This window comes from Delphinapterus leucas, unplaced genomic scaffold, assembly GCF_059928025.1.
Source record: "Delphinapterus leucas isolate spDelLeu-1000000601 "Yukka" unplaced genomic scaffold, BTC_Dleu_Yukka2 spDelLeu_asBTCV2_sq25, whole genome shotgun sequence".
Taxonomy (NCBI): domain Eukaryota; kingdom Metazoa; phylum Chordata; class Mammalia; order Artiodactyla; family Monodontidae; genus Delphinapterus; species Delphinapterus leucas.
In genome coordinates this window covers 4,490,963-4,610,457 of record NW_028322234.1, presented here as the reverse complement: position 1 = coordinate 4,610,457, position 119,495 = coordinate 4,490,963, and the positions used below count along the sequence as shown (strand labels likewise).

The following is a 119,495-nucleotide window of genomic DNA, read 5'->3' as shown; positions in this document are numbered from 1 at the left end:
TTCTTTTCTCTCTCCTCACTGATTTTCACGGTTTTGCCCCTGGACAGGCTTTGACTCTTCTAGGAGGGAAACAACCCTGGCCATTCAAGTTACTTAGATTCTAGGAGGCAGTGGGTAAGTTTCTCCACTCATGATAGGATGGTACAATACCTGACTCACATGGATCAAACAAAATTTTTTACATAAGTACCCCAGCACAGAGCCAGAGATACTTAACAAGTACTTATGCATAATAGTCCCCTTTTCCTCCTCAATTAGCTGCACATGAACTTTTAAACTTTTTAGTGTTTGGCACCTCCTATTACAGTGTATCTCAGTTTGCTTTTCTGCTATTGAACACCTGGATGGCAACACATATTTTTGCTCTAGATACAAAGAATTCTGAATTACTCCTTGTTCCTCAAACACTCCAAGTACTTACACTGAATCTTTTAAACTTAGCATGATCTATTTCAGGAATTTCTTGACCCTAACTACTGGCTCTCCCAATTTTGCCAGTCTCCCTTCAGCCCCATTCCCTCAAGCTCAGTTTACTTCACGTGCAGATAGGGATGGCAGTGAGGATCCTGTAATGGGTAGAAATGTGTCCCACAGCATGATATATCTAAGTCCTAATCGCTTATTACTGTGAAATTAACCTTATTTGGAAATAGGGTCTTTGCAGTTGTGAACAAGTGAAAACAAGGTCATACTGAATTAGAGTGAGCCCCAAATCTGATGATGGGTGTCCTTATAAGTAGGCCATGTGAAGATAGACACACAGGATGAAGGCCATGTGACAACAAAGCCAGAGATGGGAGTGGTAGGTCTACAAGGCAGGGAACACCATGGATTGCTTATAATCACCAGCAGCTAGGAGAAGACAAGGAAGGATTCTTCCACAGAGCATGGTCTTACTGACGCCTAGTTTTCACATTCTAGCCTCTAGAACTATGAGAGAATAAATTCCTGTTGTTTCAGGTTAACCCGTTTGTGCAATTTGTTATGGCAGCCCTAAGAAACTAACACAGGTCTGGATACACCCACCCACACACACCCACATTAGGAAACTTGTTGCAGTCTTACTTCTCTGCTTATTTTATTATTATTTCCAGTTTCTTGTTCCTAGTCTCTTACAGATAAATTTGAGACCATTCAATGAAACATGAAAGTTGTCACCTTCAGCTTTTCCCTGCCTGTTATCTCCCAGATCTAACTGGTTAAAATAGACAAAGTCCCCCATCCATCTTCTCTTTGGCATTCTGGTTGTCTTTGTTGAAGTCATCTCCCTGGAATATTGAGATAATTGCCAACAGATCTGCTGTCCTAATCTCTCTCTTCTTTGAGTTAATTTAATTTAGCATTTACTGGATATCCACTCAGAGCAGCCCAGCTCAAGGGTGAGAAAGTGGGGCTTATTCTGGAAGACGGGAAAATCTCACTGGTACAACATGAAGATGAAATAAGTGAACGAATGACCGTGACGCAAAGAGGCAAAACACTTGCTATTTGGAGGGAGCTGTGTGACAAACCTGCAGATGAGGTAAGAGGTCCTCATACACCAGGCTAAAGAACTTGGATTTCACTCCGTATGCTTTTTTGCCTGCAGCCCAGAGAAAGACGCACAAATCATGACTCACTCTGATAATTTCTGCTTTACTCTGTTCTGCAGGAAAAAGGCTGGGCTGTTGTTGGCAGATTCTGTCCTCAGCCCAACCGTAATCAGGTTTCCCCGATCATTTTTCAACTAGACCTGACTTTTGGGCTTCCATTCTTGTTCTGCATTGTCCAGTTTTAGCAAGAATCCTGCTAAGTCAGTTTAACCAGAAGTCCCCACCCTAGAGATTTCTGATTACCCTTGAGATCCTGATCAGGTTCCTTATCCCCCCACCATCCCTCAGGTGATATCAGATCACCCTGGCCTACCTTCAGCAAGAATCCCCTCAGGTGAGGTCACTTTAGCCTGAATGCCCCTTTACCCCTAATGTTTCCCCTTAGTAATATTCTATCCACTGACTCTCCCACACTGCTCCTTGGCTATGAATTCCCACTTTTCCTTGTTGTATTTGGAGTTGAGCCCATTCACTCTCCCCCATTGCAAAACCCTGTTTTCAGTGGTCCATACACCTATCCCAATAGTCCCCCGAATAAAGATTGCCTTGAGGCAGGAGATAGATGGGCTCCAGGCTAGACATTTACAACTGGCCTCCTGTTCACACTTCCTGGGGTGAGAAGAAGATGGGCTCCAGGCCAGACATTCATTACCAGCCCCCTGTTTACATTTCCTGAAGCAAGAGACAAACGGGCTCCAGGACTACATATTTATGACCGGACTCCTGTCTATATTTCAAGATCTGCACCTCGATATAAAAACCAGCAAGAGAAATAGGGTAAATAACCGGACATTTGACATTTTTATGGCAGGGACAGGGAGGGGCTAAACCTTGTTAAAAGATCAAGAGGTCATACATTTCTCCATCCTTGGGGCAAGGGAAACATTGCACATGCACAGAAAGGCTCCTTGCGGGTCAAAAAGGAGAGGGCACCACCCCATGATATGTGATGCTAAGGCCGTCCCACAGGCCTCTGGGCTGTAATCCATCTTGGAAAAAAGTTGTGCACGCGTGTTGGGGAGGGTCCTAAGGCAGGTCAGGTGTGGAAAAAGAAACCAGATAATTGGTCAAAGGTAAACAAAGACCCGGAAGAACTGCCCTATATAAATGACCTAACCCCCTCTTTACTGCACTCCTCCCCATTAGGCAGGATGCCCACACCCTTTCTCTCGGGGTGTGCATCTCTGCCTTGCTTCTGTCTTAACTAAACACACCTTCTCTGTTTGCTCTCCCACTTGTTGTTGTGCTACGTCTCTAATAATAAACTTTGTACCTGTTTTTACAGTTTTTGCCTCCGTGAGAAATGCATTTTTCACTGGAGGCAAGAGCCAGGGGGTGTGGTAGCTAGGATTCCTGGTTTTCATCCAGGCTACCCAGGTTCAATTCTTGGGCAGGGAATTAAGATCTCGCTTCACGCCACCAGTCACCGCTGCCTCCCCAAGATCAGCCTTATTGTGCTTTAACTAGCGTCATGAATAATTTTTCTGTGACACTTTCATAAGCTGTTATGGGTCTTTTAACAAAATGGAGTGTTGATGAACGGTTCTCATTAGGCTAAGGGGATCTTGACAGGTACTAGAGTTCAGTTCGTATTTTGGGGAAACCCAGGAGAGAGATGTGTGGGCTGCTGGCTTCCTGACTTGACAAGAAAGTAGACAGTTAATAGCACAGGAGTTGAAGGCTGGAAAGTCGGCTGCCCCATAACTGTGATTGAATCCAGTCGCTGAAGGGGGCTCTTGTATGTCTCAGTGACCATGAGGTTGTGGAAAGACATTGCCAGGTAAGAATTCTCTCCCAGATCTGTGGAATGTCTGGGAACCAAAACCTCTTGGTTTGTAATAGCTTGCTGAGAAAAGGCATCCTAAAGCCTGTGTTGTGGGCTTTGGAAATGAGAAAGGTCTGGCTCCTAAACCTCATCCTGAATGGTAAGAGCCAGAATTCTGAACTGTAAGGTGGGCCCTGGGTCTGGCTCATGCTGGTAGCCTTCCTAGGGACTCCCCAGCTCTGCCACGAGGAAGGCTAATGGGACTTAACAAATGAGACAGGTTACCATCTAAAACCAACTTGATGTGAACATAGCTATCTTCCCTGTGGCTTGGATGATGTAGATTTCCCACTTTAAGAATAGATCATGTAAATGTTACTTTGTGTTCCTATTTTCTTTCTTTACATTATCTCTTCTAGTTGAAAGGTTATCATCTACTTCTATCCTTAGCCTCACTTCCAAAAACATCTGCCTTTACCCCCCACACAACTACTTGGTGTAATTTCTTTAAAAAGGTTGTTTGTTTGTTTTTGTAAGAAAATTTCCGTGGTTTTATTGTATCATGAGGCATTGAAACAACTGAACACATCAGTACATCTGGGCAGTGAGGCAGCAGCTTTCTCCTTCACTTCTTTGGGTTACTAAAACAACTTGTCAGTAGATTAAAAAATAAAAAGACAACCTTTTGCATTAACTTGTGTTTCCAAGTCATGCGCTGGTACAACACAAACGTCTCCTGTCAGATGCAGCTAGTCTAGCGTCCAAACATCATGCACAACACCTCAGTAGCAGCGGCTACTGCGTTCACTCCTACTGTGGCCCTGCCCATTTGTGTATGATATTCGGAGCATCTGAGAAGTGTGAATAGTATCGGGAAGAGGAGGGAGGAGGAAACAGCATGAGTGCCTGGCTGGGAGAGCATTAGCCCAAGTTGTGCAGGGCAAGCCTGAACCTGTCATGGGTGCAAACCCAAGCATCAGTTGATGTTCTTTAATAGGAACATCTGATGGAACCCCGTGGTAGGGTCTTCACTTGCGTTGAGCTGGGCTCCAACTGTGTTGATGATGCAGCTATCTGGCGTGGGCTGATGGTGCTGAGCCGTGATGCTGTGCTGGATTTTGAGGAATGGAAGCTAGACAATTTCTCCACGACGGCAGCTTTCCCCTGAAACTGCTGTCCTTTCCAGGTAAGGCATGGTGTGTCAATATAAATTGTGCCTAGTTGGGTTCTGTCGTTATCAAATAACTGGTAGTAATGTTGAATGAACCTGGAAACAATCTGCTCCCAAACTGGCTTGTCTCCCATTCTGGAGCATCACCGGTCTTGTTGAGACCCAAGGGGCTGCAACGATGGTGACAGCAACCCAGCACGGTCTGTCTGTTCGTTTGTTTTAAAATTTACTTACTCTAGTAGTACAGAGCTAACACCCTGATAAATCCTCAGAAATTATCCAGTATCAGACTCCTTAACTGAGTTGAAAAAGCCTGGAAAAGTTAACAGCCGCATTTGAGGAATTTCTAGGGACACAGCAAGTACATCTGACCCCTGATTTCCGGGACTCTTTACAGGGACCATTGCCTGGTCTCTCTGTTATTACAGAGCCTTCCCATTGCTGGAAGCCGGACGCTCCAAGCCCTTGGACTTCTCCCTTGCTTTCTCCACTGAACCCTCCCGCCTTGCATAATTCCTCCTACTCCCACCCCATCTCCACCGGTGGCCCCCGCCCGAGATCCAGGAGTTTCTGGGGGTCAGCCCCGCCAGTGCCACGTTCGTTCTCTGACGCAGGTGGTCGCGCCTTACAAAGGCCCTGAAGCCTAGGGAGGGGTGAGCTGGCCGCAAGGGAGGGTCTAGAACAGTGGCCTCTCTGCCGTCGCTCTTCGGGCTGGGAAGGCGAGGATCGGGGAGGTGTGCATCCTGCCAAGTACATAGGCGCCCGCGCGGGAATTTCTAAGGGTGGGCGCTCTATCTCAAACAGGCTACTCCGGCAGACGGCTGGACCCAGGAGCCGCCTGCCACTGTCGGTAACCACCGGTCACCAACTTTGGTTCCGTGACACCGCGGTAAGAAGGGCTCGCGCTGGCCCTATCACCCTTGGAGGGGTGACATTACGGGGTCTTAGGTAGTTCCTCCCCTCTCCCATAGATGAATGGGAGAGGCCTTGGGGATGAATGTTTATTCCCAAATTGCCACGCAGATATTTGAAATCAGAATTAACCAGAATTTCAGTTCTCCCATTTCTAGGGCGAAAGGTTGTTCAAAGAAATTTAAAAAGCAAATCGTTTTCCTAGGGAATCTTCTGAAAAAAGGAAGCGAACACGTTTTTGCCTCTTGATTGTTCCGATGCGTCGTTGATGACAAATTGAATAAGCGAGAAGAAAAGGCGTGGCACCGCGCTGGCTTTCCTGCACTGCCGCTGTTGCGCACCTGCGGGGATTCCTCACATTCGCAAATGAAAAAGAAAAGCTGGTCTCCCAGAGTTGAGCACCACTGCCAAAGGGCAAATCGCCCCCGGGTCTGAGCTTCCATCTTCTCCTTCGACTACAGCTCCTCACCGGGTTTTACGAATTTGCCTTCCCTCTCCTTAACACTTCCACCAACATCTCTGATACCCAGCGCCTTTTGCACTCGTCTTTCCTACTGGGGACTTAAAAAAAAAAAAAAAAAAAAGATCTGCGAGTTCAGTTTCTTTGGACTGTTGTCCGCCCAGGTCCTGAGGGCTCAGTGAATGCCACTCAGAACGAGAACAGGGAGCCCTTTAAACCTGGAACCTCGCAACAAATCCTTTCCCAGCAGGTCTTAGACTGGTGTGTTTCACCCAGTGAGTTGTGCATGGCTTAATCAACGTAGTGGTCCAGTATTATTATTTTTTTTAATGGAAGAGACTAGTGGAGATTAGATGCCAGAGCACATTGTTCTAGTTTTGGAAATGAGTCCATAGACTCTGGTATGTCTGAAATAGGGCTTTTGTTTTTTCAACATCTGCGAGACGTAAGAATGAGGGGAGTATCCACCAGCAAGAAACCACTGGTTACTTCATTACAGTTCCTATCTCCACAAGTTTATGGGTTCTTTTAAAGAACAAAAGGAGACAGCCCCACCTCCCAAATGCTTTTGGTTTGGGGATCAGCACAGGGTGTCTGGGAAGTCCTCAAAAGTAAACTCACAATCTAGGTTTGAAAAGCCATCCAAGCATGTGTTTTTGAAATCTACCTTAAATAACCATAGATAAAGTGGAATTTGCATTTGAAAAGGGATCCAGATATACATTTAAAAGAGGAATCTGAGGAGTCCCGGCTTTATTGGGAACAACAAAGAGAAGCAGGACCTTGAGTGAGGAAAATGAAAGGAATTTTTTTGTTGTGTTACTTTAACTTTTAGAACACTTGACAAAATTCTGATTATAGAGGGGGCTGCTTTTTCTTATCAGGCTATGTCAGGTCAGTATTGTTCCCTAAGTTTTGTTCCCATTTTATACATACATGCATATTTACATACACATAAATATATATGTACTAGATACAATGTTAAATATATTTCTTTGGCTTTCAATTTTAAAAAGTGTGAGAGACAGTAACCATATTATTAGATTATGAGTTTTTAAAGAGTAGCCTTTGAAATTGTGTGTGTAATGAAAATCCTGATTCCTGGCTCCCTCCAAAACCTTCCAAATTGTAAGTACTAGGTGAAAGTCTTTCCAATCTGCATTTTAGCACCACTGGTCTGTCAGTATTTCTCAGAGAGCAGTGGAAGCCCGCCTACATCAAAACTACCTGGGGTATATGTACATATTGTGAAGTGAGTTTAGTTAACACAATTTTAGTTAAATCCATCACCACACAAAGTTACAGTTGTGTGTGTGAACTGTTTTTTTTTTAAATTTATTTATCTTATTTTATTTTTGGCTGCATTGGGTCTTCGTTGCTGCACACGGGGCTTTCTCTAGTTGCAGTGAGAGGGGGCTACTCTTCCTTGCCATGCCCGGGTGGCTTCTCTTGTTGCGGAGCACAGACTCTAGGTGCACAGTCTTCAGTAGTTGTGGCTCGCAGGCTCTAGAGCGCAAACTCAGTAGTTGTGGCACGCGGGCTCAGTAGTTGTGGCTCACGGGCTCTAGAGCGCAGGCTCAGTAGTCGTGGCACATGGGCTTAGTTGCTCCGCAGCATGTGGGATCTTCCCGGACCAGGGTTCGAACCCGTGTCCCCTGCATCGGCAGGCGGATTCTCAACCACTGCGCCACCAGGGAAGGCCATGTGTTTGAACTTTTAAGATCTACTTTCTAAGCAACTTTAAAATATACGATACACTGGTTAACTACAGTCACCATGACGTACTTTACTACCCCAGGAAGTAAACTGCAAGTTTGTACCTTTGGACCACTTTCGCCCATTTCGCTTCCCTCACCCTCAACCATTGTTTTTTAATGAGGAACAAAAGGAAAATTCCCCAGGCAGGGCGGGGCTATAACGCCTGAAGCATCCCTCTCTGCCCAAACTCTAGGGGTGGCTTTAGGGTTTAGTTGGGGCGGGCGCCCCTCCTCTCTCTGCTGGAGAATGGGAAGGCAGAGATGCACCTCGGTACCCCCCGTAGTGGAGTGGGGCGTTTTAAGTTATGAACTTCCTCACAATGTCTGCTCCAATCGGCAACTCTTCTAAAATTAAAGGGGCTTGCTGGCTCAAAGGCTGAAAAACACTTTTATAAAGCGTACTGCTGCGCGCCGCCTCCCAGGGGAGATCTTGGGGCTCCACCCTTTTTGGGTCTCCCTGGCCTGGGGCTGAGGAGTTACCTCCTTGCAGTCAAAATCAAAACTTGTTCAGGGGAGTACAGGACACGAGACCCAGAGCCTGCCGGGAGCACACCCAGAGGCCCTGGAAGACAGGAGGGAATACAGTGACAAAGGCGCGATCCATTGTGCGGGGCGGATTCCAGGCTTTCGAAGCACCGCGGATGTGTTCCGAGGACATCACATTCAAACTGCATCAGTTGGGGAACATGCACTTTCGGTGAAGTGGTGACCCGTGGAGAGCCACAAGCTCTGGACATTTTAAAACACAAATTGCAAGATCATGCGTTTTCCTTCTCGAGTCGTCATAAATCTATTCCTTGTAGCTCCGAGTTCAGCGGGAGTTGAATTTCTCTAACAGTTTCACTTTGCTGTAACCACCAGAGGGCGGAGAAGATGCTTCGCGCGGTTTGCGGGGTTCAAAATCATGCGGGGTTCAAAATCATCCGTTGAGTCCAGCCCGTGGGCTAGAAAATTAGTGGGGGAGTGTTAACACCACGAAACCCGAGCTACCTTCGCAGAGCTAACCCGGCTGGTCTAATATGTATTGCTGGAAATGCGGAAGCAACTCTCAGGGGAGATGAGCGGCAGTCGTCCAGGCGTCCTTGTCCCGCGCATGCCAGGACCGGCTGAGCTCCCCTTCACGCTCAGGCGGGTCCACTTGGGTGCCGCGCACTCCACACACAGGCCCCTAGACCAGCTCATTGCAGCGCCTGGACTGGGCTTTTTTTTTTTTTTTTTTTTTTTTTTGCGGTACGCGGGCCTCTCACTGTTGTGGCCTCTCCCGTTGAGGAGCTCAGGCTCCGGACGCGCAGCCTCAGTGGCCATGGCTCATGGGCCTAGCCGCTCCGCGGCATGTGGGATCTTCCCGGACCGGGGCACGAACCCGCGTCCCCTGCATCGGCAGGCGGACTCTCAACCACTGCGCCACCAGGGAAGCCCTCGCCTCTTTCTTTTTCTTCTTCTTTCCCCCTTCTCCTCTCCCATGCTCCTCCCCCTTCTCCCCTTCCTCCTATTTCTCTTCCTCCTACTTTTTCTCCTCCTCCCCTTCCTCTTCATCCTTCTTCTCTTCTAACTTCTTCGCACTGAATTTGGGATTTAAAAGCCCTTGGAGAGGAGTTCTGAAGGCCAGGATGGTATCAGTCTTGCTGACTTTGTCCAGTTTCATGATTTTTGTTTACAGTTGGTTGTAGCAATGTTGTTGGAAGGAAATAAACTACAAAACTTAAGTACATATTTGTGGTTTTGTATATAATACACACACACCCAAATGTGAATGTTCCCTCATCAACTAGTTCGTCTCTATAATTCACTATGCAACTTTCTAGATTTATCTTTATCTGTATTCAGATTTGGGGCAAAATTTTTATCCAGAATGTCTCTGTTCATAGCCCTGCGGGTTAAAGAGTGAACAAGGTATTCAGGTTTCCTGTATGTTTGCTGTTGTGTGTGTGTGTGTGTGTGTGTGTGTGTGTGTGCGTGTGTGTGTGTGTGTTTATCACCTGCATGGGAGATTTAAAAAAAAATTATTTTACTTAAATTAGATCACAAGATACATATATTTGGCATGAAGCTTTCTTCATTTAGCAACATACTATGTGCACTGTGGATATGATATGAAATAATGGTTCCTTATTCATGGGCATTCTGTTCTTTATTCTCTTTGTACAGCAAGCAGTCCTTCCCTGAGTACCCATGAACATAAATCATGTGAACGTCAGTCAGTATTCCTTCAGGAGAGAAACCTAGGAAGTGGAGTCACTACTTCAGAGGTTACTGCAAATTGTCCTTTCAATGCACACTTCCAGGATAAGGTGTAAGCATACCCACTTGCCTGCGTTGTGGTCAATGATAGATTATGTCAGACTTTTAAAGTTCCTGCTAATCTAACAGAGAAATGGGTTCTTTTTGTTATAATTTGCATTACCTAATCACTGGGGGGACAAATATCTTTTTATATGGATAACCATTTTTATGTTAATGGCAGCCAGCATCCAAGATGACCTCTATTCTATCTTCTGCTGCTCACACCCTGTGTGGCTCCCTCCCACATCCTACCGGGGTTAGTTTGTGAGACCAACAGCTTAAGGCAGAAGGGATGGTATATCCCTTCCAGGATTAAGTTACAAAACCTTTCATCTTGGTAGCTCCCTTGCCCACTTGTGCTCTCTCCCTCTGTCTATCTCATCGCTCTCATAGAAGTTGGGAAGCCAACTTTTATATCGTGAGCAGTCCTATGGGAAGGGCATTGTGGCCAGGAATTGAAGCCTCTTGCCAGCAGCTGAGTGCTAGCTTGGAAGTGGATCCTGTAAACCCAGGCAAGCCTCAGAGTCTAGCAACTGTCTGAATTTTTTCTTTTTTAATTTATTTATTTTTGGCTGCGTTGGGTCTTCGTTGCTGTGAGCGGGCTTTCTCTAGTTGTGGTGAGTGGGGGCTACTCTTCTGCGGGCTTCTCACTGCGGTGGCTTCTCTTATGGAGCATAGGCTCTAGGCACGCGGGCTTCAGTAGTTGTGGCTCTCGGGCTCTAGAGCTCAGGTCAGTGGTTGTGGTGCATGGGCTTAGTTGCTCCGCGGCATGTGGGATCTTCCAGGGCTCAAACCTGTGTCCCCTGCATTGGCAGGCGGATTCTTAACCACTGCGCCACCAGGGAAGCCCCTACTGTCTGAGTCTTAAATGTAGCCTCCGGAGAGACCCTGAGCCAGAAACACCCACCAAACCACACCCACAACCCTGACCCACAGACACTGAGACTACAATTGTTTGTTGTTTTAAGCAACTTGTTATACACATGGCAATAGATAAATAATAAAATGTCTTATTTGCGTCTTTATTTTTAAGAGCACTTTACACATTTTGGATATTAATAATTTATTATATAAAAGGAGAATCTTGGGTCTACTCTGGTGGTTCAGTTGTTAAGACTACACGCTCCCAATGCAGGGGGCCTGGGTTCAATCCCTGGTCAGGGAACTCGATCTCACATGTTGCAACTAAAAGATCCTGCATGCCGCAACTCAGACCCGGCACAGCAAAATAAATAAATGAATAAATAAATATAGAAAAATAAAATGAGAATCTTTTCACAAATATACAATTCATCATTTATCTTTTAGAAAAAATTTTTTTCCATTATAGGTTATTATAAGGTATTGAGTATAGTTCCCGGTGCTCTGCAGTAGGTCATTGTTGGTTATCTATTTTATATATAGTAGTGTGTATATGTTAATCCCAAGCTCCTGATTTATCCCTCCTCTCCCTTTCCCTTTGGTAACCATAGGTTTGTTTTCTATGTCTATGAGTCTGTTTCTGTTTTTTTTTCTTTAAAGAATTGTATTGCATTCTTTTTCTTTTAATTAATTAATTAATTTATTTATTTTGGCTGTGTTGGGTCTTCGTTTCTGTGCAAGGGCTCTCTCTAGTTGGGGCAAGCGGGGGCCACTCTTCATCGCAGTGCGCGGGACCTCTCACTATAGTGGCCTCTCTTGTTGCGGAGCGCAGGCTCAGTAGTTGTGGCTCACGGGCCTAGTTGCTCCACGGCATGTGGGATCTTCCCAGACCAGGGCTCGAACCTGTGTCCCCTGCATTGGCAGGTAGATTCTCAACCACTGCGCCACCAGGGAAGCCCCCTGTTTCTGTTTTGTAAATAAATTTTTACTATTTTTTAGGTTCTACATATAAGTGACATCATAATAGTTGTCTTTCTCTGTATGACTTACTTCACCTAGTATGATAATCTCTAGGTCCATCCAGGTTGCTGCAAATGGCATTATTTCATTCTTTTTTGTGGCTGAATAATACTCCATTATATATATATATACCTCATCTTCTTTATCCCTTCATTTGTCAAGGGACATTTAGGTTGCTTTCACGTCTTGGCTACTGTAAATAGTGCTGCTGTGAACGTTGGGGTGCATGTATCCTTTTTAATTAGAGTTTTCTTCTTTTCCAGATATATGCCCAGGAGTGGGATTGCTGGATCATATAGTAACTCTATTTTTAGTTTTCTAAGGAACCTCCATACTGTTTTCCATAATGGTGCACCTATTTACATTCCCGCCAGTAGTGTATGAGGATTCTTTTTTCTCCACACCCTCTCCAGCATTTATTATTTGTAGACTTTTTGAGAATAGCCATTTTGACTGGAGTGAGTTGACACTTCATTGTAGTTTTGATTTGCATTTCTCTAATAATTAGTGATCTTGAGCATCTTTTCATGTGCCTGTTGGCCATCTGTATGTCTTCTTTGGAGAAATCTCTATTTAGATCTTCTGCCCATTTTTTGATTGGGTTGTTTGTTTTCTTGTATTGAGTTGTAATAGCTGTTGGTATATTTTGGAAATTAAGTCCTTGTTGGTCACATCATTTGCAAATATTTTTTCCCAGTCCATAGATTTTCTTTTCATTTTGTTCATGGTTTCCTTTGCTGTGCAAAAGCTTATAAATCTGATTAGGTCCCATTTGTTTATTTTTGCTTTTATTTCTATTGCTTTGGAAGACAGACCTAAGAAAACATTGCTGTGATGTATGTCAGAGAATGTTTTGCCTATGTTCTCTTCGAGGAGTTTCATGGTGTCATGTCTTATATTAAAGCCTGTAAGCCATTTTGAGTTTATTTTTGTATATGGTATGAGGGAATGTTCTAACTTCCTAGATTACAAGGGGCAGTCCAGCTTTCCAACACCACTTTCTGAAGAGACTGTCTTTTCTCCATTGTATACTCTTTTTTTTTTTTTTTTTAGCGGTACACGGGCCTCTCACTGCCGTGGCCTCTCCCGCCGCGGAGCACAGGCTCCGGACGCGCAGGCCCAGCGGCCATGGCTCATGGGCCCAGCCACTCCACGGCATGCGGGATCCTCCCGGAGCGGGGCACAAACCCACGTCCCCTGCATTGGCAGGCGGACTCCCAACCACTGTGCCACCAGGGAAGCCCTCCATTGTATACTCTTGCCTCCTTTGTCAAAGATTAATTGATCATAGGTGTGTGGGTTAATTTCTGGGTTCCCTCTTCTGTTCCATTGAGCTATATGTTGTTTTTGTGCCAGTACCATGCTGTTTTGATTACTGTAGCTTTGTAGTATTGTCTGAAGTCTGAAAGGGTTATGCGTCCAGTTTTGTTCTTTTTTCTCAGTATTGCTTTGGCAATTCTGGGTCTTTTCTGGTTTCACACAAATTTTAGGATTGCTTGTTCTAGTTCTGGGGAAAATGTCGTGGGTAATTTCATAGGGATTGCATTAAGCCTGTATATTGCTTTGGGTAGTATGGCCATTTTAACAATATTAATTCTTCCATTCCAAGAGTGTGGGGTATCTTTCCATTTCCTTGAATCATCTTTGATTTTCTTTATCAATGTTTTATAGTTCTCAGCGTATAAGTCTTATTTGCTCCTTTATTTTCAGGAGCCCTTTACACATTTTGGATAGTAATAATTTATTATATAAAATGAGAATCTTTTCACAAATATATCCTTCATCATTTTTCTTTTAACTTTATATATAGCATCTTCTGTCAAATGCAAGATTTAGAATCAAGGAAATATGAAGCTGAGTTTTGCTAAGTGACTGGGGGTATAAACATTTTAAATTGAAGTAGGGAGAGAATATCATAAAATTGAAGAAGATTCTTTGATGTACTGGGAAACAGTGACCAAGAACCTTGAGATAGGTCCACATTCAGGCCTGGGACTCAGACAAGAGCAGTTTAGGGGAGTGTTGAGAGCAAAGGATTTGGGGCTGCACAACTTTATTTTTTTGGTTGCACTGCGTGGCATGTGGGATCTTAGTTCTCTGACCAGGGATTGAACCCACACCCCCTGCATTGGAAGTGCAGAGCCTTAACTACTGGACCGCCAGGGAAGTGCCTGTGGGGCTGCAAAACTTTTAGATCAGCTCAGCTGCCACGTCCCATGGTGTGATCTTTTTTTTTTAAAAAAAAAATTTATTTATTTATTTTATTTTTGGCTACGTCAGGTCTTAGTTGCCGCACACAGGATCTTTATTGTGGTGCTTGGGCATCTCTCTAGTTGTGGTGCACAGGCTCTGTAGTTGTGGTGCATGGGCTCTCTAGTTGTGGCCCACATTCTCATTAGTTGTGGTGCGGGCTTAGTTGCCCTGTGGCATGTGGGATCTTAGTTCCCCAACCAGGGATCAAACTCGCCGCATCCCCTGCATTGGAAGGCAGATTCTTAGCCACTGAACCACCAGGGAAGTCCCTCCTATGGTGTGATCTTGTGCACTAATGTAACTTCACTGTAGCTCAGTTTCCTCAGATGATAGCAATCATAGTTAGTTCTCACCCTATAGGGTTATTATAGGAGTAAAACATTTAATAGATGTGTTATTATATAATGTAATAATATCTACTAATGTACAATACTTCTAGGTTATAGAATAGTACATTTTATATAGCGTATGTGTGATTATATAGGCACTATACTATAATTTAGAATACAGTCTACAATATATACAGAACCATTTCTTAAATATAACACACTGTAGTGCAAGCTATGATTATTATCTAAACTTCAGTTCCCTCATTAATAGAATAAGGATGTTGGTAATAAGAAATATATATTTGGCCTTGTCCCTAGTTCCTGACACAGAGTTTCTAAAATCCTTGATACTTCCTGAGTGATATGCATGAGAGAGTATATTTTTTAATTCAAATAAGCCCCTTTCAACCATACCTGAGTTTATACTTATTTGAACTTATTTGAACTCAAGTTGGGCTCCTAGGTAGCTTCAGGATGGGGACTGGTTGCCACAGGAACCAATCATTGTGATGAGAGGGTTGGAAATTTCAGCCCCACTGCCCAACCTCCCAGGAGGTGAGAGGGACTGGAGATTGAGTTCCATCACCAACGGCCAATGATCTAATCAACCATGCCTATGTGATGGAACCTCCATAAAAAAACCCCTAAATGGTTGGGTTCAGAGAGCTTACAGGTTGGTGAGCATATGGAGGTACTAGGAGGGTGGTGTGCTTGGAGAGGGCACGGAAACTCACCCCCACCCCATACCTTGTCCTATGTGTCTCTTCCATTTGGTTGTTACTGAGTTATATCCTTTATAAAAAACTAGTAAATACTTTCCTAAGTTCTGTGAGTCATTCTAGAAAATTATCTACCTTTTATTTTTTATTTTATTGAAGTATAGTTCATTTACAATGTTGTGTGAATTTCTGCTATACATCAAAGTGATTCAGTTATACATATATATGTATATATATGTATTTTTATATTCTTTTCCATTATGATTTATCACAGGTTATTGAATATCGTTTCCTGTGCTATACAGTAGGACCTTGTTGTTTATCCATTCTGTATGTAATAGCTTGCATCTCTAGCAAATTATTGAAACTGAGTTGGGGAGTGGGCATGGTAACCCTTGCATTTATAGCTGGTTGGTCAGAAGTACCCCTGACAACCTGGACATCTGATTGGCATATGTAGTGGGGTCAGTCTTGTGGGACTGAGCCCTTAACTTGTGAGATTTGACACTAATTCTGGGTAGATAGTATCAGAGTTGAGTTGTAGGACACCCAATTAGAGTCCAGACATTTGCAGAATCAGTTGTTGGGTAGAGGAAACCCCCACACATTTTGTGTCATGAGTGTGAGCAAAAATAGTTCAGAGGGTTAAATAGGGTGATGTCAGCAAAATGTTTTGCGTAGTCCTGGCACAAGATTTTCAGTGTTGATTACCTTGAAATTGCTGAGGAAAAAGAAATTGAGTCCTTTTAAACGAATGCATATAATCAAACAGAAATTGATTGTGTACTTACTATTTGCAAAACTTGGTTCTGACCCCTGAGAGAAGAAGATGAGGAGGCAACCATGTGTAAGATGGACTTTGAATGTGCTTTTTTTTTTTTTAATATATGTCTACTTCTTTATTATGCGGTATTTTTTTTGGAATGTGCTTTTATTTTTTTATTTTTTATAAATTTATTTATTTATTTTTGGCTGCGTTGAGTCTTCGTTGCTGCACACGGGCTTTCTCTATTTGTGGTGAGCAGGAACTACTTTTCTTTGCAGTGTGTGAGCTTCTCATTGCAGTGGATTCTTTTGCTGCAGAGCACAGGCTCTAGGCGCGTGGGCTTCAGTAATTGTGGTGCACGGGTTCAGTAGTTGTGGCTCGCGGACTCTAGAGCGCAGGCTCCATAGTTGTGGTGCACAGGCTCAGTAGTTGTGGCTCACAGACTCTAGAGCACAGTGTTCTTTTATAAAGGAAGAATATTAAACTGGATGATACCTAATATCTTTTTATTTCTAAACAACTGAAAGAGGCTCGCCTGCAGGTTTACAAGAGCCTTTCTTGTGAAAGGGTTTTGATGAAGGGTGGACAGAAGGGCATTTGGTTAACTTAAGTGAGGTGGAGGGGAGGCGCCCCGTGAAGGTGAGTGCTTCACAGTGTCGGTGTCTTGGTTACAAAGAGGGAGAGGTTCCTCCTTCCTGGTTTTGCACAGGTGTCAGCCAAACATTTCTCCCCCACCTCCTGTAAGTAACTATATTAATGTTCATCTAGAAAAACAACATCTTTCCCCAGTATCCAGTAATTCGCCTCTCTCCTGGAAATTTCAACACCTTGCACACTCTTTCCTTCGGTGACTAGCTATCTCCTTTCTCTGGTCCTCTGCACTCTCTTCTAGTCCTTGCTTTTCTTTCTTTGTCTCCTTAACCTGGGAAGGAGGGTGGAAGGTTGAGTGCTACTAACACTCATGACCAGCAGAGGGTAGCAGAGAGTAGCAGAAGCAAATTTGCGGGGATTCTCCCACCCTAGTTAAGCAATGAGGTCAGTTGTTGGGGGCTGCAGACCAGGCCAGGCCAGGTGGCCGGTTTTGCTTAGAGTCCTAAAGCGGAGAGTAGAGGCCAGGCCTAACAAGTGTTGAGACCCCCGCGACCCAAGATGCAGCTGGAGCCAGTTTCTGGAAAGGAGAAGTGCCCAGAATGTGGGCAGGAAATGCATTGTGACAGCAGTTCCAGGCCACTTCCATTTTTTTTTCTTTCCTTTTTTTTTTTTTTTTTTGTTTAGAGAATCCCAGTACATTAAAAAAAAAGAAGTGACAAAGCAGGATTACGAAATTGTGGTGTGTTTTATTTATTTATTTTTAAAATATTTATTTATTTATTTTTGGCTGCGTTGGGTCTTCGCTGCTGCGCGCGGGCTTTTTCTACTTGCGGCAAGCGGGGTCTACACTTCCTTGCTATACGTGGGCTTCTCATTCTCTTGTTGTGGAGCACGGGATCTAGGTGCGTGAGCTTCAGTACTTGTGGCACGCGGGCTTAATTGCTCCACGGTATGTGGGATCTTCCTGGACCAGAGCTCGAACCCATGTCCCCTGCATTGGCAGGCAGATTCTTAACCACTGCACCAGCAGGGAAGTCCCTGTGGTGTGTTTTAAATGTTTACCTTGAATAAACCTCCCATTTACAGAAAACTGAAGGTCCAGTGCTATGATAGGTTATTTATTTTTATTTAAAAAATGTAAAAATATCCATTATTTATTAAAAATTAAGTTACACTTGACATACAATATTGTATTAGTTTCAGATGTGTAACATAATGTTTTAATATTTTTATACATTATGCAATAATCACACTAAGTCCAGTTACCATCGGTCTCCATTGAAGTTATTATAATATTGACTATATTCCCTATTTTGAATATTACATCCCATGATTTATTTATTTTTTTAATTTAAAATTTTTTAAATTATTTATTTATTTGGCCACACCACGCAGCATGCGGGATTCCCTACCAGGGGTCGAACACATGTGCCCACTGCAGTGGAAGTGCAGAGTCTTAACCACTGGACTGCCAGGGAGGTCCCGATTTATTTATTTTGTAACTGGAAGTTTGTGCCTCTTAATCACCTTCACTTATTTCACTCCCCCTGCAACTATTAGTTTTTCCTCTATCTGTGAATTTATTCTTGTTTTGTTTTTTAAATTACACATATAAGAGAAATATGGTATTTGTCTTTCTTTGTCTGACTTATCTTACTTAGCATAATACACTCTAGGTCCATCCATGTTGTCACAAATGGCAAGATTTCATTCTTTTTTATGACTTTTTATATATATATACATGTATATATATATACACACACCACATCTTCTTTATCTGTTCATCTGTTCATGGATGCTTAGGTTGCTTCCATATCTTGAAACCTGCAATGAACATAATGATGCATTTATCTCTTTGAACTAATGTCTTTGTTTTCTTAGAATAAATACCCAGAGGTGGAATTGTTGGATTGTATGGTAGTTCTATTTTTAATTTTTTGAGGAACCTCTATACTATTTTCCACAGTGGCTGAACCAATTTACATTCCCACCAATGGTGCCTGAGGGTTCCCTTTTATCCACATCCTCACCAACAATTGTTGTTTCTGTCTTTTTGATATATGGCCATTCTGACAAGTGTGAAGTGATATCATGTGGGTTTTACTTATTTAATATTTATTTGTTTATTTTATTTATTTTTGGCTGCGTCAGGTCTTACTTTCGGCACATGGGATCTTCACTGAGGCATGCGGGATCTTTCGTTGCGGCGCACGGGCTTCTCTCTAGGTGTCGAGTGCGGGTTTTCTCTCTCTAGTTGTGGCGCGCAGGCTCCAGGGCGCGTGGGCTCTGTAGTTTAAGGCACGGGGGCTGTAGTTGAGGTGCACAAACTCAGTAGTTGTGGTGCGTGGGCTTAGTTGCCCTGCGGCATGTGGGATCTTAGTTTCCTGACCAGGGATCGAACCTACGTCCTCTGCATTGTAAGGCGGATTCTTTACCACTGGGCCACCAGAGAAGTCCCCTCATTGTGGTTTTGATTTGCATTTCCCTGATGATTAGTGATATTGAGCATTTTTCATGTGCCTGCTGCCACCTGTATATCTTTGGAAAAATGTTCAGGTCCTCTGCCCATTTTTTAATTGATTTTTTTTATATTGAGTTGTATGAACTCTTTCTATAGTTTGGATATCAACCCTTACTGGATATATTATTTACAAATATCTTATGATAGGTTTATTTTGTGCACAAAAAGAAAGAAATATCTGACCTGGTGCAAAATTTTGAAGGTTTTCTTTTCTTTAGCACAAAGATCTCACTCTGGGGCTTTAGATGAACTGGATTATATTATACCATTAGGAGCCTGAGCAACAGCTGTTGTTAAATAATTATTCTGACACTTGCTAAAATGGTAAGGAAGACTTTACATAGGACTATTGCAATAGAGGAGAGAGATTGGGCTCAACTCCAAATACAATTGCTTTCAAATATTTTACTTATCTTATTCATATATTTTAATGTGGACATTTAAAATGTGTAAATCTTTTAGACAATTCATTGTTTTCTAGGTGTTTTCACCTGTTATTTCTGAACTTCTATAATCCATTTTCCTCTAGAGGTGGGGTGACTAATGTTTTTCTCTCTCTCCTTCCTTCCTTCCTTCCTTCCTTCCTTCCTTCCTTCCTTCCTTCCTTCCTTCCTTCCTTCCTTCCTCCCTCCCTCCCTTCCTTTCTTCCTTCCTCTCTCTTTCTCCCTTCTTCACATCTTATCTATTTTTTAATTTATAATTGAAGCATAATTAACATACAATGTTATATCAGTTTCAGGTATATGACATAGTGATATGACATTTATCTACATTATGAGGTGATTAACACTGTAAGTCAAGTTACTATCTGTCACCATTTAAAGTTATTGTAATATTATCACTATATTCCCTATTCTGATATTATATCTCTATGAATTATTTATTTTATATCTGGAAGTTTGTGCCTCTTAATCCCCTTGGTCTATTTCACTCTCCCCCCAACCCCGCAATCATCAGTTTGTTCTCTGTATCTATGAATCTATTCTCATTTTGTTTTGTATTTTAGATTCCACATAAGTGGGATCATATAAGTGAAATCATATGGTGTGTGTCTTTTTCTGTCTGACTTATTTTACTTAGCATAATACCTTCAGGTCCATCCATATTATCTTTAAAAATTTTTTAAATTTTTATTGGGGTATAGTTGCTTTACAATGTTGTGTTAGTTGCTACTGTATAATGAAGTGAATCAGCTATATGTATACATATATCCCCTCCCTCTTGGACCTCTCTCCCACCCCACCTCCACCCCATCCATCTAGGTCACCACATAGCACCGAGCTGGGCTCCCTGTGCTATACAGCACGTTCCCACTAGCTATCTGTTTTACACATGGTAGTGTATATATGTCAATCCTAATCTCCCAGTTCATCCACCCTTCCCGCCCCCCCACCCAAGTTCACACATCCTTTCTCTACATCTGCATCTCTATTCTTGCCCTGCAAATAGGTTCATCTGTACATTTTTCTAGATTCCACATGTATGCATTAACATACGATATTTGTTTTTCTCTTTCTGACTTACTTCACTCTGTATGACAGACTCTAGGTCCATCCACTTCTCTACAAATGACCCAGTTTCATTCCTTTTTATGGCTGAGTAATATTCCATTGTATATATGTACCATATCTTTTTTATCCATTCATCTGTCAAGGGACAGTTAGGTTGTTTCCATGTCCTGGCTATTGTAAGTAGTGCTGCAATGAATATTGGGGTGCATGTGTCTTTTTGAATTATAGTTTTCTCAGGGTATATGCCCAGTAGTGGGATTGCTGGGTCATATGGTAGTTCTATTTTTAGTTTTTAAAAAAATATTTATTTATTTATTTATTTTTGGCTGCGTAGGGTCTTAGAGGCGGCATTCAGGATCTTTCATTGAGCTGCATGGGCTTCTCTCTAGTTGTGGCAGGTGAGTTTCAGAGCACGTGGGCTCTGTAGTTGTGGCACGTGGGCTCTCTAGTTGTGGCACGCAGGCTTAGTTGCCCTGCAGCATGTGGAATCTTAGTTCCCCAACCAGGGATCAAACCTGTGCCCCCTGCATTGGAAGGCAGATTCTTAACCACTGGACCACTAGGGATGTCTGTATTTTTAGTTTTTTAAGGAACCTCCGTACTGTTCTCCATAGTGGCTGTATCAATTTATATTCCTGCCAACAGTGCAAGAGGGTTCCCTTTTCTCCACACCCTCTCCAGCATTTGTTGTTTGTAGATTTTTTGATGATGGCCATTCTGACCTGTGTGAGGTGATACCTTGTACTTTTGATCTGCATTACTCTAATAATTAGTGATGTTGAGCAGCGTTTCATGTGCTTCTTGGCCATCTGTATGTCGTCTTTGGAGAAATGTCTACTTAGGTCTTCTGCCCATTTTTTGATTGGGTTGTTTATTTTTTTGATATTGAGCTGCATGAGCTGTTTGTATATTTTGGAGATTAATCACTTGTCAGTTGCTTTGTTTGCAAATATTTTCTCACATTCTGTGGGCTGTCTTTTCATCCTGTTTATGGTTTTCTTTGCTGTACAAAAGATTTTAAGTTTCATTAGGTCCCATCTGTTTATTTTTGTTTTTATTTTCATTACTGTAGGAGGTGGGTCAAAAAAAATCTTGCTGTGATTTATGTCAAGGAGTGTTCTTCCTATGTTTTCCTCTAAGAGTTTTATAGTGTCCAGTCTTACATTTAGGTCTTTAATCCATTTTGAGTTTACATTTGTGTATGGTGTTAGGGAGTGTTCTAATTTCATTCTTTTACATGTAGCTGTCCAGTTTTCCTGGCACTGCTATTGAAGAGACTGTCTTTTTTCCATTCTATGGGGTTTATCTCTGGGCTTTCTATCCTGTTCCATTGATCTATGCGTCTATTTTTATGCCAGTACCATACTGTCTTGATTACTGTAGCTTTGTAGTATAGTCTGATATCAGGGAGCCTGATTCCTCCAGCTCCATTTTTCTTTCTCGAGATTTCTTTGGCTATTCGGAGTCTTTTGTGTTTCCATATAAATTGTAATTTTTTTTTGTTCTAATTCTGTGAAAAATGCCCTTGGTAATTTGATAGGGATTGCATTGAATCTGTAGATTGCTTTGGGTAGTATAGTCATTTTCACAATATTGATTCTTCCAATCCAAGAACATGGTATATCTCTCTATCTGTTTGTGTCATCTTTGATTTCTTTCATCAGTATCTTATAGTTTTCTGAGTACAGATTTTTTACCTCCTTAGGGAGGTTTATTCCTAGGTATTTTATTCTTTTTGTTGCACAGGTTAATGGGAGTGTTTCCTTAATTTCTCTCTCTGATCTTTCATTGTTAGTGTATAAGAATGCAAGAGATTTCTGTACATTAATTTTATATCCTGCAACTTTACCAAATTCATGGATTAGCTCTAGTAGTTTTCTGGTGGCATCTTTAGGATTTTCTATGTATAGTATCATGTCGTCTGCAAACAGTGACAGTTTTACTTCTGCTTTTCCAATTTGGATTCCTTTTCTTTCTTTTTTTCCTCTGATTGCCGTGGCTAGGACTTCCAAAACTATGTTGAATAATACTGGTGAGAGTGGACATCCTGTCTTGTTCCTGATCGTAGAGGAAATATTTTCAGTTTTTCACCTTTGAGAATGATGTTTGCTGTGGATTTGTCATATAGGGCCTTTATTATGTTGAGGTAAGTTCCCTCTATGCCCACTTTCTGGAGAGTTTTTTTTTTTTTTATCATAAATGGGTGTTGAATTTTGTCAAAAGCTTTTTCTACATCTATTGAGAGGATCATATGGTTTTTATTCTTCCGTTTGTTAATATGGTATATCCCATTGATTGATTTGCATACACTGAAGAATCCTTGCATCCCTGGGAAAAATCCCACTTGACCATGTTGTATGATCCTTTTAATGTGTTGCTGGATTCTGTTTCCTAGTATTTTGTTGAAGATTTTTGTTTCTCTGTTCATCAGTGAATTTGGTGTGTAATTTTCTTTTTTTGTGATTTTTTTTCTGGTTTGGTATCAGGGTGATTGTGGCCTCATCAAATGAGTTCAGGAATGTTCCTTCCTCTGCAATTTTTTGGAAGAGTTTGAGAAGGATGGGTGTTAGCTCTTCTCTAAATGTTTGATAGAATTTGCCTGTGAAGCCATCTGGTCCTGGAATTTTGTTTGTTGGAAGATTTTTAATCACAGTTTCAATTTCAGTGCTTGTGATTGTTCTGTTTATATATATATATATATATATTTTTTGGCGTTATGCGGGCCTCTCACTGTTGTGGCCTCTCCCATTGCGGAGCACAGGCTCCGGACGCGCAGGCTCCGGACGCGCAGGCTCAGCGGCCCAGCCGCTCCACATGTGGGATTCTCCCGGACCGGGGCACGAACCCGTGTCCCCTGCATCGGCAGGCGGACTGTCAACCACTGCGCCACCAGGGAAGCCCCTCTGTTTATATTTTTTTATTTCATCCTGGTTCAGTCTTGGAAGTTTGTACCTTTCTAAGAATTTGTCCACTTCTTCCAGGTTGTCCATTTTCTTGGCATATAGTTGCTTGTTGTAGTCTCTTATGATCCTTTGTATTTCTGCAGTGTCAGTTGTAATTTCTCCTTTTTCATTTCTAATTTTATTGATTTGAATCCTCTCCCTTTTTTTCTTGATGTGTCTGGGTAAACGTTTATCAATTTTTTTTTATCTTCTCAAAGAGCCAGGTTTTAGTTTCATTGATTTTTGCTATTGTTTTCTTCATTTTTAAAAATTTATTTCTGTTCTGATTTTTATGATTTCTTTCATTCTACTAACTTTGGGTTTTGTTTGTTCTTCTTTCTCTAGCTGCTTTAGGCGCAAGGTTAGGTTCTCTATTTGAAATTTTCTTGTGTCTTGCAGTAGGATTGAATTGCTGTAAACTTCCCTCTTAGAACTGCATTTGCTGCATCCCATAGGTTTGGATCATCGTGTTTTCACTGTCATTTGTTTCTATGTATTTTTTGATTTCCTCTTTGATATCTTCAGTGATCTCTTGGTTATTTAGTAGTGTATTGTTTAACCTCCATGTGTTTGTGGTTTATCCAATTTTTTGTTCCTGTAATTTATTTTTAATCTCATAGCATTGTGGTCAGAAAAATGCTTGATACTATTTCAATCTTCTTAAATTTACTGAGGCTTGATTTGTGACCCAAGATGTGATCTATCCTGGAGAACGTTCTGCTGCACTTGAGAAGAAAGTATATTCTGCTGCTTTCAGATGGAATGTCCTATAAGTATCAGTTAAGTCTATCTGGTCTACTGTGTCATTTAAAGCTTATGTTTTCTTATTTATTTTCTTTCTGGATGATCTGTCCATTGGTGTAAGTGGGGTGTTAAAGTTCCCCACTATTATTGTGTTACTGTCAGTTTCCTCTTTTGTGGCTGTTAGCATTTGCCTCATGTATTGAGGTGCTCCGATGTTGGGTGCATAAATATTTATAATTGTATGTCCTCTTGGATTGAATCCCTTGATCATTATGTAGTGTCCTTCCTTGTCTCTTGTAACAGTCTTTATTTTAAAGTCTATTTTGTCTGATATGAGAATTGCTACTCCACCTTTTTTTGATTTCCATTTAAATGGAATACTTTTTCCATCCCCTCACTTTCAGTGTGTATGTGTCTTTGGGTCTGAAGTGGGTCTCTTGTAGACAGCATATATATGGGTCTTGTTTTTGTATTCATTCAGCCAGTCTATGTCTTTTGGTTGGAGCATTTAATCCCTTTACATTTAAGGTAATTATTGATATGTATATTCCTATCACATTTTCTTAATTGCTTTCGGTTTTTTTTTTTCATTTTTATTGGAGTATAATTGGTTTACAGTGGTGTGTTAGTTTCTGCTTTATAACAAAGTGAATCAGTTATACATATACATATGTTCCCATATCTCTTCCCTCTTGCATCTCCCTCCCTCCCACCCTCCCTATCCCACCCCTCTAGGTGGTCACAAAGCACCGAGCTGATCTCCCTGTGCCATGCGGCTGCTTCCCACTAGCTATCTATTTTATGTTTGGTAGTGTATATATGTCCATGCCACTCTCTCGCTTTGTCGCAGCTTACCCTTCCCCCTCCCCATATCCTCAAGTCCATTCTCTAGTAGGTCTGTGTCTTTATTCCTGTCTTACCCCTAGGTTCTTGTAGGTCTTTTTCTTCTTCTTCTCTTGTATTTCCTGCCTAGAGAAGTTCCTTTAGCATTTGTTGTAAAGCTCGTTTTGTAGTGCTGAATTCTCTTAGCTTTTGCTTGTCTGTAAAGCTTTTGATTTCTCTGTTGAATCTGAATGAGATCCTTGCTGGGTAGAGTAATCTCGGTTGTAGGTTTTTCCCTTTCATCACTTTAAATATATCCTGCCACTCACTTCTGGCCTGCAGAGTTTCTGCTGAGAAATCAGCTGATAACCTTATGGGGATTCCCTTGTATGTTATTTGTTGCTTTTCCCTTGCTGCTTTCAGTATTTTTTCTTTGAATTTAATTTTTGTTAGTTTGATTAGTATGTGTCTTGGCATGTTCCTCCTTGGGTTTATGCTGTATGGGACTCTGTGTGCTTCCTGGACGTCAGTGGCTATTTCCTTTCCTGTGTTTGGGAAATTCTCGACTATAATCTCTTCAAATATTTTCTTGGTCCCTTTCTCTTTCTCTCCTTCTGGAACCCCTATAATTTGAATGTTGGTGTGTTTTGTGTTGTCCCAGAGGTCTCTGAGATTGTCTTCAATTCTCTTCATTCTTTTTTCTTTTTTTAATAAATTTATTTATTTATTTTTATTTTTGGTTGCATTGGGTCTTCATTGCTGTGTGTGGGCTTTCTCTAGTTGCAGTGAGTGGGGGCTAGTCTTCATTGTGGTGCACAGGCTTCTCATTGTGGTGGCTTCTCTTGTTGTGGAGCACAGGCTCTAGGCACACAGGCTTCAGTAGTTGCAACATGCGGGCTCAGTAGTTGTGGCTTTCAGGCTGTAGAGAGCAGGCTCAGTAGTTGTGGCACATGGGCTTAGTTGCTCCGTGGCATGTGGGATCTTCCTGAACCAGGGCTCGAACCCGTGTCCCCTGCATTGGCAGGTGGATTCTTAACCACTGTGCCACCAGGGAAGCCCTCATTCTTTTTCCTTTATTCTGCTCCTTGGCAATTATTTCCATCATTGTGTCTTCTAGCCAACTTATTTATTCTTCTGCCTTAGTTATTCGGCTATGCATTCCTTCTAGTCTATTTTTCATTTTAGTTATTGTGTTGTGCATCACTGTTTGTTTGTTCTTTAGTTCTTCTAGGTCCTTGTTAAACATTTCTTGTATTTCCTCAGTCTGTCCCTCCATTCTATTTCTGAGATTTTGGATCATCCTTACTATCATTACTCTGAATTCTTTTTCAGGTAGGTTGCCCATTTCCTCTTTATTTATTTGGTCTTGTAGGTTTTTACCTTGCTCGTTCATCTGTAACATATTTTTTTGTCATCTCAGTTTTTTTGATGGGTGGACCTGTGTTCCTGTCTTGCTGGTTGCTTGGCCTGAGACATCCAGCACTGGAGTTTTCAGGCAGTTTGGTGGACCCAGATCTTGGTGCCAAGATGAGGACATCCGGGAGACCTCACACCAGTTAATATTCTCTGGGACCTGAAGTTCTCTGTTAGACCAGTGGTTTGGACTTGACCCTCCCAACACGGAACTCAGCCTCAAGCCCTGGCCTGGGAACCAGGACGCCGTATGCCATGTAGTGAAAAAAAAAAGAAAAAAAAAAGGCAACAAACAGAAAATAGCAGAACAGTAGCAAAGAGTAAAGAAATAAAATTAGAAAAAAATATATATTAGAAAAATTAACAATAGAAATGAAACAAAAACAAACCAAAACAGAACCACAACAGCAAAAATAATAATAATAATAAAGAAAGAAAATTTAAAAATAAGAATAAAAATAAAAGATAAAAAAATTCCCTGGTGCCTCCTCTATCAGTGTCCTTGCCCCCACAGTGAGCTGCAGCCTATCCCTGCCTCCCCAGTAGGCCTCCAAGACCTCTAGGTAGGTCTCTGGACCCACTGTGTCAGCCCCACCTCTGTGTGTGTTCCTCTCACCAGCATCTGTTCCTGGATCTGGCCCAGAGTACACATGCCTGCACAGGTCAGATGGGGTGCAGGCCTCTAGAGGCATGCCCGCAAGGGCCGGCGCAGCTGCAGGAAGCCTTGGAGGGGGGCAGTACTCAGCTCACCTAGACCCCCGCAGACAGAGGAGGCCCTGTCTCGGGTGGCACACGGGCTGCCAAGACCTGCACAGCCAGAGGAGGCTTTGACAGAGGCAAGGCTCATGGCCGGGACCTGCGTGGTTAGAAGAGGCCTTGGCGGGGTAGGGGCTTGGGCCCAGGGACCCACATGACTGGGGGGGGTCCCCGGAGGTTGGGGGTTCAGGCCTGGGAGCCCAGCAGGCTCACCAGGGCCTGAGTGGGTTGGGGAGAGGCTGGCTGTGTTCCCCTCTGATCCTCCGATCCCCCTAAGGTCTCTCTGCATCCCTGCTGATCTCCTCATCATGACTGGGCCCCTCCAAGCATGGGAACCTCTCCCCTCCCCCAGCCCCCACTCAGGGGTGCCAGTCATGTCCCACCTCCACCTTTCTTCCCCCTCTACCCTCCCATGTCCTACCTGGTAGTGCAGGGATTCCTCCTGTCCTCTTAGGTATCCAAAATCCTCCACCAGCACCTAGTAGGTGCCCTGGTTGTGAGGAGATGTGAACTCCACATCCTCCTACTCTGCCATCTTGGCTCCGCCCCTCCATGTTGTCTTAAATGGCAAGGTTTCATTCTTTTTTATGACTGAGTAATATTCCATTGTATATACATACCACATCTTCTTTATTCGTTCATCTTTCAGTGGACACATTGATCGCTTCCTTAACTTGACTATTGTAAATAATGCTGCAATGAACATAAGGGTGCATAATATTTTTTAAGTTTCTGCTACTTGTTATATTTATTAAAAATTCTGCTTTTATTTGTACATGCACATGGTCTAAAGATTAAAATGTTATAAATAGAATACAGGGGAAGGCAAGTCTCCTTTTCATTCAGATCTCTAGTATCTGAATTTCTCCAGTCTTTCTTCCCAGAGGCGAACACTGTTGCCAATTTGTTATAACTCTTTCCAGAAATACAGATATGTGATTGAATACCTCTTTCCTTGTTTTTACACAAATGAAAAGCATTTAAAAACGTTAATCATGAATACATACACACATGCTCAAGATTTTTTCATAAATATATTTTCAAAAATAACTCAATAGTTTTTTCCCAGTCTTTTTCAAGACTGAATATTTTTTGGTTGTACCAAAATTGATTTATACATTCCCCTAAATCAGTATGACTGAAAATGCCAGTCCATGAGGCTAATCAAAATGTAAACCAACATATTACCTTCTTGTTTGTGGTAGTCTTGCAATGTGCTGAGTTATGTAATAATATAGATGCTGGCACAAGTTTCTCATCTTGTCACACAGTGGCTACAAAAGTTTTCAGGCTGACCCTCACCTGTGCTAGTACCACCCAGATATCAGGTTGTTACCAGTCTTGAAATATCACAAACAATACTTCAATGGACATCTTTGTATACATTATATATTTTTCAAATACATTAAAAATACATATGTAGGATTAATTCTTAGAAATAATAAAAATGTTGGCTCAGTGGATATGTTTATTAAAAATGTCAGTAGCTATTTGTCAAATTGTGGAAAGTTACAGAAGTTTATACTCTCAAATGTATGATGGTGGTTATTTCCCCATATTCTTGCCAACACTGTGTTTACCACATATTTTAATCTTCACTTTTCTGAAATATAAAAAATATGATTTTTTGTTTTAATTTCTAATTATTTAATTATCAGTACAATTAAGTATATTTAAAAATATTTTTAACAAGCCATTTGAATATTTGTCTTTTCTATGAACTATATGTTTAAATACTTTGTCTATTTGGTTTTCTACTGGAATGTTAATTTTCATTGAGTTGATCTATAAGAGCATTTTATATAGTTAAAAACTGACTCTTCATTGCTGATATTATTTTTCAACATTGTCTTTTCTACTGCCATTAAAAATGTCTATCTTTTACATGATTACCAGTATGGTATGGATTTGGGGTTTACATATCATAATTTAAAGGCACTTACTAATGTAAGATTATGAAAATAATCTTCTTTTGCTTACTTCCAATATTTTTATATATATTTAAATTTTCTTCTATATGACAACTAATGTTATGGGGCAGAAGAAACTACCACCCATAGTGTGGGCAGAGAGAGATGAGATTAAAAAAGAACACATTGGGCTTCCCTGGTGGCACAGTGGTTGAGAGTCCGCCTGCCAATGCAGGGGACACGGGTTCGTGCCCTGGTCCGGGAGGATCCCACGTGCCGCGGAGCGGCTGGGCCCGTGAGCCATGGCTGCTGGGCCTGCGCGTCCCGAGCACGCAACGGGAGAGGCCGCAGCAGTGAGAGGCCCGCGTACCACCAAAAAAAAAAAAAAAAAAAAGAACACATTAAGATGAAGGAGATTAGAAGTCAGCCTGCCTTACCCACAGAACATCAGCGGCCAAAGGTCAACTGCTAATGTAGAAGATTAGTAGGTTCTTCTCTGGAGAAACTGGATGCATCTAGAGAAAATATCTCCTCATTCCTAAATTTGGAGTATCCCCAATAAAATTCATAGTTCCATACTCAATTCTACAAGAGAAGTTCCCCATCCCCAGTTTATGAGCCTCATCCATGCCTTCAAACACTTAATCTATTATTTTAGTGCCTCACTGTTAAATAGAACACATAATGAAGGATCTAGAGACATTTAAGGAAAAGTTGCAAGATGAGAGGACAATAAGTGAGGAAACAATGCAGAGGAAAAATCAAACTAAAAGAAAAAATTTAACAATATACTTATAGGTAAACAAGAACAAGATATTGTAAAGTAAAATAATCTGATAGAACTCTTGGAATTTAAAATTTTGAGTCAAAATTAATAAGAATATAGAAGGGCTGGAAGTTAAAATGAATAGAATCTATTAGAAGATAGATTCAAATAATGAACAGTTGTAAGAGCTTGGGTCGTCAACCAGAAAGATAAAAAAATCAATTATTAGGATTTATAGAAAAAGAAAACAGAAGGGAGGGAATAATCAAAGAAATACAAGAGGTTTTTCCAGAACTGGTTGGCATTCAGTTTCAAATTGAAATTGCTCCTTGGCTATCCATGCATAAAACACTCACATTATTTTGGAATTTTAGAACCAGGGAAGAAATCATCTTATAAGCATCCAGAGAAAAGAAGAAGATGAACAAAGGGAAAGAAATCTCATATAAAGCAATAAGAATATAAATGTTATTATGTTTCTTAAAAGCAACATTTGGTGCCAGAAGCATTATCAACCTAAATTTTTAACCCAGATAAACTCTTAGTCAAGTGTGAGTACAAAACATAAACACTGTCCAGGATGAAGGGCTCAGAATATTTATCTGATGGTTTCTTTCTCAGGAAGCTACTTGCTTCTGCCAATCAAGGGAAAAAATCAAGAAAGAGAAAGGTATTGGATCCTGGAAATGATGGCTCCAACTCAGGTGACTGGCAAGGAAAAGTTCTAGATGGTGACCTTGTAGACCTACGGAAAAACATGTCCAGGCCGTGTCAGAAGCATTGAGGACCTGAAGGACAGTCTTTAGGGAAAAAAAAAAAAAAAGGAGACTCATAGAATTGATGATTTGATAGATTATGTAATGGAGTGTCCAGATATACAAAAGTTTATGCAAAAATTATGAAAAAATAGAGGCATATTATTCTTATATTAACTATGAGAAAAAAAGTGCAAGGAGATACTCTTGGTTCAGTCCTTGGCTTTACAGTGAAGAACATGAGCAAAGCCAGCAATCTGTAAACACTGAATGGTTTAACTTAAACTAGTGATAAACTAACACTAAGTCCCCTACATATGAACCTACAAGTTGCGAATTTTCAAAGATGTGAATGTGTGTTCGCGTGTCCAATCACGTAAGTTAGTTCACATGTCTGGCACACATTGTCACATGTGTGCATCCTCTACAAGTGGTTGTGCTTTTGTGTACTTTACTGTACAGTACCGTATAGATTATAGTAATACAGTAGCTTTATTTCAAGCTCAGGATGTCCGGAAGCAAGCGTAAAACACCAGTGATGTAGCTAGTACTGCTAAGAAGTGCCAAGAGATGAAACCGTAAAACAAAAGTGAAAATAATTGAGAGAGTGGAGCGAGGCGAAACGATGGTAGACGTCACTCGTTCTTATAATGTGAATCATTCAACCATCGGCACAATTCTAAAGAACAAGGAAAAACTCATAGAACATGTGACGTCTGCTGCGCTGATGGTGTTGATAGTAATATTGAAGAGCCATGGAAAAGTGATGGAGGAGATGGAGAAACTTCTCAGTATGTGGATGCAGGATCAGCATCAGTGTCAAGTCCCACTCAGCTTAATGCTGATTCAAGAGAAAATAAAAGCCTTTATGAAGACTTGAAAAAGAAACACGGTGAAGAATCAGAGGGCCATTCTTTTAATGCCAGCCATGGCTGGTTTCACTGGTTCAAGGCTAGAGCCAACCTTCACAACGTGAAAGTCAGTGGTGAGGCAGTGAGTGCAGGTACAGTAGCTGCCCGGGAATTTCCTGAAGTGCTTCAAGAAATTATTGATGAAGGTGCATATTTACCCAAGCAGGTTTTTAACTTGGATGAGACAGGATTGTACTGGAAGAAGATGCCACACTGAAGTTACATCAGTAAGGAGGACAAGTTGATGCCAGGCTATAAAGGGAGCAAAGGATAGGCTAACTCTGTTCTTTGGTGGCAATGCTTCTGGCGATATGAAGCTGAAGCCTCTCTAAGTTTATCATTCAGAGGACCCAAAAGCCCTTAAAAACATAGCCAAGGGCTCTCTTCCTGTTGTGCAGAACAGTAACCCCAAAGCCTGGGTTACACAGACTATTTTCTAAGACTGGTTTTTCTACCACTTTATCCAGGGGGTAGAGAAATATTGCTTGGAGAAGGACATCCCATTCAACATTGTTTTGCTGCTTGACGATACCCCCCATTCATAGACAACTTTCATCCTAACATCAAAGTAGTGCATCTGCCCCTGAATCGTCGCTCATCTAACCTATGGACCAGGGAGTTACAGCGACTTTCAAGAAATATTATTTACATCACGCTTTTTGTCAGGCCGTAAAGGTGAGTGATGAATCGGGAACAACCTTGTGACAATTTTGGAAGGACTATAACATCTACAAGGCCATAAAAAACATTGACTTTGCTTGATGTGAGTTTACAGCCATCACCGTGAATGGGGTTCGGAAGAACGTTTGCCTGCAGTTTGTTCATGATTTTCGTGGATTTGAGAAGGTGGATGAGGAGTCCAAAGAGGTCTTCAGAAACTTAGTGACCCTCAGAGAGAAGCTGGAGCTAGATCTGCAAGAGGATGACTTCACTGAACTCCTTGCTGTGCAACACAAGGAGCTTACTAATGAAGACCTGATAGAATTGGAGGCCCAGAGAAAGGATGAATAGAGACAAGAGGAAGAAGTAACTGAAGAACTGAAGAGATTCATGACGCAGGAAATGGAAAGGGGATTTTCTTTATTTGAGGAGGCACTGGTGGTTTTTGAGGCACAGGACCCGAACATAGAATGGTACACAAATGTTGCAGCCGCTGTTCAGAATGCAATCCAGTGCTACCGTGTCATCTATGATGAGAAAAAATGAGCTACTACCCAGACATCACTGGATTGTTTTTTCAAGAGGGTAGATATAATTGAATCCAACAAGGAACCAGAACCTGTGCCATCAACGTCAGGTGTGAATGAAATTGTAGCTTGCCCTCCCTCTCCTATTGCTGACGATTCTTCAGCTCTACCATCTCCCACCTCCTCTCCCTTCACCAGTCAATAACTCTTCTTGTCTGTTTACTCGATGCCAGCCCCTGTATGCCAGCTGTTGTACTGCACTGCTGTACTTTTCAAGGTACTGGACTGTAAGATTAAAAATGTTTTCTTTGTTTTTTGTGTTTGTTTGTTTTTTATGTATTATTTGTGTGAAAAGTATCATAAACCTATTATAGTACAATATTATATAGCCAATTGTGTTAGTTGGGCACCTAGGCTAACTTTGTTAGACTTACAAACAAATTGGACTTATGAACATGCTCTTGGAAAGGAACTCGTTCATATGTAGGGGATTTACTGTATTGGGAGAACAGAAGGAAGGGAAGTGAAGAGAAGGTGTTAAAAAACGAAATCTGCAACTGTCATAAAAGGAAGTGAACAATGTCTAAAACTGAAAAATCAAGAAATTAGCAAGTGTAAGCAAATTTAAAAGTAAAGCCATAAACATAAAGAACCAAAAATGTTAAAAGTAGGTGCTTCTGAGAGTGGAATAGGATGGAGAGGGCAGTTGTTTCTCTAAGATTTTCACTTGGAGGCATATGACACAAAGCCCAAATCATGGTGACTTAAACAAGACTTTGCTGTAGTTGTTTGCTTTCTATTCAGAGGAAGGGGACTGGCTCATGATGTCATTGAGGTCCCAGGTTCTTTTACTCTTTCTGTGCAGTATTTCTTAGCATGTGGCTTTTGTTCTTATAGATTCAAGATGGCTTTTGTACCTCAGGCTCTGCAGCTGCATACCAGGCAGGTAGAAGAGGAAGGACAAATTCTAAAAGATACATTCCAACTGTCTTCTTTTTTTTTAAAAAAAAAATTAGTTGTGTTGATATATGATTATTCGTATACTATACAATCTAACCATTTAAAGTATGCAATTCAAAGTTTCTTAGTATATTCACGTAGTTGTGCAAACATCACAGTTAATTTTAGAACATTTTCATCACCACAGAAAGAAACCTTGTTTCCATTTGAACTCACATTCCATTTCCTCCCAAATCCTCAGCCCTAAGGCAACCATGAGCATACATTCTGTCTGTATAGATTTGCCTATTATAGACATTTTATATAAATGGAATCGTACAATATATGGTCTTTTGTGAGTAGCTTCTTTCACATAATATGTGTTTTAGGTTCATCCATGTAATTGCATATATCAGTCGTTGGTTACTTTTTATTGCTGAATAATATTTCACTGGGTGAGCATGCCACATTTTGTTTGTCCACTCATCAGTTGAACATTTGGGTTGTTTCCACTTTTTGGCTATTATAAATAGTGTTGATATGAACATCCATATAAAAGTTACTGGCATGGAAACTCTACCCTATGAGTAAGTTGGTGCAAAGGTCATTGGCAAATACTCTCAGTTTTCCATGGGTGAAGGGTAAAGCTAGGATTTTACCCTCTGTAACTTGGAGTTGGAGGGGATGAGAAATATTGGCTTCTTGTCCTTTCTGGTGATATCCCTTGATTGACAGATGAGGTTAGAGGGTCACTATTTTCTTGGCCTCACTCACCCAGATTGAAGCTTTCCTCCTGCTGAGGGAGCGGGTAGGGGATGCAGATAGGAAGGGAAAGAAGGGGCTGGTTGCAGCTCAAGGGCCACAGATTCTCACTGTTCCTATAGAGATTTAGTAGATTTTCTTTAATAAACACTTCATTTGCTGTCTACCTTTAGGACAATTTCCTGAAACTTTAAATGGTTGTTATTTTTACAGTTTTCACCAGTAGTTGTTATTTTGCTTGGGAATGGGTCCATAGGGCTCTTCACATTGCCATTCCAGAAGTGAAACTTATACTAAAGCTTTCGTAAAAGAGCAGCTCAGTGACTTCTGCTAATATCTCATTGGCTAGTATTGTGACAATGGCCACTCATGTCTGTGAGGGAGGCTGGGAATGAGCCACTTAACTAGACACATAAGCACCCCATGTAGGGCTGGTGGAAAATGGGGTTTAACCAGTGCTATTGTCACAGAAGTGTTGAACTACTATGTGGTTTTTGAAATAAATTATTTTGATAAAAGTTAATTTCTAGAATGTGAAAACAAATTCACTGCCCATGAACATCAATTTACAACATCTTCTTTTTTCATTCCATGATTGGCTTAAGTTTGTACTCTAGTAGGTTTGTTTTTTATTTTATTTTTTCTCTTTTCCAAAAAGCAGGCATGGAAATGGTACTTTTAAAAAAATTAACTTATTTATTTGTTCTTATTTTTGGCCGTGTTGGGTCATTGTTGCTGTGCACAGGCTTTCTCTAGTTGCGGCAAGCGGGGGCTACTCTTTGTTGAGATGTGTGGGCTTCTCATTGTGGTGGCTTCTCTCGTTGCAAAGCACGGGCTCTAGGTGCGTGGTCTTCAGGAGTTGTGGCACATGGGCTCAGTAGTTGTGGCTTGTGAACCCTTGAGCACAGGCTCAGTTGCTGTGGCACACGGGCTTAGTTGCTCTGTGACATGTGGGATCTTCCCAGGCCAGGGCTTGAAACCCGTGTCCCTTACATTGGCAGGCAGATTCTTAACTACTGCACCACCAGGGAAGCCCTGGAAAAGATACTTTAAAAGTTCTTATCTATTTAAAAATGTTTCTCTTGGGACTTCCCTGGCTGTCCAGTGTTTAAGACTTCGCCTTCCAATGCAGGGGTGTGGGTTTGATCCCTGATCGGGGAGCTAAGATCCCACATGCCTTGTAGCCAAAAAGCCAAAACGTAAAACAGAAGCAATATTGTAACAAATTCAACAAAGACTTTAAAAATGGTCCATGTCAGGGCTTCCCTGGTGGCGCAGTGGTTAAGAATCCGCCTGCCAATGCAGGGGACACGGGGTCGAGCCCTGCTCTGGGAAGATCCTACATACCGCAGAGCAACTAAACCCGTGCACTGCAACTACTGAGCCTGCACTCTAGAGCCCGCTGTGCCACAACTACTGAAGCTTGTACGCCTAGAGCCCATGCTCAGCAACAAGAGAAGCCACCGCAATGAGAAGCCCGTGCACTTCAATGAAGAGTAGCCCTGGCTCAATGCAACTAAAGAAAGCCCACACGCAGCAACAAAGACCCAATGCAGCCAAAAATAAATAAATAAATAAGTTTATAAAAAAACAAAACAAATGGTCCATGTCAAAAAAATCTTTTAAAAAATATGTTTCTCTTGACTATTTGCTTAAAAGAATGTTGGCTCTATATACAATTCTTAAGCCAAACTTTGCTTTAAGATTTTGATTAAATATTGCTGAGATTTTGATCAAAAGTTTGTGGGCAGCTTAATTGCTATCCTTTTTTTTTTTCTTTTTTTTGTGGTACACAGGCCTCTCACTGTTGTGGCTTCTCCTGTTGCGGAGCACAGGCTCCAGACGCGCAGGCTCAGCAGCCATGGCTCACGGGCCCAGCTGCTCCGCGGCATGTGGGATCTTCTCAGACTGGGGCACGAACCCGTGTCCCCTGCATCGGCAGGCGGACTCTCAACCACTGCGCCACCAGGGAAGCCCTTAATTGCTATTCTTAATAAATGCTTTTACCTGCTTATTTTTGTCCATAGGATTATTTTTCAGTCTTTGAAAGGTATGCCCAAATGTCGCACATTCTAAATCAGTTTTCCCTGTGACACACTGTGCCTTTTCAATTGGTAAATTCAAGCATTTCTTTATTTTAGGAAGTTTTCTTTAAGTCTTTGATATTTTTTCCTATTTCATTTGCTCTTATCTTCAGGGACAAAATTTATGTATATGTTGGATCTCCTTTGTCTTATATACCGTTCCTTTGGCTTTAAAATTCTCTTAAACACTTTGTCCTTTCTTCTTTCTTTTTCTCGATTTCTCAAGCATGTTCTCCATGCTTGAATGATTTAGCAGGTTCTATCTTTCTTTTCTGCTGCTCTTATGGTGATCTTCATTTCTGCGAGGCTTTCCCCTTTCCATTTGACCTGAGTTTGTCGGCTCATCGTTTTATCTCCCTTTCTTCATGTTGTCCAACCCTTTATGCCTGTTCTTCAGACTCTTATGTGTAATAGATACTGCTTTTGGTAAATTAAATGATTTCATGGAGGACTAGGGGCTCTTTTTTTTAAAAAAATTATTGAATTATAGTTGATTTACAATATCGTGTTAGTTTCAGGTGTACAGCAAAGTGATTCATTTATACATATATGTATATTCTTTTTCAGATTCTTTTTTATTATAGGTTATTACAAGATATTGGATATAATTCCCTGTGCTATGCAATAAACCCTTGTTTTTTATCTATTTTATACATAGTTGTGTGTATTTGTTAATCCCAAACTCTTAATTTATCCTTCTCCCCCCTTTCCCCTTTGGTAACCATAATTTTGTTTTCTATGCCTATGAGTCTGTTTCTGTTATGTAAATAACTTTATTTATATTATTTTTTAGATTCCACATATAAAATGATATCATATATTTGTCTTTTCTGCCTGGCTTACTTCACTTAGTATGATAATCTCTAGGTCCATCCATGTTGCTGCAAATGGCATTATTTCATTTTATTTTATGGCTAATATTCCAGCGTATATATGTACCACATCTTTATCCACTCATCTGTTCATGGACACTTAGGTTGCTTCCATGCCTTGACTGTTATAAGTAGTACTGCTGTGAACATTGGGGTGCATGCATATTTTCGATTTAGAGTTTTCATCTTTTCTAAATATATGCCCAGGAGTAGGATTGCTGCTTCATACACTAACTCTATTTTTATTTATTTATTATTTATTTATTTATTTGGCTGCATTGGGTTTTCGTTGCTGCGTGTGGGCTTTCTCTAGCTGCAGTGAGCGGGGGCTACTCTTCATTGTGGTGCTCAGGCTTCTCACTGTGGTGGCTTCCCTTGTTGCAGAGCATGGGCTCTAGGCGTGTGAGCTTCAGTAGTTGCAGCATGCAGGCTCAGTAGTTGCGGCATGTGGGCCCTAGAGCGCAGGCTCAGTAGCGGTGGTGCGTGGGCTTAGTTGCTCCACGGTATGTGGGATCTTCATGGACCAGGGCTCGAGCCCATGTCCCCTGCATTGGCAGGTGGATTCTTAACCAATGCAGCACCGGGGAAGTCCTAGTTGTTTTTTTTTTAATTAATTTTTATTGGAGTATAGTTGCTTTACAATGTTGTGTTAGTTTCTACTGTACAGCAAAATGATTCAGCTATACATACACATATATTCCCTCTTTTTTGGATTTCCTTCCCATTTAGGTCACCACAGTGCATTAAGTAGAGCTCCCTGTGCTCTACAATATGTTCTCATTACCTGTCTATTTTATACATAGTATCAATAATGTATATGTGTCAATCCCAGTTTCCCAATTCCTCCCCCCGCCCTTTCCCCCTTGGTATCCATACATTTGTTCTTTATGTCTGTGTCTCTATTTCTGTTTTGCAAATAAGATCATCTATACCATTTTTCTAGATTCCATGTATATGCGTTAATATATGATATTTGTTTTTCTCTTTCTGACTTGCTTCACTCTGTATGACACTCTCTAGGTCTATCCACATCTCTACAAATGACCCCATTTCATTCCTTTTAATGGCTGAGTAATATTCCATTGTATATATGTACCACATCTTTATCCATTCATCTGTTGATGGACATTTAGGTTGCTTCCATGTCCTGGCTATTATAAATAGTACTGCTATGAACATTGGGGTGCATGTATATTTTCGATTTAGAGTTTTCATCTTTTCCAAATATATGCCCAGGAGTGGGATTGCTGGCTCATATGGTAGTTCTATTTGTAGTTTTTTAAGGAACCTCCATACTGTTCTCCAAAGTGGCTGCATCAATTTAAATTGCCACCAACAGTGTAGGAGGGTTCCCTTTTCTCCACACCCATTCTAGCATTTATTATTTCTAGGCTTTTTGATGATGGCCATTCTGACTGGCATGAGGTGATACCTCATTGTAGTTTTGATTTGCATTTTTCTAATAATTAGCCACGTTGAACATTTTTTTCATGTGCTTGTTGGCCATCTGTTGTCTTTTTTGGAGAAAAGTCTATTTAGGTCTTCTGACCAGTTTTTGATTTTTTTTTTGTTTGTTTGTTATTGAGTTGTGTGAGTTGTTTGTATATTTTGGAATTTAATCCCTTGTCAGTTGCATTGTTTGCAAATATTTTCTCCCATTCTATAGGTTGTCTTTTCATTTTGTTTATGGTTTCCTTTGCTGTGCAAAAGTTTGATTAGATCCCATGTGTTTATTTTTGCTTTTATTTCTTTTTCCTTGGGAGACTGACCTAAGAAAATATTGCTACGATGTATGTCAGAGAATGTTTTGCCTATGTTCTTTTCTAGGAGTTTTACGGTGTCATGTCTTATATTTAAGTCTTGAAGCCATTTTGAGTTTATTTTTGTGCATGGTGTGAGGGTGTGTTCTAACTTCAGTGATTTACATGCAGCTGTCCAACTTTCCCGGCACAGTTTGCAGAAGAGACTGTCTGTTTCCCATTTTATATTCTTGCCCCCTTTGTCGAGGATTAATTGACCACAGGTGTGTGGGTTTATTTCTGGACTCTCTATTCTGAGAGGACTAGGGCTTCTTAATTGTATTAGTTTTCCATGGGTGCCGTAACAGATTGCCACAAACTTATTGGTTTGAAACAATAAAAAATGATTATCTTCTACTTCTGCAGGTCTGAAGTCAAATATGGGTCTCAGGGGCTTCCTTGGTGGCGCAGTGGTTGGGAGTCCGCCTGCCGATGCGGGGGACGTGGGTTCGTGCCCCGGTCTGGGAGGATCCCGCGTGCCGCGGAGCGGCTGGGCCCGTGAGCCATGGTCGCTGGGCCTGTGCGTCCGGAGCCTGGGCTCTGCAGCGGGAGAGGCCACAACAGTGAGAGGCTCGCATACGGCAAAAAAAAAAAAAAAAAAAAAAAATGGACCTCAGGGTGTTAAAATTATGGTGTCAGCAAGGCTGCATTCCGTTCTGGAGGCTCTAGGGGAGACCCTGTTTCTTTGCCTTTTCCAGCTTCTAGAGGTCTCTTTTCCTTGAGTCCTCACATCAAATCACTCTGAACTCTTCTACCTCCCTCTTCCACTTATAAGGACCATTGTGATTATATTAGTCCTACCTGGATGATGCAGGAGACTCTCCCCAGTTTTGTCACCTCATTAGCAAACCTGATTCATGTGCTCCCTTAATTCCCTGTTGTCATGTAAGTTTATATATTCATGGTTTATGGGGACCAGCATGTAGACATGCTGGGGGGTGTGTGCACTATTGTGACTGCCCCACTGACTCCCACCTGCTTTGGAATGCTACTAACTTCCACCATGCTACTGTATTTAAGTGTTTTCCATTATCTTTTATTTGCCAGATGCCTTTTCTTCTTTTGTTTTTCCCTCCTGCATTATCTTTACATAGTTTCCATGATAGTTCCTTTAAAAAATTTGTCACTTTTCTTTGAAGTAATGGCGTTTTTCCTGGACAGCTCTTTTTGAAAAAGTAGTTGGAGGAAGAGGTAACATATATCCCCAAGGCTTCTGTGGATATAATTCAGGGGGTCTGTTAACTTGGATGGGAAAAATTTTAATCTTGATTTTCTCTAATGAAGGCAGGCAACACAGCCCAGTAGTATTCATAGATCCTATACATTTGTCACCAGTAGAAATTAAAGATATTTTCTTTTTAAAAAAATAAACTTATTTATTTATTTACTTACTTACTGGCTGCATTGGGTCTTCGTTGCTCTTCACAGGCTTTCTCTAGCTGCAGCGAGCAGGGGCTACTCTTCGCTGTAGTGCGCAGGCTTCTCTTGTAGCGGAGTATGGGCTCTAGGAGCACGGGCTTCAGTAGTTGTGGCTCATGGGCTTAGTTGCTCTGCGGCATGTGGGATCTTCCCAGACCAGGGCTTGAACCTGTGTCCCCTGCATTGGCAGGTGGATTTTTTTTTTTTTTTTTTTTTTTTTTTGCAGTACGCGGGCCTCTTACTGTTGTGGCCTCTCCCGTTAGTGGAGCACAGGCTCCGGACGTGCAGGCTCAGCGGCCATGGCTCACGGGCCCAGCTGCTCTGTGGCATGTGGGATCCTCCCGGACCGGGGCACGAGCCTGCGTCCCCTGCATCGGCAGGCAGACCCTCAACCACTGCGCCACCAGGGAAGCCCGGCAGGTGGATTTTTAACCACTGCGCTACCAGAGTAGTCCCTAAAGATATTTTGATATCACTTTACAGATATACTGAAATACCAGTTACCCTCATCATTTCTTCCAAATTATAACAGTTATTAGGCCCACTGCTAGATCTCATTAATTGAGGCATAAATATCACAAACTTAAAAAAAATATTTTGGTACCTGTATTTCAATATGTCTCCCTTTGTAATCTTCTGTGCTTTATTTTATGCATTTGAAAATATTCTGAGAGGGACCCATGCACGTCAGCAGGCTGCAGTGTGGGTCCAGCCTTCCTGCCTTTTGTCCTGTTCTTGCTGTTCCTCTCTGCTGGGTGTGGTCCCCTTTCGAAAAACAGGAAGCCCCCTTGACTCATGTCAAAACCCTGCATGTCACAGATTTTGGGTGATTTAGCTTGGACTTCTCCTTAGCTATCCAGTGTCAGAAAGGATCAGGCTCCTAGTGGTTCGCTCACAGTTTCTCCCCACACTGGTAACAGATAACCACCCCCTCTTGAAAACGTATGTCCCTGTTTCATCCCAACATCCTTCCACTACTGTGGTCCACAGGGTTCAAAGATGTTTGGTGATTTGCCCATATACCCAGGCCTTGCAATTCAAAGGAGGGTGGGGCTGGGATTGCTGTTTCCCACTAGTGTGTGTTCCCTACTCTGGAAAACCTTGGATTCTCTTTATTTTCCTGCAGATGGTCTCTCTCATTGTGTCCCTTCTCACTCCAGTCCCAGGCCCCAAGAGCATAGGGGCCCTGTCATGACTGGTGACTTCATAGAAGTGGAAGTTCTTTTTTCGTTTCTCTTTGTTGTTCTGGGTTGATTTCAGAGAAGACACAAGAGTTAGAGGTTTCTCTTCTGCTATCGTTAATAGGAAATCTTTTTAGCTTCTTTCCATAACTTTTAAAAAGTTGCTAAAGTTCATTAAAATAGAGACAATACAGAATTGCATGTAGTGGAAATGTCTCCTACTTACCACATTGTGACCTCTTTTAGGGGTGATATCAGAAGCAAAAATATGATGTGTGTCTATTTTCCAGTCTTTTCTATATATTTATATAAACATTTAAAGTATCCAGTCATCCACAATTTATATAGATGTAGCTGGTAAAGTGATATATAATTGCTTACTTTTAACTGAGTGCTAGGAGTAGCACTTGTACTACAGTTTTTCTTTACTCTCTTCTGGGTTACATGAGAGAGAGGGAAAATCAGGGGTGGAAATGTATAAAACAACTGATTTTCGTCTTTTTTACTGTAGAAAATATATATAACATGCAATTTACCATTTTACTAATTTCTAAGTGTATAGTACAGCAGTGTAATGAACATTCACATTGTTATGCACCATCCATCTCCAGAACTCTTCTTTTTTTGTTGTTTTTGGCCATGCTGTGTGGCTTGCAGGATCTTAGTTCCCTGACCAGGGATCAAACCCATGCCCCCTGCAGTGGAAGCACAAAGTCCTAACCACTGGACCGCCAGGGAATCCCAAGAACTCTTCATCTGGCAAAACTGAAACTTTGTACCCATCAAACAATGAGTCCCCATTTCCCCCTCCCCCGGGTCCCTGCCAACCACCATTCTTTCTGTTTCTGTGAATGTGACTATTCTAAGAATCTTATATAAGTGGAACAGTGTTTGTTCTTTGGTGAGTGGCGTATTTCACTTAGCGTAATGTCATCGTGGTCATGTTGTAGTATACTGAGGAACTGCTGATAATGAGGGCCGGCTCTAAGTTATAGGCAAATTTTCGACTCTGCAGAGGGTCAGCATCCCTTAACCCCTGCCAGTTGTTTAAGGGTCAACTGTACTTCTGAGTAGTAGCTTATCTGTTTTCCTCTCAAAATGTTTATCTGTTTTCCTTCTGGTTTCGAGTTTGCAGTAAAAGCTCCTAGATTTGCTTCAACTTGGAATGTGTCTTCCAGAAAAGGGAAGCACTGACGGCGGAGGGGGGGATCGTTTAAAGGTAGATGAGACAGTAAGCCATAGTTGGAGGCCCATGACAAGGGTCTCTGACCCGAATGCCGTTTATAAAAAGTAATTCTAGAGAAAAGCTTATGAACACAGAAAAAGGGAAAGCTAAATGGGAACAAAGAAACTGATTCCAAATATGGTTCATGGGATGTTTGTGTGGAGGACTTGTCTCTTAAAAAGCAGGACTTAGGGTGAGCTGTGACAAAGCGAGAGAGTGGCATGGACATATATACACTACCAAACGTAAGGTAGATAGCTAGTGGGAAGCAGCCGCATAGCACAGGGAGATCAGCTCGGTGCTTTGTGACCGCCTGGAGGGGTGGGATAGGGAGGGTGGGAGGGAGGGAGACGCAAGAGGGAGGAGATATGGGAACATATGTATATGTATAACTGATACACTTTGTTATAAAGCAGAAACTAACACACCATTGTAAAGCAATTATACCCCAATAAATCTGTTAAAAAAAAAAAAAAGCAGGACTTGACAACTTTTTTCACAATTGTCAGCCAAATCATCTTCAATCCATTACTCAGAAGGTGTAGAGGTCCAAGAATTGGGGGTCTTTGAAACACTTGGGCTCATAAGCCCATGGAAACCCATCTCAACTGGGGACGGTGACTGCCAGGACAAGGGTGTGGGAAAGAGGGAAGAGCACAGTTGCAACATAAAGTGATTATGCCAGGCTTCTCCCTACAAGAGATCCCGAAGGCTCAGTAATGCTAAATTGTAACTTTATTTTCAAAAATTGAATTTGTCTTTGTGCCAGTTCAAATTGTGCATCACTGCCCCTTCCTGCCGCATCAAGTTTCTGCCATGTGATTTGTCCAACAGTCACTTTCAGTTTAAAATGCAGTCTCTTTCTAAGAAAGCTCAGCTGCCTTGGGACTCTTTACCTCCTGTCTCTTCTCTTCTCCCTAGTAGGGGAAGGGTGTCTAGCTGCTGGGCTGATCTCTGTCCTTTCTGGGCCCCTCTGAAATCTCCCCTGGGTACCAGCATCCTTCCCAGCTGCTTCTGGCACCACATCCTCATCCCGGTCTTAGGTCCCTTGGAATTTCTGGTTGTCCCAGAATGCGTGCTCCCTCCTTGGGTCTGGGCCGGGTAGGGTTTTGTGACTATGTCACGGCCTACTCACCTGGCATCTCAGGCACCATTTCCTTGTTTTAGAAGAGAGATTTCTCTGGGAGGTGTGTACTCTCTCTGGGCTACATCTGGGACAGTGAGACATATTTTCCTCTATTCTCAGATCCCCTGCATCCACTAGTAGTTTCTGTAACTCCTCATCCTGGGGCTTGGGCTGCAGGTACGCTGTTGGGCTTTTGATCCTTACCCAGGGACTGTGTTAGTCAGGGCTCTCCAGAGAAACAGATGTATATGTGTGTGTGTGTGTGTGTGTGTGTGTGTGTACAATATACTGAATGTTTGTGTCCCTTCAAAATCCATATGTTGAGACCTAATCCCCAGTGTGATTAGTATTTAGAGGTGGAGCCTTTGGGAGGTGATTATGTCTGAGGGGGGAACCCTTATGAATGCAATTAGTGCTCTTCTTATAAAAGATCCCTGGGCTTCCCTGATGGCGCAGTGGTTGAGAGTCCGCCTGTCGATGCAGGGAACACGGGTTCGTGCCCCGGTCTGGGAGGATCCCACATGCCGCGGAGCGGCTAGGCCCTTGAGCCATGGCCGCTGAGCCTGCACGTCCGGAGCCTGTGCTCCGCAACGGGAGAGGCCGCAACAGTGAGAGGCCCGCGTACCACAAAAAAAAAAAATATCCCAGAGAGGTCCCTCACTCCTCCTGCAAAGTGAGGACAGAGTAAAAAGATGACCTTCGATGAATCAGGAAGCAGCCCTCATCACTCATTGAATCTGCTGGCACCTTGATCTTGAACTTCCCAGCCTTCATAACTATGAGAAATAAATGTTTGTTGTTGAAGTCACCCAGTTTTTTAGTATGGTATTTTTGTTATAGTAGCCTGAACACACACACTCAGACAATATATATGTACATATATATATTGTGTGTATATATATATGTATATATATCACATTTATATATATGTAACTACGTCTATATTTATATCAACATCTCTATCTATCTATCTATCTTGAGGGATTTTAAGTGTTTGGCTCACGTGATTGTGCAGGCTGGCAAGTCTGAAATCTGCAGGGCAGGAGGGGAGAAGTTGATGTTGCATTGTTGAGTCTGAAGGCAAATCGCAGGCAGAATTCCTTCTTTCTTGGGGGATCTCAGTCTTTTCTCTTAATACCTTCAACTGATTATGTGAGACCCAACCACATTATGGTGGGTAATCTGTTTTAATCAAAATCTACTGATTTAAAAGTTAATCTCATTTAAAAAATACCTTCACAACAGCATCCAGAATGGTGTTTGGCCAAATGTCTGGGTACCACGGCCTGGCCAAATTGACACATTAAATTAACCATTGCAGGGACTCTCCATTTCTCCAATTCATTCTCCTGTTGAAATGTTCATGTTCTTTGAAATTGTTCTCATATCACCTTACAATCTTCCCTGTGGTATAGCTTATGAGATAAAATTTATTTTATGAATTCATGAATGCTCATGCTATTTGGAGCTCAACGAAGAGTTTCTCTCTCAAAAAGCCTCCATTCTATCATAAAAGCCTTCCATTCAAGACCATTGTTCTACCTTGAAATTCAGAGCTGGCTGATAACTCCTTATTTTGTGGCCATGTTGCCACAGGGAAAAACTATGATGAGCAAATGGTGAGGAAATGGTAGTGGCTGACAGCTAGGGTCTTTTGTAGAACTATTTAACAATCTTCAGGACACCGATGCCCACCTGTTAGCCCAGGCACAAGTCGATAGCCATGCTACACCTGTACTGGTGATTATTAGCTCAGTGTTGACCTCAGGGAAATCAAAACTCACAGAGAAGAATAGTCAGTCACACCTCAACAATGGCATCTATGTATAAGTTGCCGTTGGATTTAAGGAACAGAGAAACCATATTAATTGGCTTAAACACCAGAGCATTTCACTGTTGGGCTGGTTGCTTCAGTGGACATGTTTCTTCCATCTCTGGCTCTGCCATCCTCAGAGTCTTTCATGTTCCCTTATAGTCATTAAATGGCCACAGCAGTTCCAGGCATCATAACCTGATGTGACCACATCTATTGGCAGCAAAGGACCAAACCTGATGGAAAGTCTTTCTTCAGAGCACAGACTGTTTTATGTGAAGTCCTGGTCTTATAACCAGAACTTACTCACCAGCCCACTCCTTAGACAATCATTATTAGGAGAGCAAGATCCAATTATTGGGTTATATAAACCCCCCTTAATTTGGAGAAAAGAATGAACTTTTCCTGAGTCCTGTAAGGAAAAAGTGAATTCTTGCACAAAATTGGGGTCCTTTTAGCAAGGAAGGAGGCAGAATAACAAGCAAAGCATGGTGATCTTTTTTCCTGATTAGTTTTTATACAAGATTAGAGTATATTTTCAAAATTCTGGAATGACATTTGAACACTGCTTTCTACCATGCATTTCCCTCTCAGGTATTGTTTGATTGATCTGCTGTCTCCCTCTCTGGCCTCAGCATCTGGATTCCTCACTGCTCCTGCATGCACCCTGGCCCTTAACAACATGCAGAGCTTTAGACTCAGGTCTTGCTATCCTGCCCTTACTTCAGTGGGAGTAGATGCCTCTCTTTCATCTCTCGGAGCATTTTGCACATAATTCTGTAAAAACGGTAGTAACAGGAGCTAACCACGGATGCCAGCTTCTTTGATTCAGGCTCTCTCCAAAGGCCTCACATCTACCCATTTGCTCAGTCCTTATGACAACCATCTCCTGTTGGTGCTATTGTCACCCCCATTTCACAGATGAGGAAACTGAGGCATGAAGTAGCATACCAGTGCCCCTCTGTTAGACTTGGATGCTTTTCCTTCTTGCTCCAAGTTTCCTGCACTCTCCTGGGGGTGCTGAGCGCTTCTCACTCACCATGCTCTATGGAATTCATGCCACTGTTGGACTGTGGTCCTGCAGCCATGGTGAGAGCTAGGAAAGTAGGTCTGGGTGTTTCTCTATCCTCCAGCTCCTCTTGGGTAAGGCAAGGTGCTTTTCAGCTTTGCGTTCATGCCTGACACACACTAGGTACTCCATAAGTGTTAGTTGAACAAGTCAGTGAGTCAGAGAGCAGAGTTTGTGCCCATCCAAAGGAATTTAAATCAGGATCTTGAAGAGATATCTGCTCCCATGTTCATTGCGGCATTATTCACAATAGCCAAGATGTGGAAACAACCTTGTCCATAATAGAAGAATGGATAAAATGTCCATAAATAGAAGAATGGATGAAGACAAACAAAGCGTCCATCAGTAGATGAATGAATAAAGAAGATGTGGTATATATGTACAATGCAATGTTATCCAGGCATGACAAAGAAAGAAATCCTACCATTTGCAACAACATGGATGGATCTTGATGACATTAATAAATAAATGAGACAGGAAAGCTAAATACTGAATGAAATCAGTGAAATAAATGAGACAGGAAATATAAATACCAAATGAAATCACTCATGTGGAATCTAAAATAGTCAAACTCATTGAAACAGAGTAGAATGACAGTTGCCAGGGGCTAGAGAGAGGAAGAAAAGGGGAAATATTAGTCAGAGGGTGGGCAGTTTCTATTATGCAAGATGAAAAAGTCCTAGAGATCTGCTGTACAGCATAGAGCCTGTAGCTAATAATACTGTATTGTGGACTTCCCTGGTGGCACAGTGGTTAAGAATCCACCTGCCAATGCAGGGGACATGGGTTCGAGCCCTGGTCCGGGAAGATCCCACACGCCGCGGAGCAACAAAGCTCGTGTACCACAACAACTGAGTCTGTGCTCTAGAGCTCAGGAGCCACAACGACTGAAGTCTGCGTGCCTAGAGCCCATGCTCCGCAACAAGAGAAGAGCACCACAGCGAAGGGTAGCCCCCGCCTTGCTGCAACTAGAGAAAGCCCGCGCTCAGCAACGAAGACCCAACACAGCCAAAGATAAATAAATAAATTTAGATATAAAAAGCTGTATTCTGTACTTAATATTTGGTAAAAGGGTAGATCTTATATCGTGCTCTCACCACACACAAAATCATAATCATAATAGGGTGGGGAGAAACTTTGGGAGGCGATAAATATGTTTATAGCCTTGATGGTGGTGATGGCTTCACAGGTATATACTTAGCCTTAATAAAGTGGTTAAAAATATAACAGTCAATTGTTATTGTACTGTCTGCAGACTGCCTCCACGTGACGGCGTGAAAGTGCATGGGATTTGCAGTCTGATGGCCAGGTTATGCTCTCAATTCTCTATGTACCAGATCCAGTGGTATTCTCCAACGTACTCCCCTCTCTGTCAACAAAACACTCACGTGGCTGCTGACAGAGTTACAGGGAACATCCACTGAGTAGCAGTTGAATTTCCTCCCATTGTCTACCCCAGTGGCCACGGAGGAGAGGCTGACATCTCTGGCTACAGCCAGTCTCAGCTTTGAGAACTTCAGTTTGGAAAATCCAGTGATGTGAGTAATCGTTAGTCTCTGCCTTTGTCTGTGATGCAAGCCTGTTCACTCCATAGTGAGACCACATCCTTCCTGCTGGGCTGTGACTGCTATAAAATTCATCTAGTTTCCTCTCCGGCTGTTCCTGAGGCTGGCGTCTGGGTGAGTCCAGCTCTGTGGAGCGGGATGGCTGAAATGGTCTTGGGAAGAATGGGGAGATTGTGTCGCGGGCCAGAACTTGACTAGAGATTTCTTTTGCCAGCCTTCAGGTCTGTCCTTCAACAATGCTTCTGGAATGTTCTTTTATGTTTATCAGTATTTGGGTGCTATGTGTGCGAGTGCGAGTGTGTGTGGGGGGACGGGGGGTGAGGACAGGAGCCGCAACCACTGCTTACACCCATGACTCCAGCAGATTTGCCAAGCATTCCCCCAGAGAGAGGATAGATGGGATGCATAAAAGCAAATGAGTATTTTAGAAACCAAGGGACAGAGAAGGTGAAGGTCAGGGTGGGGTGCGCTAGGGTTAGGGATAGGGGAGCACAGAGGAAAGGCAGAGTCCTGATGTGGATGGAAATATCAATGGAATGGGACCTGGGAGGGTCTGCAGAGCTGGTGGATCTGTCTGGAGTGCCCCCTCCCCTCCTGCCACCTGCCAGATGCATAGGGAATGGATTTGGCGTGGGGTGCATGAGGCCAGGAGTGGAGAGGCAAGAATGAAGATAGAAGGAGAGATGAACATGTTTGAGATGTCTTGAACATTAAACTGTGTTCTTTATAAATTCCATTTTGGAGAGTTCCAAAGCTTCGCAGGGCCCCTCCCTTCCTTTAACATCATTTATGTCTTTGGGCTAATGTTGTGCTTTTCCAAATTCAGTAATATGAAGGGATCAATTCCAAACAAAGCCAATGTGTTCATCCATCTAAAATCTAGGAGATGTGTATGATCAAAAGATATAGCAGCTTATTTCTAGTCTTTGTGGAACTCAAACTCTAGTTAGGAAACTGAGTTGTTGAACACTATAATGAAAGGCTCTGTGTGATAAAACCTGGGAAAATGTCTTTGCCTTTTAACCATTCATTTTTATCATCTTCGATAACTTTTCCTCCTATCTGACTGAGATACCTACTTAAGTGGTGGAAGAAACGGTCTCACGCTTTTTAAGCTGAGAAAAATGCAACGTTAGGGACATGACTCAGAAATCAATGACCCTGGTCCAAATCCTGGCTTTGTCCCTCCTGGCTGTGAAACCCTGGGCAAGTCACTTAGCCTAAGACTCAGTCTCTACTTCCGTACCATGCGACTAGGAATATAATCTTTGGGCTTTGTGCATCAGTGCAGCACCTAGCCCATGAGAAGCTCTCAATAAATGTGAGTTCTAATAATTATTATAATTGTGGGTTTTGCAAAGAGACATTAAAGAAATATATGTGTTTATTATTCTCCCTTATCACCCCAAGTTCCATCTCATTTCAGTTTTTATCAATCAGTGGACTGATAAAAGGGCTGTTGCAGACCATCCTCTCCTCTACGTGTTTTATGTTCTCTGTCCTTTTCTCTCTCTAGACATATGCTCCCTGTTATCGCCATAGTTACTCACTCCTGGCATCCTTCTTCTTTTGTCCCTTACTCATCTTTCCTTGCTTCAAAACAGAAACAAGAAACCAGTCTTTCTGTTGGAAGGAATGTAAAAAGCATATTTTCCACTCTGTCATTTTATAGAAGAGGAAACTGAAGTTGAAGCATAGTGAAGAATTTGTCCAAGGTCACACATAGCCAGTGATCAGTGGGACCAAAGTTCTCTTGGTGATACATCAAGGTGGCATCAGGAGGTGGTTTAAGATACACATTGCAATGTTAATGTGACTGTGTTTGTGGGTTTAATTTTTTCTCTCCACAGGGGCACCTTTTTTCCATGGCTCAGGACACACTCCTGGGTCAAGTCAATAGGAAAACTCTCTGGTAAGTATTTGACTCACTTTTCAAAACTAAAGATGGCAACTTGTTAGAGTCTGGTGATTTTTTTTTTTCCTTTCAATCTTCTGAGTTTTTGATAGTTTAGTTCTCTCTGAGGGTAGACTTCTTAAAAGACTTCTTATCCATATGGTGTTTTCACCACCCGATTTCCCAGTGTGGACCTATGCCCAAGGACTCTGACCAGGGCTGCAGACGAGCATGGCAAGCGTCCGCTGCAAGCTGGCTCGTTACCTGGAGGATCTGGAAGACGTAGACTTTAAGAAATTCAAGATGCACTTAGAAGACTATCCTAGTCAGAAGGGCTGCACGTCACTTCCTCGGGGTCAGACAGAGAAAGCAGATCACGTGGATCTAGCCACTCTGATGATTGATTTCAATGGAGAGGAGAAAGCATGGGCCATGGCCAAGTGGATTTTTGCTGCAATCAACAGAAGAGACCTTTACGAGAAAGTTAAGAGGGATGAGCCGGAATGGGGTGAGTGGAAGGAATACAGTGTATTTTTTTAAGTTGTAATAAAATACACATAATATAAAACTTACTGTCAACCATTTTAAAGTGTATGATTCATTGGTGTTAAGCACATTCACACTTTTGTGCAATCAATCTCCAGAAATCTTTTCATCTTGCAAAACTCTGTATCCATTAAACAACGATCCCTCATTCTACACTCCCCTCAGCCCCTGGCAACTTCTTTCTGTCTCTATGAATTTGGCTATTCCAGTACCTTTTATAAGTGGAATCATACAGTATTTGTCATTTTGTGTCTGGCTTATTTCACTCAGCATAAACATCCTCAAGCTTCACCCGTGTTGTCACATATGGCAGGATTTCGTTCCTTTTTAAGGTGGAATAATGTTTTGTGGTATGTATATACCACAGTTTGTTCATCCATTCATCCGTCAGTGGACTTTCTGGTTGCTTCTAGCTTTTGATTATTATGAATAATGTTGCTATGAACATGGCTGTACAAATCTCTTTGAGACCTTGATTTCAATTCTTTTGGGTATATGCCCAGAAGTGGAATTACTGGATTACATTACATTACATTACATTTACATTACATTACAATTACTGGTAATTCTAGTTTAATTTTTTTGAGGAATATTTTCCATAATGGCCGCATCATTTTACACTCCCACTAGCAGTGTACAATTGTTCCACTTTCTCCACATCCTTACCAACACTTATTATATATATATATTTATATTTTTTTGATAGTAGCAGTCCTAATGGGTGTGAGAGGGTATCTCATTGTGGTTTCGATTTGCATTTCCCTATTGACGAGTGACATGAGCACCTCTCATGTGCTTGTTAGTCATTTGTTTATCTTTGGAGAAATGCCTGTTCAAGTCCCTTTCCCATGTTTTAATTGGGTTGTTTGTCTTTTTTGTTGTTGACTTGTAGGAGTTCTTTATATATCCTGGATATTAACCTCTCATCAGAGATATGATTTGCAAATGTTTTCTCCCATTCTATGGGTTGCCTTTTCACTTTGTTGATGGTATCCTTTGACAAATCAAAGTTAGTATGTTTGTTTATTTGTTTTGTTTGTTTGTTTAAATTTATTTTATTTATTTATTTTTTGGCTGTGTTGGGTCTTCGTTGCGGTGCGCGGGCTTCTCACTGCGGTGGCTTCTCTTGTTGCGGAGCATAGGGTCTAGGTGCATGGGCTTCAGTAGCTGTAGCAGTTGGGCTCAGTAGTTGTGGCTCGTGGGCTCTAGAGCAGAGGCTCAGTACTTGTGGTGCATGGGCTTAGTTGCTCTGCGGCATGTGGGATCTTCCTGGACCAGGGCTCGAACCTGTGACCCCGGCATTGGCAGGCGGATTCTTAACCACTGTGCCACCAGGGAAGCCCAGTATGTTTGTTTTTTAATCACTTGTTTTATTATCTTGGCTTCATCTTCTTTTTTCTTCTCATGATAGTGCTATGAGAAGATGGAGGAAGGCAGTTTACTTTTTTCTAACTCCTTTAAAAACCTAAGTCAGGGCTCATATACCGCTAGGAATCTTCTCTGATTAGTTACACTTTATCCAAATCTCTCCTGTGCCTGAAACTTCCTCCAGGTCTCCACCTAGCTCCTCATGTGTCTGCCTGCATAGTCAACAAACTTGAATCTCTGCTTCCCATGGCTCAGGGTGTTTTTTCTTCCAACCCGGTACTGTCCATATTGGCGTGTCTAAAGTCAATTAAAATGTTATTTATACTGGCAAAAAAAAATGAATCATCAGGTCAGAAGCACGGTGAACTGGGGAAGCAATATGGGTCTAATGAGGGAGATAAAAATAATATGGGGGCATGAGAGCAAGGGCATACATCAGTGGGATGTTACAAACAAATTGCGTATAATAACACAGTTATAAATGTGTCAGTACTTAAATACTCAGTAACCTTTTTAAAGTATAATAATCATAGTGGCAGAAGCAGTTTTTGTGGATTTTATTCATTCTTCACAAGAACCCCAGGAAGCCTGGGCTTTTTCAAATGAACTTTCAGTTTTATTATACTGAGTGAAATAAGCCAGCCACAGCCCCTGGTGGTTGCCAGGGGCTGCAGGGAATAGGGAATGGAGAATTGTTGTTTAATGGGTATAGAGTTTCATTTTTACAAGATGAAAAATAATTCTGGAGATTGGTTGCACAACCATGTGAAGTGAGCCTGGAAAAGGTTTTGGTTGCCCACGACTCTGTTCTAATCAGAGCGAAGACTGGGATTCAATGCCGAGTGTGTCTTTGGTGGAAGCCTGGCCCTTAACCACTGTGCCATTTGGCTTCTACATCTGGGTTTTGGGGTGGAAGAATTATAACTAGGGTTAGAAGTTTTTTGTTTTTATGGGGGGGGTGCTGGCTAGGGTTAGGTTTTAGGTAAGAATTAAATTTTAGTCTTGGTTGGAGTTAATGTTTCGATTTTGTTTTGTGGTTTTGTGTGTGTTGGATGAACAGCATTGCCATTCAGAATAAGTAGACACCTATCAGGAATCCTTTATGTAGCTCTTCGGTTCCTGCCCACCTAAAGTTTTCTGTCCCGTGTGTTTCCCTTGGTGCCTAGCTCTTATTCTACTGTGTCTAATTTCTCCTATGAGATGCTTCTTTGGGATGTGTTATTCAGCGATTGTTTAGATCTGTGATTCTCAACTGTGGATGCATGTTGGAGCTTTTAAAATATAATGGTGCCTGGGCTCCACCTCAGAGAATTGACAAAGGATCACCGGGGGTGGAGTCCTGGAATCAGTGTTTTTAAAGCTTTCTAGGTGAATCTAAAGTCAGCCAGGATTCTGAATACTGAAATAGAGAAATAGACATAAGCCAGATTGGTTATTCTTACTCTTGAAGACTCAGGATATGGGTAAGATGAATTTCAGGTGTTTGGGGTCAAGGAAGGATGATATTGCTGGCCTTTAGCCATCTTGGGGATATTGGAACGTGCGTGGGATGGGCTCAAAACCAGAGCACCAGGGAGGGAGTCTGCCAAAGACAAATGAGGATAAGAAACCTTGATGCCTCACATGTTTACTGTTTGATTTCCAGGCTTGGGAGACAGATTCCAAGACTGGATACAGTGTGGACATAATTCTGGGTGGTATCCATTGCTTTGAAATTAGGAGTACAGGGATGCCCCCAACTGGACATTCAACTGAGCTGGTTTGGGAGATGTTCAGGGCAGGTGCCTTTGACCTGTGCCATGTGTTAGATATTGGATCTCAATGACATCACCTTAATCAGGAGTCCTGGGTTTTGACACTTTGAATTTTTCTTCCTTTTACTCTCAGATAATGCAAATGTTTCTGTGATAAGCCAGGAGGAAAGCCTTGAAGAGGAGTGGATGGGTTTACTGGGGTACCTTTCCAGAATCTCTATTTGTAAAAAAAAGAAAGGTAAGCAATGGGGGTGGCACTTCTAGTTGGGTTTGGAGACCTGGTTCTGTAGGTACTTGAAGCTAGGAAGGTGGATAACTTGGTGATCCTAACATGTTCCTGCCCCTTGGGGGTGAAAAGGCCTGTCTCAGGAAATCCACTTCAGCTTAAGGAATAGATTCATGTTTGCATGGCTCCTTGGAGTCCCAGAACCAAGGGGAGGCAATTGAGTGTTTCAGGTTTTATCAGGCATGAGCTGCAGACTACCTAAAGGAGTAAGATTGAATAAAAAGGATCTTCTGGCCAGGGCCAGTTCATATGGAGCTTTGCTGTTCTTTTGTTTAACCATGTCTAGGAAGATTTTGACACCCTAGATTTTCTGGGGCTGTTCATACCCAGGAAGTGGAGAGAAACTGCAACTCCCATTCCTCAATTCCAGTTACCATTCCTTATAGACCACCGGCCCCTGTTGATAGCTCATCTCTGGTGGATGTGCTCAGGCTTCTTCCAAAATCTAACTTTCTGTCTCTGCCACAGATTACTGTAAGAAGTACAGAAAATATGTGAGAAGCAGATTCCAGTGTATCAAAGACAGGAATGCCCGTCTGGGTGAGAGCGTGAACCTCAACAAACGCTTCACCAGGCTGCGTCTCATCAAGGAACACCGGAGCCAGCAGGAGAGAGAACATGAGCTCCTGGCCATTGGTAGGACCTCAGCCAAGATGCAGGATGGCCCCGTGAGTTCCATGAACTTGGAATTGCTTTTTGATCCTGAGGACCAACACTCTGAGCCTGTGCACACGGTGGTATTCCAGGGAGCAGCGGGCATTGGGAAAACAATACTGGCCAGGAAGATCATGTTGGACTGGGCGTCAGAGGAACTTTACAAGGACAAATTTGACTATTTGTTTTACATTCACTGTCGGGAGGTGAGCCTTGGGATGCAGAGGAGCCTGGGGGACCTGATCGCCAGCTGCTGCCCTGGCCCAAACCCACCCATAGGCAAGATTGTGAGCAAACCTTCCAGGATCCTCTTCCTTATGGACGGTTTTGATGAGCTTCAAGGTGCCTTTGATGAGCACACAGAAGCACTCTGCACGAACTGGCAGAAGGTGGAGCGGGGAGACATTCTCCTGAGCAGTCTCATCAGAAAAAGACTGCTTCCCGAGGCCTCTCTGCTCATCACCACAAGACCTGTGGCCCTGGAGAAACTTCAGCACTTGCTGGGCCGGGCTCGTCATGTGGAGATCCTGGGTTTCTCAGAGGTCAGAAAGAAGGAATATTTCTTTAAGTATTTCTCAGATGAGCAGCAAGCCAGGGAAGCCTTCAGGCTGATTCAGGAGAATGAGATCCTCTTCACCATGTGCTTTATTCCCCTGGTCTGCTGGATTGTGTGCACGGGGCTGAAACAGCAGATGGACAGTGGCAAGAGTCTTGCTCGGACATCCAAGACCACCACTGCAGTGTATATCTTCTTCCTCTCCAGTTTGTTGCAGTCCCAAGGAGGGAGCCAGGAGCACCACAACTCTGCCACCCTCTGGGGTCTCTGTTCATTGGCTGCAGATGGAATCTGGAACCAGAAAATCCTGTTTGAGGAGTGTGATCTCAGGAATCATGGCCTGCAGAAGACAGATGTGTCTGCTTTCTTGAGGATGAACCTATTCCAAAAGGAAGTGGACTGTGAGAAATTCTACAGCTTCATCCACATGACCTTCCAGGAGTTCTTTGCTGCCATGTACTATCTGCTGGAAGAGGAGAATCAGGGGGAGACGAGGAACATGCAGCGGAGTAATTTGAAGCTTCCCAATCGAGATGTGAGGGTCCTTCTCGAAAACTACGGCAAGTTTGAAAAAGGGTATCTGATTTTTGTTGTCCGTTTTCTCTTTGGCCTTATAAACCAGGAGAGAACCTCCTACCTGGAGAAAAAACTGAGTTGCAAGATCTCTCAGAAAATCAGGCTGGAGTTGCTAAAATGGATTGAAGCAAAAGCCAAGGCCAAGATGCTACAGATTGAGCCCAGCCAGCTGGAATTGTTCTACTGTTTGTATGAGATGCAGGAGGAGGACTTTGTGCAAAGGGCCATGGGCTATTTCCCCAAAATTGAGATCAAGCTCTCCACCAGAATGGACCATGTGGTTTCTTCTTTTTGTATTGAGAACTGCCACCACATGGAATCACTTTCGCTGAGATTGCTCCATAACTCATCCAAGGAGGAGGAAGAGGAAGAGGAGGAGGAGAAAGAGGAGGAAGTTCAACACTCTGATGTGAACCCTTGTGTCCTCTCTGATCCTCATGTTGCATATTCTCAGCGGTAAGGAGATTCTGCTTCAGGCAGGTGGTAGTATATGTCTCCTATTTTCTAGCCACCTATCTCTTGGCTCTTGCTCTCTCTCCTTCCTTCTTAACTGTCTTGCAAATGCAGTTGCCACAGGTACATAATAATGCCACCACCGCTCATTTCTACCAGACCCCTTCATTGGCAGACATTGACTAGTAGAGAAAGGGTAGGTGGACAAACGCCATGAGAAAAAAGCCAATGAAACAAAAAGCAAATGTTTGGTGGATGCCAATTTAGCACAAGGCATTCTGTGGGGGAAAGAATGGAATAAAAATGTTCGTAAACTCAAATTGCTTGTAATGTACTTGGGGCTTTAGTGCATAATACCCTATCAGTACCTAAGGGGCAAAACAACCCCTTTGACTCTGCCCGGGAGCGCAGAGGACAGAGGGCCCTCAGTGTTGGATGCTTGGGGGAGGTTTCTTGGAGGAGTGAAGTTTGAGCCTGCCGTGAAGGATTGATAGGATGTGCGTGAGTGGAAGAGAAGGTAAAGGGATTTGTGCAATGGGTTCTTGTAGGAAGAAAGCATGAATATGGTCTGAGGAAGAGGACTTATGTTGGAGAAAATGGGGAGGGACATGGCTTCACTGGAACAATCAATGAGGGGAAATCGAGGGAAATAGGGCTGGAAAGGAGAGAGTGCTCCAAGGCTCCCACCTTGCGTTTGCAGCCAGGCATTTATCAACAGCACCCCCTTCAGGGTCTGTTCACCCCCTTGCTAGGGGGTTGGACGCCAGTTGCTGCTGTGTGTGTACAGTGAAGGGATTGAGTTACTTGACTTCTAAATCCTTGCACAGAAACTGCCACAGCTACAGTGGCTGTGAGGATGTGGCTGCTCTGTGAATGCTTGGGTTTAACTGCTATAGAAGACACTTGACATAGGACAAAATTAAGGAGAAAGAGAGCTGACCCTTTCACTGGCAGCAATACATTTTCGGCTCCCTCTCTTTGCCTCAGCACCACTACCAGGATGACTTTTCTATTTACTGTCGGGTCATCAAGGACCACCCGCTGGGGCTTCAGTGGTGGCTAAGACCAAGGTCCTGCTCACAGTGACTTACAGTTGGGTTGTGGGGACAGGCAGGAAACAAGGGCAGATGGTAGAGAGGATGGGCTTTGGCAAGAACACCGGTGGAGTGCCCCTAGAGCACATGGGTGGAGCCCTTGAACAGCCGGACCCTGAACGATGGGGCATGAGAGAGCCGTGGATGTGCAAAGGGCAGCCCAGATTGAGGGAACAGTGGGTTCAAAGGGTGGGAGGTGGGAAAGGAGGGTACATTTTGACAATGGCAAATAGTTCAGAATAGCTAGAGAGAAGTTGGGAGAGGGAGAGAAAGAGAGAGGGGGACTAAGAGGAGAAGATCTGCTCTCTAGGGCTCTAAAATTGAAGCTGAGTAAACAAGACATCTGACAGAGATCACACAGCTGTGAGGAAGGCTGGCGGAGACTCAGACTAAAACTCCTGATGACAAGCCTGATGCCCATCTTGCGAGATGACAGCTGCCTTCTTCTCAGGGCAGGAGCTTGCTTTGCGTGTTCTAGAGCCTTCGAAGGGCCGGCAGCGTGGGCATCCACCTGGTGCCTGTTAGAAGTGCAGGACTGCAGGCCTGATCCTAGATCCATGGAGTCAGAATCTGCATTTTAACAAGAGCTGAACTTTGAAATCACCTGGAAGTCTTTTTTTTTTTTTTTAACATTTTTATTGGAGTATAATTGCTGTACAATGGTGTGTTTGTTTCTGCTTTAGCCACTATGGAGAACAGTATGGAGGTTGCTTAAAAAACTAAAAATAGAACTACCATACGACCCAGCAATCCCACTACTGGGCACATGCCCTGAGGAAACCATAATTCAAAAAGAGACATGTACCACAATGTTCACTGCAGCACTATTTACAATAGTCAGGACATGGAAGCAACCTAAGTGTCCATCGACAGATGAATGAATAAAGAAGATGTGGCACAGTTATACAATGGAATATTACTCAGCCATAAAAAGAAACGAAATTGAGTTATTTGCAGTGAGGTGGATGGACCTAGAGTCTGTCATACAGAGTGAAGTAAGTCAGAAAGAGACAAATACCGTATGCTAACACATATATATGGAATCTAAGAAAAAAAATGTCATGAAGCACCTGGAAGTCTTAAAAATATCAATATGCTTGGTCCCACCTCAGAGATTCTGACTTTATTCCTATGGCCTGGCCTAGGGATTTTCGAGAGCACTGCTGATGCTATTGTGCAGAACTGGTGAGAACTGGTCTCTGGGTCACTTAGCAGAGTGTCCAGGGCCATGGGCAGGACAGCCGACTGTTGAGGGAGGAAGGATGCCTGAGGGAAGGGCCAGAGGGTATTCACAGTCAGCCAAAGTCACAGGCTCTTTCTTAATTGTTTTTTACTTTTAATTTTATTATTATTTTTTTATTGAGGTATAGTTGATGTACAATATTATATAAGTTTCAGGTGTATAGCATAGTGATTCACAATTTTTAAAGGTTACATTCCATTTATAGTTATTATAAAATATTGGCTATATTCCTTGTGTTGTACAATGTATTCTTATAGTGTATTTATTTTACACATAGTAGTTTGTACCTCTTAATCCCCTACCCCTATCTTGTTCCTCCCCATTCCTTCTCCCCACTGGTAACCACTAGTTTGTTCTTTGTATCCGTGAGTTTGTTTCTTTTCCATTGTGCTCACTCGTTTGTTTTATTTTTTAGATTCCACATATAAGTGATATCATATAGTATTTCTCTTTCACTTAGCATAATACCCTCTAAGTTCATCCATGTTGTTACAACAAAATTTCATTATTTTTAAATTTAATTTAGTTTTAAATTTTTATTTCTTTAATTGAAGTATAGTTAATTTATAGTGTCATGTTAGTTTCAGGTGTACAGCACAGTGATTCAGATACATATATATGTATATATATATATATTCTTTTTCAGGTTCTTTTCCCTTATAGGTTATTACAAAATATTGAATATAATTCCCTGTGCTCTACAGTAGGTCCTTGTTGGTTATCTATTTTATATATAGTAGTGTGTATATGTTAATCCCAACCTCCTAATTTATTCCTCCCTCCCCACTTTGGTAACCATAACTTTGTTTTCTATGTCTGTGAGTCTCTTTCTGTTTTGTAAATAAGTTTATTTGTATTATTTTTTAGATTCCACATATAAGTGATATCATATAGCATTTGTCTTTCACTTATTTCACTTAGCGTAATACCCTCAAGTCCATCCATGTTGTTGCAAATGAGAAAATTTCATTATTTTTTATGGCTGAGTAGTATTCCATTGTGTGGTGTGTGTGTGTGTGTGTGTGTGTGTGTATACATCCCATCTTCTTTATCCATTCATCATAGGCTCTTTGAATCATAGGTGTGTAGAACAGTCTTACCAAGTCTCCTCTGGCCTTTTTCTTTTTTTTTTTTTTGCAGTACGCGGGCCTCTCACTGTTGTGGCCTCTCACTGTTGTGGCCTCTCCCACCGCGGAGCACAGGCTCTGGACGCGCAGGCTCAGCGGTCATGGCTCACGGGCCCAGCCGCTCCGCGACATGTGGGATCTTCCCAGACCGGGGCACGAACCCGCGTCCCCTGCATCGGCAGGCAGACTCTCAACCACTGCGCCACTAGGGAAGCCCTCCTCTGACCTTTTTCATTCCTCAGTGCACAATCTTTTGTTCTGTGACTCATTTCTTAATTCCCAGGAGGCCTTTGAACTGGTGTCAGCCACTCCTGGCCCCTTGCTTCAGTTTGCTATTCTTAGAGATTGACTTTGTTTTCTGACCTTCCTTCCCTCCAATTTCTAGATTGGTGAACTATCTCACTTCCAGCATTTGCAGGGGCATCTTCTCAGTCCTGAGCGATAACTGGAACCTCACTGAATTGAACCTCAGTGGCAATACCCTGGGAGACCCAGGGATGAAGGTATTATGTGAAACACTCCAGCAACCTGGATGTAACATTCGCAGATTGTGGTAAGAACACGTGTGTGTCTGTGTGTGTGTGTGTGTGTGAGAGAGAGAGAGAGAGAGAGGGAGAGAGAGAGAGAAAGGGAGAAGAAGGACCAGATTAGTGATTAGTTTTCTAAGGTTGTCATAACAAAGTACAACAGACTGGGAGCCTTAAACAACAGAAATTAATTTTCTCACAGTCCTGGGGGCTAGAAGTCCAAGATGAAGTTGTCAGAAGGGTTGGCTTCTTCTGCATATTCTCTCCTTGGCTTGTATTTAGCTGTCCTCTCCTTGTGTCTTCACATGGTCTCTGTGTGTGTCTGATTTCTTCTTCTTACAAGAACACGTCATGTTGGATTAGGGCCTACCCTAATGACCTATTTTAACTTAATTACTTTTTAAACCCTGTCTCCAAATATAGTCACATTCTGAGGTCCTAAGTGTTGAGACTTCAACATGAAATATTTGGGGGGGACACAATTCAGCCCATAGCAAATGGGAAGGCAAAATTGATTGGAGGACAGTTGTTTGGGAAGTTTAAGATGGGGAAGAATAAAGGGGAACTGAAATTAAGTCATTTGTTGGTGTTATGAAAGGACGTGACTTTCAGTATCTTCCATTTCTTCATCAGCCATGCTTACCGATGAGATTTGAAGAGTTTCATCAAATACAGCAATGACTACCTGGGCTGGAACCCATCAAACTAGTTTGCATAGGTTAAATTGTCACAGGGAATCTCTTGTAGATTTATTAATAAAATGCTTGCTGTGAGCCCACACTGTGAATCAGACTCGCATGCCCTGAGTTGAGCACACAGTTGTATTGGCCACCCCTCCAGCCGTCTTCCATCACACATCTGCATTTTTGATGAGCTACACAGCCAGTGTTAAAGCCCACCACACCAGGAGATTTTCATTCCTTCCTCTCTTGTTCATCATAACCACTCCATCACCAGTCTTATTTTACCTATTACACAAACCGTTGTCCACTTTTCCTCATCCTTACTCTGTTACTGACTAGAGTCCTTAGACTCCTTAATCAACAGAAAGTCACTAGAGGCCAGATATGAATTCAGGCAAGGCTTTATTGGGGCTCGTGCTACAGCACAAGGGAGCAAAAACAAGTAACAGGGGCCCTCGCTCACACCCTGAGGGGAGGTGAGCTGGTCCCTTAAATAGGGTGAGGGTAGGGGCCAGAGGTGTGGCTTAGGTGGTCTGCCACCCCCTTGGTGGTGCTGTGTTCCGGGATCATGCGCAGTACCCTGCTTTTGCTCCTGGCACCTCAGAAACGGCAGTTGGGTTTTGACTTTTTTGTATCTTATCGTTCGTAATTTGCCCCAACTGCACACATGAACGCAGTTATGTTTAGTCCCGTATAGTTTCTTTGTGTTCTGTTGCTTGAGCAGACATTTGTCCAGGTGCAAGTACTGCAGTAAAGAGTCCCAGGTCCCAGCCTATCTCAACTCCACCAGCCCAGGTCCAACAACCACCATGATTTGCCTGGATAGTGCAATAGACTCTAAGACCATAAACTTCTCGTGACAGGATTCACGTTTGTTCTGCAATTGTCTCTATAATGTCTGGAGACATTGTTCTTACCACGTGTGTTCATGCCCAAAAATACATATTGAATGAATGTTGGCTGTTTGGTCTCCCTGCATCTACTTTTGCCACTCACCAATCCTTCTCTGTACAAAACACAGAGTGTTATTTAGAAAATTATACTTTGATCATGGCTTAAGCGCTTTATCTTTGCTCTTTTGACAAATTATAAATTGTTCTTCTTGCCTTCAAGGCTCTGGCTGGTTTTGACATTTAACCTTCCTCTCCACCATCATCCCATGCCACTCTCCCCATCGCCCCTGTGGGTGCCCCTGTGTGATTCCAGAAAGTGAGACACAAATGGGGAGACATGGGTGAGAATGAGATGTTTTGCAGATAAGATCTATTATCCATTCGCTTCTAGTTGGTGTGGAAATGGAGGCAGAAAAGATGATCCAACAAGCCCCAGGACATTTGAACTATTCGCCTGAAGATGAGCTGGAATATTGTTCTCGCTCCTCTGATAGGGACTAATTGTTGTTGCTGGTGGTGATGGTGGTGACGGAGTGTGTGTTTGTGTGTGTAAAGCAAATCAAGAATCAGGGCTGCTTGCTCCTTCAGTTTAGCTGAAGGGCTGGGATTAAATCATCAAACAGTATAGCAGGGACAAGGTTGGCAAAGAGAAAAGGTAGATGGGTACAACCCTAGAGAGAACAGTATCCATCTGAAGGAATTTCAGCTGTTAGGAACATGTGGTAAAGAGGTGGAACCCATAGGTTCACCATTGTTTTCATTTACAAAGCAGGAACTTGCCATTTATATACTCATATATATGCCCATTATTTATGGAGGGTGTCCACTGGCAGCTGTGGTCTCAGACTGTGAGCCAGTGAGCCCAACAGCTAACTTCCCAATATGCCTTGAGCTGTAGTCAGGAGTTCTGATAAGATGATACTTTCATAAAAATTTAGTTATAACTTACTCTTTGGAACATGAGAACACAGTGCCCCTTCCTGGTGCTAAAAACCAATCTAGTCCAGAAAGCAGTGACGGGAAAGCAGCCCAAGTTCTGACGTTTTCTGTTTCTCTGCTTGGCATGAAGGTTGGGGCAGTGTTGCCTTTCCCATCAGTGTTGCTTCAGCATCTCCTCGGTCTTGAGCAACAATCAGAAGCTGGTGGAACTGGACCTGAGCCACAATGCCCTGGGAGACTTTGGAATCAGACTTTTGTGTGTGGGACTGAGGCATCTATTTTGCAATCTGAAGAAGCTCTGGTGAGTCTGAACTAATTTCCCTCAAGAAGTATGAGCTGTGGCTTCAATGAGTCACGATGGTTTGGAATTTTAGTGTGAGAATGGCCTTTGCTGCTCAGAGGATTCCCTCTGTTTATCTCTGGGTGTTTGTCAATAATTAATTCAGTTAGTGTTTGTTGTAGTAAAAGCCATATACTCAGCCCTGGAGGGGAACTTAAAAAAATCCAAAATGTCATGCTTGCCTTTAAGGTATTTACAACCTAGCTGAGAAAATAAAACCAATGTACTGCATTGCTATAGAAGAGTTTTTGGACTTGATGACAGGGCCTTGGTCCACACAGAATAGGAAAAACGATGCTAAAGCAATGCAGACACTTGACATTCTATGCGGCTCTTCATTAAATGCTTCTGGGAGACTTGAATTTTGAAGAAGACAAGAAAGCACTTGAAAATGGTAGGGCTGATTCACACCCATTAGGGTGGCTATTATAAAAAAGCAAAGCAAAACAAGACTACATATTCAGTAAAATAAACCAGAAGAAAAAGGGCAAATATTGTATGATTTCACTTATATGAAGTACCTAGAATTGTCAAATTCATAGAGACAAGATGTAGAATGGTGGTTTCCAGGGGCTCGGGGGAGGGGAATTGGGAGTTATTGTTTAATGGGTACAAAGTTTCAGTTTGGGAAGATGAAAAGGGTTCTGGAGATAAACAGCGGTAGTGTTGCACAATTATGTGAATGTTACTTAAGTGCTACTGAATTGTAGCACTTATAAATGAACACTTATAAATGTTTACAATGGTAAATTTTATGTTATGCATATTTTGCCACAATAAAAATACATGTAGAGATCTGGGAAGATGTTGTAACATTGCATGGGCTTGGAAGGTGTTTACATGCTATTATACCAACCAGAAAAAGAAGCAAAAAGTTAATAAAGGGCTTGGATGTACTCTTTCTATGTGTGGACTGGACTGTAGGCAAAGGCAGGACAAGTGCTTTCTTGAGTCACAGCAGAGTGGGGAGTGGGATGAGAGAGGTGTTGTGACATTCTGCCATCTCTGAAGGTTGGTCAGTTGCTGTCTCACATCGGTGTGTTGTGATGATCTCGCATCTGTTCTGAGCACCAACCATTCCCTGACCAGACTCTACTTGGGAGAAAATGCTCTGGGAGACTCAGGAGTTGGAATTTTATGTGAAAAAGCAAAGAATCCACAATGTAACCTGCAGAAACTGGGGTAAGTCTTCATGAGTGTCTCAGCAATAAAGCAACTTATCTTTAGGGATACATTGTTTGGAAAATGTGATACATTTTCCATTGTTTGGAAAATGTGAGTGGGGGTTACTCTAAAAAAGATTAATCAGATGGAGTTGAGGGTAAAGAATGGGAGAGACAATATCTGAAGTAGTTTGAAGCACTAGATACTACCAACTGCTAGTAAGTTAGTTATGTCTATGCTACTGAATGCAAGTTCGTGTGCCCAGCACACAGTGAGGCAAAACAAACTGGAACATTGCAGTTTGGAGTAGAGAAAGGTTTATTGCAGGGCCATGCAACGAGATGGGTGGCTCATGTACCCCAAAACCCTGCACTCCTTTAAGGGTTTCAGCAAACATTTTTAAAGGCAAGTTGAGGGAAGGGCGTGGGTGGTTGTTGCAGACTTCTTGGTGTTATAATCCTTTGTTCTTGCACTGTCCATGTAGGTCAGGTCACACTGTTCCCATAAACCTCCAGCAAGACAAATGTTACCCTGTATTCTGTAACTTTTTATCTCCACGTGGATGACTCTTAAAAGTCAGAGCCTTGAGAATAGGCTATTCTGTATATTTCAGGCTACAGGCAACATTCTTATACAAAGGGGCAAAGCATGACTAAGCACAGGCAACAGGGCACAAAGGTTAAAGTAAAAGAACCAGATCTGATATGGAGTCAGATTTGTTCTTCTCTATTACATATAGAAGTGGAGATTCTCAGAGTTGAAAGAAAGCTTAGGAATTGTGCAGCCCAGTGAAGCAGCGAAGCATTTGCTTCTAAGACATTCACGTGGGTAGTCACCCATTTTACGCGTAAAAATTTCTAGGCATGCTAGTCATTGCTACACTGCCTGCAGTTCTTATTTCTATGCAGCCCCTTCTTTGTTTTTTGTGCATTGGTCCTTGTTCTGCTCCCCAGGTTCTGCTAAGAGATGCTGATCTGAATTCCTCAGAGACAACAGTCACACTCTAGGTCTTCTCATCTTTTGCCTGGCTGTCTCTAAACCCTTAACTAGGACATGGCTTAGCACCTTCACCTATTTAGTTATGTTGTCCTAGGTGAGAGTTGGTCTGTTAATGTCTCTATTCGAAGTACAATGCCCAGACCTGAACCTGATACTCCTAAGGATGTGGGGTGGAACTTTCACCTCCTGTGGCAGGGCACTATACTGTCACTGGTGAAGCCTGGGATTTCCTTATATTTCTGGCAATCACACTAGATCATGAGTTCTACTGGATGTCTGCAGTCAATAATAATACACATTTTGGGGGTGTTTCTAACACCAATAACCAATTCTCTGCAGACACCAACTGGGTGTCTTACGAGTCAATTCGATTTTGACGCTAAGTACCCAGAGTTATTGCAGACCCTTTAGCTAAGGTCTCAGTCCAAAAAGACTGCCTCCACCAACCCCTGCCAATGTCAGACATCAATTGCAAGTAGTGGGTCCCCAGATTACTCACACTTCTTTCTGACTTGGCTACAAATTGAGGATTCACACGACCCCCTACTCAGGTGGGAAAATTTGCTAGAATGACTCTCAGAAATCAGGAAAATACTTTACTTACATTTACATTTTTTATAAAGGGTACAAATAATCAGATGAAGAGACACATAGGGTGAAGTACAGAAGGGTCTGGAGCCCGGGGGCTTCTATCCCCATGGAGTTGGGGTGCTTTACCCTCCTGGCATGTGGATATATTCACCAACCCAGAAGGTCTCCAAATCTCATTGTTCAAGAGATTTTATAGAGATTAATCTCCAGCCTTCCTCCCCTCTCCTTCCTGGAAGTTGGTGGATGGGGCTGAAAGTTCCAACTTTCTAATCACTTGGGCTTTCTGATGATCAGCCCATCTGAACCTATCTAGGGGCCTGACCTTAAGTTACCTCATTAGCATAAACTCAGGTGTGATCAAAAGGGGCTCCTTTGAATAACAAGAGACAGTCCTATTACTCAGGAAATCCCCAGGGTTTTAGGACCTCTGAGCTGGGAATGGGGGACAAAGACCAAATGTATTTCTTTTTAAAAATTTTTTAACATCTTTATTGGAGTATAATTGCTTTACGATGGTGTGTTAGTTTCTGCTTTATAACAAAGTGAATCAGCTATACATATACATATATCCCCATATCTATCTCCTCCCTCTTGCATCTCCCTCCCACCCTCCCTATCCCACCCCTCTAGGCGGTCACAAAGCACCAAGCTGATCTCCCTGTGCTATGTGGCTGCTTCCCACTAGCTATCTATTTTACATTTGGTAGTGTATATATTTCCATGCCACTCTTTCACTTCATCCCAGCTTACCCTTCCCCCTCCCCACATCCTCAAGTCCATTCTCTATGTCTGCGTCTTTATTCCTGTCCTGCCCCTAGGTTCTTCAGAACAATTTTTTTTTTTTTTAGATTCCATATATATGTGTTAGCATAAAGTATTTGTTTTTCTCTTTCTGACTTACTTCACTCTGCATGACAGACTCTAGTCCATCCACGTCACAACAAATAACTCAATTTTGTTTCTTTCTATGGCTGAGTAATATTCCATTTTATATATGTGCCTACCACAAAAATACCCACTGATAATGTGCACTTTACCATGTATCACTGCTCTTCCATGTTCTTTACATTGGGTTATCTCAGTTGGCCTCATAAAAACTACACTGAGTAGATATCAGTGTCTCCAATTGAAAGAGGAGAACGTGAGGCTCAAAGAGCTTAAAGGCAGGAAAACCCAATGCAGATACAGTCCAGTGTAACCCACCACCCACCCCTTAACTCCAGCACAACACTGCCTCATGATGAGTTGCTAGTAGGCTCTCTAGAAGGCTTCTACAATATATTCTGCCCTCTCCAACCTGTGTGGCACCTCACATTTAGGTCTGTTAAATTTCTTCATATCTTTCTTTTGACTCATTTTCTAGGCATTATTTTAATTTAATTTTTTAAAAAATATACAGCAGGTTCTTATTAGTAATCTATTTTATATATATTAGTGTATACATGTCAATCCCAATCTCCCACTTCATCCCACCACATCCTCCACCTCCTTGCTTTCCCCCCTTGGTGTCCATACGTTTGTTCTCTACATCTGTGTCTCTATTTCTGCCTTGCAAACCGGTTCATCTGTATCATTTTTCTAGATTCCACATATATGCGTTAATATATGATATTTGTTTTTCTCTTTCTGAATGACTTCACTCTGTATGACATTCTCTAGGTCCATCCACGTCTTTACAAATGACCCAATTTCATTCCTTTTTTATGGCTGATTAATATTCCATTGTATATATGTACCACATCTTCTTTATCCATACATCTGTCGATGGGCATTTAGGTTGCTTCCATGACCTGGCTATTGTAAATAGTGCTGCAGTGAACATTAGGGTGCATGTGTCTTTTTGAATTATAGTTTTCTCTGGGTATATGCCCAGTAGTGGGTCATAAGATAATTCTATTTTCAGTTTTTTAAGAAACCTCCATACTGTTCTCCATAGTGGCTGTACCAATTTATATTCCCACCAACAGGGCAAGAGGGTTCCCTTTTCTCCACACCCTCTCCAGCATTTGTTGTTTGTAGATTTTCTGATGATGCCCATTCTAACCAGTGTGAGCTTATACCTCATTGTAGTTTTGATTTGCATTTCTCTAATAATTAGTGATGTTGAGCAACTTTTCATGTGCCTCTTGGCCATCTGTATGTCTTCTTTGGAGAAATGTCTATTTAGGTCTTCTGCCCATTTTTGGATTGGGTTGTTTGTTTTTTTAATATTGAGTTGCACGAGCTGTTTATGTATTTTGGAGATTAATCCTTTGTCCATTGATTCATTTGCAAACATTTTCTCCCATTCTGAGGATTGTCTTTTCATCTTTTTTATAGTTTCCTTTGCTGTGCAAAAGCTTTTAAGTTTCATTAGGTCCCATTTGTTTATTTTTGTTTTAATTTCCAATACTCTGGGAGGTGGGTCAAAAAATGTGCTGCTGTGATTTATGTCAAAGCATGTTTGTTCTTCCTATGTTTTCCTCTAAGAGTTTTATAGTGTCTGGTCTTACATTTAGGTCTTTCATCCACCTTGAGTCTGTTTTTGTGTATGGTGTTAGGGAGTGTTCTAATTTCATTCTTTTACATGTAGCTGTCCAGTTTTCCCAGCACCACTTATTGAAGAGACTATCTTTTCTCCATTGTATATCCCTGCCTCCTTTGTCATAGCTTAGTTGACCATAGGTGCGTGGGTTTATCTCTGGGCTTTCTATCCTGTTCCACTCATCTTTATTTCTGTTTTTGTGCCAGTACCATATTGTCTTGATTACTGTAGCTTTGTAGTATAGTCTGAAGTCATGGAGTCTGATTCTTCAAGCTCCATTTTTTCTCCTCAAGATGGCCATGGCTATACGGGGTCTTTTGTGTCTCCATACAAATTTTAAGATTTTTTGTTCTAGTTCTGTAAAAAATGCCATTGGTAATTTGATAGGGATTGAATTGAATCTGTAGACTGCTTTGGGTAGTATAGTCATTTTCACAGTATCGATTCTTCCAATCCAAGAACATGATATATCTCTTGATCTGTTTGTGTCATCTTTGATTTCTTTCATCAATGCCTTATAGTTTTCTGAGTACAGGTGTTTTACCTCCTTAAGTAGGTTTATTCCTAGGTATTTTATTTTTTTATTGCAATGGTGAATGGGATTGTTTCCTTAATTTCTCTTTCTGATCTTTCATCGTTAGTGTATAGGAATGTAAGAGATTTCTGTGCATTAATTTTGTATCCTGCAACTTTACCAAATTCATGGATTAGCTCTAGTAGTTTTCTGGTGGCATCTTTAGGATTCTCTATGTATAGTATCATGTCATCTGCAAACAGTGACAGCTTTACTTCTTCTTTTCCAATTTGGATTCCTTTTATTTCTTTTTCTTCTCTGATTGCCATGGCTAGGACTTCCAAAACTATGTTGAATAGTAGTGGTGAGAGGGGACATCCTTGTCTTGTTCCTGATCTTAGAGGAAGTGCTTTCAGTTTTTCACCATTGAGAATGATGTTTGCTGTGGATTTGTCATATAGGGCCTCTATTATGTTGAGTTAGGTTCCCTCTATGCCCACTTTCTAGAGAGTTTTTTTCATAAATGAGTGTTGAATCTTGTGAAAAGCTTTTTCTGCATCTATTGAGATGATCATATGGTTTTTATTCTTCAATTTGTTAATATGGTGTATCACATCGATTGATTTGCACATATTGAAGAATCCTTGCATCCCTGGGATAAATCTCACTTGACCATGGTGTATGATCCTTTTAATTTGTTGTTGGATTCTGTTTGCTAGTATTTGTTGGGGATTTTTGCATCTATATATATCAGTGATGTTGGTCTGTAATTTTCTTCTTTTTGCAGTATCTTTGTCTGGTTTTGGTATCAGGGTGATGGTGGTCTCATAGAATGAGTTCAGGAGTGTTCTTCCCTCTGCAATTTTTTGGAAGAGTTTGAGAAGGATGGGTGTTAGCTCTTCTCTAAATGTTTGAAAGAATTCACCCATGAAGCCATCTGGTCCTGGAATTTTGCTTGTTGGAAGATTTTCAATCACAGTTTCAATTTCATTATTTGTGATTGGTCTGTTCATATTTTCTATTTCTTCCTGGTTCAGTCTCGGAAGGTTATAACTTTCTAAGAATTTGTACATTTCTTCCAGGTTGTCCATTTTTTTTGGTGTAGAGTTGTTTGTAGTAGTCTCTTAGGATGCTTTGTATTTCTGCAGTGTTTGTTGTAACTTCTCCTTTTTCATTTCTAATTTTATTGATTTGAGTTCTCTCCCTCTTTTTCTTGATGAGTCTGGCTAACGGTTTATCAATTTTGTTTATCCTCTCAAAGAACCAGCTTTTAGTTTTATTGATCGCTGCTATTGTTTTCTTTGTTTCTATTTCACTTATTTCTGCTCTGATCTTTATGATTTCTTTCCTTCTGCTAACTTTGGGTTTTGGGTTTCTTTCTCTAGTTCCTTTAGGTGTCAGGTTACATTGTTTATTTGAGACTTTTCTTGTTTCTTGAGTTAGGATTGTATAGCTATAAACTTCCGTCTTAGAACTGCTTTTGCTGCAACCCATAGGTTTTGGATCGTCGTGTTTTTGTTGTCATTTTTCTCTAGGTATTTTTCGATTTCCTCTTTGATTTCTTCAATGGTCTCTTGGTTATTTAGTAGTGTATTGTTTAGCCTCCATGTTTTTGTGTTTTTTATGTTTTTTTCCCTGTAATTTATTTCTAATCTCATAGTGTTGTGGTCAGAAAAGATGCTTGATATGATTTCAATTTTCTTAAATTTACTGAGGCTTGATTTGTGACCCACAATGTGATCTATCCTGGAAAATGTTCCATGTGCACTTGAGAAGAAACTGTAATCTGCTGTTTTCAGATGGAATGTCCTATAAATATCAATTAAATCTATCTGGTCTATTGTGTCATTAACGCTTACGTTTCCTCACTAATTTTCTGTCTGGATGATCTTTCCATTGGTGTAAGTGAGCTGTTAGAGTCCCTCACTATTTTTGTGTTACTGTCGATTTCCTCTTTTATAAGTGTTTTTTACATTTGCCTTATGTATTAAGGTACTCCTATGTTGGGTGCATATATATTTATAATTGTTATATCTTCTTCTTGGATTGATCCCTTGATCATTATGTAATGTCATTTCTTGTCTCTTGTAACATTCTTTATTTTAAAGTCTATTTTATCTGAAATGAGTATTGCTACTCCAGCTTTCTTTTGATTTCCATTTGCATGGAATATCTTTTTCCATCCACTTACTTTCAGTCTGTATGTGTCCCTAGGTCTGAGGTGAGTCTCTTGTAGACAGCATATATATGGGTCTTGTTTTTGTATCCATTCAGTGAGCCTGTGTCTTTTGGTTGGAGCATTTAATCCATTCACATTTAAGGTAATTATCTATATGTATGTTCCTATTACCATATTCTAATTGTTTTGGGTTAGTTTTTGTAGGTCCTTTTCTTCTCTTGTGTTTCCCACTTGGAGAAGTTCCTTTAGCATTTGTTGTAGGGCTAGTTTGGTGATGCTGAATCCTCTTAGCTTTTTCTTGTTTGTAAAGCTTTTGATTTCTCCGTCAAATCTGAATGAGTTCCTTGCCAGTAGTGTAATTTTTGTTGTAGATTCTTCCCTTTCATCACTTTAAATATATCATGCCGCTCCCTTCTGGCTTGTAGAGTTTCTGCTAAGAAATCAGCTCTTAACCTTATGGGAGTTCCCTTGTATGTTGTCATTTTTCACTTACTGCTTTTAATAATTTTTCTTTGTCTTTAATTTTTGTCAATTTGATTACTATGTGTCTCAGCATGTTTCTCCTTGGGTTTATCCTGCCTGGGACTCTCTACACTTCCTGGACTTGGGTGGCTCTTTCCTTTCCCATGTTAGGGAGGTTTTTGACTATAATCTTTTCAAATATTTTCTCAGGTCCTCTCTCTCTCTCTTCTCCTTCTGGGACCCCTGTAATGTGAATCTTGTTGCATTTAATGTTGTCCCAGAGGTCTCTTAGGCTGTCTTAATTTCTTTTGATTCTGTTTTCTTTATTCTGTTCCATGGCAGTGAATTCCACCATTCTGTCTTCCAGGTCACTTATCCATCCTTCTGCTTCAGTTGTTCTGCTATTGATTCCTTCTAGTGTGTTTTTCATTTCAGTTATTGTATTGTTCATCTCTGTTTGTTTGTTCTTTAATTCTTCTAGGTCTTTGTTACACATTTCTTGCATCTTCTTGATCTTTGCCTCCATTCTTTTTCTGAAGTCCTGGATCATCTTCACTATCATTATTCTGAATTCTTTTTCTGGAAACTTGCTTATCTCCACTTCTTTTAGTTGTTTTTCTGGGGTTTTATCCTGTTTCTTCATCTGCTACATAATCCTCTGCCTTTTCATCTTGTCTGTCTTTATGTGAATGTGGTTTTCATTCCACAGGCTGCAGGACTATAGTTCTTCTTGCTTCTGCTGTCTGCCCTGTGGTGGATGAGGTTATCTAAGAGGCTTGTGCAAGCTCTTGATGGGAGCAACTGGTGGTGGGTAGAGCTGGGTGTTGCTCTGGTGGACAGAGCTCAGTAAAACTTTAATCAATTTGTCTGCTGATGGGTGGGGCTGTGTTCCCTCCCTGTTTGTTGTTTGGCCTGAGGCAACCCAGCACTGGAGGCTACAGGCTCTTTGGTGGGGCTAATGGTGGACTCTTGGAGGGCTCACAACAAGGAATACTTCCCAGAACTTATGCTGCCAGTGTCCTTGTCCTCGTGGTGAGCCACAGCCACCCCACCCTGCCTCTGCAGGAGGCCCTCCAACACTAGCAGGTAGGTCTGGTTGAGTCTCCTATGGGGTCACTGCTCCTTCCCCTTGGGTCCTGATGTGCACACTACTTTGTATGTGCCCTCCAAGAGTGGAGTCTCTGTTTCCCCCAGTCCTATCAAAGTCCTGCAATCAAATCCCACTAGCCTTCAAAGTCTGATTCCTTGGGAATTCCTCCTCCCATTTCTGGACCCCCAGGTTGGGAAGCCTTACGTGGGGATCAGAACCTTCACTCCAGTGGGTGGACTTCTGTGGTGTAAGTGTTCTCCAGCTTGTGAGTCACCCACCCCGGGGTTATGGGATTTGATTTTATTGTGATTGTGCCTCTCCTACCATCTCATTGTGGCTTCTCCTTTGTCTTTGGATGTGGGGTATCTTTTTTGGTGAGTTCCAGTATCTTCCTATCCGTGATTGTTCAGCAGTTAGTTGTGATTCTGGTGCACTCACAAGAGGGAGTGAGTGCACCTCCTTCTACTCTGCCATCTTGAAGAAATCTCTGTGCTGGTGTCTGGACTTATTGAGGCTCAGGTTCTTTGTGTCTCAGTGCAGAAGAACTTCAGTGAGAGGCATAGTGATAGGCAAGAACTAGATTTATTAATGTAGGATGCTTGTAGGAGATGCAAGCAGGCAAGTGAGAGAGCTGTCTAGGCATTTTTGAATCATGATCCGGTCAGTATTACCTAGACGTATAACAAGCAAACAGTAAATGTCTTCATTAATGTTACTGACAGAAATACCAACCAGATCAGCACCAAATACGTCAGGAAGGGTCTTTACTGAGGAATAATCTGTTAATCCATAATTAAAACCCATAGATGTTCACAAAGCTCTGTTACCTCCTTGGGCCTGTCCCAGTGACCCATCCTCATATATTGCCAAGCTCTTTACCAAAAAAAGTCTATATTCAATGCCTTCATTTCCTTCCCTTATATCATTACTCTATCTCAGCAATTTGGCTTCTGCTACTCTTGGTTTGTTCAACAGATATGATTTAGCCCCTTTATTTTCCAGGTACTCTGGGGGCTCAGTTGTGGGTGTTGATAGTAGCAGTGAGTAAAACAAACCAAGACCCGGGTTTCACAAACATTCTTATAGTGGGTGATAAACACTAGACAATAGACAATCAAAACAATGTACAATATATGTAAGCTGTATAATAAAAACTGGAGTGACAATGAGGACTCCTTCCTTGCCCAAGTGTTCAGTAAATGCCTCTCATGCAGATGACATGGGATTGGGTACTAAATAAACTGAGAGTGAGAGCCATGAGGAAGCCAGGGGAAAACACTCCACACAAAGCAAACAGAAGTGAAGAGGCCCAGAGCATAAACTCTCAGTTGACCCTCAGTGATCCTGTTTCTGACTCTTGTAGATTCTCCTCAGTCCTAATTTAGTTGAAATCTGTTGCCTTTAATTCTGTTCATCATCTCCTCCTTGAAACCCTTCTTTCTTGTTTTTAGGGCACTGCTCAGTTTTTCCTGCTAATTTTATGGCTTCTGCTTCTCTGGCTTCTGCATTGACTTCTCTTCCTGTGGTCTGGGGATTTCACGACTGGTTTTCTTTTTCACTAAATGTTTCTCCACTCTCTGGGAACTCTCATATGCCCCTCAGCTTTGAAAACAACCTGTATACAGGTGGCTCCCCCAACAGATCTTAAACCTAGATGTTGCTCTTGTGCTTTTCTCTTTTTAAATAGACATTTTTTAGAGGGGAATTAGATACAGCAAAATTGAGAGGAAGATACAGAGGTTTCTCATATGCCCCCTACCTCACATATGCATAATCTCCCCCATTATCACCATCACCCCCAGAGTGGTACATTTGTTACAGCTGATGAACCTACACTGACATATCATAATCACCCAAAGTTCATAGTTTACATTAGGTTCACTCTTCATTTGGTATGCTCTGTGGGTTTGGACAATTGTATAATGATATGTATCTACTATTGTAGTAACACAGAGAGTAGGTTTACTGACCCCCAAATCCTCCATGCTTGGTCTATTCATCCCACCCTCACCTCTAATCCCTGGTAACCACTGATCTTTTTACTGTCTCCATAATTTTGCCTTAAACAGAATATCATACAATTCCATTGTCTGGATGTACCACTTTATTTATCCATTTACCTAATGAAGGATATCTTGTTTGCTTCCAAGTTTTGATAATTATGAATAAAGCTTCCATAAACATCTGTGTACAGGCTTTTGCATGGACATAACTTTTCAGCTCTTTTGGGTAAATACCAAGGAGTGATATTGCTGGATCATATGGTAACAAATATTTAGTTTTGTAAGAAACTGAAAAACTGTCTTCCAAAGTGGGTATAAAATTTTGCATTCCCACCACCAATGAATGAGAGTTCCTATTGTTCCATATCATTGCCAGTATTTGGTGTTTTCAGTGTACCAGACTTTGGCTGTTCTGATATGTATGTGGTGGTATCTCATTGTTGTTTTAATTTGCATTTCATTGATGACATATGATGTGGAGCATATTTTCATAAGTTTATTTGCCATCTGTATATCCTCTTTGATAAGGTGTCTGTTAAGGCATTTAGCCCATTTTTTTGTTTGTTTGTTTTGTTTGTTTGTTTGTTTTTGTTCGGTACGCGGGCCTCTCACTGTTGTGGCCTCTCCCGTTGCGGAGCACAGGCTCAGCGGCCATGGCTCACGGGCCCAGCCACTCCGCGGCATGTAGGATCTTCCCGGACCGGGGCACGAACCTGTGTCCCCTGCATCGGCAGGCGGACTCTCAACCACTGTGCCACCAGGGAAACCCTAGCCCATTTTTTGACTGGATTTTTTCTTTTCTTACTGTTGGGTTTTAAGTGTTCTTTGTATATTTTGGATAACAGTCCTTTATCAGATATATCTTTTGCAAATATTTTCCCCCAGTGTAGCTTGTCTCTTTATCCTCTTGACAGTGTCTTTCTCAGAGAAGAAAATTTTAATGTTGATAAAGTCCAACTTATCAATTATTTATTTCTTGGATCATGAGTTTGGTCATCGCCAAACTAAAGTCATTGCCAAACCCAAAGTCCTCTAGATTTTCTCGCATGTTATCTTCTAGGAGTTTTATAGTTTTGTGTTTTACCTTTAGGTCTGTTTTGAGTTAATTTTTGTGTTATTTTTGTGAAGGGTATGAGTGTCTGGATTCATGTTTTTGTATGTGGATGTCTAGTTGTCCAGCACCATTTGTTGAAAGGGCTTATCTTTGCCCTTGCTCCTTTGTCAAAGATCAGTTGACTATATTTATGTTCCTCTATTTCTGGGCTCTCTATTCTGTTCCATTGATCAATTTGTCTATTCTTTTGTCTTCATTACTGTTATTTTACAGTAAGTCATTCAGCTGAATAGTGTCAGTCCTCCAACTTTGTTCTTTACCTTCACTATTATGTTGGCTATTCTGGGTCTTTTGCTTCTACATATAAACTTTAGAATCATTTTGTCAATATCCACACACACAAAAAAACTTGCTGGGAAGTTTATTGGGACTGCATTGAATCTATAGATTGCGTTGGGCAGAACTGACATCTTGACAACATTGAGTCTTCCTATTCATGAACATGAAATATCTGTCCATATATGTAGTTCTTTGATTTCTTTTATCAGGCTTTTGTAGTTTTCCTTATGTAGATCTTATACATATTTTGTTAGATTTATACCTAAGTATTGTTGCTGAAATTCGGCCTCTGTTCACCTGCACTGAATAAAAATGTGGACACAGAGTTTTGGATGAAGTAGAAAAGAATAGCTTTATTGCTTTGCCAGGCAAAGGGGGCCACAGTGGGCTAATGTCCTCAGAACTGTGAGTCCCACACTGGAGGGTGTAGTAAGGAGCCTTATAGTGTTCAAGGAGCAGGGCGTGGTCAGCTTGTGGACATTCTTCTGATTGGTTGGTGGTGAGGTAATCAAGAGTCAGCATCATCAACCTTCTGGTTCCAAATGGTCTGGGGTCTACGCACTTGTGGGCAACATACAGTTAACTTCTTCCACCTAGTGGGGGTTTCAGTTTCTGCAAAACAGCTCAACGGACATGGCTCAGAATAATATCTATAATCCTTGAGGAAGAACTAAAGGTCCTTGACTTTGTTTAATGACTAAAGTATTATTATTTTGTCTTGCTTGACTGTTTTCCTTTCTTTCTGCATTTTCTCATTTCTCTGATTAAATTTATTCTTTGACTAAAGTTTTTCTTCAGACAAAAGGCAGGTGGAGGATGTGGGTGTAGGTCTATTCTGGGAAGGCCTCATAGGGTCCTGCTTGGTTAAAATGTTTCAGTTTTTTGGGTGTTAATATAAATGGTATTGTGTTTTATTTCAAATTCTACTAGTTCGTTGCTAGTATAGGAAAGGGATGGATTTTTTTAAATTAAATTTTTATTTTATATTAGAGTATAGTTAATTTACAATGTTGTGTTAGTTTCAGGTGTTCAGCTAAGTGATTCAGTTATACATATTCATATATCCATTCTTTTTCAGATTCTTTTCTCATATAGGTTATTATAGAATATTGAGTAGAGTTCCCTGTGCTATACAGTAGGTCCTTTCTGATTATCTATTTTATATATAGTGGCGTGTATATGTTAATCCCCAAATCCTAATTTATCCCTCCCTCCCCACATTTCCCCTTTGTCAACCATGAGTTTGTTTCCCAAATCTGTGAGTCTGTTTCTGTTTTGTGAATAAGTTCATTTGTATCATTTTTTTCTTTCGAGTCCACATATAAATGATATCATATGATATTTGTATTTCCTGTCTGATTTACTTCACTTAGTATGATACTTTCCATATCCCTTCATGTTGTTGCAAATAGCATTGTTTCATTCTTTTTTTATGGCTGGGTAATATTCCATTGTATATATGTACCACATCTTTTTTTAAAATAGTTGATTTACAATGTTGTGTTTATTTCTGCTGCACATCAAAGTGATTCAGTTATACATATATTTATATATACATTCTTTTTCAATATTCTTTTCCATTATGGTTTGTCCCAAGATACTGACCATAGTTCCTTGTGCCATACAATAAGACCCCATTGTCCATCCATTCCATATATAGCAGTTTGCAACTGCTAACCCCAAACTTCCACTCCATCCCCCCAACGCCCTCCCCCTTGGCAACCACAAGTCTATCCTCTATGTCTGTGGCTCCATTTCTGTTTCATAGATAAGTTCATTTGTGTCATATTTTAGATTCCACATGTAAGTGATATCATATGGTATTTGTCATTCTCTTTCTGAGTTACTTCACTTAGTATGACAATCTCTAGTTCCATCTCTGTTGTTGTAAATGGCATTATTTCATTCTTTATTTTTTAAATTTTTGGCTGCATTGGGTCTTCGTTGCTGCGTGTGGGCTTTTTCTAGTTGCGGCAAGTGGGGCTACTCTTCGATGAGGTGCACGGGCTTCTCATTGCGGTGGCTTCTCTTGTTGTGGAGCACAGGCTCTAGGCACGTGGGCTTCAGTAGTTGTGGCACGTGGGCTCGTAGTTGTGGCCCATGGGCTCTAGAGTGCAGGCTCAGAGTTGTGACCCACAGGCTTAGTTTCTCCATGGCAGGTTGAATCTTCCCGGACCAGGGATTGAACCCATATCCCCGCATTGGCAGGCAGATTCTTAACCACTGCACCACCAGGTCGCTATTTCATTCTATTTTTATGGATGGGTTGTATTTCATTATATATATATATACCACATTTTTTAACATCCTTATTGGAATATAATTGCTTTACAATGTTGTGTTTCTGCTATATAACAAAACTGAACCAGCTATATGTATACACATATCCCCATATCCCCTTCCTCTTGTGCCTCCCTCCCACCCTCCCTATCCCACCCCTCTAGGTGGTCACAAAGCACCGAGCTGATCTCCCTGTGCTATGCAGCTGCTTCCCACTAGCTATATGTTTTACATTTGGTAGTGTATATGTGTCAGTGCTGCTCTCTCACTTCATCCCAGCTTACCCTTCCCCCTCCCTGTGTCCTCATAACCTTATATCCTGCAATCATGCTGAAATTGCTTTTTCATTCTAGTTTTTTTGTCAGTTCTTTCAGATTTTCTATATGGAAGATCATGTCCTCTGTGAACACAGCTTTACTTTTTCTTCCCAATCTGTATACCTTTTATTATTTTTCCTTTTGCTGTCTTATTGCATTATCTAGTACTTCTACTCTGATGAAGAAAAGGAGTGGTGAGAGGGGACATCCTTGTCTTTTTCCTAATCTTAGTGGGAAAACTTCAAGTTCCTTACCTTTAAGTATGCTGTTACCAGTAGGGTTTTTTGTAGATTTTTTAAAACAAGTCCAGGAAGTTTCCCTAATTCCTAGTTTGCTGAGTACTTTTATCATGAATTGGTGTTGGATTTTGTCAAATGCTTCTTCTGTATCTATTGATATGATCATACAATTTTTTCTATATTCTGTTGATGTGATGGATTATATTAATTGATTTTCAAGTGTCAATTCAGTCTTGAATACCTGGGATAAATTCCATGTGATCATGGTATATAACTTTTTATACATTGTTGGATTCAATTTGGTAATATTCTTTTGAGGATTTTTGCACCTTTGCTCATAAGAGATATTTATAATGCTGGCTTCATAGAATGAGTTTGGAAATGTTCTCTTTGCTTCTCTCTTCTGAAAGAAGTTGTAGAGGATTGGTAAAATTTCTTCCTTAAACATTTGTTAGAATTCATCAGTGAAACCATCTGTGTCTAGTACTCTCTCTTTTGGAAGTTTGTTAATTATTGATTCAATTTCTTTAATAGATAAAGTTCTATTCAGACTATTTCTTCTTGTTTGAGTTTTGGGAAATTTTGTCCTTAAAGGATTGGTTCATTTCGTCTAACTTATAAAATTTGTGCACATAGAATTGTTTGTAGGATTCCTTTATTATCCTTTTAATATTTTGGGGAACTGTAGAGATTTCCCTTTTTTCATTTCTGATATTAGTAATTTGTGTCCTCTCTCTTTGTTTTTCTTCATTAGCCTGGCTAGAAATTTATCAGTTTTATTGATCTTTTCAGGATTCTTTTGGATTCATTGATTTTCTTTTTCTTTCTTTTTTTTAAAAATTATTTTTGTTTGCATTGGGTCTTCGTTGTTGCGTGCAGGCTTTTTCTAGTTCTGTTGAGTGGGGCTGCTCTTCCTTGTGGTGCGTGGGCTTCTCATTGCGGTGACTTCTCTTGTTGCGGAGCACCAGTTCTAGGTATGCAGGCTTCAGTAGTTGTGGCTCGTGGACTCTAGAGTGCAGGCTCCATAGTTGTGGCACACGGGCTTAGTTGCTTTGCAGCATGTGGGATCTTCCCAGACCAGGGCTCGAACCTTTGTCCCCTGCATTGGCAGGTGGATTCTTAACCACTGCAACACAAGGAAAGCCCAAGATTCATTGGTTTTCTTTTATATATATATATATTTATTTATTTATTTTTGGCTGTGTTGTGTCTTTGTTGTGTGTGGGCTTTCTCTAGTTGAGACAAGCAGGGGCTACTCTTCGTTGTGGTGCACGGGCTTCTCATTGCAGTGGCTTCCCTTGTTGCGGAGCATGGGCTCTAGGCGCGTAGGCTTCAGTAGTTGTGGCATGGGGTCAGTCGTTGTGGTTTGCAAGCTCCAGAGCGGAGGCTCAGTACTTGTGGAGCACGGGCTTATTTGCTCCATGGCACGTGGGATCTTCCCAGACCTGGGTTCAAACCCGTGTCCCCTGCATTGGCAGGCAGATTCTTAACCACTGGGCCACCAGGGAAGTCCTAAAGTGGATTTCTTGTAGACAATAAACAGTTGGGTCTTATTTTTTGTTCACTCTCTGATACCTGTCTTTTAATTGATTTATTTAGATCATTGATAAATTAATTATTGACATTGTTGGATTAATATCTCATGTTTGTTCCCATTTTCCATTTATTGCTCTTGTTCTTTTATCTTATTTTTGTCTTCATCTCTTTTTCTGCCTTTTGTGACTTTAAGTGGACCTTTTATATAATTCCATTTTGTCTCTTTTCTTAGCACATCTGTCATACTTTATTTTTTGGCTGTGCTGCCCGGTTTACAGGATCTTTGTTTTCTAACCAGGGATTGAACTGGGCCTATGGCAGTGAAAGTGCTGAGTCCTAACCACTGGACAGCCAGGATTCCCTCCATTTTACTTTCAAAAAAATTTTCTTAGTGGTTGCTCCAGAGTTTGCAATACATATTTACAACTAATCTGTCTACTTTCAAATAACCCTATGGCACTTCACAGTATGAATACCTTATAATAACAAAGTAATCCTAATTCCCCCTTCCTGTCTCTTGTATAATTGCTGTCATTCATTCAATTTATATATAAGGATATATATACACATAAATATAAATCATTGAATACATTGTTGCTATTATTTTGAACATGATGTTATCTGTTTGATCAATTAAGAATAAGAAAAATAGGGCTTCCCTGGTGGCGCAGTGGTTGAGAGTCCGCCTGACGATGCAGGGGACACGGGTTCGTGCCCCGGTCCAGGAAGATCCCACATGCCGTGGAGCAGCTGGGCCCGTGAGCCATGGCCACTGAGCCTGCGTGTCTGGAGCCTGTGCTCCGCAACGGGAGAGGCCACAACAATGAGAGGCCCGCGTATGGCAAAAAAAAAAAAAAAAGAATAAAAAAAATAAAAGTTTTTATTTAACCTTCACTTGTTCCTTCTCTGGTGCTCTTCTTTTCTTTATGCACATCTGACGTATATTATTTTCCTTCTCTCTAAAGAACTTTTTAAAGTAACATTTCATTTCTTGCAAGGTGTTCTATTGGCTACAAATACCCTCAATTTTTGTTTGTATGAGAAACAAAGGCTGAATAATATTCATTTTTGATGGCTAATTTCACAGGGTTCAGAATTCTAGGATTTTTTTTTCTCTCAACACTAAATATTTCACTCCTTTCTTTTCTTGTTTGCATGATTTCTGAGAATAAGTCAGTTGTAATTCTTGTCTTTGCTCCTAAACAGAAAAGGTATTTTCCTCCCTCTGGCTTCTTTCAGGATTTTTCCTTTACCTTTGATTTTTTGTGTTCTGAAAATGATATGCCTAGCTGTAGTTTTTTTTTTTTTCCATTTTTTTTGGTATCTATATTGCTTGGCGTTCTCTGGATCTGTGATTTGGCATCTGACATTAACTTAGTGAAAATTTTTGGTCATATTTGTTTCCTGTAATTATTCTGTTCCATTCTCTTCTTCTTCTGGTATTTCCATTATATGTGTGTTACACTCATATGGCAACTTTTATAGTTAGTCATTCCACAGTTCTTGGATATTCTGGGTTTTATTTTCCATCTTTTTTTCTATTTACTTTTTAGTTTTAGAGCTTCCTATTAAGATATCCTCAAGCTCAGAGATTCTTTTCTCAGCTATGTCCAGTCTACTAATAATCCCATCAAAGGCATTCATCTTTTCTGTTACAGTATTATTATTTTTTGGGTTTTTTTTGTTGTTGTTGTTTTAATCTCTAGCTTTCCTTTTTGGTTCCTTCTTGGAATTTCCATCTTTCTGCTTACTTTTTTTTTTTATGGTTTATCATAGGATACTGAATATAGTTCCCTGTGCTATACAGTAGGACCTTGTGGTTTATCCATTCCATATATAATAACTTACATCTGCTAACCCCAACCTCCCACTCCATCCCTCCCCTAAGCCCTTAGGCTCAGGTTTTTGTTTTTGTTTTTATACAGCAGGTTCTTATTAGTCATCAATTTTATACTCATCACTATATACATGTCAATGCCAATCGCCCAATTCATGAAACCACCCCCCCCACCACACCTCAGCTTTCCCCCCTTGGTGTCCATACATTTGTTCTCTACATCTGTGTCTCAATTTCTGCCCTGAAACAGGTTCATCTATACCATTTTTCTAGGTTCCACATATATGCGTTAATGTACGATATTTGTTTTTCTCTTTCTGACTTACTTCACTCTGTATGACAGACTCTAGGTCCATCCACTTCTCTACAAATGACCCAGTTTCATTCCTTTTTATGGCTGAGTAATATTCCATTGTATATATGTACAACATCTTCTTTATCCATTCGTCTGTCGATGGGCATTTAGGTTGCCTCCATGACATGGCTATTGTAAATAGTGCTGCAATGAACATTGGGGTGCATGTGTCTTTTTGAATTGCGGTTTTCTCTGGGTATATGCCCAGTAGTGGGATTGCTGGATCATATGGTAATTCTATTTTTAGTTTTTTAAGGAACCTCCATACTGTTCTCCATAGTGGTTGTATCAGTTTATATTCCCACCAACAGTGCAAGGGGGTTCCCTTTTCTCCACACCCTCTCCAGCATTTGTTGTTTGTAGATTTTCTGATGAAGCCCATTCTAACTGGTGTGAGGTTTCATTGTAGTTTTGATTTGCATTTCTTTAACAATTAGTGATGTTGAGCACTTTTCCTTATGCTTCTTGGCCATCTGTATGTCTTCTTTGAAGAAATGTCTATTTAAACCTTCTGCCCATTTTTGGATTGGGTTGTTTGTTTTTTTAATATCGGCATGAGCTGTTTATATATTTTGGAGATTAATCCTTTGTCCATTAATTTGTTTGCAAATATTTTCTCCCATTCTGAGGATTGGCTTTTCGTCTTGTTTTTGGTTTCCTTTGCTGTGCAAAAGCTTTTAAGTGTCATTAGGTCCCATTTGTTTATTTTTTTTTAATTTCCATTACTCTAGGAGGTGGATCAAAAAAGATCTTGCTGTAATTTATGTCAAACACTGTTCTTCCTATGTTTTCCTCTAAGAGTTTTAGAGTGTCCGGTCTTACATTTAGGTCTCTAATCCATCTTGAGTTTATTTTTGTGTATGGTGTTAGGGAGTGTTCTAATTTCATTCTTTTACATGTAGCTGTCCAGTTTTCCCAGCACCACTTATTGAAGAGACTGTATTTTCTCCATTGTATATCCTTGCCTCCTTTGTCATAGATTAGTTGACCATAGGTGCGTAGGTTTACCTCTGGGCTTTCTATTTTGTTCCATTGATCTATATTTCTGTTTCTGTGCCAGTACCATATTGTCTTGATTACTGTAGCTTTGCAGTATAGTCTGAAGTCAGGGAGTCTGATTCCTTGAGCTCCGTTTCTTCCCCTCAAGACTGCTTTGGCTATTCTGGGTCTTTTACATCTCCATACAAATTTTAAGATTTTTTGTTCTAGTTCTGTAAAAAATGCCATTGGTAATTTGATAGGGATTGCATTGAATCTGTAGATTGCTTTGGGTAGTAGAGTCATTTTCACAATATTGATTCTTCCAGTCCAAGAACATGGTATATCTCTCCATCTGTTGGTGTCATCTTTAATTTTTTTCATCAGTGTCTTATAGTGTTCTGCATACAGGTCTTTTGCCTCCCTAGGTAGGTTTATTCCTAGGTATTTTATTCTTTTTGTTACAATGGTAAATGGGAGTGTTTCCTTAATTTCTCTTTCAGATTTTTCATCATTAGTGTATAAGAATGCAAGAGATTTCTGTGCATTAATTTTGTATCCTGCAACTTTACTAAATTCACTGAGTAGCTCTAGTAGTTTTCTGGTGGCATCTTTAGGATTCTCTATGTATAGTATCATGTCATCTGCAAACAGTGACAGTTTTACTTCTTCTTTTCCAATTTGTATTCCTTTTATTTCTTTTTCTTCTCTGACTGCCATGGCTAGGACTTCCAAAACTATGTTGAATAATAGTGGTGAGAGTGGACAACCTTGTCTTGTTCCTGATCTTAGAGGAAATGCTTTCAGTTTTCCACCATTGAGAATGATGTTTGCTGTGGGTTTGTCATATATAGCCTTTATTATGTTGAGGTAGGTTCCCTCTATGCCCACTTTCTGGAGAGTTTTTATCATAAATGAGTGTTGAATTTTGTCAAAAGCTCTGTCTGTATCTATTGAGATGGTCATATGGTTTTTATTCTTCAATTTGTTAATATGGTGTAGCACATTGATTAATTTGCATATACTGAAGAATCCTTGCATCCCTGGGATATATCCCACTTGATCATGGTGTATGATCCTTTTCATGTGTTGTTGGATTCTGTTTGCTAGTATTGTGTTAAGGATTTTTGCATCTATAATCATCAGTGATATTGGTCTGTAATTTTCTTTTTTTGTAGTATCTTTGTCTGGTTTGGGTATCAGGGTGATGGTGGCCTCAGAGAATGAATTTGGGAGTGTTCCTTCCTCTGCAAATTTTTGGAAGAGTTTGAGAAGGATGGGTGTTAGCTCTTTTCTAAATGTTTCATAGAATTCACCTGTGAAGCCATCTGGTCCTGGACTTTTCTTTGTTGGAAGATTTTTAATCACAGTTTCAATTTCATTACTTGTGATTGGTCTGTTCATATTTTCTATTTCTTCCTGGTTCAGTCTTGGAAGGTTATACCTTTCTAAGAATTTGTACATTTTTCCCAGGCTGTCCATTTTATTGGCGTAGAGTTGCTTGTAGTAGTCTCTTAGGATGCTTCGTATTTCTGTGGTGTCTGTTGTAACTTCTTTTTCATTTCTAATTTTATTGATTTGGGTCCTCTCCCTCTTTTTGTTGATGAGTCTTGCTAATGGTTTATCAATTTTGTTTACCTCCTCAAAGAACCAGCTTTTAGTTTTATTGATCGTTGCTATTGTATTCTTTGTTTCTATTTCATTTATTTCTGCTCTGATCTTTATGATTTCTTTCCTTCTGCTAACTTTGGGTTTTGTTTGTTCTTCTTTCTCTAGTTCCTTTAGGTGTAAGGTTAGATTGTTTATTTGCCATTTTTCTTGTTCCTTGAGGTACGCTTGTATAGCTATAAACTTTTCTCTTAGAACTGCTTTTGCTGCATCCCATAGGTTTTGGATCATCATGTTTTCATTGTCATTTGTCTCTAGGTATTTTTTGATTTCCTCTTTGATTTCTTCAGTGATCTTTTGGTTATTTAGTAATGTATTGTTTAGCCTCCATGTGTTTGTGTTTTTTATGTTTTTTTTTCCTGTAGTTCATTTCTAATCTCATAGCGTTGTGGTCAGAAAAGGTGCTTGATATGATTTCAGTTTTCTTAAATTTACTGAGGCTTGATTTGTGACCCAATATGTGATCTATCCTGGAGAATGTTCCATGCGCACTTGAGGAGAAAGTGTAATCTGCTGTTTTTGGATGGAATGTCCTCTAAATATCAATTAAATCTATCTGGTCTATTGTGTCATTTAAAGCTTCTGTTTCCTTATTTATTTTCATTTTGGATGATCTGTCCATTGGTGTAAGTGAGGTGTTAAAGTCCCCCGCTCTTATTGTGTTACTGTTGATTTCCTCTTTTATAGCTGTTAGCAGTTGCCTTATGTATTGATGTGCTCCTATGTTGGGTGCATATATATTTGTAATTGTTATATCTTCTTCTTGGATTGATCCCTTGATCATTATATAGTGTCCTTCCTTGTCTCTTGTAACATTCTTTATTTTAAAGTCTATTTTACCTGATATGAGTATAGCTACTCCAGCTTTCTCTTGATTTCAATTTGCATGGAATATCTTTTTCCATCCCCTCACTTTCAGTCTGTATGTGTCTTTAGGTCTGAAGTGGGTCTCTTTTAGACAGCATATGTATGGGTCTTGTTTTTATATCCATCCAGCAAGCCTGTGTCTTTAGGTTGGAGCATTTAATCCATTCACATTTAAGGTAATTGATATGTATGTTCCTATGACCATTTTCTTAATTGTTTTGGGTTTGTTTTTGTAGGTCCTTTTCTTCTCTTGTGTTTCTCACTTAGAGAAGTTCCTTTAGCATTTGTTGTAGAGCTGGTTTGGTGGTGCTGGATCCTCTTAGCTTTTTCTTGTCTGTAAAGCTTTTGATTTCTCCGTCGAATCTGAATGAGATCCTTGCTGGGTAGAGTAATCTTGGTTGTAGGTTCTTGCCTTTCATCACTTTATGTATATCATGCCACTCCCTTCTGGCTTGTAGAGTTTCTGCTGAGAAATCAGCTGTTAACCTTATGGGAGTTCCCTTGTATGCTATTTGTCATTTTTCCCTTGCTGCTTTCAATAATTTTTCTTTGCCTTTAATTTTTGCCAATTTGATTAGTATGTGTCTCAGTGTGTTTCTCCTTGGGTTTATCCTGTATGGGACTCACTGAGCTTCCTGGACTTGGGTGGCTATCTCCTTTCCCATGTTAGGGAAGTTTTCGACTGTAATCTCTCCAAATATGTTCTTGGGTCCTTCCTCTCTCTCTTCTCCTTCCGGGACCCTTATAATGCAAATGTTGTTGCATTTAATGTTGTCCCAGAGGTCTCTTAGGCTGTCTTCATTTCTTTTCATTCTTTTTTCTTTATTCTGTTCTGCAGCAGTGAATTCCACCCTCCTGTCTTCCAGGTCACTTATCCATTCTTCTGCCTCAGTTATTCTGCTATTGATTCCTTCTAGTGTAATTTTCATTTCAGTTATTGTATTGTTCATCTCTGTTTGTTTGTTCTTTAATTCTTCTAGGTCTCTGTTAAACATTTCTTGCATCTTCTCGATCTTTGCCTCCATTGTTTTTCCGAGGTCCTGGATCATCTTCACTATCATTATTCTGAATTATTTTTCTGGAAGGTTGTCTGTGTCCACTTCATTTAGTTGTTTTCCTTGGGTTTTATCCTGTTCCTTTATCTAGTACATAGCTCTGTGCCTTTTCATCTTGTCTGTCTTTCTGTGAATGTGGTTTTTGTTCCACAGGCTGCAGGATTGTAGTTCTTCTTGCTTCTGCTGTCTGTCCTCTGGTGGAGGAGGCTGTCTAAGAGGCTTGTGCAGGTTTCCTGTTGGGAGAGACTGGTCCTCTCTCCGATTACTTTGCCTGTCTGTTCTTCCATGCTATTTACTTAATCCGTTAGAGCTCTTAGGGTATTAGTTATAATTATTTTAAATGCCTGGTCTGATAATTTCACATTCCTGCCATATCTGACTCTGGTTCTGATGTTTCCTCTGTTTCTTCAACCTTTATTTTTTGCCTTTTAAACTGTTTTGTAACTTCTTCTTGAATCCTGGGCATGATGCACTGTGTAGCGGGAACTACTCTAAATAGAACTTTAGTAATGTGGTAATGAAGTGTGGGAAGAGTTGAAGCATTCTATAATCCTATGATTAGGTTTCAGTCTTTTAGTGAATTTATACCTCTGGACTGTTAATTCTCAGTGCTTTTCAACTGCTTCTCAGTTTTTTCCCCCCTTCTTAGCAGAACAGGATGCCTAGAGTAGGCTGAAGCTGAGTATTTCCCTTCCCTAAGATCAGTTAGACTAACAATATCCCAGCAGGTTAGGCTTTGGGCAACTATTTTCTCCTGAAGACAAGTATTGTTGAAAAGAACAGAGTTTTCTGGTATATAGGCATACATTAATTTATTGATCTTTGCTTTATTGTGCTTCACAGACATTGCAATTTTTACAAATTGAAGGTTTGTGGCAACCCTGTGTTGAGCAAGTCTATTCGCACCATTTTCCAATAGCATTTCCTCACTTTGTGTCTCTGTGTCACATTTTGGTAATTCTCGCTGTATTTCATACTTTTTGATTATTATTATATTTGTTATGGTGATCCATATGATCAGCAATTTTTGATGGTTCCATTGTAACTGTTTTAGGGGCACCACAGACCACACACATATAAGTCAGTGAACTTAACTGATAAATGTTGTGTGTGTTCTGACTGCTCCACAGATCGGCTGTTCCTGTGTCATCTCTCTTCCTCTCAGTGGGCCTCCCTATTCCCTGAGACACAACAATATTGAAATTAGGCCAATTAATAACCCTACAATTCTTCTAAGTGTTCAAGTGAAGAGTCAATCAATATGGCAAACTTCATGGTTGTCTTTAAAAAAAAAATTATTGCAGTGTAGTTGATTTACAATGTTGTGTTAGTTTCTACTGTACAGCAGAGTGACTCAGTTATACATATGTATACGTTCTTTTTCATGTTCATTTCCATTACGGTTTATCACAGAATGTTGAATATATTTCCCTGTGCTCTACAGTAGGGCCTTGTTGTTCACTGTTGTCTTATTTCAAGACATCGCCACAGCCACCCTAAACCTCAGCAACCACCATTCTGATCAGTCAGCAGACATCAACACTGAGTCAAGACCTTCCACCAGCAAAGATTATGACTCATTGAAGGCTCAGACAACGGTTAGCATTTTTTTAGCAATGAAGTATTTTTAAATTAAAGTATGCATATTGTTTTCTTTAGACATATTGCTATTGCACACTTAATAGACTACAGTACAGTGTAAACATAACTTTTATATGCACTGGGAAACCAAAAAATTCGTGTGACTAAGTTGGTTGCAATATTTGTTTCATTACAGTAGTCTGGAACTGAACTGACAATATCTCTGACGTATGCTTGTATTTTAAAATGGGTCCTTTACTGCTCCCCATACTGGAAGCACAGAGGGATATTCCCCTGATATTTAATGTGAGAACTTGGTTGAGCTCCTGAAGGTAAAACTCACAAAAGTATGCAGGTCCCCTTATGACGGGGTCCTCTGGTGTTTTTATTGTTCAGACTTGTCCAAAACTAGCCTTTATTTATTTGTTAATTACAATTCAGGTTTTCCTCCCTGGGCACTGATTCCCTCAGAGGTTTAAGCTCATGGGTTTCAGGAAGTTATGATTCTTATTTGTATTTGCCTCTGTGTCTCCCCAATTTTGGGGGCAGCAAATTGTGTTGTGGCCATACTTCTCGTGGATTTAAGAAGTATTGTTGATTCGTCAGCTTGTTCAGCTTTTACCTTGTTGTTAGGACGGAATGGCAACTTCTAAGCTTTCTACATGCTGGCCTGGAAACTGGAAGTCCTGCTTGTGAGTTTTTTAATTACAAAAGTAATACATGCTTAGTGTGAAAATGTTAAATAATACAAATACATGAAGTAAGAATTGAAAGCTCCTTTTCAGCTCACTTCCCAAGAGAACCATTTACAGCAGGCTGATGAGCAAACTTCCAGACATTTTTTTATACATGAACAATCATCCATCCATTTATCTGTCCATCTACCCATCCATCTTAATACACTCTGTGTATTGGTTTTCTAGGGCTACTGTAATAAAGTACCACAAAAGGAGTGGCTTAAGCAACATTTATTTTTACTTTTTTTCTTTCAATTTTATTGGCATATAATTGAAGTACAGCACTGTATAAGTTTAAGGTGTATAGCATAACGACTTGACATACATGTATTGCAAAATGATTACCACTGTTAATATCCATCACTTCATATAGTTACAAAAAATATTTTAGAATTACTGTCTTAACAACTTTCAAATATACCATACAGCAGTGTTATCTATAGTTATTACTTTTCTTTTTGATGATGGCCATTTTAACAGACATGAGGTAGTATCTCATTGTGGTTTTAATTTACATTGCCGTGGTGAGTAGTCCTGTTGAGCATCTTTTCATGTACCCGTTGGCTATTCGAATATCTTCTTTGGAAAATATCTATTCAGGCCCTTTGCTCATTTTAAAATTGGATTATTTGCTTTTTTGCTATTGAGTTATATGAGTTCTTTACATTTTGTATATTAACCTGTTATCTGATACATGATTTGCAAATATCGTCTCCCATTCTGTAGGTTGCCTTTTCATTTTGTTGATTATTTCTTTTGCTATGCAGAAGCTTTAGTTTTATGTAGTCCCATTTGTTTAATTTTGCAGCTAATGCTTTAGGAGTCATATTAAAAAAAATATCATTACTAAGACCCATGTCAACGAGCTTTGTTTTCTATATTTTCTTCCAGGAATTTTATGGTTTCAGGTCTTATCTTTAAGTCTCTAATCCTATTCGAGTTGATTTTTGTGAGTGATGTATGAAAGGGGTCTAGTTTCATTCTTTTTCATGTGAATATCTAATTTCCTCAGCACCATTTATGGAAGAGATTGTCTTCTCCATTGAGTATTCTTGGCTCCTCATCAAATATATGTTGACAGCGTATTCATGGAATTATTTCTGGTCTCTGGATCCTGTTCCATTGGTCTATTGTCTGTTTTTTTTGCCACTATGATACTGTTTTGATTACCATAGCTTTACAATATACTTTGAAACTAGGAGGTATGATGCCTCTAGCTTTGTTCTTCTCTTTCATGATTACTTTGGCTATTCTGGGTCTTTTATGTTTCCATATAAATTTTTTTTTATAATTTTGAAAATGTTTATTTGTTTATTCACACCCATATAAATTTTAGAAGTGTTTTTTCTACTTCTGTGAAAAATTCCAGTGAAGCCTTGATAAGGATTGCATTGAATCGGTAGATGTCTTCAAGTAGTATGGACATTTTGATGATAGTAATTCTTCCAATACATGAACAAGGGATATCTTTCCGTTTGTTTGTGTCTTCTTAAATGTCTTTCACCCATGTCTTATAGTTTTCAGTGTAGAGATCTTTCACCTCTTTCATTAAGTTTATTCCTAAGTATTTTATTGTTTTTGATGCTACTGTAAATGGGATATTTTTCTTTATTTCTTTTTTATATAATGTTATTAATGTATAGAAATGCTACTGGCTTTTGGAAGGCAGCTATGCTCACCACTATACCACCAACGCTACATGAAATGTTACGGACATTTGTATGTTGATTCTGTATCCTGCAACTTTACTGAATTCATTGATTAGATCTAACAGTTTTTTGGTTGAGTCTTTAGGATTTTCTATATAAAAATCATGTCATCTGTAGAGTCAGTTTTACTTCTTCCTTTCCAATTCTGATACATTTATTTCTTTTTCTGGCCTGATTGCTCTTGCTAGGACTTTCAGTACTATGTTGAATAGGAGTGGGGAAGGTGGGCACTTTTGTCATGTTTCTGATTATAGAGAAAAGCTTTCAAAATTTCACTGTTGAGTATGATGTTAATTGTGGGCTTGTAATATATGGCCTTTATTATGATGGGGTATGTTCCTTCTATACCTAATTTGTTAAGGGTTTTTATCATGAACAGATGTTGAATTTTGTCAAATGCTTTTTCTGCATCTACTGAGGTGGCCATGTGATTTTTTATTTCATTTTATTAATGTGATGTATCACATTGATGGATTTGCATATGTTGAACTATCCTTACATCCCAGAGATAAATTCCACTTGATCATATTGCATGATTCTTTTTTTTTTTGGCTGTGCTGGGTGTTCATTGCTGCACATGGGCTTTCTCTAGTTGCAGTGAGCAGGGGCTACTCTTCATTGCAGTGCGTGGGCTTCTCATTGTAGTAGCTTCTCTTATTGCAGAGCACAGGCTCTAGGCACACAGGCTTCAGTAGTTGTGGCACATGGTCTCAGCAGTTGCAGCTCGCAGGCTCTAGAGCACAGGCTCAGTAGTTGTGGTGCACGGGCTTAGTTGCCCTGCGGCATGTGAGTTCTTCCTGGACCAGGGATTGAACCCGTGTCCCCTGCATTGGCAGGCAGATTCTTAGCCACTGGACCACCAGGTAAGTCCTGCATGATTCTTATAATGTGCTGCTGAATTCAGTTTACTAGTATTTTGCTGAGAATTTTTACATCTATATTCATCAAGGAAATTGGTATCTGGTTTTCTTTTCTTATAGTGTCCTATCTGATATCAAGGTAATGCTGGCCTCATAAAATGAGTTAGGGAGTGTTCCCTCCTTTTTGAGGTTTGGAAAAGTCTGTGGAGAATTGGTGTTAATTCTTCTTTAAATGTTTAATAAAATTCACTAGTGAAGCCATCTGGTCCTGGACCTTTTTTTTGCTCAGAGTTTTTTTTTTTTTATTTCTGATTCAATCTCCTTACTAGTAATTAATCTGGTTAGATTTTCTTTTTCTTCCTGATTCAGTCTTGGTAGCTTGTATGTTTCTAAGAATTTTTCCATTTCTTCTAGGTTGTCCAGTTTGTTACAGTTGTTTATAGCAGTTCTTACGAGCTTTTGTATTTTTGTGATATCAGTTTTAATGTCTCCTCTTTGGGTTATAATTGTATTGATTTGTGTTTTCTTTCTCTCTCTTCTTTTTTTTGGGGGGGGGAGGTTTCTAGCTAAAGGTTTGTAAATTTTGTTTATCTTTTCAAAGGTCCAACTCTTAGTTTGTTATTTTTTTCTATTATTTTTCTACTTTTTATTTTACTTATTTCTGCTGTAATCTTTTTTTTTTTTTTTTTTTGCGGTATGTGGACCTCTCACTGTCGTGGACTCTCCCGTTGTGGAGCACAGGCTCCAGACGCGTGGGCTCAGCGGCCATGGCTCACAGGCCCAGCTGCTCCATGGCATGTGGGATCTTCCCAGACTGGCACACGAACCCATGTCCCCTGCATCGGCAGGCGGACTCTCAACCACTGCGCCACCAGGGAAGCCCTCCTGTAATCTTTTATTTCCTTCCTTTTGTTAACTTTGGGCTTTGTTTATTCCTCTTTTTCTAGTTCCTTGAGGTGTAGAGTTAGTTGTTTAATTAAGATCTTTCAATTTTCTTGATGTATGCATTTATGGCTAGAAACTTTCCCATTAGAAATGATTTTCCTGCATCCTATAAGTTTTGGTATGTTGTTTTCAATTTTTTTTTGACTCAAGATATTTTATTGCCCCTATAATTTTTCTTTGACCCATCAGTTGTTCAGAAGAGCATTGTTTAATTTTCATGTATTTTTGAGTTTTTCAATTATCCTCCTGTTATTGATTTCTAGTTTCATACCACTGTGGTCTGAGAATATACTTGGTATAATTTCAATCTTCTTGAATTTGCTAAGACTTGTTTTGTGGCTTAACATATGATCTATCCTAGAAAACGTTTCATGTGCACTTGAGAAGAATGTTCTGCTATTGTTAAAATGTTCCAAACAAAATTTATTTTGTCTTAGTAATGGAGGCTAAAAGTCCAAGATCAAGGTGTCGGCAGGATTTGTTCCTCTGACAGCTGTGAGGAAGAATATGTTCCATACTTCTCTTCCAGCTTCTGGTGGTTTACCGGCAATCTTTGACATTCCTTGGCTTGTAGATGTATCACCTCAGTCTTAGCCTTCATCTGCACATGGTGTTCTCACTGTGTTGGTGTGTGTCTATCTTTGAGTTTAAATATCTCCCTTTTATAAGGATATCAGTCATATTGGGTTAGGGCTTACCTTAATGACCTCATTTTAACTAATTACATCTTTGATGACCCTATTTCTAAATAAGGTCATATTCTGAAGTACTGGGGTATAAGACTTCAACATATGAAATGTTGGGGGACATGATTCAACCCCAAACACTCTGTCTATCCAAACTGGAATCATTATGATACCATTTTTCCATGATTTACTTTTTTCATTTATTGTGGACACATTGCCATGCTGGTATATACAGATCTACAGATTTCGGCATAATGCTCTATACTATACATTATGGTAATATATTTAGCTGCTCATTGAATAATGAACCTTTGGATGAGTTTCTACTTTTTCACTATTACAAATAACTCTGCAGCAAGCATATTTATATATACAACTTTATGTGTGTGTATTTGTTTTCAGATATATACCTACAAGTGGAATTAATGAGGCAAAACTTTTAGGCATTTTATATTTTGTTAGGTATAGCCAACATTTCTTTTCTTGAATTTTAGATCTTTCTCTTTGGCTGCATATTGCCCCTGCCCCTTCCACAATATTACACAAGCATCACACACTAAGCATTTGCAAAATTCTTTATTTCTTGTAACTTTTTTCCCACCCCTCTCCTTTTTCTTACCCTCTCTATTCTGCCTTGTTGAATAGTGGGACTTTCCAGAGAGCTGACAAGTAAACAGAGGCTAATTCTAATCTTGTGTTTACTTTCAATTTCCTCTGCCTCTCATCTTCCTTTTACATAACAACAGAGGGAATTTTCTGAAATGCAAATTTGATAATACTGGGCTTTTGCTCAAAAAACCTTCAAACGTTCTTCTTTGAAATCAGGGTAAATTTGGTATATCTTAGCTTGGCACACAAGGCTATCACTGATCAGCCCTAGATCGCTGCTTCTTCCCTCTTGCCTACCACACCTTTCACTCTTTTGAGTCATACTGAAGTTTTAGTTCTAAGAACCTGGCCCACTCTTTCACCCTTCCTCACCCTTGCATACCATTTTCCTTTTGCCTGAGGGTTACCCTTACTCTCCCATTCCTACTGACCATCTAGAAAACTCCTTCTTATTCTTCAACTGATTTCTCTGATCCTCCATTTTTCTATTTAGAAATAGATATAAAGACAACACGTGCATCTTGGTTTTGTAATAATTCAATGAAGTAATCCTATTTAAAGTCATCATCACACAGCTAAGCAGTTAGTAGATACTCAATAAATGTTAAATCTTCTTCCTCAGTTTTCTTTGTGAGACATTTTTGTGACATGAGACATATCATTAGTAAATTTTTAAAAAATCAGTAACAGTATAGTATATGGAAAGACATCTATGTTCAGTAAATGTAGATCTGAGTCGAATGGATTGGGTGAAACCAAGATATATGATGTTTGTTACATTCTTCTAATCTAGTGGTTTGGTTGGTAGGGCTTGGTTGTTTGATTTTTCTAAACATTTCATTATGTACTCTATGTACCCATCGCTCAGTCTCAGTGGTTACCAACATTTTGATAATCCCGATGTGACTTATTCTTAACAAAACCACCCTATCTACTTGTAATTGCTGCCACTTCACTTCTCCTCAAACAGCTGTTGCTAAAACTTTTTAGCCCTTTTCTGGAAATAGTAGTAAATCTTACTATTCTATAACTTTCAAAATATTCTTTCTTTTCCTTTTTGAGGACCATCTCTAGTCTTCTGGAATGGTCTTCATCCTTGCCAGTGTCTTAGTCTATTTGGGCTGCAGTAACAAAAATACCATAGACTAGGTGGCTCAAACAACAAACATTTATTTCTCACAGTTCTGGTGGCTGGAAATCCAAGACCAAGGTGCCTGTAGATCACCTGGTTCCTGGTGAGGACTCTATTCTTGGCTTGCATACAGCCACTCTTGCTGTGTTCTCACATGGTGATAGTGGGGAGGCAGCTCACTGAGGTCTCTTTTAAAAGGGCACTAATCCCATCATGAGGATTCTACCCTCAAGATCTAATCACGTCTTAAAGCCCCCACATTCCATTGGGTTGGCCAAAAAGTTCTTTCAGATTTTTCCGTAAGATGTTATAGAAAAACCCAAATGAACTTTGTGGCCAACCCAATAATACCATCACATTGAGAGTTAAGATTTCAACATATGAAATTTGGAGGAGGGGGGACTACAAACATTCAGTCTATGACAGCCAGAAACCCTGAAAATCCCTTCTGCATGTTCACTGAAGATCCTCTGATAAAATTCCCTTAGCTAGAAAGAAGAACTTACTATAACCCACTCAGTTGTTTTTGTTCATACCTCTTGGGATTCGTTTCCCTCTTTGTCTTGCTTACTCAGTCTTTTTTGTTGTGATTCATTCTTGACTGGGAAGATGGAGACTAGCGGATGGATAATTATTTCTGTTTCCTTTTGGTCATCTGTTCATGCTATGCTGTCTGAACCACTTCTTTCTGTATTTCTATTTTTTCTGATTCTAAGGCACCTTGGAACTTAAAAACATGTCATTGTTAAGAAAGAAATATGACCACATGAGATATTCTTAAATCAAAGCTTTGTTGAAGGCCTAGCACATGTGACTTTCTGTATACTGTATATTACTCTCTGAGCTTCTAGGCAGGAGTGACACAGCTCTCCATTTCAGAGCCCTTATGCTCTTGTTGGGTGATAGTATATTCTCAACTTGACCCAAGAGTAGTACATCAAAAATCTTAGTTCCACTGCAAATAATGCAAACCTAGGGCTTTGTACTCTGAGAGGCCATTTAAAACGCAGAAGTTAGTGTGCAATGGACAGAAGGGCCAATAGAGCAGGGGATGGCTCTAGAAGGTGTAAGTCTGGTCCCCTCTCTACCAAATACTCTCTCTTTGACCTTAAAAGCAACACATGATTTGATGAGCTTCAGCTTTCTAATCTGTAGAAAATATTCAATAGTTACAGCTGCACGGCCACCTTGCTTGGTTGGTATAAGAATCAAGTGAGGTAGGCCTCTGCAGTGTTAATATAATAATAATGAGAATTATTAGTAAGAGACAATCTGGGATGTCTTTCTGGAAGAAGTGGTAGTGAGGAACATGTATGGTCAGAGGGAATATGTGTAAGAAGGAGGAATGTGGAGGGAAAGCAGATCAGTTTGCTTTTGCTCTGTCTCTCCTGCTGATCCCAGGAACGCATCTGCTAAGAAATCATTTGTCTCTCTTATGGGGCAAGAGATAGGGAGTCTTGCTCTCCTCAGATTATATCCAAGATGCTGGCCTTTAAGTTGAAGCATGAAGCTTTTCAGATAAAATGAAGTTCCTGTGTTGAGACAGCTGTGCAATGTTCAAGGAAGTCTGGGCACTGAGGATTCTTCTCCCTGTTCCTTCTACAGGTTGGTGAATTCTGGCATTACGTCAGGTGGTTGTGTAGCTCTGTGCTCGGTGCTCAGCACAAACAAGAATCTCACACACCTTTACCTACGGGGCAATGCTCTTGGAGACGTGGGGGTCAAGCTACTCTGTAAGGGGCTCTTACATGCCCACTGCAAGCTTCAGGTGTTGGAGTAAGTCTCTGAGCTTATTACAGTGATGGGAATGCATGGTGGCTACAGGGAAGGGGATAGTTGAGGGGAATGTTGGTGAGATCATCTATATCTGAGAGTCTTCCTAGGGCTTGGCTTCTTACAGGATTATAGGACTAGGAGGACCTGTACTTTTAGATGGTGTAAAGGTAAATACTGAAGTTCCTTTCACCATAAATCTCTCTACCACAAAAGAGTGGGGGTGGTATGGCACTAGTGTTTTAGGAAAATCTTGGGGGGAGACACAGAATTTGGGAAAAATCATTTCATAAACTGCTGTTAATCATCTGAACTGCAAAATCCAGTAGACTGGAAAAAATATTCTCATCTGAAGAGGAGAGAATGATAACCCTTGGCACACAAGGCAGTTCCAAGCTTGTTAATCCTGAGCCTTTCCTGCATTTGAAATATTGCAGGCTAAGATCTGGAAGACCTGTGGAGGATAATTTAAGGGGACATTTTCTTGAAATCACCTTCTTTCTTGCAGATTAGACAACTGCAGCCTCACGTCACACTGCTGCTGGGGTCTTTCCACACTTCTGACTTCTAACCAGAGCCTGCGAAAGTTGAGCCTAGGCAACAATGACCTGGGTGATCTGGGGGTCATGCTACTCTGTGAAGTGCTGAAACAGCAGGGCTGCCTCCTGAAATGCCTGAAGTAAGTGTGCTCTGTAGAGATTTGTGTGGCAGGGCTCCTATTGCTAAGGAAAAGTTGGCCAATTTGCAAAATCCAGGTTGGCTTCATTTGCACTCTGGGTGAGGTTGGGCCTGGGCCAGTTGCAGATTTATATATGTATACAATAATTGAGTCATGAACTATGTATTCAATTTCATCCAGACATTTAGAATAATCAAGGTTCATTTGGGTGTGAAAAGACCTTTCATCCATATTCCTGAAAGAAACACAAGTCCCAATGAAAAATAGCCAAAGAGAATTGTATTTCTGTGCAAGGTATCATACTTTGTAGAACTAGACCTGTCCATGGGTCATCCTTATTGCAAAGGTCCTTGCGTAGTAGGGGTGTTGTTGGTCTTGTTTCGGAGAATTTCTAAATAGAAAGTGCTCCAGAAACATCAAGATTAGAAATTCCATAAACTTTGGCCTGTCTTCAGGGTGTTGGGACCGTTGGCTCCTTTCCATCATCAATGATATCACTGAGGTACACATTACCTCGCTAGTAAAAGCTTCCTAATTAGTTTCATAACTTCTGTCAGCCCTGACGATCACAGTCTCCACTAAAGACATTTCTTTCACTTGGTTTTAGGGTCAACACACTTTCCTCTGGATTTTCTCCTACTACATTGGCTGTTTCTGCTCAGTCTCCTCTGGCATCCCTTCATCATTCTGACCTTTACATACTGAATCCCCAGAACTCAATCACTGGGTTAAGTTTTCTCCTTTACACTTTCTCCCTTGTTTACATCATAGTCTAGTCTTCTGGTTTTATCATGTATGTGCTGTTCCCCTCCCCCCAGTTCATATCTCCATGAATTCCACGTTCAAATGCTTGTCTCACCTTTCTACTTGGATGTCTAATAAGCCTCCCAAATTTCACATGTCCAAATCCAAACCTGTGCTGTTCCCTTCTGTCTAAAATCTGCTTCTTCCCTATCTCAGTCAATGGTAATTCAGTCTGAATTGTTCAGGTCAAAACAATCCTGGTGTCATCTTTGACACATCTTTTTCCTTATGCACATATCCAATCTACTGGCATGTCCTGTTAACTCTGCTTTCACAGCATGCCCACTCATTGACCACTTTTGCCAGCTTCATGGCTCCTACCCTAGTTCAAACCATTGTCACCTCTTGTCTGGACTGTCCTGGTAGCATTCTGTCAGGCTACTCTGCATCTACCATTGCAGATGGAGGGTGTAGCTAAAACATCAGAGCATATCACTCCTACCAACATGCTTCTATCACAAAGTAGGAGCCACAGACTCATGGCAGTGTCTAAGGCCCCATGTGATCTGGCTCCTGCTGTTTTTGCAAAGTCATCTTCTAACGCTAGTTCCTTCTGCTCCAAGCACACTGGTTTCCTTGCTATTTCGAAAAACACTGTCACCTCCGAAACTATGCACTTGCAGTTCCCTCTGCCTGGAACTTCCCCCCTTTGATATCCACATGCCTTATTCCTGTGCATCATTAAATTCTCTGCTCAGGGTTTTCTCTGTGAGTCTGACTGTAACCATCCTACTGAAAATAACAGCCCAGCATGCCTTTCCTCTTCTCTGCTTATTTTCCTCCATAGCGTTGACCATCATAATACATGCTATATCATTTTCTTGTTTATTTATTATCTATATCTTACCCCTAGTTTATAAATTCTATTAGCCCAGAAATTTCTGTCCTTGTCCATGGCCTCAAGACTTAAGAACCAATTGGAATACAGGTTTGAATAAACAGTAGTTCAGATCAGCATTGTATCCTTGTGTGGACACAGTGGAGCATGTTTCTTGCAAGAAACGCCATTTCTAGAGCTAATAGAAATAGGAACAAAAGGAATTATTGGTCAGGATGAAGCTGGGGACATTGCTGTATGTGGGCTAATTGACCTAGCCCTGAAGGACACTCTGGAGATAAGGGACAGGCTCAAAATAGACTGGGGAATCCATGGATGCAGTCAACCTGTCTTGTGAGCTCAGGTTGCCATAACAAAATAGCATAGACTAGGTGCCTTAAACAAATCATAGACATTTATTTCTCACAGTTCTGGCAGCTGGAACATCCAAGATCATGGCGCTGACTGACTTGGTTTCTGATGAGAGCTCTCTTCTGGGCTTGTTGTGTCCTCGTGTGTACACAGAGAGAGAGATAGACAGAGATAGACAGAGAGTGTGTGCTGTGGTATCTCTTATTATAAGGGCACTAATCCCATCATGAGGACCCACCCCCATGACCTCATCTAACCCTCATTACCTCCCAAAGACCTCATATCCAAATACCATCACATTGAGGGTTAGGGCTTTAACATATGAATTTTGAAGGAACACAAACAGTCCATAACACAACCAAATCAAGATTATTAGAAATGATTCAGGACAAATGGTATGATTTCTTAGTTAAGTTGCAAGGGAAATTTAAAAAAAGAGAAGGAGGAAGAACTGATATCAAAGGAGACTTGAGAGGCATACCAAGAAATTACAATGTGTGGACCTTTTCTTTTTGGCTGCATTGTGCGACTTTCAGGATCTTAGTTCCCCCACCAGCAACTGAACCTGGGCCATGGCAGTGAAAGCATCAAGTCTTAACCACTGGATTGCCAGGGAATTCCCAATGTGTGGACTTTATATGGCTCCTGATTAAATGAACATAATATAAAAGTTTTATCAGACAGTTGAGGAAGTTTAAACATTGATTGGACATATATTGATATTTAGAAATTATTGTTAACTTTTTTGGATGTGATAATGGCATTGCAGTTATGTTTTAAAAGTCTGCATTTAGTTTCACACATTGAAATATTTATAGATGCATGAACTGCTGTGTTTAAGATAATCCACTGATGTGAGGAGTGGGTGGGTGATAGATGAAACAAGATTGGCCATGAGCTGTTAACTGTCAAACATGGGTAATGGGATTCATTATACTATTCTCTCGATATTTGCACATGTTTAAACATTTCCAAACTTGAAGGTTAAAAATATTGAATATCACAGAAACCACATTAGGCATGAAGTGCAGCATTGGAAAACTTAGAAGTGTGAGGCTAAGTGAGGAGATGAGATTTTTAAAGCCAAAAACTGAAAGTGTTTATTTGAAGAGTACAATCCAAAGCTTCTCTATTTACTTTTACAGGTTGTGTGGAATGTACTTCAATTATGATACAAAACGTGCGTTAGAAACACTTCAAGAAGAAAAGCCTGAGTTGACCATTGTCTTTGAGCCTGCTCGGTAGTGGTGGAAGCAGGGCTGCCAGACGCCAAGGTTCTTTGCCTCCCCTGCCATCTAGGTGTGGATAAGTGGTAGTGAATACTCCTCCAGCAGGGTTAAGACCACCACTCTGTGATTCTTCTGGTCCAGTGAGGAAGAGTGGAAGCTTGCTGATGGTGCCTTTGCCTAGAGAATGTGAGCATCTCCTTTACCTCTGGGTTGAAGACACCAGGGCAATAAAATCGTCAGACAACACAGGTCTCACCATAGTGCCTCAGTCAGAGGATGTGTTCCTCTTGGTGACCTCATGTAACTAACTCATTCAATAAAGCACTTTTTCTTTCTTTTTCTCTTTTTGCTCTAGCTCTCCTTTCCCTCATATCTTCCCCCCCCTTTTTTGTTTACTTTTAACTGTATCATTCCTCCTGCCATCTTTCTCTTAACTGACCATAACAGAATGAGTTAACTGTATATTATGTTGCAATTTTGTGGCGGCAACTTATTTATTTTTAATCTTTGAACAGTTATATTTTCTAATAAAATAATTCATTTTATTGTATTGTAGCTGGTTGAAAATTTGGAAAATAGAAAAACTTTATTGTATTTATTGAGTTAATTTGTTTCCTTTCCTTAATTTTAAGAGAGGGTGCCTAGAAATCTTTTTACTTATTTATCTAAACTACTAAAGATAAATTAAATTGCTTCATGTATTAAAAAATCTCTTTGCCAAACGATTCAATTGTAATGAATAAGGAAAAAAAAATGTCTTATCCTAACTCTGATGGTTGAAATTTCAGCTCTGGTAGGACAGGAGGTTGAAATCATGCAAAAGAAAGTTTTAGAGTAGAGGGAGCCTATATTCATAAATAGAAGTATTACATAGAAAATGCATTTTGCCTTCAGTTATAAGAACTTATCTTGGATTTATCACATTCCAGGAGCATTTCATCTACCACACTTCACATAGCATTAAATCATTAATATATATTGAATGATTGCTTCTCCACACATGGAGCAACTCTTAAACCACATGGAATTTTTCAGGATGGAGATACCACTTCCTTTTTCAAATGAGTCATCTAGACCTATGCTTGTCAAAGTATAGCCTATGGACTGTTGATGTAAGGAGATTTTGCAAGAATGTATATCAATCGAATTACTAAGTATGCTTTTTAGATGAGCTGACTTTTTTCATGATAAGACTTTTTCAGTAAGGGAAGCAGTATGTGATTTATATTCTGGTGCAAAGTCTTTTTCTAGTCTAGGACTAGCACTTTTGAGTAACTCTGATCTTAGTGAAGTGAGATATTGCAGACTGCCTCTCTGCCACAAACACCTTGACATGCAGGATAAAACATAATTAGAAAAACACAGCTAAGCTGGAAAGACAGAAGAAAAATTTCTGTTCATTAAGATCTCAAAACTGGATTAAGAGTTTACCTTTCAGTGGTCAAGAGGAATATCTTAATAGATAAATACCCCACAATATAACTATTAATTTGGAAAATTCCATGAGGTTTTCCACACTAGTAGAACTAAAAGCTAAGTAAAGTTGATGGACAGAAAATCAATATACAAACATCAACACATGCAGTGGGAAAGAAATCATTCGTTCCAACCATCACAATTAAAATTGGGTGAGACATGAAGCAGCAATGGGTGGTAAAACCTAATAGGAAATTTAAATGATAAGCAGTATTCTTGTGTAGTCTGAAATTATCTTTTTACAGCTGGCTAATCAGTTGCAAAAAAAAATAGTAACTATATCAAGGGCAGAAAGTGGACAGTACCTGACCGTCAAATAAAAAATGTCAGTGAGGGCAGGTGGATGTCTGCTTTCAGGTGAGATGACTTGAGATGGAACCAATAGCACTACTGTGTGTTTCTGTTTGAGAACCCGGAATTTAATCATTGGCAAACACCAGACAAACTCCAAATGAGGAAGTTCTATTAAAAGGGGGAGGGGACTATATTCTTCAAGAACGTCAATGTCAGTGTTGACAATGGGTAAATCTTGGGGTGGGAGGGTTATGGAATTATTCTTTAGACTGTTCTTATTCTTGCATCTTTTATGTACATATGACATATTTCCAAATAAAATGTTTAAATAATCAAAACAGCAGTATTTCTAAGCACTTGCAATTTAAAATGTAATAAAATCCTATTAATCAAGGGACTTCCTTGCTGGTGCAGTGGTTAAGAATCCACCCGCGAATGCAGGGGACATAGTTTCAAGCTCTCGTCTGGGAAGATCCCACATGCTGCGGAGCAGCTAAGCCCGTGCACCACAACTACTGAAGCCCGTTGCACCTAGAGCCTGTGCTCTGCAACGAGAGAAGCCACCGCAATGAGAAGCTCACACACTGCAACGAAGAGTAGCCCCCGCTCGTCACAGCTAGAGAAAGCCTGTGCAGCAATGAAGATCCAACGCAGCCAAAAATAAATGAATAAATTTATTTTTAAAAATCCCATTAATCGTAGCAATAAAAGTTATTAAGTATGCAAACAAAAGAAGAGCAAAGAGCATTTTTCTCACCATCCAAGTCTACAAAGATTTACCCACTACAGTCACTGACCAACAGTGCACTCTGTGTTTCAGACAGAGGAAATTAAAGATGACAACAGGATGCTCTGTGATTTGGACAAACAGGTTCCTTAGATAGTTAGATGTAGCTCAGGAAGAGTTTTAATAAACCCAGTTTCTTTCATCTTCTCATAGATAGAAAAGCACATTAATCATTAACTTGAGATATCTGTTCTTTATGACTAGCAGTAATCTTTTACCAAGATGTATACTTGACTACATGCATTCCCTAGCCAAAAAAAAAAAAAAAAAATCACATATATACTGGCTTCTTCCCCTACCTCTTTGGAGCAGTTCCTCAGAACTATCTGAGAGGCTGTCTCCTGGGCTATAGTCTTCAGTAAGACCCTGAATAAAATTTAACTTGTGTGTTTTTCTTTCAGTCAATATTTACCTGGAGTGAATCTCTTAAAAATTAAAAGTTGTAAAAAACCATACAAAAGAGGACCTGAATGAATGGAGAGATGGAGATATATGTCATAGTCATGGATGGGAAATTTCAAAGGCATGACAATGCTATCTATTCCTCCCCTCAAACTAAAATTCAATGCAATTGTCATTAATATACTGACAGGGATTTTCACAGAACTGAGTAAGATAATTTCTTAAATGTATAAGAAAAATAGGGATCAAAGAATATCCAGAAAAAATTTGACAACGTAGGAAACTTGCCACACTAGATATTAAGAAAGCTATAAAACTGATTGATGTAGTTTAGGCAGGATAGAGTTCATGCACAGGCACAGGCATGCATGCAAATGTAATTTGTGATATTGAAAATGTTGAGGAAAGGAAGAACTAGTCAACCTGGCTGGGACAAACAGCCATGCACATGGTAACATTGTATTTCTGCTTTATATCATACAAATAAATTCCAAAAGTAATGAAGACACATTTCTTTTTTAAGGTTTTAATTTTATTTATTTATTTATTTATGGCTGTGTTGGGTCTTCGTTTCTGTGCGAGGGCTTTCTCCTGTTGCGGCGACCGGGGGCCACTCTTCATCGCGGTGTGCGGGCCTCTCACTGTCACGGCCTCTCCCGTTGCTTAGCACAGGCTCCACACGCGCAGGCTCAGTAGTTGTGGCTCACGGGCTTAGTTGCTCCGCGGCATGTGGGATCTTTCCAGACCAGGGCTGGAACCCGGAAGACACATTTTAAAAGTAAAGCTACATGTACAACAATGTGACTATAGTTAACAATACTGTATTGTATAATTGAAGTTTGCTAAGTGGGTAGATCTTAAGTCTTCTCACCACACACACACACACACACACACACACAAAAATGAAAAGTGCAGCTATGTGAGACAATAGATATGTTAATTAGCTTGATTGAGATGATTGTTTCACAGTGTATACTTATACCAAAACATCACATTGTTTTCTACCTATCTATCTAATTTTTGTCAGTTATAACTCAATGAAGCTGGGGGAGAAACAGAATGACAGGAAAGTGCATTACATGACATAAGCACATTGACACAGATCATTAAATTCACAGAATGCAGTCACAATAAAAGCACATTGTTTTCTTCAGGGAAAAAAGTATAAACACTTTAGAAGAAAATAGAGCAAAACGTGTAAGTTTAGGTAATGTGCTTCTTGAAATAAATATAAAATACACAAAGTATAAAGGAAAGGTTGATAAACTATAAAATGTAAAACTTTTGAGCATTGTCGTAAAGATAAAATATTAGCTCCAGCTTGAAACCTCTTGTGCCCAGTTCTGGTTCACATTTCACTCCAGCCATTGTTGTGCTCACCGGCTGCACACAGATGCAGTACGATAGTATGTCAAGTCAGAGGTATCACCTATCTTTCTTTGCCTTTCAGCCATGTGGCTTCTCTGATACTCCATGGGACATTTGCTGAACAACCCCATGCTGCCCAGCCTGCCAATACAGCAAAGCTAATGCCCTTGAGCAACAGGGGTGGAGACCACTATGAAGGTTTCCTCTTCCTTTCAGTGATACATTCTACATGCTTTTCAGAAGGCCTTGCTAGGACTGAGACCCTGTAACTTACTGTAGGGGCCAGCTTATTACACCTCCCTTGTGTTTGCTTTCCTTCTGTTATGGATTATGTCGACTTGAATGAAAATGCGCAACGCAAGAACTGTGAGTGTAGTTTATTCAGTGTCTTACTGAGGTCTATAGCCTGGGAGAGAGCCTCTAAGATAGCTCTGAGAAACTGTTCTGAAGAGGTAACGGGGGAGGCCCACATAAATATGATTTTGCTAAAGGGTACTTGTAATCAATCACACATCTCAGTAGAAGATTGTTGCTAGTTGCCGAGAACAAATATCTTAGTGGTTTTAGTGTTTTTCTAAGTATAGGAAGATGCAAGAATTTGGGTTCATAAAATTTTCTCCTGAAAATATCTAACTATCTGAAGGCTTGTTCTGCCAGTTTTCCCAGAGTGCCTCATTCCTGATCTCTGCCCTGAATTTCTTTCAAGTTGTATTGAAGGTCAGCCACTACAGTGGCTAATGACTTAATTCTTGTAGAACCAGTGGCGAGTGACATTCTTTAGTTTGCAGTTACGTTGTGTTCCCTCGACCCACAACCTGTCTCAATTCATATGTTGAAACCCCAACCTTCAGTAACTCAGAATGTGACCCTATTTGGAAAGAGGATATTTATAGATGTAATTAGTTAAGGTGGGAACATGCTGGAGTAGGATGGGCCCTAATTCAATATGTCTGGTATCCTTGTAAAAGGGTAAAATTTAGACACAGACATAAACACAGGGAAAACATCATGTGCAGATGAAGACAGAACTCTACAAACCGAGGAATGCCAAGGATTTTCAGCAAACCACCTGAGAGACAGACAGAGACAGAGACAGAGACATGGAGCAGATTCTTTCTCATAGCTCTCAGAAGGAATCAACCTGGCTGACATCCCGGTTTCAGATGTCTAACCTCCAGAACTGGGAGATAGTGCATTTCTATTATTTAAACCACGCAGTTTGTGGGACTTTGTTATGGCAGTACTAGTAAACTAATACAATTTGTAAGAGCAAAATGTTTAGTCAGGTTCAGATGGTAACACTTACTCTCAGAATTGATGTGTCACTAGCAGCCAGTGGAGTTTTCCAGTGATGAAACTTTCTAGGAATATTTGTAGAAATGGAGGAGGCCCACCGTACTCCCGTATGTCCTCATCTTAACTAATTACAACTGCAATAATGCTATTTCCAAATAAGGTCATATTCTGGGGTACTGGGAGATAGGCCTTCAATATATAAATTTTGGGGGACACAAACTCATAAGCGTGCTCTCTCTGGTTCTCCAAATTCATGTTCTTTTCACATGTAAAATACATTCACTGTATCCCAACCTCCCTAAAGGTCTTCACCCATTCCACTACCCAAGCTCATCTGATTATCATCTAGAATTCCCTGGCAGTCCAGAGGTTAGGACTCTGGGCTTTCACTGTCAAAGGCCTGTGTTCAATCCCTGGTTGGGAAACTAAGATCCTGCAAGCTGTGCGGTACGGCCAAAAAAAATATATCATCTAAATCAGGTATGGGTGAGACTTGAGGAATAATTCATCCTGAGGCAAAATTCCTGTCCAGCTGTGAACATGTGAAACTGAACATCAGGTTATGTACTTCCAAAATATAATGGTGGGACAGCCATAGGATAGACATTCCCATTCAAAAGGAGAAAAATCAGACAGAAACAAATAATCACGTGTCCCAAGCAAGTATGAAACCTGACAGAACAAATTCCATTAGATTTTAAGTCTTGAGAATAACCTGCTCTGATTATATACTGCCCTCCTGGTCACAGAAAAGTAGATTACCCCACCCCCTGGGCCTGTGCTCTCTGGACCCTTGTGGCAATGGCAGCTTGTCAAACTCTGAACCACCAATAGGATCAGTCTTCCACTTTCTTGTAGGATAACATGTATTCCTAGACAGATAGCTCTGTTGGCCCATTTCTTGCCTCTGGAATCCTAGAAATCTGACAGTCTTCTTTATTTTATCCTGTTTCTGTCTCCTTTAGACCAATCTGTCAGTATTTCTGCTGATAGAACATTCACAAAAATCTTGTTCGTTTCCTGTGAAATTCATAGGAGTCCAAATCATCAAACAAGAGGGAACTTTATACATCTTTCCTGGACAATGACAACTTTATTCCTGGTTTCTACTGAGATAGTTGATTGGATCCATGAGTCACATGCCTAATCCCTTTAGCAAACAGTTGTCAGTCACATTCTTGATCCTGTAGCTTAAACTACACACACACACACACGCACACCTTGCATGAAAGCATGCATGCATTTCTGTTGAACTTAACTTTAATTTGGGAAAGAATCACAGTTTTGTGAGATGTCATGCCATCTGTAAACATTGTATATCAACCCCATTATTCTCCTTTTCTATCTTTCAGTAATGTTTAGTTATTTTTTCAATATGTATCTCCCTCAGTTTTAAAAATTAGCTTTATTCCTATATACTCTAATATCTTTGTGGTCTTTACTAATGGGGTTGCATTTCTATTGCATTTTATAATGTCATTGTTGGATTGTGAAATTGCTGTATATAAATATTTATCTATAGCAAAACAATTAGATTGAATATTCTAGTGGTTTGTCTAATGAATTTGCTTGCTTTTGCTATGTAGATATCACCTTCAAATAATAATAATTCTGATTCTTCCTTTCTCTTTCTCCTACATCTTTTTTTTTTTTACATCTTTATTGGAGTATAATTACTTTACAATGGTGTGTTACTTTCTGCTTTATAACAAAGTGAATCAGTTATACATATACATATGTTCCCATATCTCTTCCCTCTTGCGTCTCCTTCCGTCCCACCCTCCATATCCCACCCCACTAAGTAGTCACAAAGCACTGAGCTGATCTCCCTGTGCTATGCGGCTGCTTCCCACTAGCTATCTGTTTTACATTTGGTAGTGTATATATGTCCATGCCACTCTCTCACTTTGTCACAGCTTACCCTTCCCCCTCCCCATATCCTCAAATGCATTCTCTAGTAGGTCTGTGTCTTTATTCCTGTCTTACCCCTATGTTCTTCATGACATTTTTTTTTCTTAAATTCTATATATATGTGTTAGCATACAGTATTTATCTTTCTCTTTCTGACTTACTTCACTCTGTATGACAGACTCTAGGTCCATCCACCTCATTACAAATAGCTCAATTTCGTTTCTTTTTATGGCTAATATTCCATTGCATATATGTGCCACATCTTCTTTATCCATTCATCCGATGATGGACACTTAGGTTGTTTCCATCTCCAGGCTATTGTAAATAGAGCTTCAATAAACATTTTGGTACATGACTCTTTTTGAATTATGGTTTTCTCAGGGTATATGCCCAGTAGTGGGATTGCTGGGTCATATGGTAGTTCTATTTGTAGTTTTTTAAGGAACCTCCATACTGTTCTCCATAGTGGCTGTATCAATTCACATTCCCACCAACAGTGCAAGAGTGTTCCCTTTTCTCCACACCCTCTCCAGCATTTATTGTTTGTAGATTTTTTGATGATGGCCATTCTGACTGGTGTGAGATGATATCTCATTGTAGTTTTGATTTGCATTTCTCTAATGATTAATGATGTTGAGCATTCTTTCATGTGTTGGTTGGCAATCTGTATATCTTCTTTGGAGAAGTGTCTATTTAGGTCTTCTGCCCATTTTTGGATTGGATTGTTTGTTTTTTTGCTATTGAGCTGCATGAGCTGCTTGTAAATTTTGGAGATTAGTCCTTTGTCAATTGCTTCATTTGCAACTATTTTCTCCCATTCTGAGGGTTGTCTTTTGGTCTTGTTTATGGTTTCCTTTGCTGTGCAAAAGCTTTGAAGTTTCATTAGGTCCCATTTGTTTATTTTTGTTTTTATTTCCATTTCTCTAGGAGGTGGGTCAAAAGGATCTTGCTGTGATTTATGTCATAGAGTGTTCTGCCTATGTTTTCCTCTAAGAGTTTGATAGTTTCTGGCCTTACATTTAGGTCTTTAATCCATTTTGAGCTTATTTTTGTGTATGGTGTTAGGGAGTGATCTAATCTCATACTTTTACATGTACCTGTCCAGTTTTCCCAGCACCACTTATTGAAGAGGCTGCCCTTTCTCCACTGTACATTCCTGCCTCCTTTATCAAAATAGGGTGACCGTAAGTGCGTGGGTTTATCTCTGGGCTTTCTATCCTGTTCCATTGATCTTGATTTCTGTTTTTGTGCCAGTACCATACTGTCTTGATTACTGTAGCTTTGTAGTATAGTCTGAAGTCAGGGAGCCTGATTCCTCCAGCTCTGTTTTTCATTCTCAAGATTGCTTTGGCTATTCAGGGTCTTGTGTGTTTCCATACAAATTGTGAAATTTTTTGTTCTAGTTCTGTGAAAAATGCCAGTGGTAGTTTGATAGGGATTGCATTGAATCTGTAGATTGCTTTGGGTAGTAGAGTCATTTTCACAATGTTGATTTTTCCAATCCAAGAACATGGTATATCTCTCCATCTATTTGTATCATCTTTAATTTCTTTCATCAGTGTCTTATAATTTTCTGCATACAGGTCTTTTGTCTCCTTTGGTAGGTTTATTCCTAGATATTTTATTCTTTGTGTTGCAATGGTAAATGGGAGTGTTTTCTTGATTTCACTTTCAGATTTTTCACCGTTAGGGTATAGGAATGCCAGAGATTTCTGTGCATTAATTTTGTAACCTGCAACTTTACCAAATTCATTGATTAGCTCTAGTAGTTTTCTGGTAGCATCTTTAGGATTCTCTATGTATAATATCATGTCATCTGCAAAGAGTGACAGCTTTACTTCTTCTTTTCCGATTTGGATTCCTTTTATTTCCTTTTCTTCTCTGATTGCTGTGGCTAAAACTTCCAAAACTATGTTGATTAAGAGTGGTGAGAGTGGGCAGCCTTGCCTTGTTCCTGATCTTAGTGGAAATACTTTCAGTTTTTCACCATTGAGGAGTATGTTGGCTGTGGGTTTGTCATATATGACCTTTATTATGTTGAGGAAATTTCCCTCTATGCCTACTTTCTGCAGGGTTTTATCGTAAATGGGTGTTGAATTTTGTCAAAAGCTTTCTCTGCATCTTTTGAGATGACCATATGGTTTTTCTCCTTCAATTTGTTAATATGGTGTATCACATTGATTGGTTTGCATATATTGAAGAATTCTGGCATTCCTGGAATAAACCCCACTTGATCATGGTGTATGATCCTTTTAATGTGCTCTTAGATTCTGTTTGCTAGTATTTTGTTGAGGATTTTTGCATCTATGTTCATCAGTGATATTGGCCTGTAGTTTTCTTTCTTTGTGACGTCCTTGTCTGGTTTTGGTATCAGGGTGATGGTGGCCTCGTAGAATGAGTTTAGGAGAGTTCCTCCCTCTGCTATATTTTGGAAGAGTTTGAGAAGGATAGGTGTTAACTCTTCTCTAAATGTTTGATAGAATTCACCTGTGAAGCCATCTGGTCCTGGGCTTTTGTTTGCTGGAAGATTTTTAATCACAGTTTCAATTTCAGTGCTTGTGATTGGTCTGTTCATATTTTCCATTTCTTCCTGATTCAGTCTTGGCAGGTTGTGCATTTCTAAGAATTTGTCCATTTCTTCCAGGTTGTCCATTTTATTGGCGTAGAATTGCTTGTAGTAATCTCTCATGATCTTTTGTATTTCTGCAGTGTCAGTTGTTACTTCTCCTTTTTCATTTCTAATTCTATTGATTTGAGTCTTCTCCCTTCTTTTCTAGATGAGGCTGGCTAATGGTTTATCAATTTTGTTTATCTTTTCAAAGAACCAGCTTTTAGTTTTATTGATCTTTGCTATCATTTCCTTCATTTCTTTTTCATTTATTTCTGATCTGATCTTTATGGTTTCTTTCCTTCTGCTAACTTTGGGGGTTTTTTGTTCTTCTTTCTCTAATTGCTTTAGGTGCAAGGTTAGGTTGTTTATTCGAGATGTTTCCTGTTTCTTAAGGTAGGATTGTATTGCTATAAACTTCCCTCTTAGAACTGCTTTTTCTGCATCCCATAGGTTTTGGGTCATCGTGTCTCCATTGTCATTTGTTTCTAAGTATTTTTTGATATCCTCTTCGATTTCTTCAGTGATCACTTCGTTATTAATAGTGTATTGTTTAGCCTCCATGTGTTTGGTTTTTTGTTTGTTTGTTTGTTTTTGCGGTACACGCGCCTCTCACTGTTGTGGCCTCTCCGTTTGCGGAGCACAGGCTCCGATGCGCAGGCTCAGTGGCCATGGCTCATGGGCCCAGCCGCTCCGCGGCATGTGGGATCTTCCCGGACTGGGGCACAAACCCGTGTCCCCTGCATCGGCAGGCGGACTCTCAACCACTGCACCACCAGGGAAGCCCCATGTGTTTGTATTTTTTACAGATCTTTTCCTGTAATTGATATCAAAGCGTTGTGGTCGGAAAAGATACTTGATACAATTTCAATGTTCTTAAATTTACCAAGGCTTGATTTGTGATGCAAGATATGATCTATCCTGGAGAATGTTCCATGAGCACTTGAGAAAAATGTGTATTTTGTTGCTTTTGTATGGAATGTCCTATAAATACCAATTAAGTCCATCTTGTTTCATGTATCATTAAAACTTGTGTTTCCTTATTTATTTTCATTTTGGATGATCGGTCCATTGGTGAAAGTGGGGTGTTAAAGTCCCCTACTATGAATGTGTTACTGTCGATTTCCCCTTTTATGGCTGTTAGTATTTGCCTTATGTATTGAGGTGCTCCTATGTTGGGTGCATAAATATTTACAATCGTTATATCTTCTTCTTGGATTGATCCCTTGATCATTATGTAGTGTCCTTCTTTGTCTCTTCTAATAGTCTTTATTTTAAAGTCAATTTTGTCTGATATGAGAATTGCTACTCCAGCCTTCTTTTGGTTTCCATTTGCATGGAATATCTTTTTCCATCCCCTCACTTTCAGTCTGTATGTGTCTCTAGGTCTGAAGTGGGTCTCTTGTAGACAGCATATATGTGGGTCTTGTTTTTTTTTCCATTCACCCGGTCTGTGTCTTTTGGTGGGAGCACTTAATCCATTTACATTTAAGATAATTATCGATATGTATGTTCCTATTCCCATTTTCTTAATTGTTTTAGGTTTGTTATTGTAGGTCTTTTCCTTCTCTTGTGTTTCTTGCCTAGAGAAGATCCTTTAGTATTTGTTGTAAAGCTGGTTTGGTGGTGCTGAACTCTCTCAGCTTTTGCTTGTCTGTAAAGGTTTTAATTTCTCCATCAAATTTGAATGAGATCCTTGCTGGGTAGAGTAATCTTGGTTGTAGGTTTTTCTCCTTCATCACTTTAAATATGTCCTGCCAGTCCCTTCTGGCTTGCAGAGTTTCTGCTGAAAGATCAGCTGTTAACCTTATGGGGATTCCCTTGTGTGTTATTTGTTGTTTGTCCCTTGCTGCTTTTAATATGTTTTCTTTGTATTTAATTTTTGACAGTTTGATTAATATGTGTCTTGGCGTGTTTCTCCTTGGATTTATCCTGTATGGGACTCTCTGAGCTTCCTGGACTTGATTAATTATTTCCTTTCCCATATTGGGGAAGTTTTCAACTATAATCTCTTCAAATATTTTCTCAGTCCCTTTCTTTTTCTCTTCTTCTTCTGGAACCCCTATAATTCGAATGTTGGTGAGTTTAATGTTGTCCCAGAGGTCTCTGAGACTGTCCTCAGGTCTTTTCTTTCTTTTTCTTTATTCTGCTCTGCAGTAGTTATTTCCACTATTTTATCTTCCAGGTCACTTATCCATTCTTCTACTTCAGTTATTCTGCTATTGATCCCTTCTAGAGTATTTTTAATTTCATTTATTGTGTTGTTCATCATTGCTGTTTCATCTTTAGTTCTTCTAGGTCCTTGTTAAATGTTTCTTGCATTTTCTCTATTCTATTTCCAAGATTTTGGATCATCTTTACTATCATTATTCTGAATTCTTTTTCAGGTAGACTGCCTATTTCCTCTTCATTTGTTAGGTCTGGTGGGTTTTTATCTTGCTCCTTCATCTGCTGTGTGTTTTTCTGTCTTCTCATTTTGCTTAACTTACTGTGTTTGGGGTCTCCTTTTTGCAGGTTGCAGGTTCATAGTTCCCGTTGTTTTTGGTGTCTGTCCCCAGTGGCTAAAGTTGGTTCAGTGGGTTGTGTAGGCTTCCTGGTGGAGGGGACTAGTGCCTGTGTTCTGGTGGATGAGGTTGGATCTTGTCTTTCTGGTGGGCAAGTCCACGTCTGGTGGTGTGTTTTGGGGTGTCTGTGGCCTTATTATGATTTTAGGCAGCCTCTCTGCTAACGGGTGGGGTTGTGTCTTGCTAGTTGTTTGGCATAGGGTGTCCAGAACTGTAGCTTGCTGGTCGTTGACTGAAGCTGGGTCTTGGTGATGAGATGGAGATTTCTGGGAGATTTTTGCCGTTTGATATTACGTGGAGCTGGGAGGTCTCTTGTGGACCAGTGTCCTGAAGTTGGCTCTCCCAGCTCAGAGGCACAGCACTGACTCCTGGCTGGAGCACCAAGAGCCTTTCATCCACACAGCTCAGAATAAAAGAGAGAAGAAGGAAGGAAGGAAGGAAGAGAGAAAGAGAGAGAAATAAAGAAAAAGAAAGAAAGAGGATAAAATAAAATAAAGATAAAATAAAGTTATTAAAATAAAAAATAATTATTAAGAAATTTTTTTTTAAAAGTAAAAAAAACACCAAAAAACTGATGGACAGAACCCTAGGACAAATGGTGAAAGCAAAGCTATACAGACAAAATCTCACACAGAAACATACACACTCACAAAAGGAGGAAAAGGGGAAAAAATAATAAATCTTGCTCTCAAAGTCCACCTCCTCAATTTGGGATGATTCGTTGTCTATTCAGGTATTCCACAGAGGCAGGGTCCATCAAGTTGATTGTGGAGATTTAATCCTCTGCTCCTGAGGCTGCTGGGAGAGATTTCCCTTTCTCTTCCTTCTTCGCACAGCTCCGGGGGTTCAGCTTTGGATTTGGTCCCGCCTCTGCGTGTAGGTCGCCTGAGGGCGTCTGTTCTTCGCTCAGACAGGACAGGGTTAAAGGAGCCACTGATTCGGGGGCTCTGGTTCACTCAGGCCGGGGGAGGGAGGGGTATGGATGCAGGGCGAACCTGCGGTGGCAGAGGCCGGCGTGACGTTGCACCAGCCTGAGGCGCGCTGTGCGTTCTCCCGGGGAAGTTGTCCCTGGATCACGGGACCCTAGCAGTGGCGGGCTGCACTGGCTCCCGGGAGGGGAGGTGTGGATGGTGACCTGTGCTCGCACACAGGCTTCTTGGTGGCGGCAGCAGCAGCCTTAGCGTCTCATCCGCGCTTTTAGCCGCTGCTCGCGCCCGTCTCTGGAGCTCCTTTAAGCAGCGCTCTTAATCCCCTCTCCTCGCGCACCAGGCAACAAAGAGGGAAGAAAATTTCTCTTGCCTCTTCAGCAGGTCCAGACTTTTCCCCCGGCTGCCTTCCGGCTAGCCGTGGCGCACTAACCCCTTCAGGCTGTGTTCACGCCGCCAGTCCTCTCCCTGCGCTCCGACCGAAGCCCGAGCCTCAGCTCCCAGCCCCGCCCACCCCGGCGGATGAGCAGACAAGCCTCTCGGGCTGGTAAACCGCCGTGCGGGAATCTCTCCGCTTTGCCTTACGCACCCCTGTGGCTGTGCTCTCCTCCGCGGCTGCGAAGCTTCCCCCCTCCGCCACCCACAGTCTCCGCCCACGAAGGGGCTTCCTAGTAAAAGTCGTGGTTTTCATCTGAGGTTCAGCTTTAACTGGGCGCCCCGTGTGGGCTTTGCCGGCTGTGGTGGGCGCCGAGCGGGGTCGGCGGGGACCGTGGGGGACTGTGGCCCGAGCCGGGTTGCACACCCAGCCCACAGCGTGCAGCGAGAGAGGGGCAGCCTCGTCTCCGCTGCAGGAGCTGAGACGGGGAGAAGGGGAGCGCCCCAAAAGGAAACCAGCTGCCCCTCCCAGGAGAGAGGAGATGGCTGTTCAGCAGCCAGAAACAGCAGAGGAGCCCGAGCACCGAAGCGGCGGCCTCTGAGGACGCGGCGCACATATTTCTGGTGGGCGAGCGGCACGCGGGCCGGTCCGTGGGAAAGAGGGGAGCCCGCGCCGGCCCCTCCGCCTCCCGAGGCTGTGCGTTTCCCTAAAAGAGCAGCAGCTGTGCAAACTGACGGTTCACAGTTGTGATAAATCGCCTTAGGAAAGCACTTCGATTAAAGTCACATCTAACTAGAACGCAAGAAGTCACCCCGAACAAATCAATTGGGAGAGGGGCAGCTCTGGGCGCGCACCCACCCCGCTGCTGTTTTGCTTTCCCCGCAGGACGAGGGCCGCTCACTGGGTCGCGGGGACAGCGCGCTGTCTCAGCTGGGGAAGAGGCACTTCCTCAGGACACATGCAAAACCCAAAGTGTGAAAGGAGGCCTTTATTCCATTCCTTTGGGGGATTTCTTAATGACGTAAAGCCCAACTTGGTTTCAGATCTGCCTGTCGTTTCCGTGACAGAACCTCCCTGGGGGGTCCACCAGCAGCGGGGTGGCCAGGCGCCACAGGGCTGTGCTCTCCTTCCCAAGCCAGTTCATCTCCATCTGTAGCATTTTCAGAGAAGCTCTCGGATAGGTTTTCTTCAACAGGTTCTTTTCCCTTCAGTTTATAAAGTCATTCTCCTGCACAAAATGAACGGCCTGAAGACATCACTGAGCCTCTTTTTCTCCCAGGGTCAGGGCCAGCACGGCCCCCAGACCACAGGGGCGCAGGGCCTCACAATGGGCTTCAGGCCTTCCCCTCCCCTCCCGCCCCTCCCACCCCGTCCTACCCCTCCCCTCCTCCCCTGCAGAAATCACATCCTTTTCTCCAGACTCCCCACTTCAGCTTGACCTCCAGCAGATCTTTACCCTGCCAGTTAGTAATTCAGGACTAATTAGGTAATTGCTTTCATTTATGGTAGCAGTTGGGGCGGGGGGGGGGATGAAATGGCTTTGCCCCTATTCTTGTTGGAAAAATAAATTACACCCACTGTCACTTGAGATCTTATTTTCCCTCCAATCAAGCAAATTAGCAGCGTGGTTCATTTTCCCAGCATTCACTCCTGAACAGACGGCAGTGCCCTGGAACGTGGCTTAGAGCTGTGTGGTCAGTGCAATTGTTTGGGGCTGTTTGTACCGACAATGACAGGTGACGCCTGTCTCCCGAAAGAAGAGTGGCCCTTGTCTTGCTTAGGCCAACGAGCTGCCCAGAGCGCTGCCCGCCCGGCTTCTGAGGAAGATGTACTCCGCCATCTAGTGGACATGGGGGCTCACTGCAGTGTGCTCGTTCTCCCGCCTTTCCTTCTCGCCAGTAAGAACAAGCAATAATGCTTCTTGTAAATTCCTAAAAATAGGGGAGGTCTTATATCACCAGGAGTGAAATGTTTGCCTCAATGTCTGTAATGAAAGTGCAACCCCATGCTTGCACAAGGTCTGTCTTGTCAGTAGCCCTCTTTCATCCCGATGTTTAGGTCCAAGACAGGATCGTCATTGTCTGAGCAATGGGTATGTCTCTCAAGCTGGGAAGTTCTCCCCTATCCCAAGTAGTGTGGGAGGAGACATTCAGCACCTTCACAGGCGCCTTCATCTCTGCAGCCTCGCCATCACTCCTCATCTCGCCCACAGCAAGCCCGATTCCAAAGTGCACAGGGTAGAGGCGTTCGAAAGTTGGCTTGTTCAACCAGGGGCATTGCCACTTCCCAGAGGGAGCCAGAAACACACCCACATCCTAAGACTCCTTTCAGTCTTGGCGTTGAGGGGTTCCCACTCTGTCCCCTGACTACACACAAGTCAGTGTCTTTTTTCTTTCCACTCATTCTACCTACATGAAGAGCACGTTGATCTCCCCAGTTTTAACACAGGAACCATGATTTTCTTGGGTTTTGTGTATGGGGAGGGGAGAGAATGGGAGAGAGAGCAAGTACATCCCAATATGGAAGGGCTTGGGGCCGTGGTTCTCAACCAGGGGCAATTTTGCACCCAGGAGACATTTGAAAGTGTCTTGGGACACTTTGGATGGTCACAGCTTACGCGAGGCTAAAAGTCCTTCCGTCACAGGACAGGCCCACAGCAAAGAAGCATCCAACCCCACCCAGCAGTCGTGCTGAGGCTGAGAAAGCCTGCTTTAGGCTCTCAGATATCGCCCTCCAGCAAGCCGGTTAGAACACTGATTGTCCTCAAATGGCCCACACTGCAGAGGCTGTGGATAGATAATGCATCCTCTCCCAAGTCAGTACTGACCGCCGCTTTTCTTCTTTTAGGCTCTTCCATTTTAAACATAATTCAGCTGTCTTTTTTCCCTCTGCTCTGCTGAGAAGAGAAAGGATTGGAAAGGGGGAGGGGAAGGTGACAGAAAAGGAGGATTAGAGGCCTGACCTGTTTCTCCTGGAGAAGCTGGGCACATTCCTCTCTCACACGTGCTTTGTGACGGAGCAGGGTACAATTAAAAGCACAATAATTTGCTTGTTATTCAAGTCAGGCATTAGTCCGGGTAATGGCATGCTTGGTGTAGAGATGCATTTCCTTGTTCGGAGCTAAGCACAGGACTAGCTGAATTCTGCATGGAGAAATCTTGATTTGTTCAGGTCTTTCATGTTTTCTACAGAGAAGGGATTATGTCTTCCTAAAGAGGGGCCTTGCTTAAAAAGGTACAAAGTATAAGAAAACGATTTAAGGCAGAGGGGCCTGTGGTTACGTAGCTGAGGGGTACAGGGAATTTCAGAGCCAAGGATTATTTAAAGCCATAAAGTTAAAAAAAATAATTGCTTTAGGGACGTCCCTGCTGGCGCAGTGGTTAAGGATCCTCCTGCCAGTGAAGGGAACACGGGTTCGAGCCCTGGTCCGGGAAGATCCCACATGCCGTGGAGCAACTAAGCCCGTGTGCCACAACTACGGAGCATGCGTACCACAACTACTGAAGCCCACGTGCCTAAAGCCCGTGCTCTGCAACAAGAGAAGCCACCCAGTGACAAGCCCGTGAACCAAAACGAACAGTAGCCCCTGCTCACCACAACTAGAGAAAGCCCACGCGTAGCAACAAAGACCTAAGGTAGCCAAAAATAAAAATAAATTTTAAAAAATTTATTAAAAAACATTGCTTTAGCACTACTGCATCAGTGCTGGCGAGTACACTGTAAAGGCAATTAAGCATGAGCTAATATTCATTTTACTTTGGCTAATTACTGCATGGATCCAGGAGAGGGAGGGGAAAGAAAACATGCCCCCTCCCTGGCAATCAGGGAGGACGTTGGTTTTGGTTTCTTTGCCTTATAGGCACGCTTATTAGTTGGGGTGCCCAGAATCCAGCCATCACAAGGGCCTTATTAGTTAAAACACAGGAAAATTGTTCTCTCAAGGCAGAACAGTGAATGCTCTGCTGTCCCAGTGACCAAGCAGAAGCCACTACTAGTTTT

At 41.1% G+C, this 119,495-nt stretch overlaps 1 protein-coding gene and 1 pseudogene across 6 annotated transcripts; one reads left to right on the top strand and one right to left on the bottom strand.

Moving 5' to 3' along the window:
* Positions 1–4,278: 4,278 nt before the first annotated feature.
* LOC111166769 (nuclear transport factor 2 pseudogene) lies at positions 4,279–5,337 on the bottom strand (annotated as a pseudogene).
* A 43,202-nt stretch (positions 5,338–48,539) lies between these two features.
* Positions 48,540–103,342, top strand: NLRP3 (NLR family pyrin domain containing 3). Of its 6 annotated transcripts, none has more exons than XM_022558568.2 (11): positions 48,540–48,685; positions 50,422–50,483; positions 50,653–50,973; positions 54,267–54,371; positions 54,888–56,661; positions 60,508–60,675; positions 63,295–63,465; positions 64,516–64,686; positions 97,420–97,590; positions 98,096–98,266; positions 101,405–103,342. In XM_022558568.2, the coding sequence occupies exons 3-11, from the start codon at positions 50,697–50,699 to the stop codon at positions 101,502–101,504; spliced, it is 3,108 nt and encodes a 1,035-aa protein (XP_022414276.2). In that variant the 5' UTR covers positions 48,540–48,685; positions 50,422–50,483; positions 50,653–50,696; the 3' UTR covers positions 101,505–103,342. The 6 variants fall into 6 exon arrangements, 5 of the variants coding, with proteins under 5 accessions (XP_022414276.2, XP_022414278.2, XP_022414277.2 ...); XM_022558567.2 differs by lacking the exon at positions 48,540–48,685 and adding an exon at positions 48,734–48,792; XM_022558566.3 differs by lacking the exon at positions 48,540–48,685 and having other exon boundaries at positions 48,723–50,483.
* The last annotated feature ends 16,153 nt before the right edge of the window (positions 103,343–119,495 follow it).

What these genes read in the sequence shown, in the direction of transcription:
- NLRP3 (XM_022558568.2), top strand. Translation starts at nt 50,697, where the DNA reads ATGGCAAGCGTCCGCTGCAAGCTGGCTCGTTACCTGGAGGATCTGGAA. An exon ending in TATTTGTAAAAAAAAGAAAG is followed by an intron (nt 54,372 to 54,887) that starts GTAAGCAATGGG and finishes TCTCTGCCACAG; the next exon opens with ATTACTGTAAGAAGTACAGA. An exon ending in CATGTTGCATATTCTCAGCG is followed by an intron (nt 56,662 to 60,507) that starts GTAAGGAGATTC and finishes TCCAATTTCTAG; the next exon opens with ATTGGTGAACTATCTCACTT.